Raw genomic sequence first — 144,179 nt, forward strand, 5'->3', positions numbered from 1 at the left:
CCTAGACCAGAAACCACTGTCATTCTGGGACCACTCCCAGAGGATACAGGGAAGGAAACTCGATCAAGCCTTCTTTAGCATAGGAAGGAAACAAATATACAGTGTCAAAAAGGTCCATGCAAGCCAACTAACATATTCTGACACAAATCCCTCCACTTAATAAACCTTCTCTGAAATAGAAATGTGAAACACAAATTCATCTTTTGTTTAATATTTGTGAATTCACTTCTCATTTCACCTCATATAAGCCAGGACATCATTCTTTCATTCCAAAATGTGTACTGGCATCTCCATCTCATACAAATTACTCTCTATTCTAATCCCACATCTATTCCTTTGAAATTAAACTGACCTACATCCGTCGCTCACTGACACATAATCCCGAGTCTACTCTATAAATCCTATTCATCTTTCGAGCTTTCTGGTTTTAAGAGTTCTAAACATCCTTTGTTTCACATTTTGATATACTTTAAAGGATGAACTGGCACTTTTTTGTTTTTGATTTCGTAATGGATTTGTACGAATCTTATTCCATTTTTCAAAGTACAGTAAAGATGCACAACTGCATAGTACAGTATATTGTAAAGCCTAAAGGCACCAGATTAAGATCGCTCTGACTGATCATTCTAATAAAGCACATTCAGTGATATGTAAACTGGGTCTTCTCCTTTTTTCTTCAAGAAGATGAAGGCCTCATGAACAGTCAATAATACCATTTTAAGACTAGACATTGAAAACCCTAGGACATGAGTGCAACACATTCCTTTTCCCCTGATTGTAACATAGCCCCATCTAGTGTTAAACGTATAGCATAATCTTTCATTCATTTGTGATTATGATTTTTTTGTAATTAACATTTTTTATTGATTCAAAGAAAACAACACAACAGAGAAAACACAACATATACACACCGGATCAACATTTAACTTTAAACACTCATTAGCATCCCTCCCCAAACACCAACCCCACCCTACCCCAAAGAACACCCCTGTGGTCACATAAAATAACACACACACACACACACACACACACACACACACACACACACACACACACACACACACACACACACACACACACACACACACACACACACACAATAAAAAAATATATAATTATATATATATATACACTCACCTAAAGGATTATTAGGAACACCATACTAATACTGTGTTTGACCCCCTTTCAGCCTTCAGAACTGCCTTAATTCTACGTGGCATTGATTCAACAAGGTGCTGAAAGCATTCTTTAGAAATGTTGGCCCATATTGATAGGATAGCATCTTGCAGTTGATGGAGATTTGTGGGATGCACATCCAGGGCATGAAGCTCCTGTTCCACCACATCCCAAAGATGCTCTATTGGGTTGAGATCTGGTGACTGTGGGGGCCATTTTAGTACAGTGAACTCATTGTCATGTTCAAGAAACCAATTTGAAATGATTCGAGCTTTGTGACATGGCGCAATATCCTGCTGGAAGTAGCCATCAGAGGATGGGTGCATGGTGGCCATAAAGGGATGGACATGGTCAGAAACAATGCTCAGGTAGGCCGTGGCATTTAAACGATGCCCAATTGGCACTAAGGGGCATAAAGTGTGCCAAGAAAACATCCCCCACACCGTTACACCATGGCATGATGGATCCATGTTCTCATTCTGTTTACACCAGATTCTGACTCTACCATCTGAATGTCTCAACAGAAATCGAGACTCATCAGACCAGGCAACATTTTTCCAGTCTTCAACTGTCCAATTTTGGTGAGCTCTTGCAAACTGTAGCCTCTTTTTCCTATTTGTAGTGGAGATGAGTGGTACCCGGTGGGGTCTTTTGCTGTTGTAGCCCATCCGCCTCAAGGTTGTGCATGTTGTGGCTTCACAAATGCTTTGCTGCATACCTCGGTTGTAACAAGTGGTTATTTCAGGCAAAGTTGCTCTTCTATCAGCTTGAATCAGTCGGCCCATTCTCCTCTGACCTCTAGCATCAACAAGGCATTTTTGCCCACAGGACTGCCGCATACTGGATGTTTTTCCCTTTTCGCACCATTCTTTGTAAACCCTAGAAATGGTTGTGCGTAAAAATCCCAGTAACTGAGCAGATTGTGAAATACTCAGACCGGCCCGTCTGGCACCAACAAACATGCCACGCTCAAAATTACTTAAATCACCTTTCTTTCCCATTCTGACATTCAGTTTGGAGTTCAGGAGATTGCCTTAAAATAATATGTCTGCCAATCATCACGCCAGACAGAACCCAATTTTGTATATATTTGTCCCCCTAATTTAGAACTTCCCCATCGCCCAAACTACAAACTCTGGGGCAAAGTAAAATTTGAGTGCCTAGAATGTCATAAATAATTCTGAACCTTTAACCAAAAATCTTGGATCTTAACACATATCCAAAAAACTTGGGTTGTGTCTCCAACTTCTGATTGGCATCGCCAGCAGATGGATGTTTTTTTAAGATCAAGCCTATTTAATCTAGAGGGGGTCCAATAAAATTTTTGTCAAATCTTAAATAGCATAAGTGAACCCTTGCATTTCTAGATGCAGACTTGACATTTTTCAGAATCTCAGTCCACAATCCATCCTCCAATACCAAGTTCAATCTTTCTCCCATAATCTCTTGACAGAAGATAAAGCTCCATCCCCCAGACTCTGAGAAAGCAGGAAGTAATACACTGATGCCTCATGACCTTTCCCAAAAGCAGTAATCACCTCTCCCAAAGTATCTGCCAATTTGGGGGGGGGAGGGGGTGGGGGGGTTCTACTCCCAAAAACAGTATAGAGCATGTGGTGCAGCTGTAAATACCTATAAAACTGAGATCTGGGAATCCCAAAATGATGACCCAAATTCTCAAAAGATCTCAACACTCCACTGTCATACAGGTCGCAGAGTGTAGCAACCCCCCTCACAATCCACTCTGACCAACAGAAAGAGGGCCTTATTGATACATAATTTTGGGTTCAGACATATGCATGAGGCAACATTTAAATAAATGTCTGAATTGAATACTCTGGCCACTTTTGTCCAAATCATGTCCAAATGTGAGATAATGTGGTGTGACTTAACTTCTCCAATTAGTTTGATAGAAATACTTTGCAATGGCGAAATAGGGGCAATGATTTCCCATTCAATAGAAAACCAGGGAGGGGCTCTTTCAGGTGGAAGCAAACAATGAGCCAAATGCCTGAGATCCAATGCATAATAATACTTTTTTTTGGGTAGGCCTAGCACACCTTTGTCATTCAGCTATGTAATTTGTTGAAACGTAGTCTGGGACGTTTACCATTCCAAATGAAGGACTTGGCTATGATATCAAATTGCTTGAAATAGGAGAGGAGTACATCTACAGGGAGTGACTGTAGCAGGTAGTTGAATTTTGGAATACAGTTAATTTTAATGACCTTCCCAATCATCAATAAATATAATGAAGCTCATCTGTCCACATCGCTCGAAAATCTTTTAATTAAAGGGTCAAAATTAACTCTAACTAAATCAGACAAATTTGCTGGGAATAAAATACCCAAATACTTTATGCCCTTTTTGGGCCACTGGAAGGCGCCCGGCTGGAAGGCTGTTACTGGATAGTACGCTGCCTTTTCGGAGACTGATTATTCGCTACTGACCACATGATATTGATGAAATGCCTAATGTTATCAGAAGAGCAACAGCCCAGAATAAACCCCACTTGATCTATATGGATTAGAGAAGACATAACTATACTAAATTGATTAGCCAAAATTTTTTACACATTTTTACATCTAGCTGTATAAGGGAAATTTTAACTTTTACACTCACTTGGATATTTGTCCTTTTTAAGAATCAGACCGTTCCAGGCTTGTGTGGTTGGTGGAAGCTTTCAGTTCTTTAATGATTCTGTATAAACTTCTAACAAAAGTGGAGCCAGTTCTGTAGCATAAGATCTGAAAAATTCAGCGGCAAAACCATCTGGCCCCAGAGCCTTGCCTGTAGGTAAGGCCTTAATTACCTCGTCAATCTCCTCCAAGGTTATCTCAGAATCAAGAGAGTTTTTTTGCTCAGTTGTCAATTTAGGAAGTTCTAATGGTTCCACAAATTTTCCTCTATAGTGGAACTATAGATATAAAGATAGAACTCTTTATAAGCATTATTAATATCAATGGCCAAAAATAGGTGTGCCAAGACTTGAGGCTGTAATTGGTGCCAAAGGTGCTTCAACAAAGTATTGAGCAAAAGCTGTGAATACTTATGTATGTGTGATTTTTTTTTGTTTAGTTTTTTATTTTTAATAAATTTGCAAAGATTTCAAACAAACGTATTTCACGTTGTCATTATGGGGTATTGTTTGTAGAATTTTGAGTAAAATAAGGAATTTAATCCATTTTAGAATAAGGCTGTAACCAAATATGGAAAAAGTGAAGCACTGTGAATACTTTCCGGATGCACTGTATGTGTCCGGTGCGCCCTATGACCAATCTGGGCCTGCTGCAATTCTTCATGCTTTCTGTGGAGCACTTGAGTGTTCTTTCTACATTTTGATCCAAAATGAGAGAAATGCAATTCGACTTTGAATGATGTGAAGAGATGTAGAGTGGAGATGTAAATGCATCTCTGTCAAAGCCTAATTTAAATTAGTCTGAGATAAGAGGACAGGGATTAAGAAGAGACTTCCAAAATAAATTTTGGTGATTGTTACCGAGACCCAGCACTGCATATTTTTTACAAATATTTCAGATTATAAAATTAAAAAATACATATTGTGAAGTCATGAAAATGCTGTGACATCATTTTTTTTTTTTTTTATGTAGGGTAAAGCATTAAACTCTTTTGTTCAACCTCTTGAATCCTTTGGCTATGAACACTTAATTTGACAACACTTTACAAAAAGGTTCTATACATGCTTTAGGTATTATGTACTAAAAATAAACAATATTTTCCCAGCTAAATAGCCAATATTAATACAAAAAAATACCATATTTCTCATTGTAAGTTCATTATGGTTCAAAATGCATTATCTATTAATGTACAACATTTATGTTAAAAGTATAAGTATATATCAAGATAAATATGTTTACTATTGTTAACGTAAAGTGTGTTAACTGTGATTTTGATTTAGAATTTGTCTTGAAATAGCTACTACTGAGGCAATTATAAAGTGAAGATACAAATACTCACCTGCACCTTCTTAAAAAAGGAGAGCTGAGAACTGAAGGACATAGTGATAAGAACAACATAACCCTGACACACATCTGTCAACTGTTAATAACAAGCTATTGATGTTGGATGGAATCTATTACACACACTAACTTCAGTTTCATAATTTTCTCTACATAAATACAAAGAAGAAACATTGTAGATTTTTTTTTTAATTAGTTCACTTGGTAGTTATTGGGTCAAAAACAAATCTTGTTTATTTAAGGCCCATCAGGGGCGTAAAGTAATTGGTTAAAAATACTTAAGTATTGTACTTAAGTATTAATTTCTGGAATATGTACTTTGCTCAAGTGCAATTTAAACTGAATACTTGTACTTTTACTTAATTACATTTCCAAAGAAAAATTGTACTTTTTACTCCATATAATTTTATTTAAACTTGAGAATACTCATTACATTTTTGCAGATCATTTTCTTTCATCTCACTGGACTGAAGCCACCCTTTTACTGCATCTGACAAACAACAGATGACAGACCAGAAGGTCAGTCATTTCAAATGATATCGTCTGTGTGGAGTTCCGACCATCAAAACTTCGATTCTAATTTGAGCTTCAGATATGATGAAATATTTGTGTCGACTCGAGACTTGAGACTTCAGGACTCGGATCCTGGCCTTTGTATTGCATATGCAACTCTCTTACCAGTTAAGCTACCGTGCAATTTGATCACACTTAAAAAAGCTTTTAAATGAGTTTGTTATGTAATGCATACATTAAAATGAGTCATGTGCTATAGTATGAATGAATGTTACATTTTATGCTACACAGCTAACCGTGCTTCGGGGCAGTTTTTTTTTATGATTAACTTTTTTTATTGATTCTATTGATTTTTATTGATATCTATTAAACCAAGAAAAAAAAAACATATACAAACAGAATCAATATTTAACCCCCACTCTTCTACATCTTATCCAAAGCACTTTTTTTTTACTGTTTAGTGTCCTCATCTGGGGGATCAGGATCCACACAGACCACAGGGCAAGCACCCCTTGCTGGCCTCCCTAATATCTCTTCCAGCAGCAAACTTGGTTTTCCCCAGAATGGCTCCCATCCAGGTATTGACCAGGCTCAACCTTGCTTAGCTTCAGCAGGCAACCAGTCTTGAGCTATTGACAGACATTTCTGCTGACAGTAAATGCGTTTATGTCATTAGATAGCATTGTGTGAGGAACAGAGCTAAAAGTAAGTGTTTATGTTTTATTCGTTATTTGAGTGAAAGGAGATACAAGTCATTGTTGTTTTAGCGCCTCTAGTGTTCATTCCACCAGGAAATTGCAATTTTACATACAGTACAACAGGCCACATAAAAATAATTTTGCAAAAATAGTTATTGTAAGATGATTCTATGACCAGGTTGTGAATGCCAATAGGGGAGACATGACAAATGCCAGAGACACTAAAAAGGCGAATTAACGAAACAGTTGAATTTAACATCATCCTCTCTCACATAATCTCCTCTCTGGATTTTATTCTAGCTAGGAAAAAGGTTACTTTTTTAAATACTTAAGTACAATTTAATGTGAACACTTTTTTACTTTCACTCAAGTATTTTTTTAGCAAGATACTTGGACTTTTAATTGAGTAAAATTCTCACTCAGTACCCATACTTTCACAAGTATAATTTCGGAGTACTGTTTACACCCCTGGGGCTCATAAATCACAGATGCTTAAAAGATTAACCATATTTTCATAAAGATAAACCTTTTTTTAAATGAAAGAAAATCAGGTGTTAAAACAAAAACAAGTGTTAAATGTCTGAGATTTGAATATAAACAATCAAACGTTTATCTAAAGTTGTTTAAATCTTTGGTTGCCTAATCTCCGTATCCCACCTGAGGGCACTGTTGCAAGTTTCTTAGTTGAAAACGACAACGTGCTGTATGTTTTGGACCAGTCTTTTCCAAGGTATGCATTCACAAGTTTTTGAATAATTATAGTTGAATTTATTTCCACGATAAGCATTGAAAGTTTGCAGTGTTATCAGTTTATGTCATGTTAACTTGCTTATAAAAATGGCACAAAGATAGGTATAACTGACAGTGCAGTCAGAAATTATAATAGGCCTACTGCACTAAATATATATTAAAACATTATAGCGAAAGAATCTAAGACTAAATGAATCTTATTTTTTTTGCAGAAATCAACCATATATTTTGCTGATATAGCTAATAATGAATGGGCACTACCACATTTTCTAATAGGAAACTTAGAGGCCCTCATAAATTGTGGACTAATTTTGAAAAGCGGATTAAAACTTGCTTTGCTAGGAGCAGATCTTTTTCAAATCTGCAATATTTAACTCTCTACCCAGGCATTATATTTTAGACAGAATAAAGACTTATAGCTTGATCCATACAAATTAAGAATATTTACCATATTTCTTCCAAAGTATCCATTGTTTTAACAATGGTATTTATAAGGCCATGGTAAAATGCATGCTCCTCACTAACATGTTTTGTAACTCCTAAAAAGCAAACTATGGCATTTTTGTTATTAAAAATAAATACATTTAGAAACTATAAATACAAAATTTTAATTAAAAAAAAAGCCTAATGTACAGTAAATCAAATTGACACAGCGTTTTCACTGTTTTCCTTGTCAGTGCTGTTTATAATGAGGGGCTGTTAAAGGGATAGCTCAGACAAAAATTGTAATTCTTATCATTTACTTGCCTAATGCCATCCCTGATATGTATGACTTTATAAGAGTATCTCAGCCCTGTAGGTCCATACAATGCAAGTGAATGGTGGCCTTAACTTTGAAGCTCCAAAAAGCACATATAGGCAGCATAAAAGCAATCCATATGACTCCAGTGGTTAAATCTGTGTCTTCAGAAGCTAAATAATTGGTGTGTGTGAGATACAGATCAATATTTAAAGGGATAGTTCACCCAAAAATGATAAGTCTCTCATTTACTGACCCTCAGATGTGTATGACTTTCTTTCTTTTGCAGAACCCAAATTAAGATTTTGATGCATAATGAATGTGACTAATCAAAAACACAAGAAGAAGAATGTGAAAGTTAAAGTTGAGATTGACTGAGCAAGGAGAATTTATAGTAAAATTTATTAAAATATTGATCTGTTTCTCACCCACACCTATGAAATCGCTTCTGAATACATTTATTTAACCACCGGAGTCATATTGATTACTTTTATGCTGCCCTATGTGATTTTTGGAGCTTCACATTTTTTGCACTCATTCACTTGCATTGTATGGACCAAAAGAGCTGAGAAATTAGTTTAAAAATCATCATTAGTGGTCTGCTGAAGAATGAAAGTCATACTTATCCATGGCATAAGGTTGAGTAAATGATGAGAGAACTCATTTTTGGGTGAACTATTCCTTTAAGTCTTTTTTTACTAAATATTCTGCTCCCTGCCCAGTAGGTGCAGATATACACAAAGAATGTGAATTGCCAAAAACAAAAGAAGAAGAATGTGGAAGTGGAGATTTATTGTAAAAAAAATATTGTAACTTAAAATGTATCTGTTTCTCACCCACACTTATCAAATTGCTTCTGAAAAAATAGATTTATCCACTGGCGTTATATGGATTAATTTTATTTTTTCTAATAAACTTCATTTGTTTTCAGCAGAAAATGGCATGAGGGTGAGTAAATGAAAGAATTACAATTTTTGGGTGAACAATGTTTTAGTTATATCACTGGGACATTTGGGGTTTTCATAGAGTTTTGCGACAGAATATTCTGTACCGAATTCTGTATGCCACACTTTTCAGTGGTTCTAGCAGCGCTGCACATGTTGATACAACATCTTACACCAAGTGTCTACCTTTGGTTGAACAGTCTGACCAAAAACTGGCCCAGTTTCTTCCTCTCCCCCTCTCTTGACCATTGAATAACTTTTCTAAAATCCTTAACATTTCTGACACCATTTTATAACCCTTCTGTCCTATCCAGTGTGTGGAGTATTTAAGGCGTGTCAAAGAAAAGTATAATGTTAAACACAAATCAGTCTTAATATGTAGTTTTCCCTGTATCTACACAACAACGTTCTCATAAAGGGGGCTTAGTTTAACCATGGCAATATGACCCTATGACAAAAGCTGCAGAGAAGTGCTAAAGTTGTAAGTCTTCCACTAATGATCCTCAGGTTCTGTCTATATTTCACAGAGACTTCGCATCTTGAGCAACAACTCAGTCACCTGGCTCATCGGTCAGCTCATCAGAAGGTTTTCACAATATTCTTTTACTCTGCGTTTCTATGTGAGTTTAACTAAACGTATTCACATGCTTTTGTCATGTGTTCCATGCACATATTAGCCACATGCGAGCAATCCAGATACCATACAGGATCAAATTCATCATTGAAGTGGTGAAGATCTCATCTCAGTGTGGTCCTGTTGGCTAGCTTGAACAAATGCAACAGAAAATAATCATCACAAACCTTCTCTAGCTTTTATTTAAGCAATCAATATATGAAACTACTATGATAAAAGCTACGTTTTCAAACACACTTGTTTTGCATTGAGTTGGTCAGGGACTGCCATTGACATATAAAACAATAAAACAAAATAGCGATATATATATATATATATATATATATATATATATATATATATATATATATATATATAATGTAATATATTAATCTTTGTTAATGTTAGTTATTAAAAATAGTTTATTGTTTATTCATGTTAGTTCATAGTGTATTAACTATTGTTAATGCATACAGCTTTTGATTATAAAAATGTATTTCTATATGTTGAAATGAACATTAACCATGATTAATACATGCTGTACAAGTATTTTTCATTGTTAGTTCATGTAAACTTATGTTAGCAAATGGAATGTTTTATGTAAAGTGTTACCCATTTTGTTGCATAGATTTTCAGAGCACCCCTTTAGAACTGTACTAGCAAATTTTGAGTTTGCAAGTGTTAGAATCATAAAATCAGGAACTCAGTATGTTAGTCTATGAAATTAATTTGACAAAGTTACTAACATGTTTAAATCAAATGTGTTAAAAACAACAAAACATGTGTTAACCTAAAGTCAGTCTTTTATTTGTGACACTTTTAAATTGTAGTAAACTGTGCATTAGAAAAATATAAAAACATAATAGTAGCAAATAACAAGATAGAATAGTAATATAATGAAATAGAATTATTCAAGACAAGGAAATGCAGTGTCTGTACTTTTATATCTAATTTAATAATAATAATAATAATAATAATAAATAAAAGTTTAGTAAAACTGGGAGAATCTCATTCAACATGTCATTCGTGTGTGCAATATAAGTTATGCATTATTATTTAAAATTTTCAGTTCAAAAGAATAACCCTTTTGACACATAACACCAAATTGTCATTATTATTTGATTATCATCATTTGTCTGCACCAAAAACTGTGGAAAAGTTTTTTTTTTTCTTTTCTCCCAAACATCTGGTAAACTCAAATGAGTAACAGTATTGAGTCTCATCCGCATAGCTCCTCCTGTGTGAAAGATGAGAGATTAGATTGCATGGTAATGTGAGAGCTCTGATTGGCCGCCAAACCTGTCCATCAATGGCTTAAGGACACGATGGGAGGGTTTTACGAATATAAGAGGTAGTGCCTGTGTTGCTGGCGTTACTCATTCTTGTCAAACCCAAACTGAGTTTCCAAACCACAACACACATTGAAATGAGGCGAGCAACATCCTCAACCGATATTCTGGCGTTTCTTTTCCAGCATGCCGACACAGATCAAGAAATGAACGGTCCGGGACTTGAATACGCACATTTGTTTTGATACCCGATAGTATTGTGGTGACCTGCAATTCCACTGCTCTCGCGGACGTCTGTGAAGGAAAGAGCATTCTGCACATGTCAAAGAAGGTTGTTTTATCCGCACGGGATCAGTGGAGAAGTTGGGAATCGGCGGAGCTTGTTAACTTGTTGCGCGGTGATGCAAGTGTCCGATTGCGCAAGAGAATGACTCATGAGCCCGTTATTCTACATGCCATTTCTCTTCAAGTTTCTGCGCTTCAAGGTGCTTGACTTGAAGTTGATTCACAATGACAAGAACTCATCTAACGGAACAAGATTCACTCGCAACATGAGGAACAGTCCGCGCAATTAAGTTCAACTGGACCACCGGAGCTACCCAGGGACGCATAAGTTAGATGACCGTACATGCATCCACATAGTCTACTTTTTTTTTATCAGGTTAAAATTATCCTGACTTCCTACCTAACCAACCCTCGAGATGTCAGAGTCTTGTGAGGATGGGCTGTGCGGGGACGGAGCTCCGGATTTCATCCCTCCGAGAGCGGCTCGCTCAGGCAGGCGGAGCGGAGTCACCGTGCCGCTGGTAGAGCGCGATGATGCGGCTATCCTGGAATCGGTGAAAACAGCACCTAGGAGGAGCAGCATCATTAAGGTACGGTGCTGAGGTGCTCCAAGAACACACACCAATGGTAGTGGTAATAGTATCTGTTGACATTGAAACAAAACCATAGCAAGATCATTTATCGAGATTTATCCAGATCCAACTGTTGAGAGAAGCAGTAACTGATCGACAATAGTCTTTAGGGTTCTCTTATTACAGGTTCTGTCTCCCTGGAGTAACCTGAGGTTTTGTCTTGATCAAGGGCACAATAGTGATAATACATCAATCAACCCTTGTGGGGTTTGAACCTACAACAGTTACCAGCTTAGATCTTAACCCCTACACTCAACCCCCCAACTTTATCAGCCTTGATGCTGACATTTACATTCCTTGGTAATTATGAATGGAATAAATTTTCAGAAATATACATTTTATATCCAATAGTAGACATAACTCTGTGCCTGTTTGGCAGCATTACAGATGTTTCCATTGTGATTAAACTTTCAAGGGCAAAGGGCACCTTTTCAAGAGCTGATTGGAAATGTATGCTGTAGTAAGCAGACTAACAGCTGGAATTCAAAGCCATGACAATGACATAGTTTGGGAAGAGGCCTTTAACTTCATATGTTTATGGTGTTTATTAAAGTAACTGAGTTCACCTGTTGGATCAACGTCCTCACTTACATCATCACTTGACAGTATGAATATAAACACTCAAAAATTAAACTTTTTATTTATTATTTTTTTTTTTTACCACTAGTCACAAAATTGATTTGCAAGCTGGATTCTCAAACAACAAATCAATATTTTCAAAATGACACAGAACCACATTGTTTACACTTTTCAGGGAAATCAGTTTATCAATTATACTGTACACTTGATGTTCTCAGAGACACTCACAAACTTTTGATGGCATATATTGTCTTTCATCCATGCAGGGTCAAAATAATATTTATTTGTTTTGTGGTCAGTTTGAGTAACTACACACAATATGTGTGCCATTCTATGATATCATAGTTAGGAGAGATGGCCAAGGTGATGCCTTATTCTTTAACATGAACTATTATGGCAGTATCATTGAGGGTCATGATCATTAGTCCTTAAATATCAGGTAACCTAACCATAGTCATTTGATCTCCTTTCTTGGATGACCACATCCAAAGCCTGTTCGTACCCTTTAATAAAAAAAAGCAGTGAAATGAAAAGAGCCAGAGGCCATTTTCCACACAAATGTTGATGGAGTATAAACGGCAAGGCCATTGTGACCTAAAGGTTGACCTGAAATAATTCCTGTCTTCAAAAACAATTCAAAGATAACAAGGACAAACATCAAAACATCCAAATAAAGGAACAATTCACCAGAAAATGTAAATTCTGTCATTTTTAACACCCTCATGTCATTCCAAACCTTTAAGCTGTTATTTATTTTCCTTGGAACATAATTTTTTTTTTTAAAGAATCTTCACAAGGATCTTTTACATACACACAAGTTCATAGTGACCACAGATTGTTAAGCTCTAAAAAGGAGAAAATGACATTGTAAAAGCAACATAAAGGTCGTCCATATGACTTGTGTGCTATTAGTGCATTCAGTTCATCCTGGGAAGTGCGCACAAATGAAGTCGTAACTCATAAATAGGATGTGATGTGTGTTCAAGTGATTTTAGTCAGAAAGAATGAACCCATTTTGCAATTTCATATTTCTTTCTCTATTTCTCACTGACTAGGGAAGGCAGGAAGATTTTTTAGACCAATGCAACAAAATGAAGAGCAAAGCTACGCATTAGGTGTGTAAGCAATGCTTTATCAGTCATATTTTCTGCCAGGTTTTATCATTATTCTTCATTAACTGTAAAATAAACTGCACGTTCAAAAAAGTGAAATAGGATTAATACAAATAACAATTTACTTCCACCTTGATTCACCATGACATGAACTTGGAAAGTTGGGGCTCAAAGAAAATTGTACATTTTACAGTTTTACACTCGCAATTTCGACTTTGTGGTGGCGTTCATGTGCGCTTAAAGGTGCCGTAAATAATTGTTTTTCATGGAATAAAAAAATCTCAGCTGTTTCTGTGACAGCACTAGACTCTGTAAACGGCAAACAAAAATGTGTCCTCGTCTGCAGACAATGGCGCTTTTGACCTGCCAATCATTCTGCGCATTCTCATAGTATTGTAGTTGCAGTGCTGGCTTACTGCCTTTTTTAAACCATGTTGTTCATAACAGTTGTCTGTTGAGGGTGCTATTATGCTGCTGTTGTTTTAAACAACAGTTTCTGCTCGATGTTGGTCTCAATAAAGCTGATTTGTTATATTTGCTGAGCGGGGTTTTGGAAAGAGGGGCGTGGCTAATTCAAAGGCTCAGTCTCGTTAATACGATCATTCTGACATGATTTGAACGTATCATTATTACGTATTGAATATATTCAAAGTCCCCTAAAGTCATACAATAGCTTTGTGTGAGGAACAAATAGATATTTAAAGGAATATTCCGGGTTCAATGCAAATAAAGCTCAATCAACAGCATTTTTGGTATAATGTTGATAAACACATAAATGTATTTTGACTTGCACCTCCTTTTCTTTAAAAAAAGCCAAAATCTAGGTTACAGTGAGACTTACAATGGAAGTGAATGGGGGCCAATCAATACAAAAAAATACTCATTATTTGAAAAGTGTAGCCACATAAACAATATGGTGCTATGACGTTGCAATGTCAACAAACACTAAAACCCTAAAATGACTGAAAACATTATGATTTAAACAACAGAAGATTTAATGTAAGTGCTTTTATAAAGTTAGAAGCTAAAAATTTCTGGTTTTTAAACACTCCAAAAATTAGCCCCATTCACTTCCATTGTAAGTGCCTCACTGTAACTTCAATTTTTGCTTTTTTAAGAAAAGGACAGGCATGTTTAAATATTTTTTTTGTGATCAACATTATGCCACAAATGCTGTCAATTGAGCTTAACTTGTATTGAACCTGGAATATTCCTTTAAGTCACTATTCACTGGAAAAATTTACCTACTCTCAAGCTATCAAATCAAATGTGGCTCCTGTAAGGAAGTTTTGACATCATGACGTTTAGTTACGAGACGCTCGAAACAACAGTGTTTGATGTTTGAAATATCTTTTTGTATTCCACGGAAACCATATAACAGCATTTTGGAACGAGATGGGGGTGAGTAAATAATGAAAGTGTTTTCTTTTTTGGGTGAATTATTCTTTTAAAGTATAAGTTTATTTCTTCATTTCTTCCCATATTTGCAGTACTATTTAAGAACCTTCTAAGAGTTTTCATGGATTCCTGATAAAAAGGAAAAGTCAAGTTGAGATTGCCTGACGTGTTGAGAACACACACATGCCTTCTGGGTCCAGCAGTTATAATGCCTTTGAAAATCATTGATCCAGGGTTATGGTGTAATGCTGCAACATCTTTACGTCAGTGCTTGTGAAGGTCAGCCCCATTATCCTCAACATTGTTTGATGCTTAGGTGCTACTTATCACCAAGTTCAGTCCTCAAAGGCCTTACATATGCTCTTTTAGTTAAGTAAGCAGGAAGTGTTACTGGGTAATTGACAGACGACAAAGATGACAATGATGTCAGTGACAGGCACTGTGGATGGAGTGGAGAGAGGGGGCAGTGTTCATGTGACTCATCCCAGCATGGGTTCTTGTACTGTTTGTTTCAGATCCAGTATATGAGTAATGTAACCCTTTCTTCAGCCAATATACCCAGCCCTCCAAGACACTGTCCAGAGTCTTTATTGTTTTTTCAAATGATACAGAACTGAGAACTTGCTCAGACTTAGAGAGCGAGGTTCAAAATCCAGCTGTTGTTGTTGTTTTCCTTTTTTCCCAACTTCTAATATGCTTTTTTAATTTGTAAATTATATTAGCAGTTTTAGTAAAAATTGAATTTTTAAATTGAATTTCTTAGTATTTGGGTTGTTCCACTTTTGCTTTATGCATGCACTGGATTCTCCTGATGATCCATGTTATCCCAGCAAGATATATGAGAATGTTCCAAAGAGCATCTTGTGTGCTTCAATGGAAGCAAGAAAACCTGACTTTTTGTACAAAGGAGTTTGTCACATGTGCTTCTTTGATTATTTACTTGGAAACAGTGCAGTCTTAAATATTTCTTATTTATTTTATGTCATTTTCAAAATACTAAAACTATAAATTTAGTTCCAGGTTTAAATTAGATTTTGAATCCCTGATTTCATCGTGGACTTCTGAATCCCAGACTGGAGAACTTGTTGCTGACCTGATATCTACAGAGCACCCTGTGTGCAGTTATATGTACATATGGGCATAATAATCAAACAAATTTGAACATGTAGCATCCCATGCAGCATACCCCCCCCCCCAACAGATGTACTTTGTCCATGCACTTGACAGCGAAGGACAATCCAAATGCACAACAGCAGCAGTGCACAGTTATTCATAGGGATAATTGAGTGTGGTCCCAGATAAGAATGATATTTCATGCTCGGCACATAAGCGATAGTAAAAACGGATTGATATGTGTTCTCACCGTCCTTGGTGAGAGGATGACCCAAAGTTTCCAAGATTAATTTGCTCTGTATCTGTTCTTGGACTGCTAACATTGTTAAGGGTTTTCAGTTGGCAATCCGGATAATAGGCACATTTGTTGAGAGTGCAAGTACTTGCACTCTCATGGTAGAATAAAATAAACTGCAGAGGCCTACTTACGTACAAGTTTATTTTGTATGGACATGGTCTCATTCACTAATATATCCGTAGATGTGTTTTTATGTGAAAAGTAAAAGGTTATAGATCATTTTTAAGGATGTAAATGATAACAAAGGAATTAGAATTCTACTGTGTATGTCTGGCCCTGAAGCATTTGTGGTAGCAGCAACCCACAACTGTCAAAATAAAAGGACTAGGATGTCCTTTTAGAGTCTAGCTAAAACAGAACAAACAAGATATTTGCAAAAACTGAAAATAACTAAAAGACTTGTGCAGCTTTAGTCATTATAATGGGAGCAGTATTCACTTTTAGAGCTCTACCTCTCAAACTTAAAATGTTTTGTCATAAATTTCGTTCACCTACCAGAAATAAGATTTGTGCAACAGTTGTTAGTACTGCACGTATTCATCCAGCTGTCTCGCTTGACTGCTGCAGTTCATGTGTCCGTTTGTCTTGCTTTTTCCGAGATCTAAACACTTTAATTTCTGTTTGTTCCAGGCATGGTCCAAATTTTAATAATGGCATTTTATGACAGTTATGTTAAAGTTACTATGAATGAAGCACCACCTGCTGTTGTTTTGAATGAGGGTGTGTTCCATTCAGAAGTGATGATCCCTATGCTCTGTTGTCTTCAAAGACTTTACCATCTACTGTAAGAGCTTTGAAAGTCTAATATGTGTGGAGTTCAAAAATATGTCACTTCCTTAAACCGCCTTGAAATGATTAGGGTTAGGATTATAATCTTGCCCACGGATTATTTAATTAAGATATGAATTTGGTTTATTCTAAAGGTGCGGTCAAACTAGACCTTGTGGCTGATTCAATTCCATTCATAAACATGTGAATACGGGAGAGCAGAAATGGAAGCTCGTGCGAAGACGTTTTGTTTTCCGCTGCAGTGGCATGCACAGACCTCTGCAGGGAAAGGGGAGGAAGGATAAAAAAAAGGCACTGATATTTTTTCTTTGCGTTGTACTTAAATATACTTATTTCTTTGCTACAGTATTAAAGCATTTTTCGATTATTATACAAATATCATAATTATTTCCTTCATCACAAATAATAGCATATTCTGTTTTCTTTCTCACAAAAAGTACAATAGTATTACAACGTTTTTTTAGACATGGTCCATGGTAATGCCATGTATTTGACATGTGCCATAGTAAAACCATGGTATTTTCTGAAGTACCATGAAAATATCATGAAATTTGAATATAATCATTCAGTACCATAATATTACCCTTGTAGTACCACACTGCATAAAATTGTTGATCTTTTTCTTCTCTCATCACTCTTCTGTTCACTTTCTATCATCTCTGGTAACTTCATCCTTTTATCTCTGCAGCTTTTACTCTGAGTGCATCATCCTCTTTATAGAACTGATACTTTGTATAGTACTTAATTTCTTCATAAAACCATGGTTCTGAATGGTTAAAAAAATGCTAATTCATGGTACTTTTAAAAATGTTTTTAATAGTCTAATGGCTTATTCCTTTAAACAAAAAGTAAACTGGGTTTAAGTGAATAAGACAGCTCCTTTTATGACAGTTTTCTTCAAAAGACTTACTGAATTTCCATCTATATGAAAGCAATGTGACCGCTTCTGTTATAGTTAATAAATCTTTCCACACTGCAAGTGTGTGATGTCAGTATTATAATTTTTTTAATGAACTTTCACTACAATACTGTACTGCCATCAAGTAGACTTTTTACCTGACCTGTTACCTGTCTGAGGCAAGCCACTTTGATGATTCCGGGGTGAATTCCCAACAGCATTTTTGCACTCTTGAAGGGCACTGCATGCGGTGGACGCCTCTCGAAGGGTTGTTCCAAACAAAAGTGAGAAAATGGCCCTCCCACATGAAAACTTTATACTGAATAGTGAATCAGTGCTCCCTAAATTCCATCAGTATGTGGACTTTGCAACGAGAGGGGCGAACGCGCTTGATCTTGTTTACACAAACATCCCAGGCGCATACCGGGCGGAGCCCCGCCCCCACCTCGGCTACTCAGACCACATCTCTGTTATGTTAATTCCAGCATACAGACCGCTCGTCAGACGCACAAAACAGCTTCAGAAGCAGGTGAAAACCTGGCCAGCAGGAGCCATCTCTGCTCTTCAGGACTGTTTTGAGTGTACTGACTGGCACATGTTCAGGGAGGCTGCAACATATGGCGATTCTACCAACTTGGAGGAATACACAGCATCAGTGACCAGCTACATCAGCAAGTGCATTGATGATGTCACTTTCTCAAGACCATCACCACACGCTCCAACCAGAAGCCGTGGATGACTGCGGAGGTGCGCACGCTGCTGAGGTCCCGAGACTCCGCCTTCAGAGCAGGCGATAAGGCAGCCCTAAGAACAGCTAGGGCCAAACTGTCACGGGCAATCAGAGAGGCAAAGCGCGCACACGCCCAGAGAATCCACAGTCACTTCCAGGACAGCAGTGACACGCGGCGCATGTGGCAGGGCATCCAGGCCATCACCAACTACAGGACAACATCAGTTGCCTGTGACAAAGATGCCTCCCTTCCAGATGCGCTGAATGACTTCTACGCTCGGTTTGAAGTGCAGAACGACGTGATGGCGAGGAAGTCCACCCCTCCTCCCAACGACCAGGTGCTCTGTCTTACTATGGCAGATGTGAGGAAAACTCTACGTAGAGTCAACCCACGGAAGGCTGCTGGACCAGACAACATTCCTGGCAGAGTGCTCAGAGGATGTGCAGACCAGCTAGCAGATGTTCTTACCGACATCTTCAACATCTCTCTGAGCAGCGCCGTCGTTCCAACGTGCTTCAAGGCCACCACCATCATCCCCATGCCAAAGAAGTCTTCAGTGTCCTGCCTCAACGACTACCGTCCCGTCACACTTACACCCATCATCATGAAGTGCTTCGAGAGACTCGTCATGAGGCAGATTAAGACCCAGCTGCCCCCTCACTAGACCCACTGCAGTTTGCGTGATCGTTCAAACCGCTCAACGGACGATGCCATCACCACAACCCTCCATCTGGCCCTCACCCACCTAGACAATAAGGACTCATACGTTCGAATGCTGTTCATAGATTTCAGCTCAGCATTCAACACAATCATTCCCCAGCACCTGATTGGAAAGCTGAACCTGCTGGGCCTGGACACCTCCCTCTGCAACTGGATCCTGGACTTCCTGACTGGGAGACCTCAGTCAGTCCGGATCGGGAACAGCATCTCCACCACACTGAGCACTGGGGCCCCCCAGGGCTGTGTGCTCAGTCCACTGCTGTTCACTCTGCTGACTCACGACTGTGCAGCAATGCACAGCTCGAATCACATCATCAAGTTCAGCTGATGACACGACCGTGGTGGGTCTCATCAGCAAGAACGACGAGTCAGCATACAGAGAGGAGGTGCAGCGGCTGACGAACTGGTGTAGAGCCAACAACCTGTCCCTGAATGTCGACAAAACAAAAGAGATGGTTGTTGACTTTAGGAGAGCACAAGGTGAACACACTCCGCTGAACATCGACGGCTCCTCTGTGGAGATCGTCAAAAGCACCAAATTCCTTGGTGTTCACTTGGCGGAGAACCTCACCTGGTCCCTCAACACCAGCTCTATCACCAAGAAAGCCCAGCAGCGTCTCTACTTTCTTCGAAGGCTGAGGAAAGCACATCTCCAAACCCCCATCCTCACTACATTCTATAGAGGGACTATTGAGAGCATCCTGAGCAGCTGCATCACTGCCTGGTTTGGGCCTTGCACCGTTTCGGACCGCAAAGCCCTGCAGAGGATAGTGAGGACAGCTGAGAAGATCATTGGGGTCTCTCTTCCCTCCATCAAAGACATTTACAAAAAACACTGTATCCATAGAAGCAACCAGCATTGTGGACTGACCCCACACACCCCTCACACAAACTCTTTACCCTCCTCCCGCCTGGCAAGAGGTACCGAAGCATTCGGGCCCTCACGGCCAGACTGTGTAACAGCTTCTTCCCCAAGCCATCAGACTCCTCAATACTCAGAGACTGGTTTGACACACATGTGTCCTGAGTTGCACTTTAATTACTGTCACTTTATAACTGTCTGCTACCTCAATAACTGCTATGTGCATAGAACATTATCTCATAGTATGTTATGTTTACATTTTAGAAACTGTCATCTTTTGCACTGAGTACTGGTCGGCGCTGCACTGTCTATTGTCCTGTTCATTGTCAGAAATTTGTTGTACTGTCCTGTACTTTTTGCACATGTTTGCACGTGCACTTTATATAGGTATATATAGGTTTTTTATATAGGTATTTTATTTCGCTGTGTTGTCTCATGTGGTCCTGTGTTGGTCCTTTGTTGTTTTTATGTAGCACCATGGTCCTGGAGGAACGTTGTCTCGATTTGCTGTGTACTGTACTAACTGTATATGGTTGAAACGACAATAAAAACCACTTGACTTGACTTGACTTGATCATGTTATTCTGTGGTCTAATATTTTTTTGTGTAAAATTGAGGCCCAGGTCAGGGAGCAGACAAACTGGTTAATCCGAACATCTGCTAGCTGCATTGAGACGTCACTCAGGTCACATAAACTACAACACATAGAGACTGTATATCATAAAGAGACTGTGTCTGTTCTCCGAACTACTAAAGAGTGGTGGTGGCGTAGTGGGCTAAAGCACATAACTGTTAATCAGAAGGTCGCTGGTTTGAGCCCCACAGCCACCACCATTATGTCCTTGAGCACGACACTTAACTCCAGGTTGCTCTGGGGGGGGTTGTCCCTGTAATAAGTGCACTGTAAGTTGCTTTGGATAAAAGCGTCTGCCAAATGCATAAATGTAAATGTAAACACCGACCCCTCACTAAATAATTTAGAAAAATGTTTAACCTTTTCGCACGTGAGTTTCTTCTGTACTTGCGGATCTCCCAGCGTCATCACTTGTCGATGTTGTGGATCAACTGGGAATCAAATTATCTTGGGATGTGCATGTGAATAATTTTACTTGCCTTTTCAGCAGATTCGTTCAATGTGAATTCTGCCTTACAAAACAAATTATTGTTAATGAGTAAAGAAAAGTGTTATGCACATTACAAAAATGTTGGTATCATTATTAACCCGCTTTGTTTCATCGATGTCTGTTACAATAAATCTAACACAATTTTAAGAGCAATTTTAACGGTTTCACAGGGTAACATCTGGTTTCCCATGTTAACATGGGACATTGATTTTAATGGGAACTGGCGATTAAACTTGTCAATCGTAAGTGGAACACTTTACTTACGAGGAGGACGAATCTCGCGTTGCCTCCGTATCTGAGACCGTCAATCTGCACATCTTATCACGTGGCCTGTTGAGCGTGTTACCACGGAGACCTAGCGCGTTTGGAGGCTCTCGCTATCCTCCACCGCATCCACGCACAACTCGCCACATGCCCCACCTAGAGTGAGAACCACATTATAGTGACCACGATTAGGTTAACCTAATGTGACTCTACCCACCCTAGCAACTGGGCCAATTGGTTGCCTAGGAAGCATGATTGGTATCACTCAGCATGCCCTGGATTTGAACTTACAACTCCAGGTGTGATAGTTAGTGTCTTTACTTGCTGAGCTACCCAGTTTAGAAAGTTTAGAGGTCATCTGGACTGTGAGCTGTGTAATTCTTCCTCTCCTCAGTCAGGTGTGAGCTGCAGAGCTACACTCGTGCATTATCATTAGAGTTTAATTTGATCTCATGTTATGTTAAATTAGATCAAACAACGCGACAGGAAGTGTTCAGGACTGTCCAATGTATAAAACATGCCAAAGCTCAGTGCACGTAACCCACACTAAATCCACACTAGTGCAAATACTGCTCCAGAGCGGTCTTTCAGGCTAAGTATATCCCATTCTAGGTGTCAGTTTGTCCATATACTCGGGTGACATTTCACCCCATGCTTCCTGTAGCACTTGCCATATATGTGGCTGTCTTGTCGGGCACTTCTCATGCACCTTAGCTGATCCCACAAAAGCTCAATGGAGTTAAGATCCATAACACTCTTTTCCAATTATCTGTTGTCCAATGTCTGTGTTTCTTTGCCCACTCTAACCTTTTCTTTTTGTTTTTCTGTTTCAAAAGTGGCTATTTCTTTGCAATTCTTCCCATAAGGCCTGCACCCTGAGTCTTCTCTTTACTGTTGTACATGAAACTGGTGTTGAGCATGTAGAATTCAATGAAGCTTTCAGCTGAGGACATGTGAGGTGTCTATTTATGAAACTAGAGACTCGTATGTACTTATCCTCTTGTTTAGTTGTACATCTGGCCTTCCACATCTCTTTCTGTCCTTGTTAGAGCCTTTGAAGACTGTAGCGTACACCTTCATCTTCAGTTTTTTGGGCAATTTCAAGCATTGTATAGCCTTCATTCCTTAAAACAATGATTGACTGATGAGTTTCTAGAGAATGCTGTTCCTTTTTTGTTGTTGCCATTTTTGACCTAATATTGACCTTAAGACAAACAAACACGAAGACAATGTTAAGCTTTATTTAACAAACCAAATAGCTTTCAACTGTGTTTGATATATTGGCAAGTGATTTTCTAGTACCAATTTAGCAATTTAGCAGAGTGATGACTGTTGGAAATGGGGCCTGTCTAGATTTGATAAAAAATATTTTTTTTCAAATAGTGATGGTGCCGTTTTTTACATCAGTAATGTCCGGACTATACTTTGTGATCAGTTGAATGCCACTTTGGTGAATTAAAGTACCAATTCCTTCAGAAACAGTATAATCTGTACATTATTCCAAACTTTTGGCCACCAGTGTATATTTGAATATTTTGCACTAAACTTAAAATATATTGTTTTATCCTTACAATCAACAACTTTAAATCAATAGTTTTATATTTTCCATTGTTTTTATTTTGATTTGGACATTCACAATGCTTCATGGGACTATAGACCATTATCTTATGAATACATTTTTGCTTCAAATTAAAGTTTGTTATGTTGTGATTCACCTCAGAACTGGTTGATCTGGTTCATGTCTTAGAACTCTTTATGATTATTGTTTTAATCCCTATGAATGGGTAAATACGTCTTGAACAAAGGCAGCTAAAAAGCTGCATGGTTTACATTGTTATAGATATTTTTGCTTGCTCAAAGCCTAGTATTACCACACTTTAAACAAGGTAGATCAAGACTGCAGTTTTATGTTTAGTCCTTAACATAAAACACACCCAAACCACCATAAGAGCTTTCCATACAACCTTGCATGTACAGCCATTTGACAATCTCTGCAAATGTTTCCTTATAACAACTCTTTGAAGATGTGCTCTCGCTTAAACGATCTTAGAGTAAAGTGTGCAATACTTAAAACCAGTTGAAACACAGTATCTAATCTCACTCATTAATATTTTTGCTTCATGAATAAAAGAGAATATATCTGAATCATTGAATGTAATTTTTGTCAAAGCAGATTCAAACCAAAATGTGATCTCTATTGGGAGGTTAAACGTTTTTTTAAAACATCTGCTGAGAGGAAACCCTCAGGCCACAGTATAAAAAGATTTTTTTTTAGCAATTTGCAAAAAAAAAAAATGTTTTATCTAAGTAAACTTGTTTGGTAGTGCTGTGCTCTGTTTCGGACAGTAATTGTTTAGAACCCGTTACTGGCTGTTTGTCAAGAAGAATGACAATGTAGTTGCTATGACTGTGTGTGACTTTGTGGTTATGTGAGCCTGTGTTTGTGTGAGTTGGTGTCCTGATGACAGACTGGGGGGCTCTGTGCTCTAGTGTCACTCAGCTACTGGTGCCACAATCCACTGAATGGTGTTTTCCTTCCTATCTTACGCAAGCACTGATCTCAGCCTCTATTATGATCATGGGGCTTATGCAGCCTTTAAGTTCACCAGGAAGCTTCTACATTTTAGTTGGGCAGTTGTTATTATGACATTTTACGCATTCAAGTCAAAATATGGCAGCAGGCAAAACAAAACAATATGGATGGGTATCTAAGTTTGCCAAGACAAACTTTGAGGTTGGATTGGCAAGGTCTTATCTGACATTAAGTTCATTAAGTGGTTGCTAAGGTCATGTCAGTGGAAGCTAGCCATTGTTAGGATCTTCTGGCTGGTTTCTAAGTGTTGCTAAGGGGAACCAGCTTGTTGCTATGCATTTCTAGCTGATTTTTCTCAGTTAAATCAGAAACAGCAAGTTTACTTTTTTAGTTTTATCTGTCTGTGGTTATTGAAATTTGAAAACTGCCCCCAGAGGCCAAAGGGAGAAGCGGCAAAAACTAGTTGTGAATCGAGTTATTTTTAGCTGTACAGGATTTAATACAGATAAGAGGAATGAATATTTGCTGCCCCAATCCAAACCCCAAACCTAACCATCAGTGGGGTAATAATGTAATGTTAGAGGGAAAAATGCAACCTCCGATTTGCACTCATCACTGATTATGCCAATGCGATTACTTTCTGGTTTCAACATGGTATCTGCACCCAGGTTTCCCATGCTGCTGAAGCAGTGTGGTTCAGGTCGTACCACAGAGCAAGGTAAATGCTGGAGCTGATGCAAAAATGACTGATAGGAGATGGATCTTTTCATGAGTCTGCATTATGTGGCCGATCCTAGGGTACCGGAGCATTCCGACTTTCCGTGTGATCAGCATAAGGGAATACCCTTGCATCACTTTTACACAACCATTATGATGATTTATTTACACATGATACACAGTAATTAATGAACTTGCTTAAAGCACACCATTAAGGTAGGTCAAAAGCTTTAAATTAATTTACTATTAGCTTGACTATAGTGTTGTACAAAAAAAATGTATGTAACTGAAATACAGCAGTGAATATTGGAAAGACTTTTCAAAGCCATTCACTCTCATGTGGACATACCACTTCCAAAGTCATAGCTCGGCAACTTGGCTATCATTGAGTTTTCCAAGTTCCCACTGGTAAAAACAATGTGCACCTAAATAATAAAAACATATTTCCGATTCCACTTGAAGGCTGCAGTCGTGTTTGTGTGTATTTATGTCTCAGTATTTATCTGTGTTGTGATAAAAGATGGTTTGTTATCATTCAGGATTCAAGTCTCTGCATCTTCATGTAAATCAAGATGGGTCCAGCTCCCACTAAAGGTGTTTTATCACTGCCTGTTTGTCAGAGGTGAAATAATACACATTCCTCCATGGGTGGAATCAGTGGATTCAAATTTTGACATTTTCATAACCCTCTTCCTGTGTGCGTTTCAGAGAATTTGGCTCTGTTACCCAGCAGTATCTCAGATCTGCCTGCATCCTTTAGACTTTTATCTCATAACCATTGTTTTCTTCTCATTTCTTTTTCTTGTATGCTTTTCACTGTCAGATGAAAACTGCTGAAAAATTCTGCCTTGTTTGGCCAATTGGAGTCAGGGTTTGTGTAAAAAAGACAAACTAGTGCCAAACTATGTTTGTAGACAAATTTCCTAAAGCAAAAGACTTTTGTAAAGTTTACTATGTCATTGCCAATCCCTTTGGCCATTATAGGCCCCTTTTTCATAGCTGCAATGATTGCTGTGTCGGCATTTTATCTTTAAAGTAGCAGTTCACGGTTATTATTACCCATTGGTGTGGAGAAAAATGTAATGCAGAGAAGTGAGGAGGAGCTACAGAAAAATAGAGAAAGTATTTCTGAGGTGAAAAAGGAAGATTGCAGATGTGGCTGTGTCTGCTTATGCCTTCCTGTTTACTAACACCCTACCCACAAGTGATTGTAGGGCTTGCCTGCTGCACACCTTTCCTGATGATCACCTACTTCAGAAGTACACTATATGGACAGAAAATATGTGGACAGTGCATACCCCCTTGTAATTAATGGGTATAGAAAACAAATCTGAAGGCTACACAATACAGTAAAATTTTAGAGAATTCCTTTCACTAGGAAACTGCCATGATAAATGTAATGAGCTATGTAAAAAGTATTTTGCAAAAATGTAGGCACGGTAACGTGTTTCTATAAAACAGATGTCACGCATAGTGACTCACAACAGCAAGTCATGCGTGCTTAGGCGGAGACAGGAAATACAGTATAACAGAGATGTACGATAGCTTGAAAATATGAGAGAGTCCAATGAGAGGTTATTTTACTTAGGGAGGGGTGCTGAAATGAATGGTTGGCAAATTTGGTCTTGTCACAGGAGCACATGTTTTACTTCAGGGTGGAGCTCAGTGTGTGGCTGCTGAACTGTGATCAGCCAAGTTGGAGCTGCTTTCCTGGTAGACCACAGCCCAGAGAGAAGCAATCTTTGGTTGTGGGGGACATTTGCCTCTTGTTAGACAGAGACACATGCTCACAAACACACTGTCTTCTATGATAGATGATAAACAAATAAGAGATGAGATGACTTGAAATGGATAAGTATCTGTTCAGGTTCTTTACATTGTTTTGTGCTTTGGATGAAGCTCTCACCCTGTCAGCAGGGTGAGAGCAACTCTGTTGTTCCAGCCTGCAGTTTGTCATAGAAATATCCCAGCTGTCCCTGAGCCTGGCAAACAGGGCACACTGAGAGTCTGGGATGTCTGAATGAGCCCCAAGAGACAAATTTTCTCAGAAAACTGGACTACATGTTCCACACATGTACAGTCTGCTTGTTTACATGCACAGTCAAATTCAAGCTAGGTACGTTTTTTGCATAGTCGAGCTACAGTCTTCATCTGTCTAAGTATACATAACATAATGTGTAATCAAATATTTAAATGAAGGACTTTAGCTGAGGAAGTGTTAAATACATGTTGCCTGTCACCTGTATTTCGAAGCATACATGTGCACAATGCAGAGGGCACTAATTGTGGTCAGATTAATGTGTATTCGTACATGCTGGACAAAGCTGAGCTACAATCGTATTATCTAGGTATGTTAGTCTAATTTTGCAAAAACACACTGAAGCATTTACATTACATTTTAAAAAGACACACTTTTGTTTTAGTCTGACTGAAATTGTTTTATAAGTGCAGTTTTCAGTCCTTTTTATGTATTTCTGAGGGGCATATACTCATTACAGAGAATATTTGATTGGACAAAAATCTGTCTCAAGCATGAGTTTAGGTAAAGGATTAGTTCACCCAAAAATGAAAGTGCTCATCATTTACTCACCCTCATGCCATCCCAGACGTGTGTGACTTTCTTTCTTCTGCAGAGCACAAACGATGATCTTTAGAAGAATATTTCAGCTCTGTAGGTCCATACAATGCAAGTGAATGTGTACAAAAATGTTGAAGCTCCAAAAGGGCATAAAGACAGCATAGAAGTAATCCACATGACTCCAATGGTTAAATCCATATCTTCAGAAGCTATATGATAGGTTTGGGTGAGAAACAGATGAATAGTTCCTTTTTTACTATCAATCTCTACCAATCTCTACTTTCACATTCTTCTTCTTTTGTGTTTGGCAATATGCATTATTCTACTGGGCAGAGAGGAGAATTTATGTTACAAATTGACCTAAATATTTATCTGTTTCTCACCAACACTTATCATATTGCATTTGAAGATATAGATTTAACCACTGGAGTCAGAAGAAAGTCATACACATCTGGGATGGCATGAGGGTATGTAAATTATTAGAGAATATTCATTTTGGGTGAACTATCGCTTTAACTGAAATCAATGCATAATTATCAATGTAAATGTCTGGCACATTTTGAAGGCTATTAATAAATATGCCAGTAAAAACCTAATGAAAGTTGTTTACTGTTGTTATTTACTTATAAACTGAGTTTTGTGACTAGTGCAGGCTTTGTGTAGTTTTTGTGCAACAAGTTTAGGCATGTGTGTGTGTGTGTGTGTGTGTGAGCGTGTATTTATCACTTTGTGGGGACCAAATGTCCCCATAAGGATAGTAAAACCCTACATTTTTGACCTTGTGGGGACATTTTGTCGGTCCCCATGAGGAAAACAGCTTATAAAGCATACTAAATTATGTTTTTTGAAAATGTAAAAATGCAGAAAGTTTTCTGTGAGGGTTAGGTTTAGGGGTAGGGTTAGGTTTAGGGGATAGCATATAAAGTTTGTACAGTATAAAAACTATTATGTCTATGGAAAGTCCCCATAAAACATGGAAACACTAGTGTGTGTGTGTGTGTGTGTGTGTGTGTGTGTGTGTGCCAAGTATATAAAGGGCAAGCCAGCAAGAATGTAATTTTGGATTCTGATGATTTCACTCCAACTTGCCATGGAAATCACTTGCGCACCATTGGGCTACCATGGCAACAGATGGGCCTGACACAATCCACCACAGTGTTCATTGATATGCAGTAAGAGGGTTTGTAGTCTGGGGTGGGGTCAGAACTGTGTCAATTTAGCTCTACCCAACATGCACAACATGGAATATTCTTGTTCCTCTTGCTCTGAGCAAAGCCTGACATGGTCTCTCGCGAATGTCTGTTGCAGTGTGATATTTTGCTTTGGACGAATTACGAGGAACACTCATCTCTTTTGAGCCCATCTGCACTCCATCAAATGATCTGTCCTCTTGCTGTGATTTAGAGCAGACAGAGAGATTCTCCACACACAAACAGATAAAAGTGCGCTTTTGGTCCTTTGACAGTTAAGATAGCATTTTAAGGTGGTGCTAAAGAGGTGTTCTGTGAGAAGCAATTCCTGGATGCAGTCTCTGTAACAGGATTACACTTCTAATCTTCACCTCATCCACTCAGCGCTGTTTACAGCTGAGAAGATGGGAGAAAGGTGGGGGACTACCAAAGGCAGGCATGAGAGCATTTAAAGGAATATTCCAGGTTTACTAAAACTATGGCAACACTAATATATTTTTGTTTGAATAAGCCTCTCATAAACACTGAAATAGTGTTTTCCTCCAGACTTTAGAAAACGCTAAAGTATCGCATAATTTGGAAAACAAACTAGGAAACTGAAAGCATAGATTTCAAATGAAAATAGATTAGTGTGGAGGTGACCTCTATTAACATCACCTGTGGTATGCGGTCGATTACCACATAAAATGATTTTTTTTTTAAGTATAGCCACATGACTTAAAGGGGTTGAGGCAGACAAGCCTCTTGTTCATCGGGAAAGGAGGAAGCAGGAACCAGGTTAACACTCAAGACTTGAAATTAAACAAAACACAACATAAATCTGTTTTACATCATAACAAACACACACTCAAAAACACTGACACACACACACAACAGCTGCATGTGTCTCTCTCTCAAACTGTCCCTGGCTCCTCTTTTGATTTCTCATGACATGATCCCTCTCCCGGCTGATTGGGCTGATTCAGTGCTGGGCATCCATCGTTATGACCCAGCCATGCCCCCCTCCTCGTCATAGGGGAAAATCAAATTTTCCTTTATATTTTTAAATATAAGAGGTCTTTCTACTCTACTAACATACTGCGTTAATTCCAGACCTCAAAACTTAATCCCCAATGCAATAAAAGCATTTTTTTAAACCAAGCTGCAAAAATACCTCGCTCTCTCCTTCCACGACTACCTTATGTCACTAGGGGGCCTGTTAATTCATGACTGTCTCTACAGAAACAACATCAACGCCTACTTAAAATCATTGCACCCTCGGCCTCTCCCACTGGTGCTTAGTTCATACTCTGAGAGAGAGCAGGACAAAAATACCTAGTGTGGCTAACTATTCCTGAACACCAATCGGGACCAATCTGGACTATTTTGAATAATTTTTGATTATAACAAGCACTAGACAGACATCTTTGACCATTGTCATGTATCTCAGGCCGCTTTTAAAAGACGCAGTGTCAAGTTACAACTCTGAAAAGGAGAAGCCATTCGGTTTTATTCAGCTGCTGTCCTCTTGTTGTTTTAAGCACAAACGTGCCATGGACGGCCCATCTGCGATATTTTTAATTGTTGTTGTATGTAAACATGCACCATTTTGATACTTTTCCAGTTATTTGCATTTCACTGCAGGATGATAGTGGAAAAAGGATGTGTGTGCGTCTAGTTCACACCGTGCTTTTGACTATGTACAGTATGTGAGTCATGTGGATGTGTCTTCAGCATATTTTAGCGTGGATTGCTTGTGAACCAATCACAAAATGATTTAAGCTTTATTTGTAAACCCTGAAATGTAGTTTTTTGTGAAGCTGGCTCATTTTCTTCCAATTGAGTTTCAAATATGGCTGTATTTGAGGGGCAGTATGGTGCTAGCCAGTCATAACAGTGGGCATTTATGTTGAGGTTGTAAGGAGGTGCTTAAGTTAAAAATAAGCATTTTAGACAGAGGGCCAGAGACAGTGTGGAAAATAATCATATATTACTAAATTATGACCGTTTTGGTGCAAAAAAACTTTACTGACATTATTAGTGGAAAAAGAGCGTTTTATGACCCCTTTAAACATAATACGTGTTAACATGATACTAGTGTGCAAAAAATCTTGTCTGTGCAAAGTTATATCATTAAACATTGCAAATCCTGTGACTTTCGCATCATATGCACAAGGCTACTAGAAAGGCCTGTTTACACTGAGGAAAATCCACCTTGCATCAATAACACCAGGCACATTAATTAATGAAATGGTCACTGGTATACTTACATTTACATTTATGAATTTTGATAGACACTTTTATCCAAAGTGACTTACAAAAGAGGAATAATACATCATAAGCGATTCATCTTAAGGAGACAGCAGTATGAAAAGTGCTGATGACAAAGAATAGTAACATCAGAATAGTAGTATCCAAGACAGATTAGAGTGCAACAAGGATATATATAATTTATTTTTTTCTGAGTGCAAGGTGAAGTGCTCATGGAAAAGATGTGTTACTTATGGATGGGAGAAATCGTAAGGCTGAATATACGTAGCTGCTGTAGGAATAGAAGTCCTGTCTTGCAGTTCAATAAGCCAATACAATTTTTATTGTAATATCGGCTTTCAGTTCCCCGTCTGTCGCTCACTTCGACATTGTGTCGAAGAAGCGACACTAGGGGTCTCACTTTAGAGCCTCGTGCATCTCTGAACTTGAGAAAAGGCCAAAGAGAAATTGGCAAACAGAATATGCATGTCCCGCCCCCGAACATACGGGTATAAAGGGAGGGAAATGTGCCTTCGGACCTGACCGGTTGTGTGCTCAGCGAGCTGCGATTCACAAAACTGTTCACCTCATCTCTAGGTGCGTATGCTGTTGGATCTACGGCGTATATCAGCGGCTTTCTCCTCCACACGACAATGCAGCTTTGCCTCAGGGCGCGTCGACAGTGCTGTGTGTAGTTCCTGGATGCAGTGGAGTTCTCTCCACTCCTGACGGTCACAGGCGCTGCCTCGTGTGTCTGGGCCGCGATCACACCGAGGCAGCATTTGTGGATTGTTCGTGTTCTCACAGCAAGAACCTTACCATGGCAACGTTGCGGTCGCGGCTTTCCTTCCTAAAAAGGAACGCCACTCCAGCCGCCCCGCATTGCTCCTTCTTCCCATGGGATTGAGGACGACCCGGCTGGCGATGGAGGTGATTTGGGGATGGCAGTGGGCTCTGTTTCGCCGGGTACATCCCGACGAACCACCCGTCCCCTGATACGCTCGTTGACTTCCGCCCGGGACCGGGATGATAGCTGATCACCTCATGGCCAGTCTGCCTATCCTCTTGAGTCCCCGAGCTAGATGATGAGCTCGCCGCATTATCGGAGAGTGTTCCGTTGTCTGACGCAGAAGACTCGATTGGGCTGCCACCCTCGGGTCAGCACGCCCAGTCAGAGGCTGACGTCCAGATGGCCGGCATACTTACCTGGGCTGCCGCCAGCGTGGGGTTGGACAGGAACCCTCCATCCTCCCCACAGCCTTCGCAGCTGGATGATTGGTTCCACGGGTCTGGGTGCCACTCACAGCCACGCCCCTCCTCCCCCGGTTCCTTTCTTCCCAGAAGTGCATGATGAGCTGACGAGGTCGTGGAGGGCACCTTTTACTGCCCTTAATCGACCCCCTCGCTCATCTGCTCTCACTACTTTCGACGGCAGTCCCTCAGGTGAACAGAGCGGTTGCGATCCACCTATATCCTGAGAATGCTGCCACCTGGCGGGATCGCCCGGTGCTTCCTTCCAAGGCCTGTAAGATGACGTTGTTACTGACCACCAAAGCCTACAGCGCCGGCGGACAGGCCGCTTCCGCCTTGTACGCCGTGGCCCTCCTGCAAGTCCACCAGGCCAAGGCACTTAAATATCTGCATTTGGGTAGTCCTGCCCCCGACATGTTGCAGGAACTGCACTCAGTGACCGACCTCGCCTTTAGGGCCACGAAGGTCACAGCACGGACACTCGGGCAGGCGATGGCCACCCTCGTGGTTCAGGAACGACATCTGTGGCTGAACCTAGTCGAGATGCGTGACGTGAACATAGCATGCTTCCTCAACGCTCCCGTCTCCCAGTTCGGTCTCTTTGGCGACACCATCGAGGACTTCGCCCAGCAGTTCTCAGCGGTGAAGAAGCAGATGGAGGCCATCTCTCACATCATGCCCCGTTGCGTCACCAGCACGGGCCATGCTCCATCTGCCCGCCAAGGGCGTCCTCCAGCGGCTTCCAGAAAACGTACAGCTCTGCCTCAACCTGGGCCCAGCTCTCGTGGATGCACATTTGCTGGACTATCCTGATCGTCAAACAAATATTTTTTTGCTTGATCTGAACCAAAGAAGCACATTTTATGATACAGTTGTTGTTAGATTTTATTGCTGATTTGAAATGTATTCAGTGTTGGGAAGCTACTTTGAAACTGAAGTTGGACAAGCTACTCATAATTTTAAGTAGTTAAGCTAAAGTCAAGCTACTCATTTGAAAAAGCAGTTGGCTACACTATAAGTTACTATCAAAAAGTGGCTAGCTACATTGAAGCTACTTAATGAGGCAATTTGTTTTTAATGTTGCAATCAAACCTATAATATTAATAACAAAATCTACACTAATGGCATTTTATGAATTAATGTATTAATTAAATACATTGAATGTGTTTAGTTAAATATATTAAATGTATTTAATACATTTAATGAATAGTAACATTAATACAGTTAATAATGACCATAAAATAAAATACAAAAGTATAAAATGATCAGATGCCATTTAAAAATAATTGTTATACTATACTTCACACTTTTCAGTCCTGCTGTGGCCAGGTGTAGTTTACTTCCCTAAAGATAAAATTTTTATGACAAACTCTCCTTGGGCTGGCATTTTTTTGTTCTTATCATATAATATTTTGTGTGGATAATATGTGAATAAAGACTCAGGGCTTGTTTCTCCCCTCACCTGTGTTCATGCTCATTGTATTTTCTGACTTATTTACCATTGACATGGAAGTGCGAGCTTTACAGGTCACATACAGAGGTTGCTCTACAAATATTTTTCCGTTTTGTTCATGTCCAAATGTGGAGGGATGGTCATCCTAGATTGTTGCATAATACATGCCATAAATTATTTATTTTACCAATCATTTTATTTTACATGAAAATAATAGTTGATTAAATGCTAAGAAATGGAGAAATCAAATAGTTCTACATGATAGTAATTATTATAATAATATATACCGTATATTTATAAATATTATAATAATAATTCACTCATTGCTCCTAATAACTCACAGATGATAAATGAAATAAACATATTTAGAACAGAAACAAAATCCCTCAAAAGGCAATACTAACTTTTTGAATTATTTTATTTAAATAGTAACGGTAAATATGCTCCTGTGTGATTTATTAAGAACTAAATGTCTGAAACATTCTTTGTTACATAGAAGAATAAAATGGTGTTCTTTTATCATTTTCAGATTTACCTGAACCTGTACATCTTGTAAATGTAAACAAACTGTGGTTGTTCGCTTTACATAGTTATCAGACAATCCCTTCATATCCAAGTGAGCTGTAATAAGCTCTCAGTAGAAGGCGGTAATTCTCTATTTTTGTAAAAATGCCTTTCATTTTGCCAGTAAAAGTTTGTCTTCTACGCAATAAGGAAGGCTATTAGTTATAATCTGACCAACATGATGTAGTGTTTGGTCATACTACTTGCTGGAATAAGTAGTTCGCTACTGGAATAGCTACGCTGTTTTAAAAGCAGCTGAGCTACTGTCCAAGCTACTGAAAAATGTAGCGTTAGTAAGTTAGTAGCGTCGCTATATGTAGTTAGCTACTCCCCAACACTGAATATATTATATGCTTTGAAGATTTCGGTCATTCCCCATTTAAGTAGAGAGGAGATGTACTTGTATTACAGCTCAAATAAATAATTTTACTAAAGAATTTAAAAAGTTAAGTACTTTAACAAAACTGCACATTTATGCTTTTTTTAATACTGCACAATTATACACATACAGTGCATCTGGAAAGTATTCACAGCGCTTCACCTTTTTCCACATTTTGTTACAGCCTTATTCCAAAATGGATTAAATTCATTATTTTCCTCAAAATTCTACAAACAATACCCCATAATGATAACATGAAAGTTTTTTTGAAATCTTGGCAAATGTATTAAAAATAAAAAATGAAACGAAAAAAAAAATCACATGTACATACGTATTCACAGCCTTTGCTCAATACTTTGTTGAAGCATATTTGGCACCAATTACAGCCTCAAGTCTTTTTGTGTATGATGCTTCAAGCTTGGCACACCTATTTTTGGTCAGTTTCTCCGATTCTTCTTTGCAGGACCTTCAGTTTGGATGGGGAGCATCGGTGCACAGCCATTTTCAGATCTCTCCAGAGATGTTCAATCGGGTTCAAGTCTGGGCTCTGGCTGGGCCACTCAAGGACATTCACAGAGTTGTCCTGTAGACACTCTTTTTTTATGTTGGCTGTGTGCTTAGGGTCGTTGTCCTGTTGGAAGATGAACCTTCACCCCAGTCTGAGGTCCAGAGCACTCTGGAGCAGGTTTTCATCAAGGATGTCTCTGTACATTGCTGCATTCAGTCTCCCAGTTCATGCCGCTGATAAACATCCCCACTGCATGATGCTGCCACCATCATGTTTCACTGTAGGGATGGTATTGGCCAGGTGATGAGCGGTGCCTGGTTTCCTCCAGACATTACGCTTGCCATTCAGGCCAAAGAGGTTCATCAGACCATAGAATTATGTTTCTCATGGTCTGAGATTCCTTCAGGTGCCTTTTGGCAAACTCCAGGCGGGCTGTCATGTGCCTTTTACTGAGGAGTGGCTTCCGTTTGTCCACTCTACCATACAGGCATGATTGGTGGAGTGCTGCAGAGATGGTTGCTCTTCTGGATGCTGGAGCTCTGTCAGAGTGACCATCGGGTTCTTGGTCACCTCCCTGACTAAGGCCCTTCTCCCTTGATTGCTCAGTTTGGCCGGGCGGCCAGCACTAAGAAGAGTTTCTGTACCCTTCCCCAGATCTGTGCCTCGATGCAATCCCGTCTCGGGGGTCTACAGACAATTCCTTGGACTTCATGGCTTGGTTTGTGCTCTGACATGCACTGTTAACTGTGAGACCTTATATAGACAGGTGTGTGCCTTTCCAAATCATGTCCAATCAACTGAATTTACCACAGGTGGACTCCAAACAAGTTGTAGAAACATCTCAAGGATGATCAGTGGAAACAGGATGCACCTGAGCTCAATTTTGAGTGTCATGGCAAAGGCTGTTTTTTTATTTTTAATACATTTGCAAAGATTTCAAACATACTTCTTTCATGTTGTCATTATGTGTTATTGTTTGTAGAATTTTGAGGAAAATAATGAATTTAATACATTTGGAATAAGGCCGTTACATAACAAAATGTGGAAAAAGCGAAGCACTGTGAATACTTTCCAGATGCACTGTATACACCTTTCGGCCAACTTGCAATCTTCAATTGTAAGTGTACAGCAGGCCACATATGCGGTCAGTAGACATTTTGTATTTAACCTGAAATATTCCTTTAAGGATAAAAATAACAGGTTTTGGGTTTAAAGGAGAGTTAAATGTGTACTTTTGTTTGTTTGCTTCAGTCTGTGCCTTTCAAGCAAGGGATTGTCTTAGCTGAGTGAAATTATGAAATAAACACATGACAGTGTAGCAAATGGGAAATGCGGCTAGACAAAAGTGTTCTAGACATTTGTTCTTGAATTCTGAAAGTGTGTTGTCATCACACTTTTTATATGTGTCTCTTTTTTGTCTTCAAATTCATTCCATCTCTTTCCAGACTCTTTCAATCCAAAACCCCATGAGGAACCCTATACAAATCAGTTCTTGTATACAATACAAAACTGTGTTAACTATTATATCTGATTAACCATAATGGCATAATTCTAATGCAGTCTGATTTTGGCAAGAGGCTTTGAATTTACTCTTTCATTTGAATTTCATTATTCAGGCAGTTGTTCTGCCCAAATTTTCTTTTTTTGTTGTATTGGCTGAGATTCTTCCCCCCTCCCCCCTTCTCTCTCTCTCTCTCTCTCTCTCTCTCTCTTTCTATATCTCTCTCTCTCTCAGTGATGCTTGGAAGAGCGCTTCACCAGGATTGAAAGTGCCAATGACCCTGTGATCTTTGACTCTTAAAAGCCAGGTTGGACAGTTTCCATAGTAATAAATGAGAAATATTGGCCTTTTCAGTTTTTTACATCTCTCCCTTTAAATCGTGCAGTCTGTGCTACCTCTATTGCCTTATCTCTATATCTGCTAGTTCTTTGCTGTCCAAATTCACTCCTATGAGAATTGCTGTTTCAACACGTTAAAAATGGCTGCTGCCAAGTACACAGACGTATCTCCTTTTTATCTCTCTCTTTCTGTTTCCGTTTCTCCATTTCTTGCACTGATTTGCCATCTGCCTTTTATCTACTCTCTGTAGCATAATTTTATCCAGGGGTTGGACGTAGATAAACAGACAAACAGGATGAGACAAAAACAGACATGACACAGAGGATCAGACATGCAGAGAGACAGATATTTACCAGATAAATTGGAGAGATGTAGAAAGATAGACAGTCGAGATAGATGATAAACAAAGAAATAAAGGCAATCCAGTTTAAATTAGTTAAGAAATGCACTGAAACAGCCATTAGCCAAAGTCATTTTGATTCTTTCAGTGCAAACACGACTCCAGTCTTATAAATTTAATTCACAAAACTCTATGCTATTTGCCCAGCGCAATTAATATTGCACCTTGGAAAGCAGGCTATAAACTATTTTATTTACAAGAGATTTTAGTGTCCATTTTCTATTAATCATGGCAGTAGTAATTCACCAAATGATTCCCAGGTAAGCATTATTTCTGGCCTTAAATCCAGATCCGTGGTGTACTCAAGTGCATTTTTGGCATTTTAAAGAGCCTCTTTTAAGTATCTGGATCAATGTTGTGGAATTATACTATACAGTGCCGACAAAATATGCCAGAGTTGTGGTAGTTTGCTGCATCCTCTCAATCACGATAAACCACGATATCAGGGGAGCAAGAGACAGACACGGTAGGTGTTGCATCGGGCCTCGTAGAAGTATTTATTTTAAATAATAATAAAAGAAAAGGGTAAATAAAGTGTCCATGTGGAAATAATGTCTAAAACAAAGGGGGAATCTGACTTCCTCACAGTGAAAAGGTGAAATAGGTGGTTGCCCATGGGATGGTCCAGGACTTGGGGCCGGTCCGACAGCCGAATGTGCTCCTTTCCGTGGTCAAGGGTACGAGGGTCGGTGGCATCTGTAGCGGCCTGTCTTCCCTGGGGCCGCGGCGAGTGTAAGGGGATGGCGGTCCGGCTTCCTAGCCTGTCGGCCATGATGCGTACTGTCATCCCTGTGCTGGGGTTCATTAATTAAATGATGGAATCTTAAATGCTTGGAATGAATCCCTGATAAGCCATTTTTTTTTGACAATAACCTTTCACTCTTGGCTCTTAGGATCCTGATTTTAATTTGTCTTGGAACTCTGATCTTAGGTTTTTCACACTATGCTTAACCCTGGGTTAACATCTTTTTTAACCTTGTTTTATCTCCAAGTCATATTGAAAGGTAGCAAGCACTGCTTTTAAGCCTCTGTGGTGCCAAAGTTATAAGCCAGTGTCAGAAATGTCTTTTTTGTTAAAGGGCTTTTTACATGTTATGGTGGCCTTTTTTGGCTAACCATATAAAAACAGTGAATCTTCTATTGATGTCAAATTTTTCAGTTGAATCAATCAAATGGATTGAATTCTCAGTGTGACAAATTAGCTGTGAATTATAAAATTGATATCAAATACACAAGTAGCTGTAAATAATGCAAAAGATATCATAACACAATAAACACTCTTTCACGCATTTTAAAAAAAATAAATTGTAGGCATTTTTGTCCTTTCCTGATGCCCTTGTTTAATGTATGTATGTTAACGTATGCCCTGGTATAAAGTTAATTACTAACCAGTGTAGAATTTAGGTGAAACACGAAACAAAATAACCCAGGATCACCTTAACCTAGGGTTAAAAATGACCAGAGTTAACCATTTCAATTGCAAAATGCCCAAGAGTGTGTTTAATTTCACAAGAACACTACGCAAACTTATAGCCGCAGTTTCGTTGATCTGTATGTGTACGTGACACCCACCCCACTGTATAATAGAAAAAAACAGAAACATGCACATGCCACCAAACATGCAGCAAAGCAAAAACAGCCCTGGGCCTGCATTCAAATACAAACGAGGAGTAATGAAACTAATTAGTGTTTTAGTAGGGTAACAAGATCTCTGAAGAGAAGTCTATTTGGTGCTGTGGTTTTGCTACTGGCATTGCTATCAGGAACTTTTCAATATATATATATATATATATATATAATATATATATATATATATATATATATATATATATATATTTTTGCAGTGAAATGAAATGTGTAATTTTGTAATTTTTCGTTCTGTAATGCATGTTAAATATATATATCATGTACTGGATGTAGGAGAGTAAACATCCATTACGTCATACAGTATGTGAATTTAACTAGTTACTCACTACTTGAGTATTCTTTTTATTGGATACTTTCTTACTCTTATTCAAGTAATTTTGAACATTATTACTTTTACTTCTACTTGAGTAATTGTTTTTAATGTAACTGTTCTTTCACTTGAGGAAAGTTTTTGGCTATTCAGGCTGGAAAATGCTTTGAGCCAGCACTACCAAGCTGACCTGTAAATGAGCTCAGCAGGGCTTGCTTCACCTTTTACCTGCTCTATGCTGATATCAAATCAGATTCATGTCATAGCCTTCCATTGATGACTTCCTAACACATCTACTTCTATAATCTTTCTTCCAAGTTCATCTGCCAGGCTGTATGTATGATAGGCTTTCACGAAGAGTAATAAAGGCTGTTGCCTGGGTGTTGCTATTTGGTTGCTAGGTAGTTGCTGAGCCCAAGTCAAAAGAGCCCACCCTCAAGCCAATTTTATTTTGGCTTTTTTCATAGTACATGATGAGCTATGCGTTAAAGTGCTTACTTAAGTGCAAATTTTAGGACCTACTTAGTACCCAAAGTATGAGCAATAATAACAGTGATGCTTGCCTTATCAAACATCAATTACTAGGCACTCCATCTGACTACCTAATTTTTCAGGTATATTTGCATAGGACCCCCTACCCATACCTATGTGTTTCTGTGGTTACCCAGTGAATCTATCAAAGGGACATACATTGTCTTTGAAAGAGTAGCCTGTCTGTATTTATGGTTACCCACCTGCCAGTCAACAATTCACTGTGATTCTACATACAGGGGTAAAAAGTAGGGCAGGTAGAAATATTTGCTGTTGTGCAGTGGCTCTTCCTAAAGGATCTGGTTTGGAGTTTCAGGTTCAGACATGAGCCTTCTGGAAATCGTAATGAATAATTATAAAGTATGTTGGAACCAGTGTATCATTTGACTCCGTGTGCATGGTATAATTAAACCTGCATTTAGTTGGTTGTTCTAAATATAGTTCATAACTTCTTTATGGAAATTGATTCAATTAAACAAAAGCATGCATTTGATAGATTTGAAAATCTTGTAGTAGCTAAGAACAATCATTTTTATTCTAAAACAATTGTGCAAACTGAAAATAAAAAAAAATTTTGTCTTGTTTCCAGTACCAAAAATATCTAAACACGCTTAAATCAAGGTATAAGCACATATTTATTGGAGAAACAATGTGATATAAGAAATTATCTCATGTTTTCAAATTCATTTAGAGAGGTTTATGCTTAAAACAAGAAAAAAATATCCTACATTGAGTAAGGAAAGGCTTTTTTTGCAGTTCAACAATGTCAGTTGCAACTTTGTATTTATTTTAAGTGCCTGATGAGTGTGTGTGCATGTCTATGCACATGTGTAAATAAGTGATCAACCAATCTGTGTTTATGTGCATATACAGGTGAAACTCGAAAAATTTGAATATCGAGCAAAAGTTCATTAATTTCAGTAATTCAACTTAAAAGGTGAAACTAATATATTATATAGACTCATTAGAAGCAAAGTAAGATATTTCAAGCCTTTATTTGATATAATTTTGAGTATGGCTTACAGCATATGAAAGCCCCAAATTCAGAATCTCAGAAAATTAGAATATTATATGAAATCAATAAAAAAAAAGGATTTTAAATACAGAAATGTCGGCCCTCTGAAAAGTATAATCATGCATATGTACTCAGTACTTGGTTTGGGCCCCTTTTGCATTAATTACTGCCTCAATGCGGCGTGGCATGGATGCTATCAGCCTGTGGCACTGCTGAGGTGTTTTGGAAGACCAAGATGCTTCAATAGCGGCCTTCAGCTCTTCTGCATTGTTTGGTCTCATGTCTCTCATCTTTCTCTTGGCAATGCCCCATAAATTCTCTATGGGGTTCAGGTCAGGCGAGTTTGCTGGCCAATCAAGCACAGTAATACCATGGTCATTGAACCAGGTTTTGGTACTTTTGGCAGTGTGGGCAGGTGCCAAGTCCTGCTGGAAAATGAAGTCAGCATCTCCATAAAGCTTGTCTGCTGAAGGAAGCATGAAGTGCTCTAAAATGTCCCGGTAGATGGCTGAGTTGACTCTGGACTTAATGAAGCACAGTGGACCAACACCGGCCGATGACATGGCTCCCCAAACCAACACAGACTGTGGAAACTTCACCCTGGACTTCAAGCATCTTGGATTGTGTGCCTCTCCATTCTTCCTCCAGACTCTGGGACCTTGGTTTCCAAATGAGATGCAAAATTTGCTCTCATCAGAAAAGAGGACTTTGGACCACTGAGCAACAGACCAGTTCTTTTTTTTTCTTTAGCCCAGGTAAGACTTTTGACATTTGAAGCCCATGTCCAGGACCCGTCTGTGTGTGGTGGCTCTTGATGCAGTAACTCCAGCCTCAGTCCACTCCTTGTGAAGCTCCCCCACACATTTGAATGGCCTTTTCCTGACAATCCTCTCCAGGCTACGGTCATCCCTGCTGCTTGTGCACCTTTTTCTTCCACACTTTTCCCTTCCATTTAACTTTCTATTAATGTGCTTTGATCCAGCACTTTGAGAACATCCAACTTCTTTTGCAATTACCTTTTGAGGCTTTCCCTCCTTGTGGAGGGTGTCAATGATGGTTTTCTGCACAACTGTCAGGTCAGCAGTCTTCCCCATGATTGTGAATTCAACTGAACCAGACTGAGAGACCATTTAAAGGCTCAGGAACCCTTTGCAGGTGTTTAGCTGATTAGAGTGTGACACTTTGAGCCTACAATACTGAACCTTTTCACAATATTCTAATTTTCTGAGATTCTGAATTTGGGGTTTTCATAAGCTGTAAGCCATAATCATCAAAATTATATCAAATAAAGGCTTGAAATATCTTACTTTGCTTGTAATGAGTCTATATAATATATTAGTTTCACCTTTTAAGTTGAATTACTGAAATTAATGAACTTTTGCACGGTATTCTAATTTTTCGAGTTTCACCTGTATATCCAAAGTTCTGGTACACTAATATGATTTGTCAAACAGTTTTCCAAGAGTGCTGATATTTAGTATAACAGAACTGGACATTTTTACTGTTTATATCACTCTGCTTGACTGTGTTCACAGTTTCAGTTTGCAGATATCGCTTTTTTTGGAACAATTTATTGTGCTGTTCAAAAATAAAGTAGCTAGCCATATTGTGCCATATTGCAACTCTGTTTAAAGACCTGTTCTATAAAAGCAAAATCACACAACCATCTTGATATTCACTACAACAGCACAGTTGTGAGTGTGATATTGCATAAATATATCAGCCCTAGCAATCATATACATATATATGATAAAATACAACTTGATTGAGAAACAAGCAATACATAAATGCTTAAATTAAATGACTCACAATTTTTTTTCCAAAAACAAAATAGCTTAAAATGCATTATCTATGATTGCTCTAATACTAGTGTTCTTGTATTTTTTTTGTAAATGCCATTTTGTTCACCTGTTTCAGACTATTTTGCCTGGACTGTGATATATTAAATTCTGAATATTGCCATAAGATAGAATTCTCATAACGTTTTAATCTTATTTCTGCCATAATTAGACAGCGCTATCATTCATCCTCTCTCTTTCTATCTCTCGCTCTCTCTCTCACTCTCTCTCTACCTGGCCTCCCGTGATGGTGGCTTATCATAAACATTTCAGTCACACTTAGTCACAGTGCAGGCTGATTTATTAAGTATTTCTTTGTGTCCGCCTGCTCTCTAATCATCCCTCTCAATCTTAGTCCCTGCCTGTCTCTATCTCATTTAATGCGTCTGCACACTCACTGTCTCTTTCTCTGCCCTTCTCTCTCCTTCCCTCTGTCCAGCTATTTGTCCATCCTCCCCCCTCACCTCATCTCACTGCCTTGCTTTCCTGTTTACTGCTCTTTATTCATCATGTTTGCTTCTGTGTCCACATGACCCCTCCGTCCAGATCCTCATCTGTCCCTCACTTCTGTTTGAAAACTGTTTGTCACACTTAACTCATGTGTTTTCAATCCTCGAGTGAGTCTGTGCACTCTGCTGTCATCATCTCTCTTTCTATCACGCTTTCTCTTGTCATCACGTCCCCATCTGCCATTCCCGCCCGTCTATTTCTCTGTGTCCTTCCTTCCTCCTCATCTTCCTGTTTCCTCGTATCATTGAGCTGTCTCCCACCTGTCCATCCATCTCTATCTTTCTCAGGCCTGCTCTCATTTTCTTTCACTTTCTCTCTCTTTTTCACGCACTCCCACCATTCCCTTTGTCCTTAGCCTCATTTATTCACTGTTTCTTCACTCAGTCACTGTCCTTATGGCCCCTCATTTAACATTATCTGAGAAAAGTTATCTTCTGGTTATAGAGAATAAAATATGAAGAGTTTTATACAACTTAATGTCTATCGACAGCCTCTGTGGTATGCTGTCATTGCCATGATAAAATCATTTAGATTTGTCTCGCAGCGCCCAAAACAGTTGCACCACTTTAGAGTGCAGTATTTTTTTGCAGCAAAATCTTATTTACAAACCACCCACACCCAGTTTAACCAGGTATTAAATGCACTGAAATAGTGCTGGGCTGTGAGTATTTAAATTAAATAATTGTCATTTTTTCATTAATAAGCGTTATTATAGATTGCGCCTTATTCACAAAACTCAGTGGCCTGAACGGAAGAATGTCGCATCAGCAGCGTGAATGACCAGGGGTTGCTTCCTGCATGGAAACCAGGAAGTAATCGGGTTTGCATAATCAGTGATGCACGATTCGGAGGTTGCATTTTTTCCCACTGATGGTTAGGTTTAGGTTTGGTGTTTGGTTTGGGGGTTACAGTTTATAAAATATGCAGTCCTCTTCACTTTATAACATCCTGTACAGCCAAAAACAACTTGCATGACCACCAGGGCTGGACTGGGAAGAGAAATTGGCCTGGGATTTTACATGGATTCTAAATCAAATTTTTGAGGCAGGATGGGAGTAGTTTCCTAGGTGAATGTAGTTATGCGTTAACCAATGTCATGGTGTGAAAAAGGGGGATCTAGGGGGGTCTCAGATCCCCGGGAAACTAATTTCTATTCTTGTGGGGGTCACATTTAATATCATGCGATTTAATTAAATATGCAGTTTAGCGCAGTAGTTTTTAATGCTGTAGTAATGCAGTTCCAAATTTTTCATTCTGTTAGGTGTGTTTTTTTTTTTTTTCTACAAACTGATCAGAGCTGATTGGATTCAAGCAGTAGTACTGCTTCCTCACTCTCCCTCTGCGCCTCTCTCTCTTGCTCATTTACACTGGTTGGAGTGTTTAACAATGTAAAGGCATTTGCACTCTTTGAATTTAATCATCAGTGAAACTCAACAAGTGTAATATCACCCACAAGTGCAACACTGTCATGAAATGTGTTTGGCAGCATCTAAACTGTTTTAGAAAGGTTTTGAACAAATTTAAATGTGTACATTTTGTGAAAGTTTACAAAGAGTAAAGAGGTGAAAGCACAAAACAGTAGAAAAATAAGTAAGTTTTAAATGATTTTAAGACTACACAGCTGGAAGAACATAACAGTATAACGGTTTTAATGTTTTTAAGTGCTATTGTAAAGGGGGAGAACAAGATGACAGAGGGAAATTAATTATAATTAATTTTTTATGAATTATGGACATTTATCAGAATTTGTAATGATTTTATTATATTTATAAAAATGTAGGTTTATAAGTAGATTTTGTTGCTAGTATTTCCAACATCTGTCACTAGGAGTCTGCCAGTCTCACAGGGGTTAAATTGATACAGAACGGTCCAGACATGGCATTCTGGCACATCGGCACATTGTTCCGACACCTAAGATTTTTTTTTTGCCTTAAAAGTGTCTGGGCGTCAGAGACCATAAGTCACAGAGACACCAAACTTTGTGGGATGGTCAGAAATACCCCCCACTACTCAGGCACCCACACACCCGTCAGACACTAGGTGGCGCTATAATGAGCACCTTTGCGTTTGTGCAAAATTCTGGAAAATATTTTCTGGAAAATTTTCTGGAAAATATTCTTTTCCAAACTCCTCCAAGCCTCGCATGAAATTTGGTATGCACCTCCAAACAAAAATGTATCAAAATAATTGTATTTCGTCAAAGTGTTATGAAGATATAAACCAATGAACTGGTCAGGCGTCATCCATGCAATCAAAATGTACCTATAATCTACCAAACTAAAAGTCCAAATTAGTGAAACTTTATACACATAGACATTCTAAGGCTGCACTCTATGTCATGTCACATTCCACCTATAGGGGCGCTACAACTGAAAAACGCTCATATGTCCGCAGCTGTATGATCAATGATGTTGAAAATCGGTTTGCATCTTGTATGGCCCAAAGGCTAACATATTGCTCAAATATAATTTGGAAATATAAAAAAATATGGCCGCCAGCAGCCAATCAAATTTCAGCAGCTAATAACATCAAATTGGAATGGCCAACCATTACGAATTTTTAGATATTCATACACAGTCTCAAAAATGAGGCTGTGAGGTCACAAGGTGGCGCTATAACAAAAACAATTTTTTTTGCTAATTACTTGGCATCCGAGCACATTAAATTCAAAATGCTTTTTACCTCTAAATTCTTGCGTCAAGTCCTACAAAAAGTATTTCTCAGTTTTATTTAATTTTATTAAATGTTTCTGCCATTGTAATTTACTGAAAACCCTACTTTTTCTAACTCCTCCTAGGGCGTTAATCAGATCTTCACCAAACTTGACCCAGGTCAGCGCTAGACTATGCAGGCGAAAAGTTATCAAACTAATTTTGATCCATTAAATCGTCTAGAAGATACAATCCGATATATTTGACTAATATGGCCCATTATGACTAATATTCTTGTGTGCACAAATGCCAAATTAAAAAAAAAAGTGTAAACATGGAAAACAGGACATTCTGAGGAATCATACTAAATTTCATGGATTTATAATGAACAGCAAAAATTGCTAACAGCAAATAATCAGCCATTTTAACTGAACAATGAAAGCTGTAATACTATTTTTGTCCACCAGACGGAGCTACATGTTAAAAAATCCTTTTAAGTCTAAAGCTGCGTACACACTGCCAGCGACTTTATCGCTGCAGGTCACCAGTGGCTGGCAGTGAAGTCGCTAGTGGGCGTTCCCACTACTGGTTGCCTAGTAACATTTATAAATGACATTCACGAATGTCCTTCCATTGCTGTTGGAATGGTCCTTCCATTGCTGTTGCAATGGTCACGACAGTTCGTGTTGCCGGAAGTCGCTGTGCTCTCATTGAAAATGAATGGGATGGTGTCGCTGTCTCGCCCGATGTCGCTGGCAATGTGTATGCAGCTTAAGGCTTACATGAGTGTATGAATGCATATACATTTATTTGAAGAAACATGGTACACTGACAATGTCTTCTGACTTTTATAATATTAGCTTGCAAATAAATATGTGATTTTCCAAAATGATTATAGATAATCAAATTATTTTATCTTAATCTTAATCTTTACATATCCAAAAAATATTGAAAACATATTTGACAAGTTGCCAGATATGATTAACTGTCACATTGTTTTGGGGATATGTTTACATATGTCTGGAATTATACGATGTGTTTATTTTTCCATTATCCCGTTTCTGTTACTGGCTGCGTCTGAAAACTCTAAAATGCTGCTTTAAATCCAGCCCAAAAATGCCCCATAGGCATATGATGGCAATGCTCTTGCCCATGAAACAATAGTTTTTTCCTACTATGACAAGACAATGAATTTTTGGGGATTATATCTCCCAATCAGAATGTCAGAGAGACATGGGGGAAGGCTAATTTCATTCAGGCTACCAATCAGTCTTTAAGTATCATCTTGCAAATGGTGATGCCACGCCCTAGCAACCATTTACAGCACCCTAGCAACCACCCCAAAGACTTCCATTTAAAATGTCTCAGAAGGATATCTTCAGAACACAATTTTGTAGACACTTGGGGATTTGATCTTTTGAGTCAGCTTAGTAACCAGCCAATGAGAATCTCTCTGGTCACTGGCTAGCCACACCCTAGCAACCATTTAGAGCACCCTAGCAACCAGCCCTATTGACTTTAAAAATGGCTGAGAGGGATATCTTTGGATCAGAATGGACTACAGACATGACAGTTGGCTTGTTTCACTTGGGTGAGCAATCAGTCTTCATGTATCCTCTTGAAAAACAACTTAGCCATGCCCTAGCAACCATTTAGAGTACCCTAGCAAACAGCCCCATTGACTTTCATTTAAAAGGGCTAAGTGTGATATATTTGGATCAGAATATCCTAGAAAAATGACAGTTGGGTTGTTTTACTTGGGAGAGCAATCAGACTTCAGATATCATCATAGAAACTACTTAGTTACACCCTAGCAACCATTTACAGCATCCTAGTAACCAAACCCCATTGACTTCCATTCAAAAATTCTGAGAGTGATATCCTTGGTCAGAATGTCCTAGAGAAATTACAATTGGGTTGTTTTACTTGGGAGAGCAATCAGACTTCAGATATCTTCATGGAAACTACTTCACCATGCTCTAGCTACCATTTAGAGCACTCTAGCAACCAAAACCGTTTGACCTCCATTCAAAATGCTTAGATGGGGATCTCCGGATCAGAATGTAATAGAGACTTCTGGTTTCAGTCATTGGACCCACGGTAGAAAGGAGCCTTTTGAGTATCAACTTGGTAACTGCCTAGTAACCATATGGGGTTACCCTAGCAACCAAGTAACAACTCACTTATCTGTTCACCAGAACATCACTGCGACTTATGGTTTCATTAATTTGACTCAGGGTAGCAAGGAGCCTTTTGAGTATCACCTTGCTAACTGCCTAGCAACCAGATGGGGTTACCCTAGCAACCAAGTAACAAAAATATATCTCAGCACCAGAACATCATAGAGACTTCTGGGTTCATTAATTTGACTCAGGGTAGCTAGGAGCATTTTGAGTATCACCTTGGTAACTGCCTAGCAACCAGATGTGGTTACTCTAGCAACCATGTAAAAATAAATCACAAATCTCTGCACCAGAACATTGTAGAGACTTCCGTTTTCATTCATTTGACTTGGTAGCGCTGAGCCTTTTGAGTATCACCTTGTTAAGTGCCTAGCAACCATATGGGGTTATCCTAGCAACAAAGTAACAAAACGTATGTCTCTGCACAGCACATCATGCAGACTTCAGGATTTGTTCAATTGATTTAGGGAAGCAAGGAGTCTTTTTATGATTACATTGGTAGCTTCCTAGCAACCAGATGGGGTTACCCTAGCAACCATATAATAAATCACATATCTCTGCACCAAAACATCGTAGACACTTCCGGCTTCTTTCATTTGACTCAGGGTAGCAAGGGGCCTTTTGAGTATCACCTTGGCAACTGTCTAGCAACCAGATGTGGTTACCCTAGCAACCAAGTTACAAATAAAAATGTTCCCTATATTCAAGAAATTTTGTTTAGTCAGGATCTATTTTGTCAATTTGTATTATTTGTCATCCACTGGATCATTTCTCTCAATTCTGATTATTTTGGTTATTTCTTCACATATGCTTGGATCCTGATGATTGCTGCTTGTGGCTTTATTTGTTATATTGAGTTTGCTCTAAGAACAATGCTTTACAGATTGTTACACCACATCCATTCCGTGTTCCTTCCAGGTTTCCTTACAGAATGCGAAAGTATCAGGGTTCTCTTTTTTTTTTTTTTTGGTCTGAATTTAAACAGTCAATTTACAAAGCAATTACACTTGACACACTGTAGACATGGTTTATTGAAAAGGGGAAAAAATAATATTCTCTTGTTTGTTCACTGTCCCCCTCTTTTGTCCCAGCTCTGCCCTTTTCCCCATCTCTCCATCCTCCTGCCACCCTGTGACTGTGTCTAGACTCTTTGTTAATGTCAATTTGACTTTGCAGCCCACTGTACTAAAGTATGCCTGGAGCATTGGCAAAGAGTAGGTCAACATTTGTTCTTGGAGGTTGTATATGAGCACATCATCTTTATCTAGAAGTGTGTTTACATCTTTGTGTTGCAACTAGCAAGCAACCATGTACATTAGTTTCACACACAAACACATACACACAAAGCTGGAGTGTACATTTGTGTACATTCTGTGTGCGTGTCCAGAATGCAGTCAGTTATAGAATTGTAGGAGGCTGTGTGTGTTCATTTATATGTGTGCGATAAGTGTTTGTATTTACTTTCCTCTTTACTAACCTTTATTAACCATTAGATCAAAACAGTGCAAATAATGTTGCACTGTGGCATTGCATATAGAAATGTACCTTTTGATAACGTTGTCTGAAATTGACATCATTGTTATATTGCATGCAATGTAGAGCATAAACGTTGTCAAATTAAACTGTGCCCCATCAGCACTTAAATGTCTTGATGTCACTGTAGTAGTGCCATCTTCACCCTCATGATCCTCTGTTTGGTTAAAGAATCTTTTAAAGGTCTTTCTTTTGTCCTTTTAAAGGGAAGTTCATTGTCACACATAAAGTATGTTTATTTCTAAGAAGAGTAAGAAAGAGTTAGCTGCTTTCAGTTCACTTACTGCTGGTTCAGTCTTCCTGGAGCTTCAACCTTCAGTTGAGTGCTTTCACCAAGGGCACAAAAGTGAGAAAATATATTTATAATTCTCCAGTTAATGCATCACTCTGCTTGTAACATGTCAGCCCAGATCCGTAAACGCTATGTTACATGATCTATGAAATGGGGATCTGTGTGGATTTCAAAGATTACCCTGGTATCACACCAGAATTCTCCTTAAAGGAAAAGTTCACCCAAAAATTCTGTTGTCTTTGACCCTCCTGTCCAAACCTAATTGACTTGCTTTCATGGAATACAAAGGTGGATCTTTGAATTAAATACTTACCCTTCTTTTTCATGTAATGAAAATAATTGTTCATAATGTCCCCTTTTTTTTGTTCTACGGAAGAAAATGTCATGGGTTTCGAATGACATAAGCATGAGTAAATTATGACAAATTTAACAATGTCAAAATGACCTTGTCACTTATTTTATTTTCTACTGGTCATCATCTTTTCTATTTCAGCTTTCATTCTCTTTTTTTCCCCACTTCAAAAAGCATGTTGTCATGTCTGCCTGCCCCAAAGCAATAATTTCCTCCTTCCATTTTCTGTTCTTCTACTCCATTTGTGTTCTGGCCTATCTTTTAAAAAAATCACTATCTTTTCGTTATTGTTTTATACCTCATTAACACTGTTCCAAACCCAAGACAGCATTTTAGGCACCACTAACACAAGGCTTTTCCATTCAGTATTTTGGGAAGAAACAAACAAAAAAAAAGTGTGTGTGTGTGTGTGTGTGTGTGTGTGTGTGTGTGTGTGTGTGTGTGTGTATTTATCACTTTGTGGGGACCAAATGTCCCCATAAGGATACTAAAACCCGAAATTTTTGACCTTGTGGGGACATTTTGTCGGTCCCCATGAGGAAAACAGCTTATAAATCATACTAAATTATGTTTTTTGAAAATGTAAAAATGCAGAAAGTTTTCTGTGAGGGTTAGGTTTAGGGGTAGGGTTAGGTTTAGGGGATAGAATATAAAGTTTGTACAGTATAAAAACCATTATGTCTATGGAAAGTCCCCATAAAACATGGAAACACAACGTGTGTGTGTGTGTGTGTGTGTGTGTGTGTGTGTGTGTGTGTATATTACACACACCACAATGTGCTTAAGCTAACACCACACACACAATTATAATCATTCATGTCTTTATTGCGCTCATCCCATTAAACATTCACAATGCTGTGGAAAAAGTAAGTGAACTCTTGGATTTAATAACTGGTCGATTCTTCTTAGGCAGCAATAACCTCAAACAAGCATTTCTGGTAGCTGTAGGCTAGACCTGCACAAAGTTCAGAATTAATTTTGGACCATTCTTCCCTACAGACCACTTCAGCCCTGCAAAATTCTTAGAATGTCTGATGTGAACGATTAAGGTTTGGGCTCTGACTAGGGCTTTTCAAAAGTTGGATTTTCTTTTTTTTTTAAGCCATTCTGTAGAGGATTTACTATGATGTTTAGGACCATTTTCCTCTGCATCACCGAACTTCTACTGAGCTTCAGCTGGCACACAACCAATCTAACATTATCCTGGATGCCAGGTTTTCCAATTCCTAACTCTAATTCAATTTTGTTGACATCATTAGCCTATGGGGTTCACATACTTTTTCCAACCTACACTGTGAATATGTACAATAATAATACAGTACACACACACACACACACACACACACACACACACACCAATCAGCCACAATATTAAAACCACCTGTCCTATATTGTATAGGTCCCCCTCGTACTGCCAAAACAGTGCCAACCCGCTATTCTTTTCACCACAATTGTACAGAGCTGTTATCTGAGTTACTGTAGACTTTGTCAGTTCAAACCAGTCTGGCAATTCTCTGTTGACCTCTCTAATCAACAACGCATTTCTGGAGTCGTGGTTGGAGCCATGCGTGGAGCGGACATGTAGGTGTTTTTAGTTATTTTTGTTTTATAATCTGGTGAGATTTGATATACCCCTCTACATATTTGCTCTTTGAAGTCAATTTGTCAAAAAATTCTAAATCCTCGGTCTCTGTAGATATTAAAAGGCATTTACGTGCTCAAGCTGAAATCTCTGACGGGCCTGCTGACCGTGGTCTCGATTTGAGAAATGGAGGAAGACCATGTTTGACTAATTAACTTACTCTTTGCTCTCTGAGGAAACTGGGCACCATTTTTGTTTCTTTATGTGTTGGTTCCAACTAGCGGCTAGAGATTGTTTTGTGGAGTGACACTCCTTCAACTAACTTTTGTATTGACGGAAGATCACATTTACACTGAAGTTCCCGGCCAGTGATAAGGATGACCGCAAAATATGTACATGGCTACAACAAGCGATGTCTTTTATAGAGTTGATGGAAAATCATGGTGTGTTTCTTATGTGGCCACTGAATCAACTCTACTCCAATTACTACCGTCCGAGGAACCGGGATGCCTGTTTTGTTTCTTTTTGAGCTGGTTCCGATTTGCTGCTGGAGTTTGTTTTGTGGAGGAACATACCTTCGGGACATCTGTGGATGAATCTGCTTGTTCTTTGTACTTATGCCTTTTATTGGCTGGAATTTGTTTTACAAAGCATTTTCTGTTATGTAATTTTGCGTCACAAAATTTTTGCAGAAGCACCAGTCTTGAGCAATCCGATGGCAAAGTTGTCATGGGGCTTCTCGTAGGCATGCGAGAAGGATCGATGCCTGTTTCCGCTGTCGAGCGCGGGGTTAATGCGCATGTTTTTTTTTCTGCTTGTTTTGTTCGTGGGGGTAATTATGTTTTTGACACAATTTATTTATTCTATTATATAAAAAATTAAAATGTTAAAATGAGTGGATTGTCTCTCTTCACATGCAATGTGAATGGGTTGGGGCACCCCATAAAAAGAAGGAAGGTTTTTTATTTTATTAAACGTAAGAAATATGATATAGTGTTTCTTCAAGAAACTCCTCTTTCCCCACAGGAAGCTGAAAAATGTGGAAGATATGAGGTGGACATGTTTTCTTTAGTTCTGGCTCAAGTAAGAACACACCCCTGTTGGTGCCAGATGAGCTGGTTTGAGTATTTCTGTAACTGCTTATCTCCTGGGATTTTCACACACAACAGCCTCTAGAGTAAACACATAATGGTGCCAAAAACAAAAAAAACATCCAGTAAGTGGCAGTTCTGTGGACAGAAATGCATTGTTGATGAGAGAGTAGACAGAAAATGTCCATACTGGTTCGAACTGACAAAGTCTACGGTGACTCCGATAACCACTCTGTACAATTTTGGTGAGAAGAATATAATCTCAGAATGCTATACTGAGATGTGGGTTGGTGCTGTTTTTGCAGCATGAAGGGAAACTACACAATATTAGGCAGGTGGTTTTCATGTTGTGGCTGATCGGGGTGTGTGTGTGTGTGTGTGTGTGTGTGTGTGTGTGTGTGTGTGTGTGTGTGTGTGTGTGTGTGTGTGTGTGTGTGTGTGTATGTGTGTATGTGTGTATGTATGTTCAGTCCTTCAAGAGGTTCCGTTGTGTTTGTTTCCTGATCTCTTCCATCCCTTTTTCACCAATTTCACACCCTGACAGAGAACCATATTTTGTCTGTCAGCTGACCTTCAGACCTGAGCAGCAGGTCATAGCTGGCTTCTTGACAAATTTTAAAGAGTTCAGCATCATGGGATTATTTTAAGGAGTATTTAACTGATTGTTTTTACACAACCTCCCTTTTTTTATGCTTTCGTGCCATAATTGATTAATTATTGCTGAAAAAAAGTGTGTGGGATAATTTTAATGTGAAATGGACATGTAGTGATATTTTGCTGGAATTGTAGCAGTTGCATATTGTTTTTCAGATTGATGCATAGCACATGCCATAGGCTTACTGTAGGTCATTTTTTAGTAGGAGGCTCTTTATTAAGAGTTGATAAGCATTTGGATCAGAATAAATTTGCTCTTTGTATTTCATTTAGGCCAACCGGAGCATCTGTGCACCCATTTGTCGTGGCCCCCATTGCCATGGTTACCATTACCCAGCAGCCCTGATGAAAGCATGTATCCTGCAGACGCCTCTATAGGTCCTCATTACCACACCATATGTGTCTGCCACCAACAGGGAGAGTGTGAGTGAGCATGTCTATGTGCGTAAGAGAGAGAACGAGGTGAAAAAAGAAAAGAAAAAAAAAAGATTAGGAATATTTATTAGATTTTAGAAGAGGAGAGTAAGAGAGAGAGAGAGAGAGAGAGAGAGAGAGAGAGAGAGAGAGAGAGAGGATTTGATTATGGTGCAAGTGCCGAGTCCACTCGTGAAAATGCTTTTATTAATGCTTTTTATTTTGCATTTAATATAGTTTCAAAGAGCATCTTGTCTGCTTTAAAAGCAGTAATGAAATCTGACTTCTTTTTTTTTTTTGCAAAGAAGTTAACCCTAAAAAGGTTTTTGTATCCTGAAGGATACAGACATTTAAAGGAATATTCCAGGTTAAAACAAGTTAAGCTCAATCGACAGCATCTGTGGTATAATATTGATTACCACAAAAATGTATTTTGACTTGACCCAACCTTTTCTTAAAAAAGAAAAAAGAAAAAATCTGGGTTCAAATGAGGAACTTACAATAAAGTGAATGGGGCCAATCCATAAATGTTAAAAATACTCACTGTTTCAAAAGTCTAGGACATAATCAACATGATTTTAGTGCAATAAAATCTCATACTAACTTTGTTACCATGACAATGTAATATCAACAAACCCTCTAATATTACTGTAAAAATTATTTTAACAACTTTACACATAAAATAATACATGAGTTTTAAAAGAAGAATCAATGTAAATGTTTTATAAAATTATAAGCTTCACATTTATGGTTTTCAGAGGTACCTTTTATACTCTTGCCCTTTTTGGCGTGATACGGTTAGTCAAAAATGTGCTTATTTGATTGACCTACAAATACAGTTTTTTTTTCCTTTTCCTCTGATGGTCTTTCTTTAACAGAAGTGTCTTTGCCAGCAAAGTATGTTTGAAATTTACAGGAACAGAATTCCTTTCCTCTCCCCCAGTTCTTTAATAATTTGTTAAATTACCTTTAATAGCCTCAGAGGGCAAACTGATGGACCATCCATGGACCGTTCACATGCCATCTGATGTGTATTTCATGCAAAAGTGCATGCCATTAGCTTTCTTGAAAAAAGAAAGCTCCCATGGCTGGGAGTCAATGTGCAAAGGTTTTATCAGCCTATTGGGAAGAAAAGTCATATTTACAAGTTCCAAGGTTATTTCAATTAACCATGTTTGGGGTAAAAGCCCCCCAGGTGGATTATAGTGAAAGATATAGGGGCAGTTGTAGGGCAAAATCTGTCAATTTATGCAAATCTTAAAACATCAAGCTGCTTTTTTGAGTAACAAATTAAGATATTTCTATACAAAATGACCGCTTCAGAAAAGGGTTAACTATTTCATGTTAATTTCAATCACATTTGGCATTTCATATCATCTCATGTATTTTATAAACAAATGAATTTCCATTGTGAATGGATCAGTCAATGTACAGTAAACCCATTTTGAACAATCTTCATAAAAAAATCTATTCACCCCACTTAAAAAAAACAATGTTTGGGCATTTTATTCCCAGCAAAGTTGACCCTTTAATAAAAAGGCTTTTGAGTGATGTGGACAGGTGGGCTTCATTACATTTATCTATGATTGGGAAGGTTAACCCTCTGGGGTCTGAGGGTGTTGGGTGTTTGACATTTGTGCTTTTTTCAGTTGCTTAAAAACATATAAATGGCTATATGTGAGCAACATGTATGTACATGTTAGTATTTTTGAGAAAATAACATTTATGCCTGGTTTAAAAAAATAAATAAAATAATAATAATAATTTGATGTCATTGAAATAAGGCCATATAACACATACTAAACATTTGTCCGCAAGACTTTTGAGAACTGGATCTTGTAACCTACAGTTTTTGCTACAAATTTATGTGAAAACCATCCTGATCACTCATTCATACAAAACAATTTAGTAATTTAACTTTTGTAAGACACTTTTAGTGTTAGAAAGGTCATATGCGAGGAGGCGTATATTGATGTGATTCACACCTGAGGAGACAAAGACCCTCCCCTGGGCCTATCACTGAGGAATGTGACAGAAAGAGAATGAATGTGAGGAGACTTAATGATCAAAATCAAGTCTTAAGTTAAAAGAAGTAATCTTTTTACAATTTAAAAGAACCGTTTTCTATTTGAATATATTGTAAAATGCAATTTGTGATCAAAGCTGAATTTTCAGCATCATTACTGCAGTCTTCAGTGTCACATGATCCTTCAGAAATCTAATATTCAGATTTTCTAATATGGACTTATTTAAAGTGCATTTTACTCATTTACACCTCAACAGATATTTGCAAGCACAAGCTTTGTTGATGATAATGAGGCAGTATAAACACTTGTTAAAATATAATCTAAACATTAATATAATTTTTATATCATATTACATATCATATTTATGTCATACAGCATACAATTTCAATGCCTGCTTTAGCCGAAACAACATTTAAATGTAACTAAAACTTGCTTATTAGTCAGATTTCAAATTTCAATACTCTGAATCCTGGCTGGCAAGTCTGGAAACAGTCCCACTAGAAAAATATTGTTTTTATTATTTATTGTTTATATAAAATAGCATGTCAACCAATATGCAAGTAAAACTAAATGACTTACTCATCCAAAATTGTATCCTCTGATGGTTCAAGTCACTCTTCAAAATGTAAACGTTCATCGGCGTCCCGCTCTTTTTCTGAGGAAAATGTTAACTCTTCGTCACTATCCAGGAGCTTCCTCACCTGTGTATCGTGCCATCTTCCAAACATGCAGAAAAGTGAATGAACTTGTTTTTTTTTTAACACACTGTCGGGGGTGTTCACCTTTTGCATTGATCGCCTCAGTACATTACAGTATGAATAGCGCCCACTGCCCGTGGGTGTGATCACATTAGAGATATTTAGCTGAGCCAGGAGAAATTATACATCGCTTTGTTTCATACAGATTACATTGCAGGAGAATATTTGTTTTAAATTTGAATTGTTTTATTTAAAAGTAGACATTTTAAGCTTTCTTTAGACATATGTTTCATGTTTTTGTGATAAGTATTCGTGGAGTTTCAATTCATTTTTGTGACGTGTTACAGAAATATGCTCGCTGAGACAAAGACGTCTGAAAGCGCACCTTTTTTTATTTTCTTTATTTTACAAATGCACAAGGTTTTGTTGTTATTGTGAGTATACACAGATAAAAGTAGACCCTTTATAGTCTCTATTGTTGTCAAACACTTATTTGTATGCCCCAAAATGACGGATTATTTTCCGGTAGGACGCGTCGTCACATCCATCGACCCCAGATGTTTAATGTTATTAAAATGAATTGTTTTCCAAAATTCAAATACCTGCTACAATCTCTCCCTGTAGATGTCCCCCTATCTTATTTCAAGCAGTTTGATAGCATAGCGAAGCCCTTCATTTGGAATGGTAAATATCCCAGATTACATTTCTGTAAATTGCATAGGCCAATTGACAAAGGTGGGCTAGGCCTACCAAAGATTTTGATTTTACACACAATAGTCTCTTAAATGAGGACATTTTTGAAGTGCATAGTTAGAAACAGGTGTTATGGAAAGTATTGTGGTAGTTTTTGTTACAATTTGGTAACAAATTTAGTACAGATTTAGTACAATTTAATCAAAAGTACTGTTCACCCTGGGGGCTTTTTGCCCTGTTGTACCCTACATCTCATCCTATCTAGGACCTTACTACAAGGATCCAGCACCAAGTGATGGTCAAAATGAATATATATATATATATATATATATATATATATATATATATATATATATATATATATATATATATATATATATATATATATATATATATATATATTTATTATTATTATTATTTTAAACAAGACTAAGTCTTACAAAGATTATGAGAGAGTAAATAACACCCTGAGTCTTGATCTGAGCATGTGTGCCTGTGCTTGTTTTATTGTGTACTTCCCCAACAACGTTTGTATTGCTGTGAACACAGTCTTGAGAGGAGATTGTTACATAAAATAGCAAAACCACCAGGAGAGCTGCAATATTTGAATACTTTTAATTTGAATGTTGAATTTGAATGTGTTACATTTGACAATTGTTCTCTCAAACTATCCTTTAAAACCACATGTCTATGATAGACTCAATGGAGCTAATTCAATTCCTCCTTAGCTCACACATTGGCCTGTGTGCTCATTACCTTGTTTTGATACTTGTGTCACTGGCACCAAAGTGACAATGGCTCATTAGCCAATCACACATCCTCACAGCCACAGTTGTCATCTTGGGTCGATATGGTCACAGAGGCCCCAGTGATGACCTCACGCTGTGACCGTAATCAACAGGACAAACAAAACACAATTGGATGTTATTTTAAACTGGTACATCAAGTGGGCTTTTCAGGTTGAGTTGTTCTTATGGATCTGTCTCAGTTTATGTAATCGGACAGGTCTCTGGGGGCAGAGATGAGCTTATTGGAGACTTGAGCATGTTGTCACACTCCAGTGAATATTTCTTAAAAGTAAATTTCTGTTTAGCCACATATCTTAAAGTCTTAGCTACATAAAAGACATTGAACATGTAATATATAATATACATTTATTTTCAACAGTTAGTTCTGCTTCTCAAATTCGAACAGCAAATACTGCTGTTCTAATGTCTCAGAACAGCAGTATTTAGACACTTTACTGTTTGTATCACTCTGCTTTTGTTTGCGGCATTCTAAACTGAAGTGTAAGAACAGTGTACAGTAGATACAAAAAAGAGGTCTTTGTGTGTTTCTTTTAATTTATTGCTGCCAGTCAGCAAGCTGGTTCTTTTAAATCATCGGCATTTGCCTCTCACTCCATGATCGCTCAGATTACTAATAGACTACAGCTGAGAAAGTGTTAAACCTACAGCTTCAGCATTAAGGCTTATTACAGATGAAATACACAACAGACAAAGTAATCACACATACTCAAGGTGCTTTCTTACCAGAGTTCCCACTTTGGAAACAAATGCAGATGTAAACATTCAACAAGGCGAATGAGAGAATGGACCGGCTACCGTGAAATACTCAGGGAGGACCCCGCTCTATTTATTTATACTGAGAAAATAGGATGTATTTGACCAAAATGTTTTATCTACAGCAAGCTGACTAACACTAAAAAATAAATAATTGAGTTAAACAGCTATAACTTTGCTGTACATGTCTGCTTGGGAGTTGTGACAGGCACAGGTAATCGTGCACAATCAATCTCTCTCTCTCTCTCTCTCTCTCTCTCTCTCTCTCTCTCTCTCAAAGACACACAAACACACGTTGGTTCTCCTATCATTACAATGACTTTCCATAGCCATTATGATATTTATACTGTATAAACTATATATTCTATCCCATAACAAAACACAATTCTTTCCCCTAAACCTAACCCTCATTGGCATTTTTTCATTTTCAAAAAACATTGTTTAATATGTTTTCTAAGCCATTTGAATTATGGGGACATTAGGGGTGTCATCATTTAAACCATACTTATAGCATAATACCCTTGTAATTGTTAATTTGAACCTCTCGCTCGCTCGCACGCACGCACGCACGCACGCACGCACACACACACACACACACACACACATTCTTGTTTCTCCAATAACTTGTTAGAAATAGCCCAAGCCATCACTAGTAGTTCTAAAGTGATGTTTTCAAATTGGTAACAGGATTAGGCGCATCTTTTGAACAAGCTACGGCAGATTTTGATCTGTGGTGTAAGAAAGTAGTTTATGCAGAAATGCATTTTTTCCCCCTATGACAGTCCTTAGTTTTTCCTCATTGTTTTATTTACTTGTTCATTGAACTATTATATATAAGCAAAATCACACTCGCAATCTTGCTGTATGGTCCTAAATCAGCACAGCTGTGATTATCTACTACACAGCCATGATGATGTAGGGCCATACAGCACTCTTGCTCGTGTTATATTGCTTTAATAATTTTAGAACGTTGTCAACAAATTTAACCTGCCACTAATTGTAGGATTTCAAGCTAAATTTAAACCTGTAAAACAATTATGAAACACAAACTCCCTATCCCCAGTCACCCCAATATGATTAAGTGTGTGTCTGTTTTTTTTAAAGAGTATGATTTAGCTGATTGGTCCTTTGGGTGTACTGATAGGAAGCATTGCAGAGAAAAATTCAATGCCGTCTGAGCTGGATTCATTCACTCAGATTGCACTTAACTGGACTAGTGAGATCCTGTGAGAGAACATATGAGAATTGCAAACATACACTGAGATACATGAGCTCAAGTTGAGGCACTGTGACCTATGGTGTGTGACATGCTGTTAAAGTTTGCATGGCATTTGTGCAGTCTGCCCTAAACCACCAAATGCACTCTGCGGGTTTGTATAGCCATCCGGGTTGCTGTCGTGTAGAACTTGATGCAGTGTGTGTCCATCTACCTTGTTCCCACGTCATTCTATGAGGGCAGTTTTCACAAACAAACACACTAAACACACTTTTAGACACACACACATCTGGCTTGGCTCTTAGTTGAGCATTGAGCTATACTGTGTGTGTGTGTGTGTGTGTGTGTGTGTGTGTGTGTGTGTGTGTGTGTGAGCATGTATTTATCACTTTGTGGGGACCAAATGTCCGCATAAGGATAGTAAAACCTGAAATTTTTGACCTTGTGGGGACATTTGGTCGGTCCCCATGAGGAAAACAGCTTATAAATCATACTAAATTATGGTTTTTGAAAATGTAAAAATGCAGAAAGTTTTCTGTGAGGGTTAAGTTTAGGGGTAGGGTTAGGTTTAGGGGATAGAATATAAAGTTTGTACAGTATAAAAACCATTATGTCTATGGAAAGTCCCCATAAAACATGGAAACACTACGTGTGTGTGTGTGCGTGTGTGTGTGTGTGTGTGTGTGTGTGTGTGCGTGCGTGCGTGCGTGTGTGTGTGCGTGCGTGTGTGTGTGTGTGTGTGTGTGTGTGTGTGTGTGTGTGTGTGTGTGTGTGTGTGTGTGTGTGTGTGTGTGTGAAAGTGAGGTACAGGATTTCAGAGCATGCACAGCATGAAGGCGTGAAGAGGCATATTCATATTTCGGAAGCATTATCCTACCCTAAAAAAGGCAATTTTAGAAAATAGAAGATTGTGTGTACATGCCTTTACTGAATGTGTGTAATTATTATTGAAGTTTGTTAAAATTGTTCAACTTTCATTGTGCATTAACAAAAAAGTACCATTGTATTACAATGTTGTTCTTTTGAAGTACCTTGTTGTACCATGTAAATACCATGGTATAACAAAATAATTATTGTTCAGTACCATGGTTTTGAACCCAGAAATGTAAAAAGGGTTGAGTTGTAATTTGAGTTGATTTGAGATGACAGTGGCTAATACAGAGTTAATGCCATGCCATTGTTTAATGGTGTCTTTGTATGTTTGTCTGTGACTGCCCCACAGAGCTGTTGTGTCATTCGTTTGTTTTTGTGTATTTGTGTGCATGTATGAGTGACGTGTGTAGCGTCATCTCTCAGAGGAGCGAAAGGCAGAGAGAATGGGTAAGGAGGGTGGGGAAGTATGATGTGTCTCTTGTATGTTGCATAAGCAGATTATATTATGTAAGGGCTTTTTTGTCCCCCAAGGGGGGATCAGACAAACACTTTTGCTTTAGTTTATGTGCTGACTTCTTCCACCGTACTGACTTTCTGCCCCAGTGCCCACAAATACACCCCCTAGTTCTCAGAATATGTGTATTTATGGCATCTTTGTGTGTTAGTGTATTTGGATGCTTCTGTATGTTCAGTCGGAAAATGAAGGTTAACATTCCACACATGGGTATCACTTCGCTCGCTCTCTCTCTTTCTCTCTCTCTCTCTCTCTCCCTCTCTCTCTCTCCCCTACCTTCCAGTAAAGCTTTTCCTCATCCATTGTCAACCCACATGTGTGGCAGTGTATGACCATGCTATATTGAGCACCAGAGATATCTACTCCTGTCCCACACAGATACTCCTTTATTCATAGCTCTGGATATTACACCCTCATGTTCTTCAATACTCATCCAATTAGATTCCCTGGGCATTAATTTGCTTTGAATAGATGCAGTGTTTTTCCTGAAAAATTGTATAAACTAGAATAGTCTTGAGACTATTTAAAGTTGTACAACCCGGATGGCCACGTCGATGAGGGATTCAAGATCAGGTGCAGGGTCTCAGAAAGCGAGCTTGTCCTTGAGCTCAGGGGACAAGGCATGGTGAAAGGTAGCGCTCAGGGCTCGTTGATCCCACCCACTCTCAGTGGCAAGGGTGCGAAACTCAATGGCAAACTCTGCTGCACTCCGGGTACCTTGAGAGAGGTGAAGCAGGCGACGATCCACATCTCCCCTACTAGCTGGGTGAAGGTAAACTCTCTTCATCTCAGAAATGAAGTCTTGACTATTGGTTGTTAGTGGGGATTTCTGGTCCCACAGGCTGAGTCCCAGTCCAATGCCTTGCCTGTGAGAAGGGTTATGATGTAGGCCACTCTACTACTTTTGGCGGGAAAGCTGCTGGGTTGGCCCTTCTCACAGCTGAAAGGCCAGGGTACACTGAGTAATGAAACCTCTACACCGCCATCAAATCATTCAGGGGCTGGTAGTCTGGGCTCTGACGGTAGAGAAAGCATAGGTCCTGATGAAACAATGGGAGGAAGGTCTCAGAAGTTGAAGGATCTCTGACAGAGCCTGGTCATGCCTCTAACTGGTGAGAGGACTGACAGAATTCGTTCAAGGTTTGATGAAGACCCTTCTGCTGGGCTCTCTTCCATGGTTCAGTCTTGCTGTAGTGAGGCTGCCGTAGGCGGGGATCGAACCCGGGTCTGCAGTGCTCGAGTGTTTGGTGTTCTACCACTGAGCTAACGCTGCGTTTCTTTCAAAAAATATAATCTTCACTTGTTGAAAAAAGGAGCAAAGTACAAATAAACTAGGAAAGGCAAGCTTCCACCAAACTGAGAAACAAAGTAGACACAAGGGTCAATAAAGTATAACAAGGATAACACTTAGCTTGAAAGCTGGTCACTGGAGGCACAAGGTGCATAGGCTCAAGACTGAACACCATGGTAAGAAACAAACAGACTTATATAGGGCTAGATACAGGTGAAGGGAATGAGGGTTAATGAGCAGGGAGTAGAACAAGGCTAGGGGTGTTGGTGCCATCTACAGGGGTGGAGCATGGCACGGGAGGCCCAAGGCGAGCACCCTCTGCTGGTCTGGAGGGGAACAGCACCCCAAAGAGGAGATCCCTTACACCTGCTCAGCTGAGGCAGACATTAATCTTTAGGTGCCCTCCCTCTGGGCCGCCCCACTTCAATTGGCGCATGGCCATTCACATGCAGCTGCCAGTGGACAGACTTTCCCCTAACACACTGACAAAGAAATAGCCTACACAGAATGTGCCCAGCTAAAGTACACATCAACTTTCACACACAGATCTGTGATAGCACAATGTTTTGATGCTCAGTTAGTGGACGTACAGTTGCACCAAAAGTATTTTCTTTATGTCATAATCTACTCACCTGCATGTTCCAAACCCATATGACTTTCTTTCTTATGCAGAACACAAAATGTGATGATGTTTTAATGAATATCGCAGTCCATCTTTTCAGTACAATGGCAGTGGATAGTGCCTCAATTTTTAAAGCTTTAAAGGAACAAAAAGTAAAAGTAGCCAATGTGACTCGTGTCTCCAAGTAATTATTCTGTGAATATATTTCATTGCACATTCATGAGTACTATGAGTACTCGTTCACAGTGGCATGCACACGCCGGCGAGAACCTGTAATATTTTGAGTGAACTTATTTTGCCACAGTGAACTAGCATCTCTCAAAATGCTAATGAACGTGCAACAAATTTCAAGGTTTTCACTGAACAATCACTTAAATGTCATATTACTTTATCAATACATTGCAGCTGTATGCTATCAGGATTTGCACTGCTGTGTGTGTTCTTTTTGTATAATGCTCTTAACACATGTGCACACACTCACCCTTTCTACCCCCCACTGGCCCTCTCGTTGCATTCCTTGTCCAAGGCCACCCTCAGTTTTCCTGCTCTCTCTCTCTCTCTCTCTCTCTCCCTTCTCGTTAAGAGATCGGGTTTGCTGTTCAGTCCTCTACCTCTTCCCCTCTCTGTATCTCTTTCAATCTATTTCATTCCTTCATGAATACCCTCTTCCCCCTATGACTGTTTATTATTCCATGTTTATTTGTTCCTTTGTTTACAAATACACAAAAGATTAATTATGATGCCTGAAAGCTCTCTATCCCACAGGAGATATTGTTGCCATTGGGGACCAGTCTCTTTCATTGAATGACCTTTCTCTGTAGCTTTCAAATTTTCTAGACTCACTCCATTACTTGATCTTCCTTTTTAAGTGTTCTTGTTGCATATCGAAGTCTCCCCATCTCTCTTTCTCTCTCCTTTCTCTTTCCTGTGTTCTTTTCTTAAGAGGTTTTAAAGCTTTGGCATCATTACTTCATGCTAATTTAGCCCATTTTGCTTGGTAATGTGCTGTGTATTTATTCACATGTACTTGGACAGGTTAAGTTTGGCTGGTTGTTTGGTTTGTTGGAATGTTGGCATATTTATCTTCTCTAGCTCTACCTTTTTACTAAAAGGAAGAGAAAGTCAATAGGTCAGAGCAAGAAAGAAAATATTACCCAAGTTGTGGTGTTAAATTATGTTTTATTTGTATATGCAATATATTTTGTTCATGGTGTATTGTTATAAATGTTTTTAAATTCTTGGAGTGCAGTTTTTGTTTACTTCTAAAAGGTATTGTCTAATATAGCTTAATGGAGACCATTTTTGCTATAATCTGAGAAAATTCCAAAGAGCAACTTATGTGCCTGATGATAACACATACAGTATTCAGGACTGATGGTAATTTCTGAGGTTCTGGTAAATTGAGTCTTTGAGGTACCTGGTCCATTCAAGGTGTTTAGTGCTCTGTTTTGTGTAGGAAAACACCATACACCTGAGTAGGTCACTTCAAACCTCCACAAGTTCAAACAGGTCATTTTATAGCTAGCTTCCTTTATTTGTTTGTGTAATCATGTTTTCTCTCTTCAGTGAAGTAGTAGGTGGTCTGGGTGGCTTTCAGAAATTACTAAAAGAACAAACCAGAAAACAAAATAGTGAATTTTTAAATTTATAATTTAAGGAGAAAAAACAGATTAGTGTGGATGTGGCCTAACACAGCAGCCTAACTTTCATAAAACCTCATAAGTTACCAATTGAGAATGCTCTACAAAGGCAACAACTCAAATAGTCTCTTGACTGCAAGTAGTAATTCATACAAGATGGCAAAATCGTAGGATATCGTATTACTTGGCAAATTTATGACTTTACCAGCTTTACATTTTAGCTAGCCTCCTATCTAACACCTCATTTTAAGAGGGAAAACATCTGAGACAAATTTGGTTACTCATTCCATATTCTTTTTTTATTGCAGTACAAACAACTGCTGTATGTCAATATCTTGTAATAAACTTCCCTCGTCTCGTCCGATGTTTGCTTTCCACCATGGTAAGTTATTTTCCCATTAAAATCATGGTTACGTTAAGGGTTTGGGTAAGCGCTTAGACTTTATGGATAGGATTGGGTTAGGGGTGAAATTTTGAAATAAATAACAAAAATATTGTTTGTTGGTTCATTTATTTTAATCTATGAAAGTAAAGGTCATACATTTTTGTTCACTATTATAATTAATTGTAATGAGACCGGGTTGCAGCAACTGCACGTGCCAAACACGACTCGCTGTTCATTTTGATAGAGTTTGACATTAGCATGTTGCTAAGCTAATGGTAAAATATCTGTAACACAACTATTGGGTAAAGTAATTGTATTTTTTATACTTTAGTTGATAGTATTGAAGAAAATATAAGTTTATTTATAAGCAACCGTTCTCTAGCTTTTTTTTACTCTATGCAAGACATTCCAGCATTGGCTTAGTTTGAGAAGGACACATGAAAATCTGCCTTAGAATTTGGCAAAGATTTTATGTCTAAGGTGGCAGCATTAAGCTGCCTACTCTTTTAGCCATGATCATGTCAATGATGCCTTTAAATTCTACTTGGGCTGGTTTTGGAACCGAGTAAATGTCACTTTTTCTCCCTCTCATAATTCTTAAATTAAATTCAAAAAATGAATTCTTTCTCCTCTTCTTCTTGTATCTCTCATACTCTTTTCTGTACAGCTCTCCCTACATCACTTTCATAGATCCAAGCATGTTACTTATGTACGAGTAAGTGCCAGCCAGACAGTTCACCCCCCTTTCAGTTCCAGTCCTTAGATTCTCCTTTGCACCTCCTTGCTGCCTTGTTTGGTGTGCTATGATGGCCAAGATCTCTTCACTCTCTCTGCTCCAGGACATGAGACATGTTCTTTCAACAGACACGAGGTTGCTTGTAACAAATCATTTAATTTTGTGCACATTTGGTGTTTCCAATGATAGGAGGAAGAAAAAAGAAAAGAAGAAAATAGTTGTTACTACTAGGCATGTGCACGGATGGTTGTAATTTGGTTAACTGTTCGACATGCCTTTTTTCAAATATCAAAATCACTATTTAGTTACTCTACACAATAGAGGTCTTCAAACTGACCTAAACCAGATGGGACCTGACAAACTGTAAGGCTTTGGGACAGGTTTGGGTCATGTTTTAAAGTATGAAAATGCATGCACCTGCTCTGCTTTTCAAAAGTTTTTCTACTTTTAATCTAAACACTTGCTGGACGGACATATTTGACCATTGCAGCGCATCTTCCTGTTTTTTTTTTCCCAGCGTTTCACATTCAATCATAAAATGAACGGCATATTTTTAGAAGCCATAGTAAATAAAAACAAATTACATTTAAACACATCTAAAGACACCTGCTACATTCTGTTTCATTCCTTGTGCTAGGTCTTGCTTTTTTTAGTGCAGTTGACACGAAGTGTTGACGTTCTGAAGAGGTTACTAAAAAGACTCAAATTTTTGTGAGAGCGCTGATTCAAAGTGCAATTTTCGTGCCAGCCCAAAGCCCAAGTGGGTGGGAGAGTTTGTGGGTGTATGCACGCAAACTGTGGGTGTTTTAAATGTTAATTAATTGGTGCTAAGCTCAATTGACTATTTCCCTGAGAAATAGGTAAATGCGCAAAGACATTTGAGAACCACGTCTAATCTCTGCACAAAGTCTAAAATCAGTTCCTGTATTTGAGTTTGGGGATTCCACAAGCAGATGAGATTAAAGAGGTATCTCTATTTGTGTGTCAGTAGATTAATAATAATAATAATAATAATAATAATAATAATAATAATAATGTTTATTTTATAGCACCTTTACAAAGGTCAAAAACAAAAATTAAACATAAAACATTAAACAGAGAAACATAAAACAAATATACATTACAAAACAATGAACAATGGGACAGCAGCAAAGCATTAAGCATCCAGTAACACTGGACAAACCACAGGTGAGTCAGGCTGATAGAACACATACATTGTGGTCGGAAGGCAGGAGGAAACACAAACCAGTATTTCACATTTAAATACCAAAGCAAATGGTCCATGTTTCTATTCTTTTATTACATTACATACAGCCCATTTATACTACCAAATTCTTATGAATAGGCTGTCTTCATTTATTTCTACGTTTCTTGACAGGGAGTGGAATAAAACTTTACTTCACGCAGACCATTATCTTTGCACAAACGATTTTACCAACCCACAAGCGCCTAGACTTAGCGCAGGCATGCACAAAAATACCAAAACTTAATTGCCATGCCCACTGAGTTTCCACATACGACATATCACATAGCACTACACTTAATGCATATCACTCTTAAAATAGGGCCCTTTATGTGACTTACTGTTGATAATCATTCTAACTGTGGTATTAGGGGTATATCCGGCAACATTTACAATTTAAGCATAAAGTTTCCAAACTCGTCTGGCCCAGCTCACCCCCTGGCTGTTAAATGACTAATTTCCCATTGTTTAAGAAGACTATAGAGACAGTTACTGTTTGATTTTTTTTTTTTTACTTTAATATAATTGATTTTATCATTTGAAGATTGATTGATTGTGCTATTTAGGCTCATTGCTCACTGGGCAATTTATTCCCTACTCTTTTGAGTAGTGTTGTGACGAGGCAGGCGAAGAATGAGGATCTATGTGCAGCTTTATTAAAGTAAACAAGAACGCACTGAATAAATCAAAACACAGGGAACCTAGCAAAGAGCATAACAAAACATGCAAGATCTGACAAATAAACTGGGGAAAACAAGGAACACCTGGGGAAACAATCAGGGAATGAGAAAAAATCAGGGGAAAACCAATCATAAAATGAAACTACAAAGAACTACAAAAACCTAACAGGAAACAGGAACTGAACAAGAACTTAAACATAAAAGCACAAAAACAAAAGACAACAGGGAATATGTGACAAGTGTTTGACAAATATCCAGTTCTATAAACATTATTTATACCTGAGTCCCAACAAATAACCATTAGTGAACCCTTGCGGTTATCCGAAGATTACAAACAGTTACCTTGCACATCCCTAATTACCATATACTGTAAAGTTGAGTGTCAGTTCATTGAACAAGCAACCATGCAGTTAAATGTGCACAATTTTGCTCATGACCGATTCTCTTTTACAAGTAAATGGCAAATAAGTTTCCAGTTTAGAACAGTTGTTCTTAAATGGTTTTCTGCAATCCACAATGGGTCACAGGTCTGTTTTGATATGGTCTGAGACAACAGTGAAAAAACAATGTTAAATTAAAATAATGAAATGCAGCTTATTTTATAATTGTTGTGGACATATACATTTGCTTACAATGTTGAAATTAAAGGCCAATGTCCAATCATACAATCATTTGGGCACACATTCAACTGTCATTGGTAAAAGCAAGTCTTGGACAGGTAGTGAAAAAGGCCCACATCCTTGAAAACTGTGAACAAAACTTCAATAAGTGAAAGAAAACATGATCCAGACTACATTAAATATAGATTACATATGGTTCTGTGTTGTGTCTATGGAGGACAAAACATGCAAAAATAATAAATAAATACCTATATAAATAAATGTAATAATAAGAAAATAAATAAAGGAATAAATGTCTTGATAAAACAAATATAAATAGTTTTTAATGAAAGTTATTCCTGACTTTTTTCCTTTATTTATTATTTTCTTTGTTTTGTATTCTTTAAAACTTTTTTTTATTCTTTCGTTTGTTTTTTTTAAAATTATTATTTATTTATGCATTCATTTATTTTTATATTGATTTATTCCCACATGTATTTATTTCTATATTTAAATATTCACACATTTATTTATTTTTGTATTTATTCTTACATTTCTGTCTCTTGTATGATAATTATGTGGGCGGGTCCTGCTTACCATTGGTTTATCGTAGATTGAAGAGTGTGCTCGATTACTCTTGACATGTTTTGATGTGTAAACTATAGCTATTTGTGGGACTAAAAACATAAGAGCTTAAGTCAATCCCAGATGTATTGGTTATACTACAATCACAAAATAAATGGGGAGCTGTTCAACAAAACCACAAAATGAGCAAGTTTCATAAATGATATGATTTAACCTTATCCTTTTTTTTTCCTGTGTATATAACTTCATATTTTGATGTCCGCAAATCCATACTATTGATTTCTGTTGTTATGATTGTTCATTGTAAAAGATACAACCATGCTTCATTTCCCTGATCGTTTATGTATGTATGTATACATCTGCAATAAAAAAAATACAAGTTGCGCAACTTAGCGAATGAAGTCGATAACCACACATCAAATGACTATGTTTAATTTAGAGTAGAGGTGCTTATTGATGTTTTAGGAGAGCTCATATGCGGAATGTCGAAGCACATCCTGGATTGTTAAACTCTCTGCAAAATGTTCCCTGCATTCAAAATCTGTGCGAGTCAGGGAGTGCTAAGGTGGGACATCCATCTGCTTCCGAAAAGTACTATTGAGCTCTCAACCAATGATGCACTGGAGCTACGCAAGGATCGCCTCCCTCATTTCCATGTTGCACACAGAAAAGTTAAAATATGTATAAATAAATAAATATATATGGGAATATATAAATATGGAAATAAATATATGTGGGAATAAATAAATATAAAAATAAATTAACACATAAATAAAAAACAATATGCAAAATAAATGAATAAATAATTAAAAATTAAAAAGAATAAAAATAAAGTGAAAAATAAATATAGAAAATAATAAAGGAATAAAGTCATACAATAATAAATTAAGGAATAACTTTAATTAAAAACTAATTATATTTGTTTTATCAAGACATTTATTCCTTTATTTATGTTTTTATTATTACATTTATTTATTTATTATTTATGCAGGTTTGGGCCTCCATATGTGTCACCGTGGTGTCCAATGTATAATCTGGGTCTTTAAGCAAAATCACTTGATATCCACTGCTTTAGAACACATTTATAACAATTATATTTATTGTAATATTGATTTTTTTTTTCCCTTTTGTACATCTGCACAACAAGCTTCAATTTCCTTCCATGGGTGGATCAGTTCTCCAGGCATAGCCTGACCTCCTCCCAAATGTCTGCTGTAATTAACGCAAGGGATTGAGATAAGCTTTGCTAATTAACAGCTTGGAATGGCTCCTTAGGTTCTGAGATGCCCAGAGTACAGAAAAATCTGACACCGAGTCCTTGGCAGTGTTATTATAGTTGACAAACTAATTGAAAACCCTTTTGTTAACTGAAATAAAAATAAAAAGTAACATAATTGGAAAAACTGAAACTAAAATATATTTATTCCAAAACTAATTAAAATAAAAAAATGATAACAAATTTCAGTTATTATAGTATAGTTTTGATACATGGAATACTTTATTTTGGCTATAGCATTTGATGCCTTTACAACCCACTGTCATTAAACATGAAAATGCCACTAGATATCAACACGTGGAGTGAAAACGACAAATGAAACTAAACTGAAAAGGTAAACAGAAAATAAAATAAAAATGGTGGTGGTGTAGTGGTCTAAAGCACGTAACTGGTAATCTGGTAATAAGAAGGTTGTGGGTTCGATCCCCACAGTCACCACCTTTGTGTCCTTGAGCAAGGCACTTATCTCCAGGTTGCTCCGGGGGGATTGTCCCTGTAATAAGGGCTCTGTAAGTCGCTTTGGATAAAAGCATCTGCCAAATGCATAAATGTAAATATTCTATAAAGTGCTGAATTTTACTTGGCCCTGTCTAACTGCTAAAACAACAGCAGCCACTGCCAGCTTTCCACGCTCAATCTTGAATGAACAATAGCATAGGTGATTTACGAATACATCCTGGTAAGCCTCTTCTGGCAAGGTTTTGCAATGGTTTCATACTGCTGTTGTCTGTCCTTCACCTTGAGTTGCTAGGCAGCAGACATATAATCTAATAGCGTATTCTCTTTGTAACACTTACCATTTTAAATGTAACTGTCTTGCATTTAATTGTTCAACTGTCTACCACCTGAAGCGTTTATTGTAGGTCTTTCTATGATGTGCACCTTAATGTTTTCCAGACTGTCAATAATTGCAATTCCCCTCTTGTCTCTCTAACTCCATGGTGATGAATAAAAGATACATGAACTTGTTTGCAGCACTGCGTATCTCCTACCATGTAGGCAGTGTGATTTCAGTGTGCTCCTGTCTTAGCACATGGAAAAATTACTGCATGGGCTTTTATACAATATGGATCTCAATGCCATCTTAGTGTGTAGCAGCAGCAGTGTTAATAAGGAATGACTGCATTTTTACCGTTGTATAATTGCTCTGTCTCCTGCCAGCATGCACTTGCTCTGGGTCAGGACTCTAGGGAGGGGTCTGGATGTGTCTTTAAAGCAGGGTAGCATGGGAATACAGCAAATGAAGCAAAGGGTGAACAAATCTCATCAAAGCAAACAGGATAATTGAACATTTCAAGAGCAGTAAACTCAAACTGTGGGTGAAAAAGATGAATGAGAGGGATTGGATACCTTTATAGTTTTAGTTGGGATATTAGACTCCTGATAGACCATGCTGCAGACTCCAGTGTGGAACAGATCTTAAATCAACAGAATAGGCCTAAATAATTACAGCACTTTTCTGCCTATGTTACAAAAGTAAGGCATAGCAGATTAGCTGTGGGCCTTTCTCTGTTCAATCTATGCAATACGGAATGCTGAGGAGGACTTTTAGGAAAGTGTTAGACTAATATCTCAGCTCTATAGGTCCATACAATGCAAGTTAATGGTGATCAGGCCTTTTGAAGCTCCAAAAAGATAAAGTCAGAATAAACATCCATCAGATTCCAGTGGTTTAATCAATGTCTCTTGTAGTGATCCAGTTGGTTTTGGGTGAGAACAGACCAAATTGTAACTTTTTTTTTCACTGTACATCCTGACAGCAGTGTCCTTGGTGAACATGATTTCAAGCTTGAAGCACTAGTAAGTGTAATCAAGCTTGAAATCATGATTGCGCCTAGAGACTGCAATGACTAGATGTACAGTGAAAAGAGTTGTAATTTGGTCTGTTCACACCAAAAGCAAACTGGATTGCATCAGAAGACATTGCTTAAACCACTGGAAGCTTTTTATGAAGCTTCAAAGGCTTGATCACCATTCACTTGCATTATGGACCTACAGAGCTGAGCTAGCCTTCCAAAAATCTTTGTTTGTGTTTAGTAGAAGAAAGAAAGTCATACACATCCGGGATGGCATGAAGGTGAGTAAATGGCAATATAATTTTCTTAATTTTTGGGTGAACTATCCCTTTAAGTGTCATTTGAAGAAAGAATGTATGAATGTCATTGCATTTATATATAAAATATCAAACCACATGTCATTTGCAGGATGCTAGACCTTTTCACAGAACTAGCATCATTTTCTTGCCATTTTTTTCCAATTACTTTTAACCAACTGATCTGAAGTCATTTTTAATGGATGAATTATTAAGTTCAGAATGAAGCTCATAGTACAGATGATATACAGTAAAACCGATTATTTATATATACATATATATATATATATATTCTTTTATAACGCAATTAATTCCAACTTTGACAACAACGCACATCACCCCCCTCACCACCGTTGAATGGCGAGAGGCCCCGCGCATTCGACATTGCCATAGACCCCGCCCTTTACTTGAGATAGTCCTGGGCTCAGTAGTAGAGAAGACTAATGTCATTGTGAGTGTTAGTTAGCAAAATCACTGATACGCTTGTGTAAAATGTCCCTTAAAGGGAAGGGATTGTACACTTATTAAAACAAACCAGCGTTTGTAGGAAAAGGCCAGGAATCACTTTCTATGATCTGTCACCAGTGCCCAACCTTGATGCATTTTAGTCCTTATTATATTTTCCCTGGTCACTTTGATTTTCTACACTTTCCAGATGAATCTTTCTCCTTCGTCCTGTGTTTCTCCAGACTTCAATTACTACCTCGTTCTCTCTCGTACTTCCTTCCATTCTTCTTCTCTTGATTAAGTGGAGATAGGAGTCTAAATTTAACCACATTTCTTCCAGCACCCCCTACTGTGTCTGATACGTTTGCTATCCCTCTCAGAATACTGGAGGGAAATGGCCTATAATATCACTGTAATTTTATATTATGGGGGAAAGGTATGTGTTTTACCCACCAGTTCTTTTTCCCCAGCAAAACACTACAATTCTTTTTCTTGCCTCCCTTGCTATGTGTCATGCCCTTTGTCACACTTGTAATCCTTTCCATTCTGTCATGCCTCCCTGACAAACCCTAAATTCTTTGGCTGGAAAAAGAGAAAACACATCTATATTTCAAAACCAAAACAAAGCAAAATGAAGTGCACTTAGGGAGATTAAGTCTGATAGATGCCCTTTTAGGCCAAAACAATACATTAAAAGCTTTGCAGACTTGTCCTCATGGTTTCCTGGAGTTGACTGATGGGTGGGTGACATGGGTGGATAGACAGATGAGTGATGTAGGGTGCACTGGTTGTTTAGATCAGTTTTACTATCAGATATAACTAATAATGAATGTTTATTAATTAATAAATAAATTCAATAATATAATTTAACTAGTTAAATGCTATCCTCGGGGCACCACTCTTTGATAAGAGAAACATTATAGTAAGTGACTGATCAAGTCTCATACAATTCTTCCCTTAAGATTGAGTATTTTGATTAATAATCAAAATAATCAAAAAGGGAAGAAGCTAGTCAAATTATTTCCATATGAATCCAACAGTAATCTGGTTACAGTTGGCTTCTAACAACAACAATTTAACAATACTGAAGTAATAATGGAGTTCTTGACGTGGCAGAGGCTGGCTTCAACACAAATATTCAAACAAACAACTAGGAGTACTTATTATAATTTAACAAGATTTATTATCATCAAACAGCACTGAACACCGCCAATACTATATGAATATAACACAAAAATATAACATGGAAATCCTAACTAAATTGTGGAGCTATATGCTAGTGTATGTATGTGTGTGTGGGTGTGTGTCTAGATTCGGTAACAAAGACACAAAATGGTGGAGCAAACTCCATGTGGGGAACCAGTTTCAAAATGGAGGATCAGTTTCAATATTGAGAACTAGGTTCAAAAGGTGAACTGAATTCAAAATGGAAACTAGTTCAAAATGGAGGATTAGATCGTAAAGGGCGGAGCCAAGGATTATTTGAAGGTGTAAGGAAAGAAAGATGGCTGGATCAGATCCAGAGCAATGGAGCTAATACCACGTGTGGGTGGTGATGAGCAGGCACACTAAGGAACTGAACGAAACAGGCAGGAGAATTTGAAAACACCAGCCTGATTTGGACATAAACCACGGTGCTGCTTGCTCCGCGAATTTCAGTGTGTGTGAGAGAGAGCGAACAAAAAGGGGTTCATGCAATTTAACAGAGGATACACGCTGGTAACGGGGCAATTGAATCGTTAGTTCAGATCACTCAATAAAATAACATTTCCCCAAAAATGACGATCTCACAAATCAAAACATCAATCAGCGATCGTAGTTAACATAGAATTGTAAACAAAACATCAACCATTCAGCATCAAATATATGATTTTATTTATAAGAAAGGTCACAGTTTCTAACCTAAATCTGCCCAGATATCAAGCCTTACTTGGGCAATCCTGTGCGATTTCAGCAGGGTTGTCCGTTTGAATTCCTGTTGCATTGAGCGGTCAGCAGAAAACGATCTGGATTCGGTCCTTTGTCTTATGCTTGTCAGAGAAAATCTCTGTTATTTCTCGGGTCCGGTGATGGAGAGAAATGCAGGAGGTAGTCAACGTTGAGAGAAAACGAGTGAGAAGGGAACCTGGTCGCCTTTTCCGTTTTCTAAATAAATTCACTGTTGTCTCGCAGTGAACATGAAATGAACCGGTTGTAATAAGTATACTACATGACTGGAACAAAGCTAAGTTAATCTTTCTCTACCGTGGCCAAATTGTGAGGTTAGAAAAATGTGGTCTCTCTTTGTCCAGGAGGAGGGAAAATCCTTTGTATGTGTAGATACGCGTCTTTTTAGACCGCAGGCTTGTGCAGCTGTAGGCAGAGAGACCGAAATCAAATCTGTCCGCTGGTTTTGTGGAGAAGATGACATCATCGTCATAGGCTGCTTTTGACCAATGACGTTTGAGATTGAGTCCATGGTCGGGACTTCCCATCCGGCTGTGAAGCATTCTGGGAAACCAAGTTCAATGTCTCACTTTGATCATAGAACAGAGGGCCATGCTGTCTCTGCTGCCATTTTGCGTGGGGCAAGGCCCTACAGTAACACCTCTCTCTGGGTGTCCAGGTGTTAATGCTGCATTTTAGCCTTGCATGGTGATGCCTGCTAACCTGCGAGGTCTCTGGGCATGCTGCACTGCCTTGCTCACCCTTATTGTCTCAGCTCCACTATCACCACAGTCTGCCCAAACATCTGCTGACCTGGATTTACAGCGGCAGGCTGTCGGCTCATCAGGCATGTCCTGATCCAGAACTGCGTCCTGCAACACCAGCTGCATAACGAGGCAGACAAACTGAACCAAATGAACATGTCAGAGTATTCACATTTTGCACACTGCACTCTCTGACTTGACCAGTCCACTGCCACTCTGGTCAGAATGTCAATGTTTTTGCTCCATTGAAAAACGTTTTTTTAAAGACCCAGTTTTGCCTGTGGCCTCTTTGACACAGAAAGGATGTGGAAAATAAACCACCACTGTATTCAACAATTTGAATTCATTAATATGATGTTCACATGTTCTGAAGAAAATATGAGAATTACTTGCCTGTGCAGAACATTCCAAAATGCAAGGGTGTTGTGGGTGGTTGCCATGTTGTTGTTATGGGGTTGCTAATGTGTTCTGAGTGGTTTTTAGCATGTTTTTCACAGCACACAGCACCACCATCTGGGGCAGGAGAAAGAAACACTCCTTTCTACGAGTAGGAGGTCTGTTGGGCCTTTAACCTGGCACCCTCCTCTCACTGGCTAATCACAACAGGTAAGGGTTCTGAGATGGTAATTAGAAACAGGTGGCTGTCATCAGTACCTGTTAGAGGAGGGCAGGGGCCTGTACTATGAAGGTCGCTGAACGAACTCCAATCAGGCTCAATTGGTACCATGATGCAGCTCATCAACTTCGGGTGAATTCCAATCTAAATTGATAATCCCTATGCCCTACTCACTACATAGGACAAATCTCTTGGTGTGGGCTCTCTAAAGAGAGCATGACATTACAGTTTGAATGTACCCTTCACTAAAATCTTGTAAAAGGGCCCTTTGTGAGAAAAAAAAACGTTCTTACTTTTGTTCGGAACAACACTTCGAGTGTGTCCCTTCCCTAAGTGCACTTCAAGGGTGCAAAAATGCTGTTTGGAAAATGCGATTTCTGTCAACGCAGGCTTTGATACTGACTTTAAGATTAGATTACGCGCTCATGCACATGAATGAGTGACGTTTGCAGCGCACATCCAGTCATGTGAGAGAATGCGATTCACTTCTGCGAGAGTCTCTGCGGGATTTACCTCTCTGCTGAAAGCTGATGATTATGAAAATATGAATTTAATTTAATTTAAACTGTGAATAAGACATTGTTTTAAAAATATAAAAAAAATTTAAATGCATTTTCACTGCTCAAGAGTTCAGCATTAAATCATTAAGACTTAAAACACATGATTTACACAGTACGAGGGATAACTGTAAAATTATGAAGCAATTAAAGACATTTACACAACAAGAAGAAACAGCGGCTGCCATGAGAGCTCTGCAAACAAATTATTAATGTGATAAAAAAATTAGATAAAACAGCCCACAACAAGAACACACAGGCTTATTAATTTTAAAAGCTTACATTTTTTTTTACAATATAAAAGCTTTTATATTTATTTGAATTGAAAACCTTATATATCATTCAAAACTATTTCAAACAAGTATAGGCTACTACTGATTACAAAACGAACAGAGACTCTAAAGATGAATATTCTCCTATATTTTCCTTTTTCAAAATGTACCAGTTAGTATATCAAAAAGTGTTTATATAGACAATGGAATAAACTACTTTTTAAATATATATAGGATAATAGGAAACCTAGAATTAGTCTTAAAATTCTTAAGTTGTCGAAAAGGCTTGGTGGACTTGAATTCCCAAATGTAATCAATTATCTATATCACTATTATCTATATGGGCAGGTGTTGAAGTCAAATAAAACAATGATACTCTTTTAGTCCTGAATAAAAACGTTAAATGCAATAAAGGCCCAAAATCTGATAATTTTTGGATTTGAAAATATGTTTTTTTTTGTTCACACAGTATAAGACAAACACTGTGTCTGCATTGCTAGCAGTTCACCTGTTTCAGTCATCTCTTCTTTATGCGGTCTAAATGACATGACTGTGTGACCAAAAAAACTAAAAAAAAAAAACATTTTATGGTTATTAACAACATAAGGGTGAGTAAATGAGTGAGTAAAAGTTAATTTTCCATTTTTAGGTGAACTACTCCGTTAACTGGTGGCTCATTTTTTTTTTTTAGCAAAAACCTGACAAGGACATACTCTAAATAAAATTGTCTCTTTTAAAAGAAGACTCTTAGGAGATGATGTACAAAATTTGGAATTAATTAAAGACATTATTTAGAAAAAAAAATATTTAGAAAATCTTAAATTGATTGTAAATTATTACCTAAAAATATTTGCATAAAATATACTGTCCTTGCCAAAACCTAAAAGCATAATATAAGTCACAGGTCTTACCATGTACTAGTTCTGATTTGGGTGATAACGCTTTACTTTGTGGTTTTTTTTTTCTAGATAATGTTCTAAAAAGCTTCTTCGAAGCCTGCCAGATTACCACATTCATTCAATTCCTTTACAATATACACACATTCACTCTTTGTCCTGAGCCTGATATGCTGAAAACTGTAAAAAGAAAAAGAAAAAAAAAAGGCTGGCCATATCTGATTATTGAGGGGACTTGTCCCCCTCAATGTATATTATGGTTTATGGCTGTGATTTCTTGTCAAAAAGATTAGATTTAGATTAGACATTTAAGTTTTGGGCAGATATAGGTCTGAAAAAATATCACCAACTGTTCACTAATAAAGGAATTGATACATTTTCAACCCTAGCAAACAAGTATGAGCTTCAAAATGCAATTTTCTTTTAACGATTTACAGGTTAGAAGATATCTATTAACAGAAGTTAAATAAAGGAAATGCATTCATTAATAAATTATATAATTGATACACATTGATACAACTATTCCAATAAAAATTTTAGGAATTTTAAAGAGTACACTTGAAAGAGATATGCAAGACTCTCTGGTTATAATTATTTGTAGGTGGGAGGATGAATTAAAAATAAAAATTAGTCAGCAAGACTGGGAAGAAATATCATATAATACATTCCATACTTCTCAATCCAGTGTTTGGAGGGAATATGCTTGGAAGATACAAATGAGTTTTTTTTATTTTTTTTATAACACTTGTTATTCAAAGTATATATAATAGCATGGTAAAAGGGGATTGTTGTAGAAATTGTGGAGAAAAATGGCTCATTACAGTAAAATTCTATACGAGTGCTATAAATTGTTATTGGAATTAAGTGATTAGACATGTTATTTTGATATTTAACTGCACAATCTTAAATATTTCCTAAGCTTGCTAGGTGAAAGTAACTCAGAATATGGCATAGCAATAAACATTTGCTAAGAGAAGCAGAGAAAAAAGATACTACCAAGGGAGTATATTTACTACATCTTTCCATTGATCATGGTATAAATATTGGGGAACTATGCTTCTGGTTACTACACTTTTTTTTTTTAAGCAGCTCAGGCAATGTCCATGCACAGTCAAGTGCTGCTGATCAGAAATTGGCAGTGATGTAATGTAGGACATTGTTGGCTTTATTCTCTAAAGGCCAGAGGAAGAACAACATATTTCAGTTTCCTTAGATTACATGAAGCTCAATCATTGTTTCTAACTATGTCTCTATTGGTTGTGTGCAATATTCAGTTTCCGGCTGAAACATTCCCTATGTGTTTGGATTTAAGCCTGCAGACATGCTTAAACACAAAGAGATATCTGTGATCAAAAAGAACAATGTATGTGTTATAGCTTTAATGGTAAATTTTTCAGATGCTAAAACACTGTTCCATATCCCATCTTTATGGCAGAGATAACCAAGTAAGCCGTTTGTATTGATTTTCCTAAAAAAGTCACTTTGTCAATAGTGTGAGTTTGAGGCAGGACTGTTTGTTTGCCAACCAATGGCTGACAAGGGGTGTGTTTGGGAAACCTGTTTGAGAATAATCAGTATTTTTGCAATTCTGTTTGGTGCAACTAATGGCTCAGAAATTAACTTAAAGGAACATAGAAGTGGCTCTAAGCTTCTTCCGTTATTCACATGGTCTCCAATTGTTTTCTTTTGTCTTTTTAAGGACCCCTCAGTGGCCAAGATCAGTGGTGGGCGAAAGAAAACAGTCTCCTTCAGCAGTATGCCATCAGAAAAGAAGGTGAGCAGTGCTGCAGATTGCCTTGCCTTTATGCAGGGTGGCTGCGAGCTGAAGAAAGTGCGACCCAACTCGCGCATCTACTCACGATTCTACACTCTGGACTCTGAACTGGTCTGTCTTCGTTGGGAGCCCTCCAAAAAGGATGGTGACCGAGCCCGACTTGACATCACTGCCATTCGTGAGGTTCGCATTGGAAAAAACACAGAGACCTTCCTCCATAATGGCCCATCGGATCACCTGGCTGACGAAGCAGCGTTTTCCATCATACACGGTGATGAGTACCAGTCCCTGGACCTGGTCGCTCTATCTGCTGATGTGGCCAACATCTGGGTGACAGGGTTGCGGTACCTGTTGTCCCACCCTGGTGCCATAGGTGGAGGAAGTGGGGGGGAGGGAGGGGTGGGAGAAGGGAGTGTTGGAAGCAAGATGAGGCAGAACTGGTTGGCGAAAGAGTTTGCTCTGGTTGATGATGATGGACACGGAATAGTTTCTGAAGACACAGCAGTGGCCACCATCTGCAAACTCTGCCCTGGCATTAAGGAAGCAAAGGTAAAAATTTCTCTTTTAATTCACTTAATCAACCAAAAATCTTGTGCTTTCATGAGTATTGTAAATGGCACTTGGAAAGAACAAAGGACACTTTGTTGCCCCATAATTGTTTTTGTGATAACTACTAATTATGATAGATAAACTATTATCTATAATAAAATTGATGTAATATGAAACATAGCTAGTTTTAAACATGTCACACGTTTCAATCCCCCTTACAAATTTGGATTTTGTCCTGTCTCACCTCCGAGGTCTTCACCTTCTCGACTGCATTGTCATAAATTGGAAACAATCAGTTGGAATGTTAAATTCATTGTAGTAAAAAAAACTATTTTTATTATTAACTAATTTTACTTCTCAAAAGTGTTTAGATGTGTACCACATTTTTCACTCAACCCTGTTACAAGAGGATATTCCCTGTTTGTAAAATTTGTTAAAATTGTGTGACCCAAGAAGTGACATCATTTGGATCCTTTCTACAGTATGACAATGCCATTTTAATTTTCTCAGTTTTTATAAGTGTTATTGTGTTGATTGCAGTCATCATGCTCAGCCTATAACTCTGTTACCCAAGTTAGTGTATTAAACAATGGCTCATATACTTTACGTTTAATTTGAGGTCATTGACAGTCAACATTTTCTGAAAGTTAAGCACCTCCAATCACTTACAATGGAAAAAAACAATTCATTTTTTAAAAGTTACAGGCCTAATTTTATACCCAGTTTGTTTAAAGTGCCAAACGTTTTCAAATGATAGCCAAATATATACAACATATGTCTGATTACCCAATGTAAAAGTAAACAAAATACACAGGTGCCGTTTTTATAGAACTAATAAAATAAGCAATCATACTACAGTTCTAGAGCAGTAGGAGATGAAATAAACAAGACCTATAAATGTTAACAAAGCAAATTTGAGGGGTGCAGAATTTATATGACTGTTCTAGAGCTCGTCTTTCTGTATCACTGCTCAGCCTGACTTATTCATCAATCCTGCTGAGACAAACAGCACTTGCCTGGTTTGGATTCTGGCAGCTGGAACAGTGGAAGAGGTTTTATGCATGTATGTTTGTGTGTGGATTGGACAGCTGGGGACAGGAGGAGGACAAACAGGAGCCACAGGGCCAAGACTCTAGTATTTGTGACAGCGGGTGTGATGCATCTGCTTCATGTGTCTACAGAGACAAGCAAAGGCAAAAGGGCAAGCAAACAAGGCAGACTGTACAGGCATGATTCACCTTGCTCCTGGCTGTATTTTATTCTTGAAAAATGCAAGACGCAATCTAGGCCCTGTGAAGAGCTGCTATAACTGTATTTGTATGAATGTGACATTTGCATCTCTAGATTGAATTCATTCCTCTGTTAGCTGTTTAGGTGATTTGTTTCTGGTCTGTGAATAGTTTGTTTGGACTGTGATTTGCTAATTCAGTTTTAAAGTTATATTCAAAAACAACTTCACTCCACCAACATTACTTATTGATGGAACCATACATAGATGAAAAGTGGATATGATGTGCAGAATTACAGTAGATTGCAGAACTCTCAAGGCTTGGTCATCTATAAGCACCCGTCACTTGACAGTATTTCTTAATGTGATTTATCATATGAGTAGATGCTCTCTAATACCAAGCAGCATATTACAGAGGCATTCCCCCTTTAGCAGCCTTTTCGTAGGTCATGAATTAACCCTTCCTAATGAGGGTTTAAACCTAAGGTTTGGGTTACTACCCAGAGCTTCACCCATGAAATTATAGCCTACCCAAATATGTGTTAAAAATGTGTTAATATACTCTTTCCTCTTCTCTTTGTGTTATTATTCTTAGGTGCGTTTGCGCTTTAAAGAGATTCAGAGGAGTAAAGAAAAGCTAACTTCTCATGTTACGTTGGAGGAGTTCCAGGAGGCCTACTGCGAGTTGTGCACACGACCCGATGTCTATTTCCTGCTAGTGCAACTGTCTAAAGACCGAGAGTGCCTTGATGCCCAGGACCTGCGTCTTTTCCTGGAGACAGAACAGGGACTGTCCTTGGCCACCACTGAAGGCTGCTTGGATCTCATTCAGTGTTTTGAGCCCGCTGCGGCTGGGCGTGAGCGAGGACTACTGGGCTTGGATGGCTTCACCCGCTACCTACAGTCTGCTGAGTGCCAATTGTTAGACCCAGAGCACCAGAATGTGTGCCAGGACATGAAATTGCCCCTGTCTCATTACTACATTAGTGCCTCTTATCGCTCCTACCTGCTGGATGATCAAGTGCATGGCCGGGCTGATCTGGGGGGGCTCTCTCGAGCCCTGCAGTCTGGCTGTCGGTGTCTAGAGCTTGGGGTTACTGATGGGCCAGAAGGGGAGCCACTATTGGGTGTAGGCCATGGAACAGATGTAAAGCATCATCACCACCATCATCATCACCACCATCATCACCACCATCATGGTTCTGTTACCCTACGCAGTGCCCTGGAAGTGGTCAACAAGTTTGCTTTTCTTACCTCTCAGTATCCTCTACTGCTCTATCTGTGCCAGCGTTGCTCAACTTCCCAGCAGCGTACTCTTGCACAACACCTCAAGAAGGTATTTGGACAAAAGCTCTATACCCCTGATGCTCTGTCAGTAAGTCTTGGAGGTCGATCAACCACTCTGCCCTCTCCAGAGCAACTGAAGTGTAGGGTGCTTCTTGTTGGAAAGAAGCTGCCTCCTGAAGAGGAAGGCTCTGAAGGAGAGGTATCCGAAGAAGATGAGGAGATAGGTGGTGGTGGTCCTCTGGCTGGCCGAAGGATGACCATCCCTGGGGAAGCAGATCTGGGAGTTGTCCTCGTTGTCCCCCCACCCCCACAACCAAGGCGCCTCTGCTTGCGCCGTGAATTGTCTGATCTGGTCGCAGTCGCTCGAACTGGAAGTCGCAGATTTTATGCTCACCGGGTGAATACTCAGCCATCCCAGCAGCATTCTCCCCCCTCCACTCCCTCTACACCAATCATGCCTATGCCTCTTGACACCCCCTACTGGACCCTGTGCTCTTTTGGGGAAGGGGAGGCTGGCCGTCTGGCTAGTGAAAGCCCCGAAGAACTGGTGAGCTTTACCAAGCGCAATCTTACCCGTGTGCGCCCCAGTTCGGTAAGGCTTGACTCTAGCAACCCAAACCCACAGGGATACTGGAAAGGAGGTGTGCAACTGGTGGCGCTCAACCAGCAGACACCAGGTGCTATGCTAGATTTGACCCGTGGTCGGTTTATGCAGAATGGAGGATGTGGGTATGTACTGCGTCCAGCTGTAATGCGAGAGGAGGTTTCCTACTTCAGTGCCCAGTCGCAAGGCTGTGTGCCTGGCGTACCACCGCAAACACTCAGAGTGAAGGTCATCAGTGCCCATAGCCTACCCAAACCACAGGGCTCTGGTGCCAAAGGTGAGGTCATTGACCCTTATGTGGTGCTGGAGCTGCATGGTGTGCCTGCAGACTGTGCTGAGCAGAGAACTCGCACTGCAGCCCAGAACCAAGATGACCCGATGTTTGATGAGACCTTTGAGTTCCTGGTAAGAGAGTGAGACTGCCACATCATACATACTAATACTAATATGTTTTATACAAACAGTGGCCCATGAAGTGTTTTGACACCATTAAAACATGGATTCCTTTCATTGCATTAAATAATACAATATTAAACCATATGGCATCTGCAAACAAATGATGCTAGACCTTTTCTCAGAACTTTCTTAACATCTGAGCCATGTTTGCAATTACTTTTAAGAAACTGGTCTCAAGGTAATTTTAGGATGTATGAAGTCAGTTCCCCTCAAGTTCACAAAGGTTTCCTTACAGAGTAGCCACAGGAGTAATTAATCACATTAACTATGGACATATTCCAGTATGTTTGACAACCAGAAAGTGTCAAGATACTTTTGTTATAATTTTGAAAGATATATCCATTGTTTTATCATTTGAAACATAACAATCTTCTATTTTTGCTATGTTTTGATTAGTGTGCTTATGCTATCTTTAAAAAAGACACTTGGTTTGATATTTAGTTTTATAATGCAAAGACATGCAGTTTTAAGTGTGCCCTAAGTGTCCATATACTTTTTGGGGCCACTGTATACAGTATGATTTTGGAAGACCTTAAGATTGTCCAAGTTGGGACAGAAGACATGAGACCTTTCGCCTGACACCTTGCCCCTGGGACCATGTGTTAGGTGGTGTGGTCAGTGATATGCAAGGTTATTCTGAGCATCTCTGTGTTTTTCAGTCTCGAAGCCAGTGTCCATTCTCATGTGTCTTAATCAGAAAGTCCATGAAAGAAAGGATTGTATTGTAGGGCCCTGGATTGTAGTTCAAATCTGTAGTCTAGATTACTCATTAAGCTGCTCTATATGTGGGTGCTAGTTTCTACCAGCGTGATTCTTTTTCAATGATCTGACCTTTCTTTTAGTAGAACCTAATTACACCTGCAAGACAAAATTAGACTGCTTTAATTAGGAGATACAGATGAAGGTTTGTCTAGGTACCTGCTTTACCTGTGATACCCAATGCAATGAAACAACACTTAAACATACAGAGCTTGAGTGTGAAGTGAGATTGCAGGAGACAGTAAGTGTCAAGTAATTAAGGAGAATTATTCTTCCTGGAAAATATTTAATGTTCGACCTTGTGGCAAACATGGTTTTTGTTACATGGTAATGATCAGGACTCAGGATATTACTGTTTTTTGAACTACAAAAACACTTAAATTGTAAACCTTTAGACAACCGTTGGTGGTCCGACTGCTGATTTGTTTTAAATGAGTTCACAACCTGAGGTGGTAGCGTGGTGATGCAGCCTTTACACCTTGGGATGTGAAATAATTTTCAATAGTGAATAAACTTTCCGAGTCTGCTTATACTGTGGTTACCACATGTAGGTCCCTTTAATTTCCACGATGTCAAAAAAGGGACTGGATGAATTAATCCAGCAGTTTAAATATGGGACGTACCTAGTCAATTAGTAGGATTGACTACTAACATTTCTATTTATAGTGGTGGTGGTTTTAATGGCAGACACAATTCTCAAATTAATTGAGAGACAGCCCTTCTCGGAGAGCATTTTGCATGATAATTGTTGAACTTAACAGTAAGCCTAACAGAGCCTAATTATACTTTTATTGGTTCCTTAACACATACTAGTCATTCAGACTGCTACTGACTAGTTGATAATGAAAACTGGTAGTTTCGCACATCCTTAGTTTGATTACCTAAATAAATTAAATTGCGATATATCCTAGTGTGATTATTAAACTGCAAAAGGCTGTGATTTAATCAAATATATTATCTGCATGAGCTGCGCACTTCAAAATGAAAGTGTGTAATAAATTCCAAAAAAATAACCATTCAATAACCACAATATACATTGTGTGTTTAAATATTACACCTGTTAGGCACATAAAATGTTCTGGAAATGGTCCTTTGAAAATAGAGAGAACCCTGATTAGGTATCATGAACAAACAATTAACAATATTTTTGCATCTATTAATGCTGCATTTATTAATCTTAGTTGATTTCTAAATATACAATTGTTCATTTATAATGCATTAACTAACCTATTCAAATGTTTATGTCAAAATAAACATTAACCAAGCTTATTAAGAACGTATAAATTAATAACAAGATTAATAACTTATTAATCTTAATAAATTATGCTTTAAAATTATTGCTTATTATAAAATCATGTGAACTAATCGCTATAACATATAGAAACCTGTTGTAAAGTGTTACCGAATGTTGGTTCATGGCAACAAACACAGATACCTGCAAGCACTCCATTAACACCCTGCCATTCCAACTTGTATATTTTGGTTGAACCAGAGTCCATAAGTAGTATTGTACTGTATTTATTGGCCTTTTCCACATTTCTACATGAAATGTAAGAATCTAATATTAAAAAATATAAAAATAAAACAAACAGAAATAAATCTCTGCTATTGTGATTTAATACAACGACTGTACATGGTTATTCAATGAGGAGCTTTTGAAACAGATTCTGTGAAATTGTAAATTCTGTTTATCTCTCACGCCCACACTTTCTCTATCCTTTGGGATTGTGTGCCACTTGTTGTTTACGTTTGTTTGTGTCTTGTTGCTTGGAGCTTGAAGACGTCATACAATTATAAGTCATGGGAGTGGGTACACCTATCAGACTGAGCCCCAGATATACACACACACACACACACACACACACACACACACACACACACACACACACACACACACACACACACACACGACAGACAGACAGACAGACAGACACACACACACACACACACACACAAGAGCAGGTGTACATCCCCTGGTGGGATCTGAGAGAATGCTTTTGCTTCTCTTCCTGTGGCCTTTTCCACGCATTAGTTACTGAGGGCCCATGTGCCCTTAATAATGCTAGTCGCAATGTCTCTGTTTGAAGTGTTTTTCCATAGGGCTATATGTTTGCATGACATTTACTACTATGGTGGTACTATGGTACAGTGATGGTATTATGTGCCATGGTACTGAACGATTACTATTAATATACCATGGTATTTATTTACATGCTACTCCTAATTACTTCTAAGAATACCATGGTTTTTACATGGTATTATCATTGTACATGTCCAAAACAACATGGTATTACCACAGTCTCAATATTTTTTTAAATACAATTTATGTTGGTTTCATCCATTTTTGCATGCATGCATATTTGTGAATGTCATTTTGAAGCAGGTTCTCTCAGAAAAGCTGCACACTTGTATTGAGCTATTTTCATTTGCTCAGGGCTGTGTCTGGGCATTGGTGTGTGTCTCTTATACCAGCTAAGATGTTTAATCTTTGTTATCTATGTGTCAGAAATTCTCTGTCATTCCTTTTCTTAGAAGTATGAATATGCACACTCACTATGATATACTGTAACAACTCTTTTGTGTCTTGTTTTGTTTTTGTATGTTTGTGCATGCTGAGTATATACCCTGTATGCAGAGCATAAATATGCTCACACAAACACAAACACACTCCTTGCTTTCATCTTTTTGAAAATGGTATACATGTGATTATGTTTTACCCCAAAATGAAAATTCTGTGATTATTTACTCACTATCATCATGTTCCAAACCACTATGCTGATATCTTTTGCATCTTTTACATGTAGCTGCACCATGTATCATTTGGGAGCTATCATATGGCTTTGTGTGTGGTGGCGGCATAGTGGCTAAAGCACAGGGCTGTTAATCAGAGGGTCCCTGGTTCGAACCCCACAGCCACCACCATTGTGCCCTTGAACAAGGCACTTAACTCCAGGTTGTTCCGGGGGATTGTCCCTGTAATAATTGCACTGTAAGTCGCTTTGGATAAAAGCGTCTGCCAAATGCATAAATGTAAATGTAAAATATGGCTCTAGAAAACTCCAGATTGTATCAAACAAGACTGCATTTATAGTGGCTTTTTTTGTTTTTTGGAGCTTGACAGACCAAGGTTGCCATAAATGAAATGGAAATGATCTATGTGATGATTCATTAGAACAAATGGGTTTGGAACAATAATGACAGAATTAAAAAATTTTGGTGAACTACTGTTCCTTTAAATTATATCGTTCTCAGGTGCTACTGTCTCCATTTTTTTCCATTCTACATAACATCTCATTTTGAGTTTAAAGGAAGAAAAAAAGTCAAGCGAGTTTGTAACACTGAGTAAATGATGACAACATTTAAATGTTTTGGTGAATTATCCATTTAAGATACCAAAAAATACACTCACTGTTTTCTCTTTTCAGGTTAACATGCCTGAGCTTGCCCTGCTACGTTTCGTAGTTCTGGATGATGATTATATTGGTGATGACTTCATTGGCCAGTACACTATTGCCTTTGAGTGTCTTCAGCCTGGCTATCGCAACGTGCCCCTGTTGGGCCTCACTGGAGACCCTTTGCCACATGCCAGCCTGTTTGTACACGTGGCCATCACGAACCGCAGAGGTGGGGGTAAGGCCCAGAGACGGGGTCTGTCCGTCAGGAGAGGAGTGCGCCGTGGACGAGAGTATGTCACCCTCCGAAACACGGGCATCAAAGTGCTGGACGACTCTTTCCGCTCCTCCAGCACACCTCTGCGAGAGGCTACAGATCTACGAGAGGATGCACTGGTAAGGGAGTAGGCACATTTCAAAAGTTTAAACCACACAAAACACTGGCAGTTTCAATACTAGGCAAGGCACAGACCTGTGATTGTGTTGTATTATGAATGCCAGATCTGTGAAGTTGCTGACTGCTTAGAAACCTATATTCTAGAGAGAATCATGGAATATGATACTTTTCTGAAGTTGAACTGTGAAATAACCTGTTGTCCTGTGTGCAGATTTAAAAGCTTTGCTAATGTATTCCGTAAAAGGGCCAGGATGGAACTGGTCCATCCAGACTGATAGCTGGTCCAAACTGCTGTTGGAATATAATGGTTTAGAAATAATGAGAAAAACAAAACAAATACACTGTATTTTTTGCTCTCTAAATAATCATAGCTAAAATGTATGCATTGCACACTTTATTTGCTCTATAGCTAGTTTTTATCACATATTTTCCTTTTGAATAGTTTCGTTTAATTAGTTAACTCTTTCCACATGGTTTGTGTAGCATTATTCAGTGGATTGTACAGATAATTAGTATGTACTGTGTGGTTCAGTGGGTTAACATAAATGTGTAGATATTGTAATTGTGCATTTAAATGTGCAGCACAACACTTGGCTTTTTAAAATGAGCAAGAAAAGAATAAAATGTCTCAAAGGGATACACGTAATATTTGCAATGAAATTAGAGAGTATATAGCCGTAAACAGAATGTACTTGGATATTTCTGGCCTCATCACTTCAGAACATCACGCGTCAGTTGCAGTCTTTCACTGAAAAATACTGACCTTCTTATTTAATAATCAGCCATTACAGTTGCCACGAAATTCTGGAAACATTTAAGTCTTAGTTCTGGACAAGTAAAAACCAGACAGAATACCACACCTCCACACTGGAGCATTGCCATCCATTGTGAAACCAAAGCTTAGTTTTACTCACCATTTCTCAGTTTTACTCTTTGAGAGGGCCTGCTTGTAAAAGTAACTATACTGAGAAACATATGCTCAGCAAAATCGACAAACAACTGTCCAGTGTTCATCTGGAATTTCTAGCACACCCTAGAAATAATACCAAGAATAAACACTTTTCTGCTGACCTAGAATGAAGTCAGTAAGGGTGACTGTAAGCCAGGGGCAGACTTGGAAGAGAAATCGGCCCTGGATTTGAATAAAGTTATTGAGGGGGAGTGTTCGACCATTCAGCCACATTTTGCGGCAGGTCCACCGGGAAAAGTCCTGGTTCTGGTGACAGACAGGACAGGATCAGATGCCACAAGAGTGTGTTGAAGAAGAGGGAGAGAGTTACTCTGAATGCTTAATTACTGTGTTCACAATGACCTAGTGACCTACAGTAACCCAAAAATATATTTGGACACTTAAGCCACGATATGTGAATTTTATTACATTTAAACAACAAAATATCAAACCTTTGGGCATTTATTTTCACTAAGACATTTTTTCAATTACATTTAACCATGGCCGCAAAATAAGTGGGATTAGTCAGTAGTTCATATACAGTATGTGCCTTAGCGGAGGAACCACAGGTGTTCTTCATCTACATCAACTACATGTATTTTATTATTCAAAACGTAAACTTCTTTTTGTGAAATGTTTTGCTTGAAAAGTGGATTTGTTATTTTTCTTGAAAATAATTGCCATTTGGTTTGATATTTTGTTATCTAATGCAATGACATTCTTACATTTTAAGTGTGACTTAAGTGTCGCTTCCTGCTGACAAAAATGTCTTAAACAAGCTTTTTTTTTTCAGCAGAGCTGTACACTCACATATCTTTCTGGATTCACTTTGTCCTTCCATGCCTGCATTTGCATTAAATTGTTTTCCCTGTATAATCTAGTTTCTTTGCCAGTATTATTTTATTCATAGCTGACCAGGGCTGATCTACCAGGGTGGCAACTGCTAATGCCACTCTAAGAAAAGGCATCGCCACCCAATCTGCCACCCCAGTTTAAGTATACAAATTATATTTATAAAATTGAATGTGAGATGTTGACATTGTGTAGGGGTTTATTCATGTCGAACTGCCTCAACTCTCACCGGACACACAAATGACTACACAGACTGATGGTGTGATTGATTACAGCGGCAGCCAATCATGTGAAAGTGGTCAATTTCGTGATAGGTTAAAGAAGCGGCCAATGGCGTGATGGGTTACAGCAGCAGCCGCCAATCACGTACGTGCTGCTGCAGCGTTTGTGCAGCGTTTGTGCAGCGTTTGTGCAGTGTTTGGGTATGTGCGGCTTTAGGTTTTTTTTCTTATTTCCTCAACCACAACAACAATATGGACAAATACATGAAGAATGAAGAGATTAAAAAAGAGAAAAGAGATTAATTTCTAAATTTTTTGTGATTATTTGATATATTGCACTTTCTGAAATAGCTTTCATCAGGTATGCGTATAATCCAGGTGAAACATCTCCAGGGCCCGGTTTTTCAAAAGGTTTAATCCGGATAAAATTGATCCGGATTTAGTAATCCTTTTTTTGCGATCCGTGATCACGTAATCCAGCTTACTTTTGAGCCAGTTTTTCAAAGCAACATCGGATTGGATCAATCTGATCCGGATAGGAACTTTTCAGGATCACCAAATCTGGATAACCAGTGCTCAAACAGGATAGGAAATCACAATGTAGAACTATAGATATGTAAAGAGCAACAAGTAGAATAGCCAGTGTGGGGTCAATATAAGTTTATTTTTATTTGAAATGAAAACACACACACATTTAAAAAAAACTAAAAACAAGAAAAACCCCACCCCATCCTCTTCCAGCAGTCCGCTCATCTGAGACCTACAACACAAACACTGTACAGTGAAGATATTTATAACAAGTTTCAAATATAGATGTATTGAATTAAAAAAAAGACTTAATGTCAAATACGCCACAATAATTTCAGACTTCCTCATCTGATGTGGAGAGACCAGCTTGTCTGAGCGTAGCCTTTAGGAGGCGGATCTCAAGTCTGGCCTTGGTTTGCTGCAGTTTGGTCAGAGTCAGTTGTTCCTCTGCCAGACGAAGCTGTGCTTCTGCCCTTTCAGTCTCTTTTTGCAGAAGTGCCTTGTAATCATCATCTTTGTTTGATGAAGGGCGCTTCAACACTGCTCATTGCAGAGCAAGATGTGCAATTGAGCGTTTAAATGGAGTTCTTAAGAGGCGCTTTGCATGCCTTAACTACCTGAGAGCGGAACCACTGAAAGCATGCAACATAACCCTTGCCTGTATTGTCCTGCACAACATTGCTACTAAGCGCAATGTCCCTCTCTGTGCTGCCAATGATGCACCTGAGCCCCTTGGAGACCCTAACCAACCTCCTGCATTCTGCCAGAATGAGCAAACAGGACGTGCAACAAGGGACGCAATAGTTAGACACTATTTCTGATTTGGATTTGTTTTGGATTTCAAAAATCAGTGATTGCCATTCTTTGCATTTTTTTGGTTATTCTGTAATCATTGCATGCATCACTAATAAATATTCTAAAAACAAAAATATTTTCGATTGTGATGAATATATATATCAATTAGTGACAGAATAAAATGTATTGTTTTTGGTCAATTTTGAAAGCTGTTTGGGGGATTATTTTATGAGGCCAAACTCTTTCTATTTTGCTGTAGGCCTATACTGAAAGGCTGAATACGTTAAAGCCTACCTAATCACTGTAGCCTGACGGATGAACAAATAAAATTAAAACCTTATGAATAAATAGGATATCTTGTAAGATACTGCATGATCCAAATATAGTATTATTTGATACATTTTTAAAGTTTTCATTACATTTTGGGCATGAAATCCACGCTGAATCCACCCTTCTGATGGGATCAGTTTAATCCAGATTTTTTTGGATCAAAGTGATACAAATCCTCCAAAAAAGTTCTGAAAAACCCAAACTAAAGGTTTGATCCGGATCAAAACCAAGATTGGATTACGTGATCTAATCCGATAATGTAATCCGTTTTTTCTTTTGAAAAACCCATTTTCAAGATTTGATCCAATCCGTTATCCAAAATCCTAGTGGATTACTTTTGAAAAACCGGGCCTAGTTCTTGAGTAGGAGTTTCTATTTCATCTGATGATGTTTTGATTGGTGATCCGTCGCTTATTTTTAATTTAATGATAAATGTTCGTTGTGGCTATTGTTAGTGCCGTTTAGTGTCAGCAGTTTTATTTCTGCAGCTCACGCTCTTTTACGGGAAATATATGTCCCCCATTGTGATTATTATTTGTGTGTATGTAGATCATTTGTTCTGTCTTTATCTCCCTCTCTCTTAATCACAAATAAAATGAATGAGAGTTATAAATATATGTTAGGAGTTTCACAAAAATAAAGTGAATTCACAAATAAATAAAATGAGATTTGCAAATAAAAAAATATTTACAAATATATCGAACTTCTTCGTAGGTAGCTGTTTTTTCAAATACAGAACGGACAATAAATGTGTCTGTGTTTCAACTACTCTTGTCTCCCAGCATCTTTTATTGCATATTATATTTAAAGTGTAACACTCATCCACTGACATACAGATGCAATCTTGGTTTATTACAATAAACATTTATATTTGGGTGTATTAGAATCCAGAGCCTCTAAAAACTACATGCTAAAAGTAACCACTAGAGACTAGACCAATCAGTCACAATCTTGATTAAATTGATGCTGATCTATGTGCTCCTCTACTGAAAAAATAAAAAAAACTGATAGTGGCAGATGTAGAGATTAAATTACCATATTACGTGAAATATCTATTTGAGTGCTTGAATTGGTCATTAAGAATGACCGGTTATCAAAATAGGTCATTTAAAATAATATTTAATGTGCATAAAATAACTCATATTCATGAGTTTCGCAGCACTGCCACCCAAAGTACAGTTTCCCTAGAGTTTATTTTAATTTAGCTTTTGTGTTGCCACCCCTCATAGTTTGCTTGCCACCCCATGAAAACATTTCTAGATCCACCCCTGTAGTTGGCCAGCCATGCCGTTTATACATATAAACGTAGATATACATGCTAATAACCTATAACACTCACCCACTCATACATCCCCAAATGGGTTTGGTAATCATGGTTGTTGGTGTGCAACTCTGTCAGGTGGAAAATAGAAACAGGCTGTCTATCTGCTACACTGTAATGAGAGGAAATACTTGATAAAGGCTGAACATCCAATCAGACCAAAAGCTGACACCTTTGATTGCCAAGCAGACACAGAAAACTGTCTAAATGCAAAGGTTAATCTGTCTGTATACAGGAGCGAAAGTTCATTATTTTGATCTTGCCTCATGACAGTAGCTTTACAGAACACTGTACATTTCTACGCTTTTCTCAATTAATTTAAATGTCATGAGTGTTTGAATGACTCTCTTGTTTTCTCATGGATTTTTGCACTTGTGATTGTCTGCTGTAAGTGTACGTTATTTGTCCAAATAGAAAAGTGCACTGGTTGAACTGTGCCTTTAACATGCCACCATTTTTTTAAGGGGCTTACAATGAGCTAAAATGGATAAAGAAGTTTTTTTTTCCCAATTTATATATTTACACACCCCTTTATCTGGAACATTTGTGGTAAACCAGTGTGACTTTTTCATCTTTCTGTAGAGCACAACAATGGCTTTCAAAGAGCAGTGTGGGCTCCCCCCAGTGGCCACATTGAAGCAGTGCATCCAGAGTTTGGCCACGAGGTTGCAGAGTCCAGATGGGCCCCCAGGGGCCACGCTCACTCTGAAGGATGGTTACCCATGTCTGGAACTTGTGGGCAACTTGACTGACGCCACTCGTAAACTGCTAAATGTTTATGACACTGTAAGAGACACACATTTACGTAGGACATTTACGTACGTTTTAATGTTGCATGATTGTTGTTGTGTTTTATGTGTAATTTGCAAGGCTCTGTATAATAACAGACTAAGCATATGGCGGGAAGACTTTTTTGAATGTTAACATATTATGCTATTGCCAAATTTCTTAGGCATTACTAATGTGTTGATAAAACCTTTTTTTGTTTGTTTAGTTTTTATAAAGATATGGTTCAGAGTATGCTGAGAAACACACACACACACTCACTGATCTCTCTCAATATAATTTAATAACACTTGACAAAGCAGCTCTAAAACAGAGTATTTTACTACTGTAATATGAAACATGGACCTTTGTCAGACTAGACACTTAATTTAATTTGATATGAATGAAAATACTAACTAAAACGATTTTTGCTGCTTGTTCAATTTACTTAATTCAAATGAGCTTCTGAAACATGATTATTGAACATTGAAGTATTAAATATGAACAATAAATACTCACCTGACAATGAGTGTTGGTGTCAAACAACCATTAATTATCCAATGAATGGGCAGCAATCAATCAATCAAATTGTCCAATAGGAGCCACCCGAATTTCAGTCAATGAACACATCTATGGATGTTTAGTACCCCATATGCCTATAAAAATGCTCATGTTGCCTTAACATGATTTAAATTATTTAAAAAAAATCAATTTATGTATTTTTAACTAGTGGATTTGACTAAATAAATGTAAGTCCATACAACAAGACTAGGTCAAATCCAAACAAATATTCTTTTGTTGAGGTAATGTAATTTTAATTGCATGTAAAAGTTTTCTCAATTTTATTAAGTTAATTCAACGGAATTTTTTTTTTGAATGAATAAGGCTGTGAGAGATAGAAGTAGAATCTGATCAACATGTTGTTCAGTAAATGTCTTTGGTGACCTTTGGATGCAGAAATTAAACGTGACCTGCTGTATCTTTTCCTGAATTTTTTTGTCCTCTGGATATTTATCAGAAAAAATTTTTATGAGTTGTCAGCTGAACAATCAACACCAAATGACACAATTGTACAATGCTTAAACCCTCATGGCCTCATTTTCATTTGTGTCAAATTAAATATGGCATATACTCTTTAAGTTCTATATCATATTGATGTGAAACATTAACAAAACACTTTAATATATTAATCAGATCTCCTTTTGTTAAATAATGTAACTAACCAATCTGGATGTATTACACTGCCTTTTGTATTTTAAACAATATTTTCAGCCATCCCACACTTATATGTATGTGTGTGTGTGTGCGGGAGTTCTTCTTTTAGAATAGGTACATTGGATTGGGTAAGACATTATCTGAAGCAATAGTAACAATTCTCCTCCTCTTCTCCAGTCGTGGGCTTGCACTCTTTCTCTCTATCTCTGTTTCTTCCTGAGGGTTGACACGAAGACTTCTGCTGTGTGTTTGAGATGGTATAGTGTGCACTGGCTGGCAGGACTACATTTTATAAATATCTTCACTGTGGGAGAGGGCAGCGAGGGTCTTGCCAGAAGGAAATTTATTGCTCAAAGATTACTTTTACATAGTTCAGGATATAATGGATTTTCCAGTTGTGTTTCGTTCAAGTATAAATTTGGTCTCAGATGTTTCTCGTAAAATTGATTAGGAAAAATAGTATAAGAGCTACATTTTGATGAGATGTACTTTGATATATACTTTGTAAATGTTTGTGTTCATATTGGAATCTTATTGCAAACCATCACAGAAAATCAAATGTGTGTGTGTTTGCATATATGAGCAGATCATAATCTTGGTCTTGTCTGTAAACTTCTCAGATGATCTCGGCCAACAAGCAGCTGATTGAGAATGCAGATGGAGTGCAGGAGCGAATCGCACAAGTGCAAAAGACAGGTGACTACAGGTGGGAAGGGGGGAGAAGAGGATGAAGAGAAAATTAGAGAAGGATGAATAATCTTTGTCTTTCAGCCAAATGTATTTTCATTGAGGCCCCATAAGGATGCTTGAGAAACAATTCACAAAGTTAAAAATGTTGCATTTAAAGAAGTTCCTGGACTCCACAACACACAAAGTCCCCTATCAACACTTTAAAGCATTGCCTTTTAAGATGAAAGATGTTGAAAATACATTCATAAAATGGTTTTGACGTGTTGTATTCCATTAAGGCTACATAAGATGGTATCATATGAAGAAGTACAGTGTAGTTATTTGGTTATTGTGGCTACTGTTCAATTATTATAAATTAATATGGGATCTTCTTTCCAACAGTGTGTGAAGCTTTCAGAATTTCACCAAACACACATACATATTTGGGTCTTTAGAGACCTGGTATTTATATCTATCACAAAGGGATCTACAAAAAGCTCAGATAGTGTTAAATGTTCAAAAATATTTTCAAATTAATAGTTAATAAAATAATAGAATAAAGTATAGTTTGATATATGTATGTATATATATATATTTTTTTTAATAGACTGGCAGCCAAAAGTTTGAAATAATATACAGATTTTGCTCTTATGGAAAGAAATTGGTACTTTTATTCACCAAAGTGGCATTCAACTGATCACAGTGTATAGTGAGGATATTAATAGCTGATCCCAATAAAACTCAATGGGGTTAAGATCCATAACACTCTTTTCCAATTATCTGTTGTCCAATGTCTCTGTTCCTTTGCCCACTTTAACCTTTTCTTTTAGTTTTTCTGTTTCAAAAGTGGCTTTTTCTTTGCAATTCTTCCCATAAGGCGTGTACCCCTGATTCTTCTCTTTCCTGTTGTACATGAAACTGGTGTTGAGCATGTAGAATTCAGTGAAGCTGTCAGCTGAAGACATGTGAGGCGTCTATTTCTCAAACTAGAGACTCTGATGTTCGTATCCTCTTGTTTAGTTGTACATCTGGCCTTCCACATCTCTTTCTGTACTTGTTAGAGACAGTTGTCCTTTGTCTTTGAAGACTGTAGTGTACACCTTTTTATGAAATCTTCAGTTTTTGGCAATTTCAAGCATTGTATAGCCTTTATTCCTCAAAACAATGATTGACTGATCAGTTTCTAGAGAGAGATGGTTCTATTTTTTTTTTGTGCAATTTTTGACCTAATATTGACCTTCAGACATGCCAGTCTTTTGCATACTGTGGCAACTCAAAAACAAACTCAAAGACAACGTTAAGCTTCATTTAATGAACCAAATAGCTTTCGACTGTGTTTGATATAATGGCAAGTGATTTTCTAGTACCAAATTAGCAATTTAGCATGAATACTCAAGGATAAGGTGTAGGAGTTATGGCTGCTGGAAATATGGCCTGTCTAGATTTTATAAAAAATGACTTTTGTCAAATAGTGATGGTGATGTTTTTTACATCAGTAATGTCTGGACTATACTTTTGTGATCAGTTGAATGCCACTTTGGTGAATTAAAGTACAAATTTCCTTCCGAAACAGCAAAATCTATATTAGTCATTAGCACACCCAAATTACAATTTCATGTGTTGTACTTGATGCAGTTTACTTTAATGTTGTTTCTTCATCAAATGGCAATGTCAAATGTAAATCAAATCAATCACTGAAACAACAGTGCCAGCTTGAGTAAGAAATAGCATGTATACTACGTGTACAGGCATATGGGATGCAGATAATTGACCATTGTTGCACAGAAAATCAATTTGATATAGTAGTCATTTGTATGATATATAGTAATAATTTATCTTGTAATTAGCATGAAATTAAAAAAAAGTGATAGTAAGCTTATATAGGCATGAAATAATCATACAAATATAATTTATGGAAGTAAAAAAAAAAAAAAACAAACAATAATTGCCCTATACACTTTTGACACTTAAGCCATTATAAAAAAAGTACATTTTTGGCAATTTTGACCTTTTTAAAAAAATTATTAGATATATTTTTATTTACAGTGTCTATAAGAGAAAGATTGAGGAATACTAAAGAGGTGTGGTTACAACCCCCCAAAATTTATGAGATATAGGGGTTGGAATGAGTCCCGGGTCACTAAAGACCCAAGATATGCGTTTAAGGGTTAAAGGATTTACATTTTATGTTTAACATTTTAATTCCTCCATCCTTTACCCTAACCTTTACTAATGTATTTCCAAACCAATTTTACTTTCTTTCTTTCCATTATCCATTAGAATTAGCATTCCGTTTCATTGGACCACTGAAGTATTTTGTTTAAACAGTTACTTCAGAGATGTGCTCCTACAGTAGTCACATTCAAATCCAGACTCAAAACACATCTGTTTAGCTGTGCATTTACTGAATGAGCACTGTGCCACTCTGTGTCCGACTGTTTGTACTGTATTTTATTTTATTTTATATTCTAAACTGTTTCAATTATTCTTATTTTTTTTTATTCTTATTTTAATCTCTTCTATGTAAAGCACTTGGAATTACCATTGTGTATGAAATGAGCTATATAAATAAACTTGCCTTGCCTTGCCTTGCCAAGTAATAGAGTATCCAAATCCAAATTTTACCTCATTACTCTCACACACATTTTCCCCTGGAATTACACATATCCGAGGCATTTCAGTCAAAATACTTTGTCTCCGTGTCCTTATGAGGATACATTTTTTAAATGAGAGAGAAAGAATGCACAGAAAGTAACAGATATGGAATGAAAAGGCTGCTTTCAAAGGGAAGCACAATATTATCTAATGCGAGGAAGAACAAATACATAGCATCCATTATTTGGCAGCTCAGTTCCTGGAGAATCATGTTCCTACCGTAAATGGCATTTTAAAAATCAGAAGCTCTGTTACTGTCAGGAAAATAGGAAGAATATGTTGTTTATGTGTATGTTTTATTTTATATGTCCTTTCAGGAATGATGTTTCATGAAGACCTAGCCAGGTTAGGGGAGAAGGAAAATTTGAAAGGCCGTAAACAGAGTAAAGCTGTGGAAAGTTTCACTTGGAACATCACTGTGCTGAAGGTAAATAGCGTGAGCTCTCTCTCCCTCCCTCCTTCAAATAGATTTGAAGTTTTGGATTCTGTTTTTTTAGGCAAGAAAAAGGCTTCTGCTGTTTTGAAATTTTATCTCCAAAATTAAGTTGTTTGACCTTATACATGACTTCTGAAATGAGTCACCTCTCTGGGTTCATTTGTTTTTTCAGTCTAAAGTAAATTGATGTTTCATGCCCATTTGATGCGAACACATGTTCAGGGTAAAAGGCAAATGGAATGCCATTAACCTTGCTCTTACAATACTATAATAGTAATTTTCTATATTTATGAACTTACTATTTATTGAAACCAATTCAAATTCTGATTAGGTTTTTGAGTGTGATCTTTCAAGCAATTATTTATTTAAATTACGTTGCAGTAAGTAGTCCATTCCCACAAGTTTGACCCATTCAGGCCAATTTGCGAAAGTTATTGGTGGACAATATCACATTGACAAGGTAATCAACCTATTTGTTTTTGTGTCTCTGCACTGTTTATAACCATGCACTAGACGGACATCTTTGACTGTTAAATATCAAGTTTTTTTCAGCATCTTGCATGGGAGCACTGCATTTTTAATATGGCGTGTCAAGTTAAAAATAACTTACAATTGTTTTGCTGCATCTAGCTTTTATAAACGTAAGAACACTCTCTGCCTGTATGGCCCCTAAGGAGACACTGCCTCCTCTTATATGACTTTTAGGACTTCATTGAGAACACAACAAGATCAAGGAAAGTAAAAAAGAGACGATGGCTCCCTCCAAACCATGAATCCACTTGTGTTGCTGTTGGACAGTGTTATTTTCAACAAATTCTAAATTTGAGATTAGATTTAAATTAAGGTTTAAATAATCTGCCATTCTACTGTCACTCCTCATTGTCCTTATTACATTTTTTTTTATAAAAGTCACCACAGACAAATGGAACAAACAAACAAACTTCATAATAAACCTAGTTCATATAATCCATATCTCTCTCGTTTTCAGGGTCAGTGTGATCTCCTGCGCAGTGCTAAGGTAGATGCTTTGGATACTTTGAGGCAGCTGGCATTGGCTGGGGAGGCGTGTGGCCTGACTTTGACCTCTGATGGTCAGTACATCTCCCACAGCCTGTCCTCCAGACGTGGCAGTAGTCATGGCAACGGTCGCATCTGAGCCCCAGAGACTCGCAGAGGGATTCCGAGAGAATTTAGTAATATATGGATGGATGAAGGAATATATGGATGTTTTGATCACCAGATGAATTGTTGGACATACAGATTGATGGCTGTATAGGTCTATCAGATGAAAAGAAATATAGGGACATTTGTCATTTGAAGATGTGCTCGTTTTGTAGCACAGCATTGACCAGTAGATTTGATGTTAGGACAAAATATGGAATGTTCTTATCAAGACGTACTGAATAAAGGATTTAAGAGGAAATACTTCAGCGATATAAAATGACTGTCAAATCAAAACAAAGATTTTTACTGGAATGAATTCCTGAAATATTTAAGAGGTCCAGACTTTAGTGGTGAACTCCTTGTAGTGCACAGGCTAAACAGAGAAACATTCTTTTATGTTGACAATTTTTCAGGTGCTCCCAACATTTCTGATACATTTATCAATTGAAACTTAAACCAATGCAGACTAGACAATATGTCTCCCCAAATGTTCAGTGTGAGGTTTTTGTTTTTACTCAGGTTTATACAAACACATGTCAGAAACACCCCTTTTAAGGGTTCCACTGATGGAATGCATCGGTGATGCACACCAGCAGGACAACAATGCTTCTTCCCCCAATCCAGTACAGTCCAGCATGAATGGGATATCTCTAGTGCCTCTCCATTGAGGGAAAATGTCCACATTTTCTACTTTCACGTACCTACAGGGAAGTGACACATGTTGACTTCAGCTTATAATGAACATAAGAAGGCTTTGTTTGAACTCTGCTCAACACTCGCTCACAGTGTTAACTGATCCTGTTGCTCACATGGTCAATGATGGGATGACCAGTACAGATTACAACATATATTCCTGTAATCCATGTAGAAGGCGTTCGTGTTTTAATGTAATCTGCACACAGACCTTGGATTGTTCGAGGAACAATTGTTAAACACACAATTTGAATTACATTTTGGATCAAGAGAGACTTTGTTTCCATCATGGGTTCCTTGACTTCTGAATCCAGTGGCCTTGTCTTTGCCACATTTTTTGTCTGGAAGGAGACTTGAAGTAACATGGCAAGAATTACTGAAAAAAAATCGAAAGTAGAAACTTGCGTCTTAGAACTTTCATTATGTAACACTCGACAGTGTTGTGATAGACAAGGTATAAATACTATACTATACTGCTGTTAAAGACACTTACAACAGACTAGATTTTCCCCCTCATGTTGGAGTTTGCACCTTTTCTTTCCACGTGGTAACACAGTAACAGAAATTAGATAACTGACTTTTGAAATACTATATATATATATATATATATATATATATATATATATATATATATATATATATATATATATATATATATATATATATATATAAATTCCCATGATAGGCATATATAAGTGTCCATACGTTGTGTGCTTATGTATGAAAATGTGTGCAAATGTGCTAATGTAAATGTGAGATATTTTAAAGGTACAAGTTTTGAATGTGACAAATCTCTACATTGCTAGAGGGATACGGGCGGTTGTTTTTAAATGAAAACTTTACTATTGGTTGATGTCAAACTCTATTGTTAAGATAGTAAAGGATTGTATTTTTGATGTGAAGACCAAATGAGCATTATTTATTCACAACGTGTGTGAAAATTAATAATGAACAAAAATAAAATTATAAATAAAAATAAGAAAAGCCATAACATTCACACTAACAGATGTTAGACTTCCTGTTGTCCTGTCCTGTGTCTCCACAACCCCTCCACTGTCATTATTAACTCTTTTACTCTTTTTGCTCTCATTTACTTTTCTCTTGGCCTCTTACCTGTGTCCTTGTCCTTTGTGCTCTTCCCATTTTTTCACCCTATCTAAATGAGTAACTGGCACTGCTGATGCTGGACTGAATAATATACACCGAGGCAAGTGATCAGTGTCTGCCCCGTGATTTTGTTTGTTGTTTGTGTGTATGTAGGTGTGTGTACATGTCTCAACTGAATGTGTACTGACTCCTGAATTGTTCCTTAAAAAACAAAACATTTACTGATGACTGAACAAAGCCCTCAGAGGGCATTTTGTGAATTTTATTAGAGAATTGTATACAGTACAGATTTAAGCTGCAAACTGTAAGCCTGTTCCTCTAGCCCCTGGAGCTGCACTTAGAGGATCTGTGTACCAGTAATGGGGCCAAAATCTAAATAATGAATACCCATTCACAGTATTAGCTTTCCATTCCAGTTTAGATTGCTCTTGAGACTTAACCAATCGGAGATGTGAATTGGGTGCGATTGCTATTATGAGCAAAGTTGAGCAATGTAATGCAAATGCATTGTGTCACAGTCTGCAGGGTCAATGACAAGCAAATTGAACCATTGATGTGCACTTTAAATTAAACTGAGCAACCAATTTGGACCAGTCCACTGATTCCTGCAGTGTTAGTTAGTGATCAACATATCAAACGGTGCAATATTACCATGCCGTTTGACCTTAAACCTAATGACTTTCTAACAATTTTTTTCCATGTGGTTTTTGTCCTCTTCACTTAGTGTGTGTTTAATATGTCTACCTTTAATCTAACTCTTAAAATGAAATAAATTATTGTTTTGTCACATTCTTGTTGGCAGTTGGTGTTGCTGTATAAATGGAGAGTAATTATTAAAGGTGAAAAGTGTGCAAAAGCAGAGTTAAATGCAACATTGCTTCTATTTTGAAACGTTGGTTTGTATTTTATAACATTAACAATTTGATGTAACACAGATGTGCCCCAGACTAAATAAAGCTATCTTTTACTGACTGTAGTCTCTTCTGTTGCTTACAACTTTTGTCTTATCAATACTGCCGGACATCTTTGGGCATTTAATGACATGTTTTGGAGTCTAATTGTTAATAAGATGCTTATCCTGACCACTTAACTTTATTTTGTGTTAAAGGGAGATCAATAATTTTGCGACATGACCATGAGAAATTGTCATAAGTAGCCAGCAGATGGAGCAATTTTCAGTGTTTAAAACCAGAATATTATTAAAAACAACAACGCCTGTTTCTTTAGAATCTATTGTACATAAGAGGTTTAAGTGTTCTTTTTCAAAAGATTGAACCCACAGCATATGAACTATCAAAACAAAAATGAATGCCTTTAAAATGCAAATGAAAGACCACTTTGTAAAAATCCGTTTTAAATGTTTTTAAATGCAATAAATATCAGCCTATGTCAATGCACTGTCAATCATAAGAAAATAAATACGATATGTATCACACACATACAGGGTATTTTGACTTTATTGCAATATAGCATTTAGAATAAAACAGGATGAAATTATAACAAACAGATTCAAACTGGTTTTCCATGAATGCAGTGCAGTCTGCATATTCCCTTATGCACCTTTCGCAGAGTTATATTTTTATTTATTTATTTACCAACTGATTTCTCATGCAGATTGGCTGCTATCAATTGGGAAACATTTGTCATGTATTCTGGCTCATACAACTGGAAACTGTTGTTAGCGAAATTACCTCATGGTGGAGACAGTGACATACTGAATTACAGAGCAAGATTAGAAATTGAATTCACTTCACACAATCACCCCTGGTAACAGTTTGAAAAGGCCAAAAGCAGAAAACCCTACCAAAAGTTACATATTCAACATTGTTAATATCATATAATAATCAAACAATAGCACAAAATGTCTTTTTTTATGTCACAGAGTGATAGTAGATTGTTTGAATCTTGTCATCTCTTTTTCATTCCAGCTGTCACTATCAATCCATAAAACTCAAAGTGTTATCCTTTTTCTCTACACGACCCACTTGGTGATCACCAAAGTGCGGCTGCTGAGTCCCCGTTAGACACGACGGTTTTATAGACACGCATCCCACAGGAGCATGTAAGGATATGAGACATTGTACTAAGCAGACAGGTGAAATGACAGGCTGACAGATCATCATGCAGCAGAGAACATCTGGCCGCAGCTGAATTGCATCAAGAGCATGCGCAGATCAGCCCTCTGAACCCGCCTGAGGCCACGAGGGTCAGGGTGCCACACTCGAAGACTTTTAAGGCACTTAGGTTCCATAATGCCCACAGGGGTAGATTGCAGAGTTAAAAACAATTCCACGGCCATTTTACTTGAAAGCATTCCAGGGGCGGACGGGGAAGAGAAATGGTCTGGTGGCCATTGGCCAATGGCCTAAAAGTTGGTGCCGTTGTGTGCCGTTGTGTGGCCTAGCTTTCTGCATAACGCGATGGCCCATTTCAGCTTATAGCGGGTAGTTGTGTATAGTGGTTTCCCCTTTGAGGAAAATCCCGGTTCTCCTTATGGCCAGTCTGCCCATGAAGCATGAAAGTAGGCTACGGAAGAGCTGCCTGAAATCTTTTTATTTATTGCTTCTGTTTGCCGCGAAACATGGTAAGCATTTGTGAAATGTACAGCACTGTAAACATATGTGCCCAGTAAAGTATATATGCTGTCTTAAAATTTTAAGTAATATCAAAGAGGTGTCAAAGTTACAACCTGCAGTGAAAGATTGCACTTTTTCGACCACTTTGAACTTGATATTCCAGATTGAGTACAACCCCTCAATCGAAAGCATATGTTGATTACCACAAACATATCATTTCTTCTCGTTCCTCGTTTTCTTAAAAAAAAAACAAGGCACTTACAATGCAAGTATATTGGGCCAGTTTTTGGAGGGTGTAGAGGCTGAAACACTTTTCTCATATTTTTGATAAAGGAGTAGTTCACCCAAAAATCGTTTACTCACCCTTATGTCATCTGAAAGTCGTATGACTTTCTTTCTTCCGCGGAACACAAACAATTATATTTTAATGGAGATATGATGTCTGTTTGTCCATACAATGGTGACCACATTCATGCACCAAAAATAACATAAAAGCAGCAGAAAACATGGTTTAAGCCATGTTTTCTGAATTGATCCACGTGGTTTTGAGTTGGAACAAACCAAAATGTAACTCCTTTTTCACTATATCTTGACATCAGCAGTCTCCTTGGTGACCATGATTTCAAGATCTATTACACTTCCTAGCGCCATCTAGCACTCTGCACATTCGTCAAGCACTAGGAAGTGTAATCGAGCTTGAAATTATGATCATGACTAATGACTGAAATGACAATATTTTGAAAAGAAAATGGTTTCCTGACAAACAGATTATTCTGCACACAGAAACATCTCCTTCTTAGACATCCATTAAAAAAACCCTCTCATCTCCTCGCCAGTGTACTGCCAATAGAATGTCTATTGGACCACCACGTTATGCATTGCTATGCTAACCTTGTAGGCTCACCTTGATAGTAGGCTCATTACTGGGATTACAGAGTTTACCTGCCATATGTCGTCATGACAACAAAATTGTGTATAACTTTACACATTTAAGGTTAATAAGCGATTTTATCACACTAGATTAATGTTCATGTATCATGAACTGGCTCCATTTACTTCTATTGTAAGTGCCTTACTAAACATGCAATTTGTTCTTTAAAAATGGATGAGACAAAATAGTTTTTTGTTAAAAACCTCAACTTTGAAAACTCATAAAACTATGTTTTGAAATTGTTGTGACAAGTTCAATGGATGGGAAATTTCTTTTTGTTATTTTATTTTGATGCATTATTATTGTTTAATTATTTATTTTTTTACAGTGAATGAGATCTTCAGAGAAGTTTATTTGTACTTTGTGGTGCCTCAGCACTATTTTTGACAGGTATGTACCACAGCTAATCTAGACCTTAAAGAAAAGTTAAAGTAATGCTCAATGTGGCGTGACTTTTACTTAACAGTGGTTCAAGCAATCAAACCCTTGACACAGCTAGTGCTAAAACAGCTAGCTATTAGTAGTTGGATTTTTCTGTGTTTTTGGTCAGGATTCTCACAGCAAGTCTCATCTCTGGGATGGTTTTTGAAAAAGGTGTTCACCAACGATGGCACTGCGCTTCCCAACGCTAATAGGACCCTGTTAATTTTAGCCTGGTGTGCGCCTCAGAGGAGAGCCACTTTGAGTTTAATTACAGTCTTCCTGAGGCAGCAATTTCACTATGATTTTGGCAGAGAAGAGGGGAAAAAACACGCAAAATGATCACCTCTTAAAAGTGTCTAAATTGCATCTTATTTTCCCCCTCGTTTTAACCACAACAAAAGGGATGGGCACAATAGCGCGGCATGCTTCCTCCCAATCGAGCACACTCTGACCAATTACCAATGCCATTATCTGACTGTATTAAAGACGGCACAGGAGGACTGATGAGGCATGATTGAAAAGTTTGTTGTGCAAAGTTTCTATCTACCATGTTGTGAGATATGGCACAAAATTGTTAACTTTCTTGCTTTCCTCCAAATGTACTAGGTTTTATTCACAAACAGTCTTTTAAGTACAAATGCTTTAAGCTGTGTCAAGTGTGAATATATTAAATCTTTTACATGTCTAACTACCTTTCAAATGTGCTCTTGACCACACATTATGGTACATAATGCAGGATTGGACTTTCAGAATTACCACCATGGCTTAGGAATCCCATTCCTAAATCCCAAAATCATACCGTGATCAGTTTACATTCACAATCCGATGTGGGAGAAAATGTATTAAAGGAATATTCCGGGTTCAATACAAGTTAAACTCAATCAACAGGATTTGTGGCATAATGTTGGTTACCACCATAAAAAAAAAACAGTGAGACAGAATGGAAATAAATGGGGCCAAATTTTGAAAGGTTTAAAGGCAGAAATGTGTAGATTATAATTTTATAAAAGCATTTACATTAATTCTTATATTAAAACATATATATAATTTCAGCTGTAAAAAGTTGTCTAAATCTTCGTACTCATTTTAGGGTTGTTGAGTTTGTTGACATTACATCATCATTGTAACGAAGTTGTAAAATTGGCTATAACATTACATAGAAAAGGCTAAAATCATGTTAATATGCATATTTTTATGTCTTGTGGCTATACTTTTAAAAATGTAACCCCCCATTTATTTCCATTGGAAGTGTTTCACTGGAACTCAGATTCTTGCTTTTTAAAAGAAAAGGAGAGACAAGTCAAAATAAATTTTTGTGGTAATAAATATTATGCCACAAATGCTGTTTAACTTGTATTGAACCCAGAATATTCCTTTAACGTTTGTGGACCTTCGGGACGTTTTTTTAAATTATTTTGTTAGTGCCAATGGCAAAAAGTTTGCCAGAGTTGTGGATTTTTTGAGGAATTTTGATATTTCAACCTCAGTTCCTATAATACATCTATAATAAACTGTGTACACAATAAAGTTAAACTCAGGACATTCAGGACAAAAATGTCCCCACTGAAACCCATCAAAATGGCAAAATTTTATCCCAGTGCCATGAAAGCATAAAATCATGAATTATATGATATTATGCTTTTATCCTGGCTTCAAAACTTAAAATGTTTATATTTTCCACCAGATGGTGCCATTTTTCTCATGTTTAACCTATGGAGAAAATACATGCTTTTTTGCGTGTGTGTGTGTGTGTGTGTGTGTGTGTGTGTGTGTGTGTGTGTGTGTGTGTGTGTGTGTATGTGTGAGCGTGTATTTATCACTTTGTGGGGACCAAATGTCCCCATAAGGATAGTAAAACCCGAAATGTTTGACCTTGTGGGGACATTTTGTCGGTCCCCATGAGGAAAACAGCTTATAAATCATACTAAATTATGTTTTTTGAAAATGTAAAAATGCAGAAAGTTTTCTGTGAGGGTTAGGTTTAGGGGTAGGGTTAGGTTTAGGGGATAGAATATAAAGTTTGTACAGTATAAAAACCATTATGTCTATGGAAAGTCCCCATAAAACATGGAAACCAAACATGTGTGTGTGTGTGTGTGTGTGTGTGTGTGTGTGTGTGTGTGTGTGTGTGTGTGTGTGTGTGTGTGTGTTAAAAACAGCAGTGGCATTATGTAAACAAACTGGCATTTAAAGGGTGAAACTGAATGAACATTTGGTAGTTATGATCTGGACTGATGTTGGTTAAAAACATCTTTCACATGTCAGTGAAAGTGGAAAATAATATTAATAGATATTTTTATGGCAGTTTTTTTGACGAAGAAATTTGTGTCCTCTAAGGTACTGAGTGTGATTTAAAAATAAAATAATTTATGCACAAAAATTAGCATTAGCATTTAGTGTATGGAAAAAAATTTCTTTTTTTTTTCTTCATAAAAAACAACTGGCATTATATAAACAAATCTGGCATTTAAAGGGTTAAAATCCTGAAAATGAATGAATATTTGGAAGTTAAGATCTGGACTGATGGTGTTTAAAAATATCAACTAATTTAAAGTGGAAAATAATATAAATATATAATATTATTATGGCAGTTTTTAGAGGCACAAGGTTTAGTAGAAGACATTAAGGATAGACTGGCCATAGAGAGCACAAAGGCCAGTCAACTTTAATATTTTACAAATTAAAATATGCTATGATTTTAAAGGGAGAAAAATTCAGACCACCTTTTTTTTAGCTGCGTTTGCAATATAAAAACGGCTCTTCGTTCCAGTCATATCAAACTAAAAAAATAAATCAGGAATTCTGATCTTATTGTTCTAGATAATACAGCAGGAAATAGTTTATAATTGGCTGGCATTGGACCAAGGTTGTTTTTTAGTCCCAGTCCTGTCCCTGGAAGAGATCCAGCCACTTTCTATATTGCTTCATGGAAATTTGAGAGCTCTGACCTCTATAAGACAGCAGTCAAATTTAAAAAGCTAAGTTTACTCTCTCAGCTTTTAAATGAAAGCGATGATTCAGTTTGGTTGTCCATGCTATTTTGAAATCATTGCCTATTGTTTAAGTGTAAGGGAAAGTTAAATTGTGAGTTGATTGAAAAATGTATAGTGTAATTGTCTCTCAGTATCATGTATGTGAGAGTGAGCCTCCCTCCACTGGCCCTGTGGACCGAGCTCCACCCCCGACTGATGAGAGGATACCTGTGTAATCAGACGGCACACCGAGAGCTATTGTATTATAATCACTCTCCTTCACACACAGCTTTTATCCTACAAGATTCATTATCCTCCTATCAAAGTAATTTACCTTTTCTTCCCTCACTTGTGTTACTCCTCATGGGTCTCAGTTACTAGACTAGTTTTGTTGTTTGTCTCTTCTCTTCTCTTCCCTTCTCTTCTCTTCTCTTGCTTCTTTTCTCCATTTCCCTCCTTCCTTCCTTTGTTTTTTTCCCCTGAAGTACCATCTTTACTTACTCATTTGAATCTCAGCATCACTTGCTGGGATAAAGAAGGGACCTGTGTAATTAGCACACAATGTCTTTGTACCATTTATCTTTCATCATTATGGTGACTCCTCTTCGTTCTTTCTTCCACTCTCTCTGTCTCTTGTAGTGCAGGAGTTGTTAATCGCCCATGTTGCTTCAATTGGTTTCTAAACGCTTATGAACGAGGGTCCAACTGTGCGCTTAATGAACAGGTATGACTGGGTAATTACAGCAATCTCAGCCCCCTCCCAAACATACACACACACACCAGTCTGGACCACACAAAGCCCAACTGGTCTAAGGAAACCAGGCCCTACAGGAGTCTGCAGAGGCGGAAAGAAAGGGCAGGATATAGAGAGAAACAATAAAGGAAAACAAAGACATTGACGATGAGATTTAAATGTAGTAACTGACTATTATCGGCCATTTAGATAAATGCTCGAGATACTGGAGCGCATTAGTGCTGGAGATGCATTTAGTACAAAAGTGTGTGTTCATGGACTCTTCACTGTTTCAACAGCACTGAGCCTGAAAACTTTATAAGCAATAAAATTAGGGATTCTTTGCATTTATATTATTAGCAGAGGCTTCTTTATAATTAGTGGTTCTTGATAAGTCAATCATCACTATTACTGTTGCTCATACTTGCGGTTAGAGATTTGAGCAAAAACCTAACCTAAACCTTACTACAGATTTTCTTTAGAAACTGACAAATCTAGTTATCTTTATATTAGTACTTATACTTAAGAGTGACCTAAATGATCTCCAAAGTCTATAAAATAAAACATTTACACTCTCTGCTCTAAAACATCTTTCCATTCCAGTAGGTCCCTTCCATTCCAGCATCTGTTTGCTCTCTTTGGTCTTCAGGCATTGGGTGAAGTTCTATTCCCTAAGGTTGTCTGTCACAACAAATACAACAACCAGCCACTGCACACACACACACACACACACCCCAACCATGGAAAATTATCATGGATTTTTATAGAGAGAAGACAGAAGTGAGTTACTTAGGGATGAGGCAGAGATCACTGGACATTTTATTGTGATAAATCCGGATAGAAGAGAGTGTGTGTAGGAGATTGAGAACACCTAGAATGTTGTTCAAAAGCAGAGCCAGTCTTGGGACTCCCGCTGCTTGAATACATATTTTTACCATTTGTATTAATTTGCCAATTCCTGACAAATGGAGGTAGAGAGAGAGAGAGAGAGAGAGAGAGAGAGAGAGAGAGAGAGAGCAGTGATGGGGCTAAGAAGGGGGCAACACTGCCAGACGCCCTCTCCTAATTGAACGTTAATCCTCGATGGGGCATTGGGCATCTTGTTCTCGCTGGCCCCTGCAGACGCAATCACGGCGTGCTACTGTCTGCAGGGAGAGAGAGCAGAGGTGAAAGGGCTCGGCACGGGGTGTCTGTTCTGTATGAGACCCTGGTTTGACACGGCCAGGCAGCTGGTTAATTCATTAAACCAGGGCTCTAATATAAACAGCCATTTATTTCACTCTCTGACAGTGTGCCGTCTGGACAATGTGAAGCACCCAAATATAACTGCCATACTGTGTGTGTGTGTGTGTGTGTGTGAGTTTGTGTATTCAAGGGAGAAATATGAATGTTTATGTGTACATGATGTATGCAAAACTTTTGGAGCCGTCGTTGAGTATGCGGGAGAGGGGCCTGCTCTTTTCATTCTAAACACAGGACATATTGAGTGAAGCAGGGAGAGGTTTGGTTAATTGGCATTGCTTACTGCATGGCTATGGCATTTCTCTGTACAAAGCAATAGAACCACAGATCCATATGTAGGTACAAGCTTTTTTCTTCATGTTACTACTACTTGACTATGTTCAAAATGAAATACTAGCTACTGCTATGTGCAGTATACTGCCTACTATTAAACAATAGCATGGGAAACTGTATGCAAAATGGAATGATAAATATTGTATTTAAAATGGTAGTATGCTAAATTGAAATATATTGTCATTATGTTGCATTTTTAATATAGCATGTGTTGACCAGTTATCATCTTGGAAATAAATACATTGATTGGGCATTTTTTATAAAAAATTGGTAAAATGTTTATCTTTTAGCAATCTGTACAAATATTTTGTCAAGAAAAAAACATTACAAATTATGTTTGTTATATCTTCCAGTATTTTTTGTGAGACAGAAAATCAAGTTGGGAGTTGATTCTCGCTAAACCATGTTCTGGTCATATTTAACCCCAAATGAATACCAAAAATATTTGTCACAACCTCGATCAGACAGCCCTCTCCTTTTTTGTCTGTAAATGTGTTTGTGTCTGTCTTGTCTTTGAGCGCCTGGCTCTGTTGTGTTTTCTGTCTGCCATTCGCTCCGCTTTCCCTGCCTGCTTGTTTCCTTCTGTCATGCCTACTTGTTTAGTCCTCGTCATGTTGATTTTCTGCACCTGTACCTCATGTATGTTCCACTATACATTGTGCCCTCTTTCCTCTTGTGTTTGTTGATTCGTTTTGTTAGAATGTTTGTCTGTTCCAGTTCTGTTCCTGTTTCTGGTAGGTCCCAGTTATTGTCTTTAATTCTGTTTTTATGTTTATGTTTAGTTTGTTTTCTCTCCCTTGTGAGAGTTTGGTGTTGCCTGATTGTTTCTGTTATGTAATAAACATCTTTTATTTTCACTCATTCCTGCACTTGGGTCCTTCTTTCTGCTTACGTACCACGACCATTCCCCTGTGCGTCATCAGGATAGCACTCCTCAGAGAATCTTCAATCTCCGTCAGGGAACCAGTCGGTGAGGGAGTATGCGCTTGTAGTGTTCACAGGTTGTTAGATCAGTTTTACTATCAGATATAATTAATAATTAATGTTTATTAATTATTAATAATTAAATAATATCATTTAAATAGTTAAATTCTATCCTCGGGGCACCACTCTTTGACAAGAGAAAAATTATAGTAAGTGACTGATCAAGTCTCATAAAATTCTACCCTGAAGATTGAGTATTTTGATTGATGATCAAAATAATCAAAAAGGGGAAGAGGCTAGTCGAATTATTGCCAAACGAATCTAAAAGTAATCTGGTTACAGTTGGCTTCTAACAACAACAATTTAACAATACTGAAGTAATACAGGAGTTCTTGACGTGGCAGAGGCTGGCTTCAACACAATATTCAAACAAACAAACCAGGAGTACTTATTATAATATAACAAGATTTATTATAATCAAACAGCAATGAACACTGCCAATACTAGATGAATATAACACAAAAACATAAAGTGGAAATCCTAACTAAATGGTAGAGCTATATGCTTGTGTATGTGTGTGTATGTGTGTGTGTCTCGATTCAGTAACAAAGACACAAAATGGCGGACTAAACTCCTTGGAACTAGTCAAAATGGAGGGCTAGGTCGGAAAGGGTGGAGCCAACGATTATTTGAAGGTGTAGGGAAAGAAAGATGGCTGGATCAGATCCAGCACAACGGAGCTCATACCACGTGTGGGTGATAACGAGCAGACACACAAAGGAACTGAACGAAAGACGCGGGAGAATTTGAAAAACACCAGCCTGATTCGTACTTAAACCGCGGTGCTGCTCGATCCGTGAAATTCTGTGTGTGTGTGAGAGAGAGAGAGAGAGAGAGAGAGAGAGAGAACAAACAGGGGTTCATGCAATTTAACAGAGGATACACGCTGGTAACAGCGCCATTGAATCGTTAATTCAGATCACTCAATAAAATAACATTTCCCCAAAGATGACGATCTCATAAATCCAAACAGCGATCGTAGTTAAATGTACAGTTGTAAACAAAACATCAAACGTTCAGCAATCAAATATATGATTTAACTTTATAAGAAAAGTCACAGTTTCTAAACTAAATCTGCCCAGATATCAAGCCTTACATGTGAAATCCTGTGTAATTTTAGCAGGGTTGTCTGTTGAATTCCTGTTGCATTGAACGGTCAGGAGAAAACAATCTGGATTCGGTCCTTTTGTCTTGCGCTCGTCAGTTAGAAGACACGTCTCTGTGTTGTTTCTCGGGTCCGGTGATTGAGAGAAACGCGGGAGTTAGTCAACGTTGAGAGAAAACGAGTGAGAAGGGAAGCTGGTCGCCTTTTCCGTTTTCTAAATAAATTCACTGTTGTCTCGCAGAGAAGATGAAATGAACCGGTTGTACTAAGTACACTACCGACTGGAACAAAGCTAAGTTAATCTTACTCTACCGTGGCCAAATGGTGAGGTTTAGAAAAACGTGGTCTCTCTTTGTTCAGAAGGAAGGAAATTCCTTTTTGTAGATATGTCTCTTTAGAGCTCAGCGAGGCTGTAGATGTAGCAGCGAGGCTTGATGCGGAGAGAGAGAGCGAACTCAAATCAGACCGCTAGTTTTGTCAAGAAGATGACGTCATCGGTCATAGGCCTGTTTTGACCAATGACGTTTGAGATTGAGTCCATGACTTCACCTTCGGCTGTGAAGCATTCTGGGAAACCTAGTTCAATGTCTCCCCTTCGATCATAGAACAAAGGGCCATGCTCTCTCTGCTGCCATTTTTAGTGGGGCAAGGCCCTACACGCTTGAATTTCTAACGTTGGCCTCTGGTTTGGGCTTAAACCAGAAATGCCTTTGATCTCTTGTGGCAAGCCTGGTTGAGCCCATCAAGTCTTGTATATCTGTTGAGGGAGAAGAGGAGTGTCTTTCCAAGACCATCAAATTGACTTTAAAGAGGGATTCTTTTATCTCAGCCTGTGTCTCGGAAGGCTCTCTCTCTTCATCCCAGCCCAAGGACAGCGATACCTCCTCACCAACGTTGGGTACAGCAACCCATCTTCTCATCACCCATAGGAGGAGGAGGAAGAGATGGTGCTCCACACCTAAGTCTGCTGCCGACCGCCAGAAGGCGGTGGCTGTTCCCAATGAAGTTCTTCCCTCAGTCTGGAGGAGGAGGAAGCCGATTTTCCCAGTCTTTGCCAGCGCTCATTGCCATGGAGGCCGTACCCCTGCCGCTACAAGTCCGTCCAGTTCCCCGAGGCTGCCGACGAGCCCGTCCAGTTCCCCGAGGCTGTCCAGTTCCCTGTGGCTGTCGACCAGCTCTTTTCTCAGTCCAGTGGCTAGCACCCATCAGTCACTAGCTACCAGTCTGTTGCGCAGCCCAGTAACCAGCACCCATCAGTCACCAGTGACCAGCCTTTTACTTAGTCCAGTGGCCAGCATCTGTCAGACACAATCGATCAGTCTGTTGCTCAGTCCAGTGGCCACTGCTCATCAGACATCAGCTACCATTCTGTTGCTCAACCCAGTAGCCAGCACCCGTTAGACACCAGCCACCAGTATGTTGCTCAGCCCAGTAGCCAGCACCCTTCAGACACAGGCTGTTGCTCAGCCCAGTAACCAACACCTGTCAGACTCCAGCCACCAGTCTGTTGCTCAGCCCAGTAAGTCAGCACAGCACTCATCCAACACCAGTCCTTTGCTCAGTCTGTTCAGTCCCCAGCGGGTGCCACTTACTCAGTCCTGTCCCCAGTGGTCATCAACCAGTCTGACCCAGTACTGTCCCTAACAATCACCGGCCAGTCTGTTCAGCCCTGTGTGGTCCCTGCCCAGTCTGACCAGCCCTCCTCACTCGGTCTGACCCAGTCCTGTCCCCAGCGGTCTTCGACAAGTCTGACCCAGTTCTGTCCCCTGTGGTCGTCGACCAAGCCATGACCTCGGTCTGACAGCCCTCTTCTTTTTGTTGTCTGTGTGTTTGTGTCTGTCTTGTGTTTGAGGACAAGAAATTAAGCCTTTGTAAGACTATTAAGATTTTTTGCAATGTGACATTGCACAAACTATAGTCCAAATAAAGTGCCAAATGTGGTCTGCTGTTATAGCCCATCCGCCTCAAGATTCAACGTGTTGTGCATTCTGAGATGCTATTATGCTCACTACAATTGTACAGAGGAGTTATCTGAGTTACCGTTGAACAATACCGTTGTCAGCTTGAACAATTATGGCCATTCTCTGTTGACCTCTCTCATCAACAAGGCATTTCTGTCCATGTTTTGTTTTTGACATCATTCCGAGTAAACTTTAGACACTGTTGTGAATACAAATTCCAGTAGTTCAGCAGTTACAGAAACACTCAAACCAGCCCGTCTCACACCAACTATCATGCCATGTTTGAAAATCAATGAGATCACATTTTTTCCCATTCTGACAGAGTATGTGAACATTTAACTGAAACTGCATGATGTTTTGCATCGCACTGCTGCCACACTATTGGCTGATTAGATAATTACATGAATGAGTAGGTGTACAGGCGTTTCTAATTAAGTGCTCAGTGAGTGCATTTTCAAGACACTTATGTACATTTTAATTACTGGAACACATCAGGACAGGGAAACTGTATTCTGTGCAGAGTGCTACACATTTCGATATTCTGTTCTATAAATACAGAATATTATCTGTGCACAGTATTTTACTAGTATTAGTACTAGTAGAATGCTATTATGAACATAGTGATGTGAACATTCCAACTGTGCTTCTGTAGATTTCTGATAAAGCTAATCGGCTGCAGTCACAATTAATGCAAAATTATAATTTTTTTTATAAAGTATGACAAAATTCTACTATGGTGCAAGAAATGAGTTTTAGACACACTTCTCAATTTTGAGGATACCTGACATACCTGATACCTGAGGGTCATATGTTGATGGGTACATCTAGAAGGTACATTTTGTTATACTGAGCCATTTAAAATAGTACAACACACATACATAAGCACACATGAACATAGACAGAGGCACAGTGACTGACAGAGCCCTCCTGCTGTGTCTGTGCTATGTTGAATTGTTTAGTAGATCAATCTGTGCTACCTGAGCTTTTAGATCCATGGCTCCATTTCACTTTGCGAAATATGAAGGAAGAGAGAAAACAGAAAAACTCACTTATGTGTTCTTAAGGTAAAATTAGAGAATTTTTTTTTTTTTAACAATGCTTTAAAGATACTCAAGGACAAATACGTGTTCTTTATCAAATAAATTGAAAGCTATATAGGCCTAAGCCGCACTCTTCTAACCCATTTTGCTCTCTGCATTTTTCATAATTTCTCTATGAAGAAATTTTTAATTCCAAAGGAAAGGAAAATCAAAATTTAGATTTTGTTTCTCCTAGACAGCAATGTGAATAAAGGGAGAGCTAATGGAGACCTTTGCTTAACTCTTCTGTTATGAAAAATAATGACAACTGTGGTGTTTGGGTCAAAAATGACCTGTGTAGAGTACACTAGATTTGCAGTAGATTTACAGCACACTCATATTTTAATTATGACCATGAAAATTAGCAAATAGCAGCATTATAACTGGAAAGAGTTCCACCTATTTGTGAGTTTTGGTACTACATGTGTGCAATAGATATACAGTAAACTCTTAGCTATATTTAAGTATTTAAAATAAGCTAATACTTGGATTACTTAAAACATTTAGGAATCAACATGGTTTATATTCTGCAAAATTACAACCATGGGGATTTTGCTAATTATAACATATATTAGTGTACTACAAATATATTATTTGTCAGCCTTGTCAAATCAACATTGTGCAGTTGAACAACTAGAAATAAGGTGTGTGTGTGTGTGTGTGTGTGTGTGTGTGTGTGTGTGTGTGTGTGTGTAATATCTACAAATGTTAACCTATAAAGCTGTGTGTATCATATTTGATATACAATATTCTAAAGCCTCTACTTCCTCACTATTACAAATTCTTTGCTGAAATTGGTGTGTGTGTGTGTGTGTGTGTGTGTGTGTGTGTGTGTGTGTGTGTGTGAGAGAGAGAGAGAGAGAGAGAGAGAGAGAGAGAGAGAGAGAGAGAGAGAGAGAGAGAGAGAGATCTTGTAAAACCATTCACTCAAGAAAACACATTGATTTACCCCAGGGTCAGATTTGACCCAAACATAAAAGGTGTAAACAAAAAGTTTGACATTCCATGAATATAAACGAGTATTATTAATGCCTTAAAGATTTTTTTTTTCAAAACATATTTATTTAGTCAATGTTGAGGAGAAGTTATTTTGACCAAAATTAAGATTAGTTTTTCTCTTTTTTAAACTCTTAAATGGGTCAATCTGGCTTAAAGGTATGTTCTGGGTTCAATACAAGTTAAGCTCATTCAAAAGAATTTGTGGCATAATGTTGATTATCACAAAAATTTATTTTGATTCGTTACTCCTTTTCTTTAAAAAAAGCAAAAATCTGGGATACAGTGAGGCACTTACTCGTGAATGGGTGCCAATTTTTTTTATCTTAAAAAACACACTTTTTCAAAAGTATTACCACAAGACATAGGATATGTGTAGAGATGATTTTAGTGTGATAAAATCACTTACAAACCTTTTCTGTGTAAAGTTATAGCCAATTTTTCAACTTTGTTACCATGACGATGTAATGTTTACTAACCCTAAAGCGACTGTAAAAATGACAATTTAAACAACTTTACAGCTCAAATAATACACAAGTTTTAACAGAAGAATTAATGCAAGTGCTTTTGTAAAATTATAAGCTTCAAATTTCTGTTTAAACCCTTCACAAATTGGCCACGTTCACTTTTACTGTCCCATTCATTTCCATTGTAAGTGCCTCACTGAAACCTTGATTTAGCTATTTTTAGCTTACCAACTTCTAGTTAAGTCTTGCCTTAAGAACAGGTGATGCAACCAAATTAAGCACTGACTTAGTTACAAACTAACTAGTAGTTACTAAGCCCTTAGTGTGAACTTTACGTCTCAACTTAAGTGAGACCTTATACACAGCTGATGCAATCCTACCCTGGTGATTTCTCTTTCCCTCATTAATGCTGTTCAGAATGTCGGCATTGTCAAGATGTTTCACATGTTGGTAGAACTTTTCCATGGTACTTTAAAATAGCAAATTCTCATGTAAAATTCAAATTGGTCACATGCGCAATGATATCGATGGAAGCCTGTATTAATCACGCATGTGAACTGCTCTGCGTTTGTCACGAGAGCTCACATTTTAGTGCCCGGATGATGCGTGCACATTCCGCACGGATAGCAGAGCACAATTTAGCTTAAAAAACCCAGCACACATCTGTAACAAGGTAAAAGTGAATGTGGCCAATTTTTGGAGGGTTTAAACACAGAAATTTGAAGCTTATCATTTTATAAAAGCGCTTTCATTAATTCCTCTGTTAAAACTTGTGTATTATTTGAGCTGAAAAGTTGTTTAAATGGTCATTTTTGCAGGTTTTAGGGTTTGTTAACATAACATCATCATGGTAACAAAGTTGTAAATTTGGCTATAACTTTACACAGAAAAGGTTTGTAAGTGATTTTATCACACTAAAATAAAAGATAAAAAGACACACTAAGATGAAAAAAATTGGCACCCATTCTCGTGTAAGTGCCTCACTGTAACCCAGATATATATTTAATTTTTTTTAAAGAAAAGGAGTAATGAATCAAAATATAGAAATGTTTACATCTTTTACACCAAAATATTATATCGATATTTATGTGTTGTATTGAAAACACTGGATCGTTGGTCATTGGATCGATGGATCGTTATACCCCTATTAGTAGGGAATCATTAGACATCTCCCCATAGTACCACAAGCATACACATATAGGTGTGAGTGTACCCTGAACTGCCTGATTTGGGTAGTGAACAAACGAAGAATCTGGTGTTAAGGAGCACTGCCTCGTGCGGTTAGGCTGCTAAACACTGGTTTTTCATAGCCCTGTCATTACCTCTCCAGCACCGTTCCTCTCTCCATCTTCATCTCCACAGACATGGCTGCATTCTCTCTCTGCATTCCATGACATGAAGGGCAAAATAAGTGGCAGGTTGAACAAACACAACACCAGCAATTAATGGTCACAGTCAACAGTCTGTAGGGCCAGACCCACTCAGTATCCATTTGACCTCCTCCCAGCATCCCTCTATTTCTCTTCTTTCTGTCTGAACCCCTTTATTTACTAATTTAGTCTTATCCCTGCAATTCTGGGTTAAATGCAAGATTTACACAGAAAATTATTTTGGCTCGCACATCAGATTGTTATACAACAACAAAGAAAAAAAATGTGTTTACAGAAATGCTCTTGCATAGATTTAGATTTAGTAAGTGCATTTAAGTAGACATGTTCGTTCTTTTGTATTAGTTGTTTTTTCTTTTAAAAACTAAGGTACGAGACAAAGCAATGGCTATCAGTAAAGTTTAGCTTTTATTTAAAGAAATATTCTGAGTTTGAAACAAGTTAAGCTCAGTTGACAGCATTTGTGGCATACTGCTGATTAACACAAAAAATGATTTTGACTTGTCCTTCCTTTTCTTAAAAAAAAAGAAAAGAAAAAAGCACAAATCGAGGTTACAGTGAGGCACTTAATAGAAGTGAATAGGGGGCATTTGAGGGTTTAAAAGCAGAAATGTGAAGCTTATAATTAAAAAGAAAACATCTCTGCTGAAAAGACCAGGATTGCTGGTCACCAGCTTATGCTGTGTTTTGGGTGCTGGTCCCCCAGCATGGAATGCTGGTAAGCTAGTGAACCAACCAGGCTTTTAAACTAGCTTAACCGGCTTCATCAGATGCTCATCTACCTATCTATCACATTAGCTGGTCTTTTAAGCAGGGCTTACATTAATTATCTGAGCTGAAAAGCTGTTTAAAGTAGTTTTTTATGGTCGGTCACTATAGCGATCTATATAGTCACACATACTGTGGTGAAATTCCATGGGTGAAATAAAGTAATCTGAATGGGAATGTGCTCGATCGAGAATTTTGTGTGATGGACTTTTGGTAGCGAAGAATTTCCAGTGGTGTAAAGTTTGATATAACTTTACACAGAAAAGGTTAGCATGCAATTTTTTCACTTTAAAATTATGTTAAAATGCATATTGTTTACAGTGAGTATTTTAACATTAACGGTTTGGCCCCATTTGCTTCCATTATGTGTGCCTAGCTGTTACCCAGACTTTTGCTTTTTTTTTTTTTTAATAAAAGTTCAGTCAAAATTCATTTTTGTGGTAATCAACTTTATGCCACAAATGCTGTTTTTTTTAAATATAACGTGAAATCAGAATTTCCAAACTTGTTTGTCTTATGTTCTCCCATAGCCCCATCAATAAGACTCAAGTACCCCGTCATCAAAAACATACTAGGAGTGTATCCATTTTAAAGGGCCATTCAGTAGTTCTAGCTAGTTAGCATGGCTCTTCTTCATGTACTTTAAGTACTGATGTGACAGTGGTGTTAGACGCTATACTGCCATCTTTTGACGTGGATCAGCATGATCGTCTCTGCTGCCCGTAAGCTTTGGAAAATCGCTTGCATCTGGACAATGTCAGAGTTTGAAGTCATTTCTGAAGTAATTTATTACTCCTATAATATATATATATATATATATATATATATATATATATATATATATATATATATATATATATATAAATAACCTCTTTGCCTCAAAACAAACATCAGAAATCAAGTGATAACTGTCAAGCTTCTACTGTTAAGGATAGATTATTATTGTCCCCATATCAATAATCTTTGGCGACTATCTACATTTCACCTTTTTTCTAAAGACAGTGATTACCTTTATTAGAGAACAGCTTAGAGTAAAATAAACCTCAATTATCTAGTGATACAGAATGTTATGGTAAAGGAAAGATTAGAATTGTTTTTGATTATCAAATTTAGCATGTCCATGAATACTGTATTTGAAGAACTCTCTTTATTTCCAAGCAACCAACGGCATTGTTTACACAAAATCCTCAACAATCTCTGTGCCAAGCTACTTTGCACTAAACGAATGAAGACGTAGATGCCTTATCATTACAGATGTTTACTCTAGTTTTGTTTTGCCTTTGCCAGTCTTTCTGTATTCTTGCTTCAAGCAAGTTGCTTCAGACCTTTTTTTGCTTCTTCTGTAGTACAGCTACTGGATATCCCGTTGTCTCAGATGCTAAAGCATGATAAATAAGTATGTTCCATTGTGTTCTGTCACCATGACAAATTCCTTGTGTTAGCATACTTGGCAAAAAGCTCATTCTGAATCTTCTCGCTCTTCGCGCCACCAAACAACACTGTTCCAAGCACAGCCAAGAGTATCTACACAGGCGGCAGCCAATTAGTGTAAGGATTCTCTTCAACGTTTAGTGAAACCTAGCCGATTCATGTGATTTCAACATGGGAAACACTTTAAAAAGGGGTGACGTGCACCATGTAGATAAAAACTTAAGAACAGATTCACCAAGTACGATATACGCAGTATTTTCAGAGTTAAGAGTTTCATCCACATAAATGTATTAAACTTGTACAAATGTTGTTTCCTATAAAAGGAACTTAAATATTTTTTTTTTTTTTTATCATGAGCAGTTATTTTCATTTAAATTTCTTTCTGTTTTACAGGTTTTATAAAGCAAAATCAAAATCTTTCCAAATATCCCTTGGAACCTACTTACGTATACATTCCCCTGGTAGGGAATCGCTACTTTAAATTACTTTTATTGTGTATCTATACACTGTCTCAGCCAGACAAAGATTACTTTGGTCATAAATCATACACTTACTTATAAGTTTAGATTTTTAATTGAATCATTGCATATGTTGTATGGCTGAGAAGCAGTGTGTGCAGAAAGACAACTTTCCTAGTAGAGTCCTGATAGACAACCTTTGACCACCAACAGTGCTGGGCTCTGGGCTTATTTGCGCTTAATGCAAAGCTACTGATGAGATCACGGCTCTGTCAGGGGCCATACAGGGAACTACAAGCAGCATGTGTGCGCTCGAATCCGTGTGTGATCCATGTGGGGTCGTTGGGTCACCGCACACCATCACCATGATGGCTTCTGACACGGGCCTCCTCGCTTCTAGCTCACTCCTGCAACCCTAAATAGAGGTTGAAAGCTCTACCCTTTCTCCTTGTCTTCCCTCCCTCTCTCCCCTCGCTTCTGTCTCCTATATGTTTATCTTATCATCAGAGCTCTTTATTGGTAAATAAGGGTAGGCTGCCCGACTGGTCTCTCCCGACATTAACCGCCGCTGATGTGCCTGTGTAACCATAGCACGCAGTGTTTAGGCTATTAGAGCTGCCTATTTACAATCTGGAGTTTCCTATTGATTATGTTTGCCTTGAATTCTGTTTACCCGGGAAATAAATAACACATGTGTCTCTTCCTCTCTCTCTTTCTCTGTTTCTCTCACTCTCTCTCTTCACCACTGTTTTCCTACTTTTTTGTGTCTACCATATTTTGTCCTCTTCATCTCTGAGTGCCCTAAGCTCTTAGCGTTTTTACTTCCTCTGCTAACAATGATTCCATCTATTTAGTGGTCATCTTTTGTATTCTGGTATCCACTTTTCTCTTTGCTTTGGGTTGTGGTTATAGTACAGTTTAAGAGTTATTCTTTTTTACATTACATGAGTAACACATTTTTTTTATAACGCTATTTAAAATAATACATATCGTCTCAAAGTAGCTTCACTGAAAAAAAAGCTTTAAGGGATAGGTCACCCAAAAATAAAAATTGTCTCATAATTTTCTCATCATCATGCCATCCCAGATGTGTATGACTTTCTTCTGCTGAACACAAATTAAGATTTTTAGAAGAAGCTCTTTTTGTCCTTACAATGTAGGGCAATGATGATCAGACCTTTTGTAGCTAAAAATATCACATAAAGGAAACAGAAAAGTCATCCATTCGACTCAAGTGGATTAATTCATATCTTTAGAAGTGATATGATAAGTGTGGGTGAGAAACAGATGAATATTTAATTCCTTTTAACTCTAATAGGAAACTATGTCAAAGTGAAAGTGAAGATTTAGAGTAAAAAAAGGAAGACTTGCAGACTTGAGTGAGATTTAAGATGCCATTTATTTGATGAATATAAAACAGAAAAGTATTGTCTCTCTTTGGCGTAGGCCCCGTCTGGCGGTCCGAAGAATTTGTACTCTGAACCGTCATATCCTGCCGGAGATAGGAGGCATGGGCGAGGAACCTACCCCCGTGAGGACGGGACTCAACTTGTGGTGGTGGGGTGGTGGAGGTTACCGTGTTAGCACACTGAAACAGCAATGTGATAGATTGTGAGCAGACTTATCAAGCAACGGATTACATGTGATTGGCTGGGAATTACCCAGCTAATGGTGCGATGATGTACATCTGCTAGTCTTCCCGCTAGAACTACGCTGCGCTTACATATCTGTTTTTCACCAGCACCTATAATATGGCTTCTGAAGGTATAGATTTAACCACTGGAGTCTTATGATTTACTTTGATGTTTCCTTTATGTGATTTTTGGAGCTACAAAGGTCTGATTACCATTCACTTGCATTGTATGGACCAACAGAGCTAAAATATTCATAAAAAATTTTCATTTGTGCTCGGCAAAAGAAAGAAACTCATACATATTTGGAATGGCATGAGGGTGAGTAAATGATGAGATAATATTTATTTTTGGGTGAGCTATCACTTTAATGTCCCCAGTGAGCAAGTGTTGAACCAGTAATTGTGTCTATACTTTTCCAGTACTTTTGACACAATTGCACTAAAATGAACATGTATGTAGAAAGTGTCACCACTGGGGAGACACTACATAAATCACAAACAGACACATGCTCACACTTAAGCAACCTTCTTTGCATTTAAACCAATAAATATAGCTAACACATTTGTACTTCTGTATGCATGTATGCTTTTAAACAGATGCACATATACACATGCTCCCACCCCTCCTGCCATTCTTTGCCTCCTCTCATTGGTAACAGAACCCTTCGTTAAAGGGGTAAAAGGCCTTTGTGTCATTTGTTCCATCTTTCTCTCTCTCTCTCTCTCTCTCTCTCTCTCGCTGTCTCTCTGTCTCCCCATTCACTGATCACACAGATAGAGATACAGATAAGGAGGCAGTTCATGTTCACATGTTTGTGTAGCGTTGCACGCCACACTGCTCACACCAGTGTCTCATTAAGAGAGACTGCATTAACCCACTGTGTGCTACCTTATCCCATGTGCCCTAATCAGATTCTCTGAGTTAACCCTTTGTAGACCACAACAGAACTTTTAAAGCCTTGTCTTTGGGGAAGTTCACTCAGGATGTATTCTTGCATCAATCCGTGGTGTTTTTTAAATGTTTTCTCTATGTAAACATGCTTTGTTTACACCGCTGCTGTTTCATATTCTTGTGCTATGAGTGCCACATTTTAAAAGAATTAGTTCACCCATAAATGAAAAATCCTGTAATCATTTACTCACCCTCATGTTGTTCTAAACCCGTATGACTCTCTTTCTTTGGAACACAAAAGGCATGATTTTAGGTACTGACAGCCTCGGCCACCTTCGACTTTCATTGCATCTTTTTTCCATATACAGTGAAAGTGAATGGTGACTGAGGTTGAGATTGAGGCCTAACAGCTCGCTTTGTATTCCACAGAAGAAAGTCATGCAGGTTAGGAGCAATATGAGGGTAATGAGTTAATGATGGCAGAATTGTCATTTTTGAGTGAACAATTGCTTTCAGTTAAACTTGAACTAAAAAAAACATGCCGTGAGACCCCTGTGTTCTGTTTTATTCCAATGCTGTATTCTATTCCTATACTCACTCAGAGCTCTCTCAATCTTTGCCTGAAATGACATTCTGGACCTACACTTGATGATTAAATTAATCAAACTAACCTAAACATGCTTTTTTAATAATTAAACTGACTGGATGTCTTAAGGATTTTAACTGAACGGTTCTATCAGTGTGCCTCACTGAAACAGAAGATGTTGTATTAGGCAGTATTCCTGATTCATCGGGATGGGGCAGTTTATTCTCAGAGACAGTGTTGATTCTCACAGTGCAACCCAGCATCTCAGTTTTGAAGCTTATTAACCCTTACTTTGCATTTAGTGCCAATGCGTTTCTCCATAAGACCAACATAGGCCACTAATGAAAAGTCCATGTGAGCAGCAGAGTGAGCGCAGCTTGTGTTTGTTCTGCCTGTGACCGTTATTTGGAGTTATTTAGAGTGATCTCACCCGGCTGGCACCGGCGCTATGCTAATAAAGCTTTTCTTGATTTAAATCAGACTGACACTGGAGCAAGGGAGTGGACCACAAAACCCCCAAAAAAATCACTGTACCAGGTGCTGGCGTGATCTGTCAAAATACAAACAAGCATAGTGTGTTTATGTGTATACACACTTTGGTTACTCTGTACATTCCATTGTTGTTAGGGCTTATTCTATAAGCCATCATTAGATTCCACAAGGGGTCTGTATGTGGACCTTTTGTTTTGTCCTTGAATTCATGCCTATGCTGTGTGATCTGATTATGTATTTGCTAAAATATTAGTATTATGCCACTTTGCTATTACCTTTTTATAGCACAATTTCTTTAAGTGATTAATGTCTCATCTCTACCATTAGATACTCTCTTCTTTTGATCCTTGTCTTTGAATCCCCTTTGGATGTCTTTCATTTTTGTGCAGAGAAAGCTCTCCTGTTTACAAGTTCAAGGCTCTAGTTTAAGAGCGTTGACAAGACAATAGTAATTAAATGTGTGAAATGAATTGTGTATGTGTATTGGGCTGTTGGTGGGTGGATGGGGAGCACTGTAATCTTAGCAAACAGAACACAATAGCGTAAACAGCAAACAGATGAAATTTTATCTGGTTTGTCAAAGCCTCACATCCCAGTCTTTGAGGTAAGTTTTGTGGTCCGGATCAGTCAGTGGCTCAGTATCATGGTTGTTTTGTTTGTAACCTCTAGAGGGAACTAGAGACTTAGATAAATGGCTCCTTACACAATGATTAAATTACTGTAGTATTGTGTGGTTGAATATTTAATGCTAAGAAGCACCAATTTCATACAAAGTTTGTGCAAGGGCTTATAAAATAATTATTTGCAATTTTATAGTTTTGGTAAAGTGAGATATCAGTTTTGGTTATTTTATTATTATTATTATTATTTTTTAATAAGAAATCAGCATAATGTTTTACATAATTATTTATATGTAACATAAATTGAAGAAATATATAAATCTATGGACTATTGCTTCATTGTTAAAAACTATTTTAAATATACGGTAAAATACTGGCAGTATTTATAGGAGTGTTTTAGGCATTATGGGATGTAATTTTGGTGCCTGTATATTTTACAGTTCCCTACCATATATAGCATAAATGATATAATGTTAATATAAAAACTGCTGTACACTTTTAAATGTACTTTTTATCTCCATTATAACAACAGAATTTCACAAGATTAATTAAATGTCATCAATAGTAGCCATTTCAAGAGCAATGGCCAGAACACATGTATAGACATTGTGCAATGTCACTCACACAAACCCAAAACACCATCAGAATAATACACGTGCCACTAGAATAATGCAATAAACATTTACTAAACAACATTCAATATAACATGAAACACCACAGAGTACATAGCTGATATCAAAAATAAGAAACAAATATTTCCATAAAATATAATGAAATGTGAGGAACTTTTTTTTTCTTTTTTTTTCATGCAGGAACTTTTGAGAACACCTAATTATTGTTTTTTCACATAATTTAAAAATAGTTGAACGTGAAAGTACAATTATAATATAAATTTCTACCGTTAACTATAAGGTAAAATCATGCTTTTCACTTCTAAAAAACATAGGTTTTTATAATGTTTTACTATAAAATACAATGTTTTGTTAAAAATAATGTAATTTTTCAACATATATGGTAAGGTTAACATGATAAAATATTTCTGTACTATTTTTACATTATTTTTATGAGTAATTTTGTGTAGGTCACTAATTGAATTTAAGCAAATGTTTGACATTGCCCATGTTAACTTATTTGCACAAAACATTCCTAGCTTCCATTGAAGCACACAAGATGAAGATGCTCTTTGGAAAATGTTCAAATCATGCCAAGCTAACATGGATTAGCACTTATCATGTGCATGTCAGCTTGAGTACATGTCATTAAATCAAAGGGGAGACATAGCAAATAATAACAAATTTTGAAATGTGTTAATTTTTCAATTAAAAATTGTATTTCAATTGTTTCATTTAATTGCTGATTACATTTTATAATAATAATTAAAAAAAAATGTGTGTGGGTTTGAGTGCGTGCGTGTGTGTGCGTGTGTGTGTGTGTGTGTGTGTACATTATGTTTGTGTTTATGCCACTGTGGCTATTTTTACTGGCAGAATGTGAGGTGTTATACTGTGAAGGATCCATCAGCAGTGCCGAGCAGCGCTTAGGAAACTGTCTTTGACAGACACACACCACTGACGGAGCCACATGTGTGTATGTGTGTTACAGAGAAAGAGAATGGGTGAAACTAAGAGTCTTAAATTACTCTCTGGCACCTGCTTAGGGTCTCTGCTGCCCTCTCAAAAGTCACAGAATAAGAGGTTGTTTTAGCTTATTTCATCAATCATAATTTATAATTGTAGTTACTTTTTGTCAAGGTTGTGCTATTATAAAATATTGCATATAGAGGAGAGCTTTTAAATAGTAGTGTTCGTTGGAATGATTGTTGGTTGTGTTTCAATGTGATGAATTGACTCCGCACAGGAAAATACGCAATTTGACAAATGGAGTCTTCTTTGAAAGGGTTCATATTTAAAGGTTTCGGTTGCCCCAAAATTAAAATGAATTCCTAATTTACTCGTCCTCTTTTCATCCCACAGCCTCAGTCCCCACTTACTTTCATTGTACTGAAAAAAGATGTAGTGAAAGGGAATCATTACTAAAGCTAACGTTCTGCCTAATATTACTTTTTGTGTTCCACAGAAGAAAGTGAGTCATATGGGTTTGGAACAACATAAGGGGAGAATTATGCCTTTAAGCAAAGTTAACATTAAGTGAAACCCATGGGCCCTGTTGTTTTCTACTGATGCCTCTCAGCCCTGCCACAGCAACACAACGATAACCAGATAAATTATACATGAATCTAAATACACTCTGTATCCATGTAAAATAGCAGCAGTAATTGCTATCTTAAGTATACCTTTTGGAATGCATTTTTAAGAGCACACAAATGTGTTGAGAATGTGTTTCCACAGTGTGTGTGTGGGTGTGTGTATGGTGAAGTGTTTCTACCCGTGTGGCTCATAAGAGAAAGTGGTAAAGGCATTGAAGGTGACACTTTGCGACCATAATCAGAAAGCCGCAAAAACCATGGACTCTCCACACTAAAGCAAACCCTAACCTGCTGCCCTGACCCTGGGCCAGTTTGATCCCATGGTTACAGTAACCATAGATGAACTTGCCATGCAGAGACCTGATCTGGATTCTGCGGTTTGGTGAAGGGAGTGTACAGTGCCTTTCAGAAATGGTGCACTTTGCCTTAAAAACCTCCAGCCTCTCAAAATCCAGCCTGGCTTTTCCAGTTCCACTCCATTACAGAGTTAAATGAACATCCTTAACGTTCATCCAAGAGCTTCTGTCTCCATGTAAACAACACAATCCCCATGATTTACTGCTGGATTGAAGAGAAGAGGAGAGAAGAGGAGAGAAGAAGAGTGAAATAAAAAAAATTATACTCTTTATAAATTATAAAAATAATCAAAGAAAGTATGCTGGCTTTGAAAACACTGCTTTGACAACAAAGCACTACCCACTCTTCTTCTAAAAATACAGCATAAGAACATGTAGAGTGGCATTAAGTTTACATTCATAGGAATAATAAATAATGACAATAATTACATATAATTATTTAATCCATTTTATTTATTTAAATAACAGTGGCCAAGAATAGTCAATGTAAGAAATGGACTGGCCATTTCATGTTGCTTTGACAACAAAGCATTAATTTGTGTTTTTAGTGTTTTTAAACACCTTTATTGTTTGCAAAAAATGGGAAAAAAGAGATAAAGATATCATAGATGAATCCCTCCCATCTCAGTGAGAAATTCAAGTTGGAGTCCCATCTTAACAGAGATTTCTCACACTTTACATCATAATGCGTCAACAACACAAATACTTATCAAAACATATCTGAAGTATCAGATGTGCTCAAATTAAATGAAAAAAGTGTATAAACACTAAAACACAGACTAAAACATAAACTTACACAAAGTAAAGTGTTTCTTAGACTCCACAACTTATTGAGCTACGGTTGAGGAATGGGGGTGCCTTGGGACTAAATAGATGACATTTTATTTTTACAAAATGACACATTAAAGTGAAAGTAAGATTAAACACTGAGGAGAAACAAGCAGTAAAAAGTGACACAACAGATATACAACTGTAATCCATACAGGGCACATAGAAGATGATTGCTCAACTAAGGTATCAACGCAAATGAAAAAAAAAAAAAAAATGTGGCGAGAGTTTGTACAGAAATAATGGCGGTGAGCTGCTTTTCCTCAGGCATTTGCCTCCCAGGCCCATGTGGTCTGCACGCCCTAGTGACAATGACCAGTGGCCCCTGATTGTCTGGTCTTAGAGGGGCAGGGCAGGCGTGGCAGGCCGTGGTGACCACGGCAAGTTCACGCTGGCCCCACACAGGCGCCTGCTCTCCGGGCCAGCTGAGGTCATAAATAGTGGACAGCGCAGGGCACACAAAGGACACAAGACAGAGAATGGCCTACATGCTGCCAGCCTGTTACCACATAAAGAGTAGGCACTGTTTCGCTCTGTGCCCATAGGGGAAAACACATTCCCACAGACATTTTTCACCTTTTCTTACCATGTTTATCAGTCTGATGCTAGACTTTGCATGATAAATGGTGATTATATACAGTGGCCAAAAAAAGCATTTTGAGACTTTTGGATATTTAAGTCATACTAAAAAATTTATGAATTTCATTGTATTAGATGCAAAATATCAAACCACTTTTATTAGCATTTTTAATTTACTCATAACCAACTGGTCCTAAGGTGTTTTTTAGTGGTGGTATGAAGTCAGTTCCCCTCAAGTTCACCCTGATGTCCTAGCAGAGTAACCACAGGTCTAGAGGTCATCACACTAACAATGGACATGTTCCACAAAGTTGGACAAGCAAGTTTGCAAATGTTTTTGTCTTAATTTTAAACAATATATTTATTGCTTTAACATTTGAATCCTAACAACTTATTTTGTAAAATGTTTTCTTAAAGTGTGTTTATGCGATGTAATCGGTGTCACTGAGCACTTTATTAGGTACACCTGTACACCTACATATTCATGCGATTATCTAATCAGACAATCGTGTGGCAGCAGTGCAAAGCATAAAATCATGCAGATACGGGTCAGGAACTTAAGTTAATGTTCACATCAACCATTAGAATGGGGAAAAATTGATCTCAGTGATTTTGACCGTGGTATAATTGTTGGTACCAGACGGAGTGTCATGCACAAGAGTATCTAGAGTTTACTCAGAATGGTGCCAGACTGGTTCAATTGCCAGACCAGTTTGAGCTGACAGAAAGGCTATGGTAACTTGGATAACCACTCTTTACAATTGTAGTAAGCAGAATAGCATCTCAGAATGCACAACACGTCGAACCTTTAGGCAGATGGGCTACAACAGCAGAAGACCACGTCGGGCACTTTATAGGATCATAGTGTGCCTAATAAACTGCTCAGTGAGTGTCAGTGGGTTTGATCATTTGTTATATAATGCAGCGGCATTCATGCATTTTTAAGTGTGGCTTAAGTGTTATACAAAAACGTATTGGGGCCACTTTATTTCTGATTTTTAGACACATTTTAGCGGGCTAGATCCTTTAAATGTAATGTGTCATAGTGAAGTGCAAGTGCAAGTGCTGAGTTTGGTGTAGGCGAGAGCTATAACTCTATATCATTCCTTAATTAATGCAAGGGTGACAGGGATGCTTGTGTTGTTGTAAATCACTTTAAGTACTCCCAGTTCTCTCCCAGCTGTAGAACGTGTGTGTGTGAGAGAAGTTGTATGCGTTGTGTGTCTTTGCTTATGATCCAAAACGTGCCAGTAAATGGTTGCTGCCTTGTGCGCCACTTTAAAGATAGGCAGAGCTGTCTGTGGCACCTGTCCTTATGCTTATTGTGTAAAATGTGTGGAAATCAATTGATATCCTCATGGATACATTGGGCGGCTCCTCCCTATTGCCATGACAAACAATTTGGTGATCGCAGCCAGTAAATTGTGTATTCAGGAAGTTTCTAAATTAATATCCGTGAGCGGAATGCACACGGAACCTCACATGCTCCAAAAGTTTATGAAAAATTATTGTTTGATTCTTAATTTAGTTGTAAATCTTTATACTATGGCCTTTGTGTTTTGAGTGTACAGCACAGAAATAAATTAACTCTTGTGACTCAAACGAGCCAAGGTAAGTGGTTTCCATAAACAATTCGAGTAAACTCAACAAATGGAAATTGTGTGTGTGTGTGTGTGTGTGTGTGTGTGTAACACTGATGAAGAGGGGGAGATCTTAGGGGAGTTTTATGATGTCATAAATACTTGTTCTGATCTTTGAAGATAAGCATTTGTAGGAGGATGATGAGGAACTGAGATATGAAGATAACAATCTCTGACAAAGCCATTAATGAGTTTGGCCTTTGCACCAGGTCTCTAAGAAAACATCCAATGTGTAAAGCTGTGAGCAGCTGTTAAATGGATGAATTGTTCTCCAGGTTTTATGTGGTCTGATGGCCAGCCTCTAGCTCTCTGATCTGCACGCTCTTCCACTTTATCTCTGTTCATCAACTCACCTGCTCATTTATCCATGCCTAATTGTTGTTAGACTCATTCACCAACAAATATTGGTAGCCTTTAATCTGCTTTTTCATAATGTAAATGGTTATGAATTACTTAATATCAATTAATAAATTCCTTTTGAATTTAGCATTTGATCACTGATGCTGGTGATTTATTTATGTGAATTTTAATATGCGCTAGTCTCTAGAACACGTTTGTGGCATCAACACACCACTAATTTATTCCTTTTGAATATGGGCAATCAATCACTAAATTATGGACACAAGTGGAAAAAACAGACATAACCATAATCAATGCATTAATCATATTTAATAATGTGAATGTATCAAGAGTAAACACTGATAAATAATTCTGTGTAAGGCTTTCGATCTTTAGACCAATAAATCTAATCCTTAATTGATATTAAATATCCATCCATGCTTTGAAGATATTGTGCATCGATTGCAAAATTGTATTTGATACTGAATTTACTTTGGGAGGTTAACTTTCTACGTTTTTTTTGAAGCAATAAGCTACAAGAGACCCTGCTAAAATCCCTGTAAAACAGGGACTCACAACAAAAATGTTATAAAATACACCAATATTCCATAAATAGTTACATTTAATCATATTAATAATTGGAATGAACAATTCTCCTTAAGGACAATATCCCTTGTAAGCCACATAGCAACTTGGTGCATCAATACTAAATGTGCAGTCACATTTGCACATTTATCTGCATTTTACAACAGCTTTGAATAGGGCTCATCAAGTCAGAACTATGCATTTGATAAAAGTCCATTAATGTTATTGTTCTTTCACTTTGAATCACATATCAAGAATCAGATGATTTGTGCTTTAAAAGTGTAAAAAAGACAATAACTTTTGTATTTGAGCTCTGTCATCACTCCCATTGCTTTATTACCATCAAACCCCAAGGCCATGGCAGGTGAGTACAGAGGTTGGGCGTTAATGTTTGTTAAACCCTTTATACGGTGGGGGTGGATTAAATGCTGTTCCTCATCAGGCAGTGTAGCATGTCCTTGATCGCTTAAGAGGTCGTTAAAATCATTAAAAGCACAACTCATCAGCACAATTTGACAGCCATAGCGTGAGAATGAGCTTTCTTACCCCCATCATCTCAAAAATGACGTCCATAAAATATTCAGTTCACCTTTAGCATTACCTTTTTTTCAGAGTCTGTTTAAAAACAATGATGCCGTAAATCGCTCGTTAGGTTTACAGTCGCCGTAAAAAAAAGCAGCGCTACAGCACTGTTAAATGACTGGGCTGTCTCTCGCTCTTAATGACAGCGCTGTTTTATTGTGATGAGACGTATGACTGTCATCAATAGATGAGGTGGATGTTGCACATGACGCTCGTCTACCTTACATTACAGCTTTAATAGAGAATTAAACAACAGACAGGTAGTGCAACAGGCCAACAGGCACAGCACAACAAACCCATCGATTTTCATTGCCTCGTTTCCTCATTGACTTTCATGCTAAAACAAATGGCTAATTGCAGACTATGAGGGAGGTCTGGTCATTGTATATCCAATTACATATGAAATGTGTAATAACAGGTGATGTGGTTTGTCTTAATAATGTGCTTAACGATTATGAGACCTCATTGTCCATTTCTATATGGGGACTGGAGCAGCTACATTACACATTACATTTGATGTGAAAGACATGGCAGAAGTAGGTTTGTATAAAGAAATGCATCTGCAATGTTCTGTGCATCTACAAATGCACAAGTACAGTTTTTGACCGCAACCTGATTCTTATGGTAACATCTGGAGAGAGATAGACTGAAAGGTTTAGTTGTTTTACAGCCTAACCATAATAATTTTAAGGAATATTCCTGGTTTAATACAATTTAAGCTCAATCGACAGCATTTGTCAAATAATATTGAGTACAACAAAAATGTATTTTGTTTTGCTCCTCCTCTTCTTTAAAAAATGCTAAAATCTGGGTAGTAGTAAGGCACTTACAATGGAAGTGAATGGGGCCAATCAGTAAATGTTAAAAAACTCACTGTCTCAATAGTTTAGCCACAAGATGTAAACAATATGTGTGCTAACATGATTTTAGTGTGATAAAATCACTTAGTAACCATTTTGGTGTAAAGTTATAGCCAATTTACAACTTTGTTTAAATTATTGTTTAAATAATACATGAATTTTTAAAAAAGAGTTAATTTAAGTGCTTTTTTAAAATGATATGCTTCACATTTCTGCCTTTAAACCCTACAAAAATGGGCCCTATTCACTTCCATTGTAGTGCCTTACTGTAACTTAAGGGGCGGCTGTGGCTCAGGTGGTAAAGTGGGTCAGCCACTAATCGCAGGGTTGGTGGTTCGATTCCTGGCCCACATGAGTCCACATGCCAAAGTGTCCTTGGGCAAGACACTGAACCCCAAGTTGCTCTCAATGGCAGGTTAGCGCCTTGCATGGCAGCTCTGCCGCCATTGGTGTATGAATGTGTGTGTGAATAGGTGAAAGAGTCACAGTGTAAAGCGCTTTGAATACGTTAAGATTAAAAAGGCACTATTTAAGTGCAGACCATTTAACTTTTTGTGGTAATCAACATTATGCCACAAATGCTGGCAATATGAGCTTAATTTGTATTGAACTTGGAATATTCCTTTAAGCAAACAGTGGTGTCAGAATTTACAGTATTTACAGAATCAACAATTTCATAGTAATCATGTATCAATCATCATAGCATTTCTACATACCAGCTGGAGTTCCCTGGTCCCAAGCAATGGAGATTCTATAAATGTTTGCAATAGATATATGAAGCACACAGTAGATGTGGAATTCGTGCTGTAAAATACATAAAATACATTCACTATGTTGTCTACGTGCACAAGGAAGTGATATAATGTGAGAGCTGCAGTTGTCAGACTACTGCATATTATTAGAAGGCACCTAGAAAACGATTAAGAGAAAAATATATGTATTTGTCAAATTGTTTACAGGTGATCAGCAATTTAACAAAATATTTTCTATGCATAATAAAACAGTATTTTCTGGACTAGATTTGACACTGTTATCTTGGGCTGACTGAGGTCACAATGCCAGTCAGTGAAACTGCGAGCAACTGCATTTAACAGCCAATAAAACAGAATGTTTATTAAGTGAGACGTCCTTCACCATTACGTTGCTCCATACGGTAATAAAACCAAAAACTTATTGACCGAACACTTATTATATAAAGGTAAACTTTGAACACCCAATAAACACAGAGGAACTACAAATGCTATCAGCATTTTTTAAACATGATTTTACACCCACTATGTCTAATAAAAATAATTTTCTAAAGTCATACTTGGTTCTCATTAACTCAAGCTAGGTGGGACTGACCTTTGATTTAATTTAGGGACACTAAGACACTGTGCATCGCTGTCTTGTTATGACAAAATAACATTATGAGTTCCTGCATAATTTGTTGATTGAATACTTAAATAGATTTTTGTGTATGGTGCTGATTGAATTAATCTAATACATAGCTATTGCATTCATTATTTAGATGAATGTTACAAAGTTTCCTCTCCTAAATCAATTGTAATTGAATGTTTCTGTGGTTTTACGTGCAACAGGTTCGCAGTCAAACCACAGGGTGCTCTGTGGAACTCTGGCACTACATTATTGCTCACAGTATTATTGATGGGAAAACCATTTCCATCAGTGGTCAGGACTGTGGCTAAAGTGGCATGTGGTGCTGGGTGTCTCTGACTTCCCAAATTCACTCGAAATGGAGGGCCAGGGGATTTTTTTATCTGAGCTTTGTGAACGTAACTGTAATTATGGCAACATCCAAAAAATGAAGATGCTGTTTAGTTGCATTATCCATGTGATGATGTACTACACTCACTTAGCACTTTATTAGGAACACTATGGTCCTAATAAATTGCCCGAAGTGGTCTTCTGTTGCTGTAGCCCATCCTCCTCAAGGTCCGAAGTGTTGTGCATTTTGAGATGCTATTCTGCTCACTACAGTTGTACAGTGGTTATCTATTACGTATCCTTTCTATCAGCTTGAACCTGTCTGGCCATTCTCCACTGACCTCTCTCATTAACAAGGTGTTTCCATCCTCAGAACTGCCCCTCACTGGATGTTTTTTGTTTTTGGCACCATTCTGAGTAAACTCTAGAAACTGTTGTGTGTGAAAATCCCAGGAGATCAGCAGTTACAGAAATACTCTAACAACCCATTTGGCACCAACAATCATACCACGGTCGAAATCACTGAGATCACATTTTTTCCCATTCTGATGGTTGATGTGAACATTAATCGAAGCTCCTGACCCATATCTGAATTGCACTGCTGCCACACGATTACCTGATTAGATAATCACATTAATAAGTAGATGTGTATATGTTCCTAATAAAGTGCTCAGAGAGAGAGAGAGTGTGTGTGTGTGTGCGTGTGTATATACTGTGTATATATATATATATATATATATATATATATATATATATATATATATATATATATACATACAATATAGTTCCGGTCATCGAATCTGATTGGACGAGAGACATTCCATGAGCACTGATGGTCTGACACGCTCAGCACTCGGACTGTGTATCACTACGCTTATGTTCGTCATCCTAAACTAAAGTGTAAGAGCAGTGCATATGTGTAGTGCTATTGTAGGCTATGCGTCTCTTTTTACATATATTTTTTTACATTACATATGTTAGCCAGCAGGTGGTGGCAAAAGATAATTTTTGTGTGTAATATGAGCCAGTTGGTTATGTGAAGTGAATCCATTAGTAATTGTTTACATAGAACAGCGCTAGGTGATCGCTCATATTACTACTATATTACTAAAGGAAATAGCTTTAAATGGCTTTAAACTAACACCTTCAACATTACGGCTCATCACAGCTGAGACACACAAAAGTCTGACTGATTACAACTCAAGGCGCAAGAATACTCTGAATTAAAAGCATAGTCTTGGACGTATCATTTGTTTTTAAACCAGCAACGGCAGATCTGATCAGTCACATAAGAAAGTAGTTCCATGCACAAATGCGTTTTTATGACCGTACTCAGAACGTGTTTTACATGCTGCTAAAAGGGGCAATGTGAAGTTGACCATTTAGGCATGGTCTTGATTTACTTATGTATAAAACAGTAATGAAGTAGTTCAGGCACATAATTCTTAGCTTGTTTTTATAGCATGCAGACGACACTGACAAAATAAGTATTTTAATGTGAATTCTATTAATTGAAATTAATCACAATAACAATATCAATTGACAGTTATGATGGCTGTAGATAATCGTCAATTACAATGTCTCTATGTACTCTATGTCCAACATTCCAAACTAGTTATTTCGGTTAAATTACATCCAGGTACTTGTATTACACCAAATCTCTTTGCATTTTTTGCATGCTACTTACACTACTTGTACTAAAAAGTGTGATAGAATATTGCAGAAGGATGTGAAATGGTGCACACCTTCTTTTTGTTCCTGCAATTTGTTCGACCTGCAGAATGATTGGAGCATCAGAGGTCATCTCATTTAATCACTCATTCTTTTCTGTAAATGTACATCTTCAGAACTTTTTGTACTTGTGTGTAGTGGGTTGAACCCTGGGTGACCAGTAAGATAAATAATCCTTATGAAGCCCATGTGTGGTTTGAAGGTTTCTTTTAGATAAAAAACACACAATGACTAACTTCACCCTTCATAAGTAGCTGGTATTTAAGTATAGGCAGACATACACACACAAAAATACATAACAAATCACTATATTGTCCTGCCAGGATTGTGGTCATCTGCGAGGTTATGTTCAGGCTTGTTTTTCCCGAAGAGTTTGTAGGCATTAGATTACCATGTTTTTCTCTTTTTATGTAAAATATTGTATTATAATGCCTTTATCTCTTCCTTTAATCTTCCTTATGACAAGATTCCTTTTGACCCTGTAGGCATCTGTTGGGTTCTTCCAAATATTTAATCAAATTTACCAAAAAACCCAAATATATCATTAACACCACTTTTAAACAGCACGGCCTCATTAAAATGAGAGGAGAAACCTGACAAAGGCATTCATCACCCCATTTCTATTAAATCTACATGCATGATTTAATCTCTATTTTGTGTCATCGCTTCATTGATAATTATATCTCTATATGTTAAAATGTAAATATAAGTAGAAGAGCTGCCAAAGATAAGGTATTACGTTTGAGATTTATTTATTTTTCAAGAGCTGAGTTTAGCTACATTTGGAAAGTAAAAAATATATTTAGAGGCAACATTCAGGAAATTATACATTTGAGATCAGTCACGTTAATGTCAAAAACTTGATTTATTGTTTGAATCAACTGACAGCCCTAAAAAGTATAAATAATCTGCCTTCCCATTAATAAATGTCTGTATGAAGGTGTGCTGAATGCCATCACTGGAAACACCTGAGCCCACAAAGTAAAACATGTAAGCAGTTATGCACTTAGTTTATAGAGCTACTCATTACAGCCACTCTATATTAATGAGGTACAATCAGTAGTTTTTCTGTTTCAAGTACAATAAAAAAACAACAACATTAAAACCATGAAGGCTATGAGTCCAAATGCAAATTAACAAAACCCATCACACCCTTTTGTATGATAGGAAATCACATTTAAAAAGATGCCATTTTAACTTCCCTTCATGCCTACGGTATGTTTGATCCACCAAATATCACAGTGAATCAGAGAATCTTGAACATCAAGAATGTAGACCACATTTTATCACTGGAATGCACAGAAAATGCTAAATAAGTTTTTATAAAGTGCATACTAAGTTGCTAGGGTCCTTTAAATACCTTCATCAACTGAAAGATGTAAAACAATTGTTAGCATCAACTGGTCTTATTTTGTGTAGTTTAAAGCTGTAATATATTATCTCCATAGATAAATCAAGATAATTTGGTCCTATCCCACATTATACAAAAGCCTCTGCTGATAATTTGAGCCCTAATTCTTGTCTGATGTTTTTTTGCAAGTGCACGTAACATTCCTAATTGAATGAGCTTTAAATTCAAGCATAGCACTGGTATTAAAAAGCACCCAAGCAAGAGGAAATGAGAACAATTAAGAAACCATAGGCAGCCATCAGATATTAAGACGTGGCCATCACCTTCCGTTAGGTGTGGCCCCTTGGGTCCCAGTGGTGGGGGGTGTCCATGCTGGTTGAATGCGTGGTCTAATTAAGAGCCCAGTAAATGTGACGCCCCCACACCACTGAGTCACATGAAGGAATGTGTGATGGGAACAGATGCTGAATTAATGACAACCTGGTGACACCCAACCGCATCCTATCCGCCTTCTCAAACTGTCTGTGGCCAGACCCCCCACATCCCAAGTCTCTGTTTGTGTGTGTGTGTCTTCAGGCAGTGTAAGTATGTCCTTCTATCTGGTGATGTGTTATCGTGTATAATGATGGGGAGGATAGTGACTGGGATGATGGGTTGTGTGCACATTTATGGTCGAGCTCGGCAGATGGAGTGGAAAAATCCTATCCCTTGTATCTAAACAGAAAACCTCTTTTGAGCTCTGGTATACCAAAGGTTGGGAGATAGAGACAGGATGGAGAACCAGTTAATTGGCTTCAGTGAATAATCAACAACACTTTAGCTCCATTCACACAGTTAGTTTAAGATTAACAACTGTATTCACTAACAGGTGTGAATCTTGATTGTCCTTTTCATAAAACAACTTACAGGAGTGGATCAAATATTGTACTGTCTGTACTGTATGAACAAATTATGTAATTAAGTCAATCCTCAACAATGCCTCTAACAGACAAAAGTAAATATCAAAGTAAAAAGTATAAGGGATGTACCAATACAAAATCTGTATGCTTACAACGATATCCGATTATGCCGACAAAATCTGGTGAAATCGAATGTTTTGTGATTGTCAAATTGGAATTACAATAACAACTTTTTTCTCTATGTCTTCTACATGTCTTCACTGGCTGGTCTCAGTTATAAACTTAACATTGATACAAAGAGCACCTTTTTAACTCACATTTACTAAATTCTGAATAGCCTCTAGTTAAGATCATATTCAATTGGCAAGGTTTTTTTATATTTCTTATCTAAAAGAACCTGTCAATATTTATTTTCTTGTATTTCATTTCATACAGTCCATTTATGATACCAAGTTCTTATGTGCTCTCATTGTTTATATCGCTGGTTTATATTCCCTGTTTATATCGCAGGGAATGGACTATATAATAGGATGCAGATGGAGGCAGAGAACCTCAAAATTAAATTGCTCATGACCCAGCCCACTTGTGCCTAGACTTAGTGAATGCTTCACAAAAATACCAAAACTTCTTGGCAATGCCCATTGCGTGCATGAATTATGGCATAGTGCTGGACTTAGTGCTAGCGCTTTTGAAATAAGGCACATTGTCTTTCACACATGGTACAAGTTGTATGCTAATTGTCTGACAATTTTTTTCCATCCCCTTTTGACGGGAAACAATCCTCAGATGTCCAGTTGTGCAGATCATTGCTTGTATCGGCCGTGTAGTAAATATTAAGTAAATACTGTATTAAAGATTGTGACATATCAACGGATAGCCTTATCACAATTGACACAAATGTATTTATCAAACAAGTGCAATTGTTTACCATTTGTAAAATTTTTACTTTTTATTATATTTTTTTAATGTAGAGTGCAGGATTTAGGTCATGCCCAGACCCCAAAATTGGTGAGAGCAGCATAGGTGGAAAGACAGCAATGGGATTTAAAACCTTTGGATTACACAGTTTATATCTCCATTTCAGTTAATGAAATGCACAGTCAAGTAGTGTGTGTGCAAAAGAGAGTGACGTATTATGGCACTATATATTGCTATAGATAATTAGCAAATGGCAGTTCTGTTGTTCTGTATTATCTAGCTTGCTCCATTCATCCCTCCCTGTCTCTCTTCCTCTGTGCTATGTTGGCCCAGGTTGATGTGGGCAGCTCAGCGGTGTAGGCGCAGTCAGGAGTGTGTGATGATGCCACAGCTTGAAAACAGATGTGCTACCCTGTGCTCCGGTACCCTGTGCCAGTCAAACGCTGTTCTCCCACCATTCTCAACTCACAAAACAAAGGGCACATTCAAGCCATCGTCTTTTTGACATCATTCAGAATCAGTGCTTAATTTCTAATGCTCGAAGTCGGACAATTCCTACTTTTTTAGTGGACCAGTAGTTTATGCAAGCAAAGGCAGATATTGCATTTGTTTTCTTTTTTGTTATGAAGTGGAAGCAATTAAAATATTGCTGCTTTTACATGCAAATTAACACAATATACCTGCTATTTAACATAATCTGTGCATTTTGTATCCAGTCTGAGTTTAATTTAGATGTGATACAGAGACAACTATAAGTAAGTTATTTGTAGGTAGGTTTCCTGAAGAGTGTACACACTTTGGCTCTGTGGCACTATCTGTCAGTGCTTATTGTTGAAGTTGTCAGACATGTCAACTTCTGGCTCAACCAGTAATGTGAGACTGGGCCAGGACTACCTGTTTGTCTAAAGAATAGAAGATGGGGCATAGAAGAATATATTGTATTAAGTACACTCACTGAACACATTTAGGAACACCTGTTCACCTACTTATTCATGTGATTATTTAATCTGCTAATCGTGTGGCAGCATAAATTCAGTAATTGGTCAGGAGCTTCAGTTAATGTTCACATAAACTATCAGGAGGAGTAACATTTTTTATTTCAGTGATTTTGACCTTGGCATGATCTGGGGATTTTCACACACAACAGTCTCTAGAGTTTACTCAGAATGGTGCCAAAAACAAAAAAAAAACATCCAGTGAGCAGCAGTTCTGCAGATGGAAACACGTTGATGAGAAAGGTCTACAGTAACAGCAAAGTACAGTAACTCAGATAATAACTCTGTACAATTGTAGTCAGCAGAATAGCATCTCAGAATGCACAAAACGCCAAACTTTGTGGTTGATAGGCTACAACATTAGAAGACCACATTGTGGGATTGCAAATTTAAGTGTAACTATAAGATCAGGTGGTCTACTGTCTTTCATATAACATCACATGAAAAACAGTGATGCATATTGTATTAGGCTTTCAAGCTTGATACACTTGCAAGCTTGTTTCTCATGCTAACTAAGGCTATCACCTTTTGTCTGTGATGGCTCTAGGTGCCGCAGCCCCATTCTGTGAATTGGTGGCCATTGTTCATGATTCAATCAGTGTCTGAGTCAATTCTAAATGCATTGTCATAGGTGTGGACCCTTCCTTATTTCTATAAAAAAAATAAGTAATCTGAGTGATATAGTTATGCTGATTGGATTAGGGCTGGAGAAACCCCAGTCTGTGGTGGGTTCAGTTGCATTCTTTGTTTAAAGTTCACCTGGATACTTTGTTACCACCTGGAAGAACTGCCCACTGAATATCTATAAAATACAATGCCTCCCTAAGACAGGCAGGTTCTGATGTGTAGACTGATTCTTCTGATCTTCTACAATAAAGAATCCTACTGAAGCATAGAGTCTCCTGCTCCTCTCTGAGAGTTTCCAACAACGTCTGGCACTTAGTGCACTTAGGACCATAGTGTTCCTAAAAGTGCTCAGTGAGTGTAGTACATGTACTGTGCATCTATAGTATGCCCATTTTCTGAACACAAATTTGCCATAATGTGCAGTATACAACAGAGCACACTTTGTGCTATACTGTATCCCACAATGGAATGCACTTGACTTAACCTTCCATTTCTGTGTAAGAAATGATCCGGAAGTAATATCAGGTGCAGTTTTGTTAACATCTCTTTCTTGAATCATTATTTGAGCAGACTGCACATTTTTACACAAAATATTTTTGTATTTTTTACTATTATTTAAAAGATGATAATTGGTTGCCATTATATGAATAAAACATGCAACATGAGGTCATGTGACATTGTAGCATATTGAAACTGAACTTTTAAAAGAAGTATTAATGGAATTTCCATTTGGTGCTGCAATGATAAAATAAAAAAATTACACATAGCAGCAATAAGTAGCTTGGGTGAGCATGAAAAGTCAAAGAAAACAATGGAGTGGGGAAAAAGGGAAAGTTTATTTAGCAAAATTGTTTATATAGTTTTTGCCGTTAAGCAAAGAAAGCTTTATCAATGATGAGCATCTTGGTTTTCAATACCCCAAGGGTGTTGTTGGATACTGTGGAGCAGAGGGGGGCGGGGCCGGAATATCGCGCGCCCGGTCCCCAATTGGCCTGATGAGGCGCGCGAGGGATAAAGGCGGCCGGTGACGATGGTTCGAGAGAGAGAGATTACGGGCATGTCCGTCATGTGTGTTTATGTTTGTGCTTTTGGTTTAAGTTCTCATTAAATTATTATTTATATTGACAAGCCGGTTCTCGCCTACTCCTTGCCCATCCTTTAACTGTGTTACTGTGTTAAAAAAAACTGCAATGTAGCCTTATCCTCCTTTTAGAGAGCAGAAAAAAGGGGTGGAGTTGGAAAAATAGGCTAATCAATGACATGTTTCCTTTTTATCCCCAATGTTTATTCTAGTGAAACTTTAATGTGTAACTTTGATTCTCTGTTAAGTGACTGAAGGCTTCCTGATTGCTGAGACACATACATACAGAGAGACAAAGACACAGATGGGTGCAAAGAGGCACATACTCACTCTCTCTCAATGGCCCATGAGTAGATTGATGTTACCACTCATGGATACTGATCTAAATACAGAGAGACAGATGACCCAAAACAGGATTAACACATTGTTTTTTAATTAAATGTTTTTTCTATTTTATTTAAAATTTGTTCTTTCAGTTTAGTTCAGTTCCCTATCTGTCACTCACTCGAAGTTGTATTGATGGGTTGACACTAGGGGTCGCTTCTTGGGAGCCCAGACATCTTTGATCTTGAGAAAAGGCCAATGAAAATTGGCATGTGGAATTTGCATGCCTCTCCCCCCGACATACGGGTATAAAAGGAGTGACGCTGCAAGTGCACATCAGATATCTTCTGATGTGCACTTGCGTTCTGATATATATATATTTATACCCATGTA

The 144,179-nt window shown here is 37.9% G+C and overlaps 1 protein-coding gene across 1 annotated transcript; it reads left to right on the top strand.

The window, feature by feature from the left end:
• The first annotated feature begins 10,809 nt into the window (after positions 1-10,809).
• LOC127655211 (inactive phospholipase C-like protein 1) lies at positions 10,810-101,617 on the top strand. The gene is made up of 8 exons (XM_052142883.1): positions 10,810-11,577; positions 79,662-80,285; positions 82,109-83,809; positions 88,045-88,407; positions 93,987-94,190; positions 96,005-96,080; positions 99,026-99,135; positions 100,133-101,617. Exons 1-8 carry the CDS (start codon positions 11,404-11,406, stop codon positions 100,298-100,300), a joined length of 3,420 nt encoding a protein of 1,139 aa, XP_051998843.1. The 5' UTR covers positions 10,810-11,403; the 3' UTR covers positions 100,301-101,617.
• The last annotated feature ends 42,562 nt before the right edge of the window (positions 101,618-144,179 follow it).

Source organism: Xyrauchen texanus, chromosome 14, assembly GCF_025860055.1.
Source record: "Xyrauchen texanus isolate HMW12.3.18 chromosome 14, RBS_HiC_50CHRs, whole genome shotgun sequence".
NCBI lineage: Eukaryota > Metazoa > Chordata > Actinopteri > Cypriniformes > Catostomidae > Xyrauchen > Xyrauchen texanus.

Bases quoted from the DNA above. Each gene is read 5' to 3' on its own strand.
- LOC127655211 (XM_052142883.1), top strand. From the start codon at position 11,404: ATGTCAGAGTCTTGTGAGGATGGGCTGTGCGGGGACGGAGCTCCGGAT. The intron at 11,578-79,661 runs GTACGGTGCTGA...TGTCTTTTTAAG, and splicing joins GGAGGAGCAGCATCATTAAG to GACCCCTCAGTGGCCAAGAT. The intron at 94,191-96,004 runs GTAAGAGACACA...TAAACTTCTCAG, and splicing joins TGCTAAATGTTTATGACACT to ATGATCTCGGCCAACAAGCA.